Source organism: Acomys russatus, chromosome 5, assembly GCF_903995435.1.
Source record: "Acomys russatus chromosome 5, mAcoRus1.1, whole genome shotgun sequence".
Classification (NCBI taxonomy): domain Eukaryota; kingdom Metazoa; phylum Chordata; class Mammalia; order Rodentia; family Muridae; genus Acomys; species Acomys russatus.
Genome location: NC_067141.1, coordinates 6,668,335 through 6,811,642, shown reverse-complemented (window position 1 = coordinate 6,811,642; position 143,308 = coordinate 6,668,335). Strand labels below are relative to the sequence as shown.

General features: G+C 45.3%; 1 protein-coding gene across 1 annotated transcript; it reads left to right on the top strand.

The window, feature by feature from the left end:
• The first annotated feature begins 39,075 nt into the window (after positions 1-39,075).
• Positions 39,076-137,543, top strand: Xpo6 (exportin 6). Its single transcript, XM_051145203.1, has 24 exons — positions 39,076-39,423; positions 65,436-65,526; positions 68,431-68,543; positions 69,600-69,797; positions 77,699-77,858; positions 80,635-80,712; positions 83,498-83,951; positions 87,828-87,954; positions 97,244-97,353; positions 106,781-106,889; positions 108,427-108,519; positions 109,888-109,957; positions 114,246-114,405; positions 118,424-118,516; positions 122,488-122,632; positions 124,579-124,725; positions 125,635-125,824; positions 129,044-129,199; positions 130,247-130,361; positions 130,523-130,694; positions 131,968-132,129; positions 133,975-134,073; positions 134,235-134,465; positions 136,907-137,543. The coding sequence occupies exons 1-24, from the start codon at positions 39,421-39,423 to the stop codon at positions 137,006-137,008; spliced, it is 3,378 nt and encodes a 1,125-aa protein (XP_051001160.1). The 5' UTR covers positions 39,076-39,420; the 3' UTR covers positions 137,009-137,543.
• Positions 137,544-143,308: the final 5,765 nt, after the last annotated feature.

The following is a 143,308-nucleotide window of genomic DNA, read 5'->3' as shown; positions in this document are numbered from 1 at the left end:
TTTTCTCTTGCGTGTACACTTGAAGTTTCTAGCCCATGGTCCTGGTAGTTGGGGGAGGAGAGCAGTCCCAAGATCCCAGAAGAGAGAGCTCACCCTTAGGTGTAGGCAGTAGGTGGGGAAACTGAGGCTGCGGGTTGACAGGAGTGCTTATCTGGAGTCTGTTTGACCTGTGAAAAGTGAATCCAAGTTGACTCCCTGAAGCTCACAATAATTTTTTAAGTCTATAAAAAGATAGGTCTTAGAAAGGTTAGCATTACCATGTTTGTAATCTATACTGAAATCCCTTCTGTGGAAAAAGCAGTAGACCCACACCAGCAAGGTAAAATGTGCCTGTGTCTGCCTTTCACAGCAGGAGACCTAGTAGTTCTAGAAAAATGTGGCCTGGTTTTACATACGTAGTTGACCAGCAACTGAAGCTTGGGGGAGGGGCTGGTTTGCTGGCTGCTCTTAATATAAAGTTAGAGTTAGCCCTCAATATTATCAGAGGTCTGGGGAGGATAAATTAGAGGAGGTGGCATAACCCAAATAGCCTATGTAGCAATTAAAATGACGGAGACCTACCATCCGTATTTTAAAGGCCATCTTCAGCAGAAGATTTTGAGGACTGTTATCTATCAATTATTTTAAACAAACTTTATTTGTCTCCGGTTACTTGCTTTAGGCTTAACTTTGAAAACACAAAACACTTGTCATGTAATGAATTGCATTGCATTTAGCATGACTATAAGCCTACTTCTGAGCATATTAAGGAATTTCATCATTTATAAGGTGCCTACTGAGCATTAACTTACATGTCTTAATTATCTTTAATATTTTTCAACAAATTACTAGCTTTTATAAGATTAAGATTTTACAGATTGGGGCTGGAGAGATAGATGGCTCAGAGGTTAAGAGCACTGACTGCTCATCCAGAGGTCCTGAGTTCAAGTCCCAGCAACCACATGGTGGCTCACAACCATCTATAATGTGATCTGATGTCCTCTTCTGGCCTGCAGGTGTACATGTTGATAGAGTGCTGTATTTTACAGCTTTATCCTTGTTAAGCTTGAATATAAGATTTAATTGACGGTTCTTTATCATCAAAATAAAACTTTAAGCCAAGCAGTGGTGGTGCACGCCTTTAATCCCAGCACTCTGGAGGCAGAGACAGGCAGAGCTCTGTGAGTTTGGGGCCAAGTGGACTGTGGAGACCATGTGGATGTTTGTGATCTGGGCTGTTGCCAGAAACCATGTAGAAGGCCAGGATCCATGCTCCTGCTGACTGGGAGGAGCAAAGAAGGTATTCCTGCAGTGGTATCCATGACTACAGACGCACAGTTGAGAAAGAGGAACATAAAAGACTTCTATGACAACCCCTACCTCCACCCATCCCCCCCACCCCAGGCCAAGTGACAGCCTAGAGAGGAAGCCATGAAGAAGAACTAAACAAACTGTGATGCCGATGCTGAGGTGTATGTAGCTCTTCAGAGCTGATGATTTCTGGCGAAGCTGCAGGTGGAAAAAGACTTATCTCATCCTCTCTGGGGGGCTGGTCACTAGGAGCGTGACCATGCTCCAGTGAGTATATGGACAATACAAAACGGAAGTTTTTCCTTTCATCTCTTTTCTGGGTGGTGGGGAGTCACAGGGGAAGGGGTGGGCAAAGGAGGACTGGGAGGTGAATGTAATGGGGTGCATGATGTGAGATTCACAAATAATCAATAAAAATATGCTTTTTGCCAGGCGTGGTGGGGCATGCCTTTAATCCCAGCACTCAGGAGGCAGAGGCAGGTGGATTGCTGTGAGTTCAAGGCCAACCTGGTCTACAAAGTGAGTCTAGGACAGCCAAGGCTACACAAAGAAATCCTGTCTCAAACAACAACAAAGTTTAAAAAAAAAAAAGAAAAGAAAGAAAAGAAAAGAAAAGAAAAACAGACAAAAAAAACCCCACAAAAATCTGGAAAGCAGAACAATCTCAGAGATTAGAGACTTCTGGAAGTATAGAGAAGAGAGAGTTTATGTGTATATATAAGAGGGTTTGGGATCATTTGCTTGTGGCAAAGGTTGTTACCGCATGAGAGAATTTAGAAATGAAGTGTGCCGTCTTTGGCTACTGAGCTGCACTGAGACCGAGCCACTTGCAGTAAGACAGTGAGGCTTTGGGAAAATTTGAGCTAGTGGAGGAAGGAGAGGGTTGCAACACAAACTCCGCTAGGAGAGTTCCTAGAAACGTCAAGAGGGAGAGCGGAGAGACAGAGAGAAGCCTAGGAGGCCATAGAGAAGCCGCAGGACTTTCAGGAGGGAGCTAAGAGGGAACAGGGTCACAAAATATAGATAGATGTTCCACCCAAGAGAGGGTTCCTAGCAGCCCAGGAGGGCTTGAGGAAGAGCGGAGGAGAAAGGGGCTGTTGAGAGGGAGGCAAGGGCGACTGACGCAGCACAGGCTTAGGAGGGTATTGAGGAAGCTCTGGGACTCCTAGGCGGGAGCGGAGGGAGCAAAGGAACAAGGTCATGGAGGCCCAGAGGGGCTCAAGGAAGCCGCAGGCCTTAGCGGACAGATCCTAAGGGGAGGAGGCGCAAGGAGAGAGAGAAAGACAACAGGTAGCTCCAAAGGAAGGCAAAGAAAGGGTCACAGGCCCAGGAGGGCTTAAGGAAAGCTGTGGGAGTGTGTGTGTGTGTGTGTGTGTGTGTGTGTGTGTGTTCCAAATCTCTGAGGAGAGGCGTCTCTTCCCAAGTGATAAGAGGGCCCAGTAGGGCGAGAGGAGCTTTCTAGCACACTGGTATGGCTTTTGTAGTAAAACAGAAAAAGCAGCCCTGGGGTGACCCTTATCCAATAGAGAAGAGGTACACACTGGAAGAGGCTTTTGGGGAAGGGGAGGGGTTAAGTATAGAGGTGACCTTCACTCACATTGTACTAGGGTGTGTGTGTCTCTGTCTAGTCAATTGTTAATTGCTGAACTGTTAGTGAGCTAAATGCTAACAGATGCTGGTATTGTCACTGCTATTGAGGGATCGCCCGTTTCAATGTTGTATAAAAATTAATTCCCAGTTTTCTCTGATTGGTTAATAAAGAAGCTGAAGAGCCTATGACTGGGCAGAGGAGACAATAGGAGGGACTTCCGTTCCCAGTGGGCGAATAGTCCCAGGAGACAGTGAAACAAGAGAAGGTCCTCGTGCCTTTTGGAGGAGCTCACCTAGGAGGAGTCGCCATGGGGACAGGATGGAACAGAGGAGGTCAGGGCAAGATTAGAAGCCAGAGCTGGGCATGGTAGTGCACGCCTTTAATCCCAGCATTTGGGAGGCAGAGGCAGGCGGATCACGGTGAATTTGAGGCCAGCCTGGTCTACAAAGTGAGTCCAGGAAAGCCAAGGCGACACAGAGAAACCCTGTCTAAATAAATAAATAAATCGGAGGCCAGGTAACAGGGTATATGGCTGGGAAGTAGGCCAGGCTAGCACAGTCCAGTTAAAATAGATTGATATCTGCCTAGTTATGGTCTATGAAGCTTTTATTATAAGTGTAACAGGTCTCCATCTTATTATGTGGGGGCGAGAGCAGGCATAGGAATGACCATTAATGCCAACCCCTAAGTGTCTTTAGTAGAGAGATGCCCACACGGGCATAGCAGGCCAGAGAGGTGAAGAGATGTGCCTGGGTAGAGCACAGCAGGCTCAGGCTCGGAACCAGAGAGGCACAGAGGAAGAGCAGTTGAAGAAGCAGGCTCTAGAATTTGTAGTTAAAGTTGGTGGGTGGCAGAAGCCAACAGAAACAAAAGATCCGTACACACTTTAGGACCTGCTTAGGCAGGTCAGCAGCTTGGTTCACAGAGGTCAAGTTCCTTGGGAGGGAACTCACAGATGCCACTACCTGCTTTTAGCACCAGATGAATGAAAAAATAAGGGCGTGGCAGCTCCCAGGTATGCTTGAAGGTTTATTATAGATATGAGGGAGAAAACAGCCAGAGATATCTGGAAGGGTCCAGACTGAATGGGGCTAGCCGACTGAACCAGGCCATTGCAGGGGTGGGGAGGGGGCATCTGGGAACCAAGAGACCAAGAAGGCACATAGCCAAAATGGCTGGATTATATAGGGGTCTGAGAGGCTGCAGGAAATGAAGTGAGGCTCAGGGGCTGGAGAGGTTGAGGGTAGAGGACAGGGCATACCAGCAAGGATGACTGTAGCAGGTCCCTGTGAGTAGGGACAGACCGGTGGCCAGAGTCTGCCTCGACGTGTTAAATAGGCACCTCAGTTAGCTGTTTGCCCTGGGTTTCCCTGAGACCTAACAGCCTTCTTTCTTTATATCAGAGGTTCCATTATAGTGAGGCAAAGCTAATATGGAAGGTTGGTTTCCACATTTCCTACCTCTCTAAGGATATGAAAATGCCACAGGGATAACCATGGAGTTCTTTCTAGAAGTTTGCTTGCGGAGAATAGAAGAAAGCCAAGGTAGTTCCTGAAGGACTCAGGGCAGATACTCGATAAATATTGACAAATTGTCTAACTTTTGGCATTTATTTTTTTTTGCCAGTAAGTAAAAATAGCCTCTCATCGTGACATTTCTCTGCTTATGAATGACCTCGGCATCTTTTCCTAGGGAGGGGAAGTTTCTATTTAGAGACTAGCCTTTTCTCTTTGGACCATTGATCTTTTTATTTATTTATTTATTTGTTTTTATTTATTTATTTATTTATTTATTATTTATTTATTCTTGTTACATCTCAATGGTTATCCCATCCCTTGTGTCCTCCCATTCTTCCCTCCCTCCCACTTTCCCCTTATTTCCCTGCCCTATGACTGTTCCTGAGGGGGATTTCCTCCCCCTGTATATGCTCATAGGGTATCAAGTCTCTTCTTGGTAACCTGCTGTCCTTCCTCTGAGTGCCACCAGGTCTCCCCCTCCAGGGGACATGGTCAAATGTGAGGCACCAGAGTACATGAGAAAGTCATATCCCACTCTCCACTCAACTGTGGAGAATGTTCTGACCGTTGGCTAGATCTGGGTAGGGGTTTAAAGTTTACCGCCTGTATTGTCCTTGGCTGGTGATCTTTTTATTATAATTCCAAGGATTCTGTGGAGTAGGCAGAATGCCCCTTCATTGGGAATATGAGCTGCAAGAGTTTACTGTTTTTCTCTTGACTCCAGCTGTGACCAGTCCACGGGCTTTACCTGGGTGGAAGTTGTGAGTGGCTGAGGAGACACTTCCAGGACTGGTCTCAGCAGCAAGTGGTGGCAGGAAGCTCACAGAAGCAGGGACAGTCCTCCAACCACTGGTAACCCAAGAACCTCTCTTCTTACTTTACCATCTCCTTGTTTTTCTTTTGAGACAGGATCTCACGTATCCCAGGCTGGCCTCAACTCTCTATGTAGTCAAGGATAACGTCCTCCTGTCTCTACCATCCAAGTGTTGGGATTACAGCTTTGGGCCGCCAAGCCATCTTTATGTGGTATGGGGGCTTCATGCATGCTGGGCAAACAGTCTACCAAGATTAATCCCAGCACTCTGGAAGCAGAGGCAGGTGGATTGCTCTGAGTTCAAGGCTAGCCTAGTCTACAAAGCAAGTCCAAGGTAGCCAAGGCTACACAGAGAAACCTTGTCTCGAAAAACCAACAAAACAAGCCAAACCAAACCAAACCAAAACAAAACAAAAAACACTCTACCAAGTGGGCTACAAACAAAGCCCTCTCTCCTAAGGTTTGTGCAAGAGAAATTTAAGAAACTGTATTTGAGGAAAAACTGGAAATATGGGCTAAAGGTCTTGTGAGAGCTACATTGCTGCTGTGGTCGGAGTGTTTGTGTCCCTCCAAAACCCATGTGTTAAGGAAAATTTGCATAATAACATTAAAAAGGAAAGGGGACTCGATTGATTGGTGGAGTGCCTGCCCTGGATTCAGCCTCGACTACACACTAACTTCAAGGCAAGCCTGAGGAAGACAAGCATTGGTCAAGAGCAAGTAGTGGTGTCTTTCGGCAGCTGTTAAGTCATAGAGACAGAGATCTCATAAATGGCATCTGCATCTTCACTTGCTTGAATATGAAACGGCAACTATTGCTGATGGTGTTATTTTGGAGGGTTCTGGGGCCTTATTTGGAGGAAGCCAGTCATTCATGTTGGACCTCTGGAGGTTATACTTGGTCCTTGGTCTCTTCTCAACCGGCTGGTTTATGATGCTTTGTGTTTGGAATGGCCTGAGATTTGGGCTAGGCTGGAGAGGTTCTCTTGCCCTCTTCCCCAGCCCTGGGCCTCTTTTGATGACATGAATCCTTTCTCCTGGTAGAGATGGCAGACTGAGGCCTCTTCTGTCTGAGCGGGCCCTCCATTAGTAGTGCCTTTCAACACTGCCTGTCATCATCTCTCACCAGAGTTTAGAAAGGGTGAGTGACAGCACAGATCTGGCCACAGTTGGACTATGTATGCCACGCAGAACCAGAACTTCACGTCAGATTTTGGCCAGTTCCACAGTCGTGGCCCAGAATGAGGCCTAAGTCTCTCTCCCAAAGTAGTTTGGTCTTTTTTTGGGGGGGGGCGGGGCAGGCACCAGACTCCTTTCCTTTAGACTTAATCCCAAGAGGCTATCAGTCTTGAATAGCAAGGGTCTGTCACTCTGTCACTAGGGGACAAAATTTGCTCAAGAGCAAAGCAAAGGCTAAGAGATAGACCAAGTCCTAACACCATGACAGGACCCATGAGGGGTCCAGCCTTGCCTAAAAGCTATGAACAACTAGGTTTTGAGTCTATGTGAGTCACAGCACAGCTTTGTTTGGTTGAGGCCAATCTGAGTTGCTTTTTTATCACAGAAACTTTCAAACCCCCTCATGACAAGCACTGGAATGAAGGCCACTGGGGTGGGAGTTAAAGCCCTCGGTACCCACTGTCAGATCCATTGCAATGCACTGAGTGGCAAAAGGCTGATTCTGAAGTGTCCCTGGGATGATTTACATGCGCAGAGTGCATCCTGATGGGCTCTGCCTGGTCTCTGAGGATTTCCCTGACTGTTGAGCTCAGCTTAAAGTGCACCATTCTGCCCACACTGCTGGAGCTGTGCTTGGCACTGCAGCATGTGCCATCTCCTCGGTTGCTGTCCTGAGCTGATCTTTTGGCAAATGGACTGCTGTCGGACTTTTCTGATATGAACTCCTCCAGGCCAGGGCTAGCTCTTATTGATTTATTCTCCCACACAGCTCTTAGCACAGGCCTCTGCATATGGATTGAACTTTTAGGTGGCACCACGGTGCAGTGGGTAGGACTCTGGCTTGGAGTCCTGGCTCTGCTATTTTCTAGCTCGATGGCCTTTGGCTTCTTACTTAGCGTATTCTGAGCCTTAAGAGACTTATTATGGAGACAGACATGGTCTAACTGCTTCAGTGCTGCAACAAAAGGCTGTGGACTAGGCCTTTAAAAAAATCTATCTATCTATCTATCTATCTATCTATCTATCTATCTATCTATCTATCTATCTATCCGTCCTACTATGTTGGGGATTGAATCCAGGATTTTGTGCTAGGCAAAAACTCTGCCACGGTTGCTACAGTCCTTGCCCTCCCTCCTGACCTGGGCCTCTTTTAAAGGGTACTAATCCTATCCTACTCCTGAGGGCAAAGCCTTTATGGTATAATTAGCTCCAATAGGTCCCAAGTCTTTTTTTTTTTTTCCCTGAGACAGGGTTTCTCTGTGTAGCCTTGGCTGACTGGGCTCACTTTGTAGGCCAGGCTGGATGTGAACTCACACTGATCTACCTGCTTCTGCCTCCCGAGTGCTGGGACTAAAGGATGTGACACCATGCCCAGCTAGGTCCCAAATCTTAACTAATACCAACACCTAAGTGATTAGATTTCAACATATGAACTTGGGAATGGCATAATCAGACCACATTCAGCAACAGTTTATTTACTCATTCCTTGTTTATTTTTGTTTTTGTGATTTGAGACAGGGTCTTGTTGTGTCACCCAGGGTAGCCTGGAATCCACACTCCTTCTGCCTCTGCCTCCCAAGTGTTGGGACCCCAGGAGTGCACTATCACATCCACTCAACTGTTCACACTATGCATGCTTGGTGGTACCCAAGAGCACAGCCATGAGGTTCTGCTGGAAACAACTTTCCCTTGAGGGACTAGAAAGATGGTTAAGGGCACCTACTGTTCTTGTAGAGTGCTTGTTCCCAGCACCATATATATATATATATATATATATATATGTGTGTGTGTGTGTGTGTGTGTGTGTGTGTGTGTGTGTGTGTGTGTATATATATATACACACACTGTTGCTGGTCTTGAAGATGCGCCTGCCTCTGCCTCCTGAGTGCTGGGATTAAAGATGTGTGCCATCACACCCAGTCTAAAAGTAAATAATCTTGACAAACTATTAAAAAAAAAATACAGCCAAGTACAGTGGCGAATGCCTATAATCCCAGCACTTGGGAGGCAGAGGCAGGTGGATCACTGTGAGTTCGAGGCCAGCCTGATCTACAAAGTGAGTCCAGGACAGCCAAGGCTACACAGAGAAACCCTGTCTCAAAACAAAATAACAAAGACATTTTGGTTGAATGTTATTAGCCAGGCATAGAGGCACACGTCCTTAATCCCAGCACTTGTGAGGCAGAGGCAGGCAGATCTCAGAGTTCAAGGTCTACATATTGAGTTCCTGGACAGCCAGGGCTACACAAAGAAACTCTGTCTTAAAAAACAAAGCAACAACAGCTGGGTGTGGTGGAGCAAGCCTTTAATCCCAGCACTTGGGAGGCGGAGGCAGGTGGATCGCTGTGAGTTTAAGGCCAGCCTGGTCTATAAAGCGAATCTAGGACAGCCAGACAACCAGGCTATTACACAAAGAAACTCTGTATCAAAAAAAAAAAAACATAAACAAAAACCAAAAAACAAACAAAAACAAAACAAAACCTAAAAATGAAAAACAAAAAAAATAAATAAATAAAAATTAAAAGAGTAAGTAACCTCAGGAGTTGAGAGGCTGAAGCAGGAGGATAGCTATGAGTTCCATGCCAACCTGGGCTGCAGAATAAGACGTTGTCTCCAGTCTTCTTTGGTGTCTTTCAGCAGCATTTGGAAGTTTCCTTTTGCATGGATTTTGTGCATCTCTTATTAAGGCTATTCTTAGATCCTCTGTCTTCTCTGTTGCTACAGTGAGTGTGGTCACCGCTTCCACTAAGCCTTTTAAGTGGACTGTGTTGGTATAAATGGAGAGGTTATTGATTTTTAAAATTTTAATTTTAGACCAAGCCAACTCACTGCATTTTTCCATCTTTATTTTTTTTTTTTATTTCTTGTAAGTCTCACTATGTAGCCTGGGCTGTCTCTCAGCTCACAGTTCTCCCATCACACTACAACAGATGTGCTCCACCGCCCCCAGCCTGAGTATTTTATTTTGCTGCAAAAATCCAGGTGTATAAATGATACAGCTGCAAGCCATGTTGATTTTTACCTCCCTCGTTTTGGTCCTTAGGTAACACTGAAAATCAAATGTTCCATCCCTGTACGTTCAATGAGGACAAAAGAGAGGTATTTGCATATAGCTTGTGGCTTTATCAATGCTCTTTCTTCCCTTCATATCCCCTCTCTTGGTCCAGCAAGTCCTTCTTTCCTGTATATATTCACCATATATTGGGGGACCATGTGACTGGTGTGGGAGCAGGAAAGCTATGAGTTTACTTTAGAAGCCTACCCTATGTCTACCTCTCCTTTATTTCCTCTCAAAATTTTCCTCTTCTCATTAATTACAGTTAGTGGGAATTGAGATCAAAGGTCTAAGCAGGCATACTGGCTCACAGCTGTAATCCCAGCACTTGGGGAACTGAGGCAGGAGGAGTATTGGTTTGAGGCCAACCTGAGATACATGGCCAGATTCTGTTGGAGCTCAATCTCCTGCCTCGCCCCCTTTGAGACAGGGCCTCGCTACAGAACTGTAGACAGTTCTGCCTGTCCTAGAACTCACCATGTAGACCAGGTCAGGCCTCGACCTCAGAGATGTGCCTTCTTCTACCTCCCAAATTCTGGGATTAAAGGGGTGTGCCACCACACCCAACTTCTGTCCGTGCTGTTTGACCAGTATGTCATGACTGGGCAAAGTTCAGAAACATGTCATCCATCATAAGTTCAAGGCTAGCCTTAGTCACACCGTGACACTATCCTTTTAAATAAAACTCCCAATCAAACAAAAATCTAAAACAAAAGAAAACAAAAACAAAAAAAACCCCAAACATCTGTTATTTTTTAGGCAAAGAGAAGAACATCTGATCAGCTTGACCAGATGGGCCCTTCCTTCCAGGAATTTTAACAACAGGACTAAGAGATGAAGATGGTTGGTCTGTAGTTCCTGCAGTAGCACGTCTCTTTGTAACAAGCCCATCTTTTGCCCCTCCTGGTCTCTACAGCTGCCGATTTCTGAGCCTTTTGTTGACCCCGTGAGCAGCCTGCTTCCTTTCTGGAAATGCACCTTTGCTTAAGTTGGCCCTGGCTGTGGTTAAGGTGGCAGGGTGGGCTGTGCTGCTGTAACACAGAGCTTGGAGTACTAGGAGATAGTGCAGTGAAAGCGTGTTCCTTGTTCGTGTCCTAGTGGGAATGGGTTGGCAGCGGGACTGGATTCAACGCTGTCATTCAGGGTCCCAGGCTCTTTCCACCTTTGGGATCAAAATCTCTGTAAGTCTTTTGAGTTCTTCAGCAGGTCTCCTGGAGGTGGTTTAGAGGAAAGGCCTAAAATGAATAGATCTCACTTTTGCCCAAATTCCATAGGCCCAAACTTAATCACATAGCGTCATCCGATTGCAGAGAGGGCTATGAGAAGTGTTGGAGAGCTGGCTCAGTGGGCAAAGGCACTTGGTGTGCAAACATGAGGACCCAAATTTTGATCCTAGCACCCACATTAAAACAAAACCAAACCAAAAACTAAAACCATGCTTGGTAGCACACACCTTTAATCCCAGCACTCAGAGGCAGAAACAGGTGGATCTCTGTAAGTTCAAATCCATCCTGATTTACAGTAAGTCCCAGGAGAGCCATAACTACATAGAGAGACTCCATCTCATAAGCAGCAACAACAAAACAACAACAAAACTCCAAACAAACCAAAACAACAATAACGATGACAACAACAACAACAACAACAACAACAACAACACTCCATCCAAATACTGATGTTGCTGTGGATATGTTTGTAACCCCAGCAGTGGAGACAAGGGAGTGAAGACAAAGGGCTCCCTGGGGCTGGCTGGCCACCAGCTCCTGCTTTAGTGAGAGACCCTGTCTCAATGGAATAAGTCAGAGAGCCACAGAGGGGGATGCCTGATGTTCATATGCACTTGCGCACACACACACACACACACACACACACACACAGGCATACACACTGGCACACACACTCAAACTTAGTCAGGGTCAGAGAGATGGCTCAGCGATTAAGGGCACTCCTTGCTCTTGAAGGGTACAAGTTCTGTTCTCGGTATCCACACAGCAATTAACAACCTGTAACTCCCCTTACAGGAGATCTGGTGGCCTCTTCTAACATCTGCAGGTACCAGGCACATGCATGATGTACAGACACACATGCAGGGAAAATACACACACACACACACACATGCACACACACGCACACACACACACACACACACACACACACACTAAAATAAGAAATGTAGTCTAGTTGTGTGCCAGAACAAATAGAAACTGTTAAAAGAGATAGGCAAGATTTTTTTTTAAAAGCCAGTAAATGGGCTTGCCTCACAAGCCTGGGAACTTTCCAGACGGTGTATAAATGCTAGAGCCCCACTAGGCGGGGTTGGTGGTTGTTGGCCAGTCGTTCAGGAGGGGCTTGGTTGTGGTTTGTTAGTAGGTTGTGCTCAAAGAAGAAACAAGAAGAAATTTAGATTCAGATCTCTCTCTCTCTCTCTCTCTCTCTCTCTCTCTCTCTCTCTCTCTCTCTCTCATCTCCTCCTCTCTCCCCTCCCCTCTCTCTCTCCTCTCTCTCCTCCCTCTCCTCTCTCTCTCTCTCTCTCTCTCTCATCTGCTCTCCTTTCTCTTTCTCTCTCATCTAGTGACAGGGGGTGAAATTGGGAGTGCAGGGGATAAAGGGTAAGAAAAAGAAGAACGCACAAAGTATCAAAGATCAGCTCCAGGTTTGAGGTAGTGGTGACCTTGAGGTTTGGAAGGCTCCAGGATGCTCAAAGGTCAAGCCATCGGCAGAGGTGGAGCGCTACTGTAGCCCTTGCTTACTGTTCCAAGGCCCTGGGTGCAGTCTCCAGTACCTGAAAAGCAGAAACCTAAGACCCAAACCCAAGCCACAGGCTTTGTCTGCAGCCAGGAAGCAGCATTCTAGTCCCTTCTTTTGCGTCTTTGTTCTTTGGCTGACTGGCACTTTGGGTTTGCCATCTGATTCCCTTCTTGTCATCACTCCTGCTGGGACATGGTGCTGCCTCCTGCTATCCTGGTGGCTAAATTTGGCCAGCTCTGGGCACTTCTTTTGTTCCATGCATCAGGGTCTGGCAACTGGCCTGGCCTCTTGTTGGGAACTAAATCACCTTAGGCTGCCCGTGGTTTGGTTTGGCTTCTTGAATCTCAGAACAACAGTTTGGATTCATACGTCACCCCATACACCAAAATAGAAGCCAAGCAAATCAATGATCCGCCCCCCCCACCCCCTGTTTTTTTTTTTTTTAAAGCTATACAAATATTTTTAAAGCAATGGGCATGTTAGAGCACACCTTTAATCTCAGCGTTCAGGAAGCAGAGGCAGGTGGATCTCTGAATCTGAGGCAGGTCTGGCCCACATAGTGAGTTCCAGGACAGCCAGGGATGTGTAGAGTGACACTGTCTCAAAATAATAAAATAAAATAAAATAAATAATAAACAATAATAGGCAATAGACTATGAGGCCGGCTTGAGCTACATAGTAAGATCCTGTCTGAAAATCAAAACAAAACAAGACCTAAGTAGCTCTACCAGAAAGTACTTGCCAGGCAAGGGCAGGGCCTTGAATTAGACCGAACCACCAAAACTAAATCGTAGACCAATTCCTTAGTCATTTTGTCTTAAGGACAACCTTTTAAAATATTATTCAAAGAGTCCAGAAGCCTCCAAAGACTGATCAATTTAACTATTAGGAACAAATCACACATGTAATCCCAGCACTGAGGAGACTGAGGCAAGGAGTAAGTGGAAAGTTCAAGGCCAGCCTGGGCCACAAAGTGAGATCTTATTTAAAAACAAGTGAATTTAAACCCAGGCATGCTACGGCTGGAGAGTTGGCTCAGTGTTTAAGAGCACTGCCTGCCCTTCCAGAGGACCTGGGTTCGGTTCCCAGCATCTTCTTTGTGTTTCACAACTATCTGTAACTACAGTTCCAGAGGATTCACCACCATTTTCTTGCCTCTGTAGGCTTTTGGCTTAGGGCCATTTTGGTCACACATCCTGAAGGCTGTGACCAACATGGATGAGCAATTCAAGGGAGATAAACTAGGAGAGCCTGAATCTTTATTTTTCTCTTGCTTTGTAGACCAGACTGGTCTTGAACTCACATCAATCTGCCTGCCTCTGCCTCCCTGAGTGTTGGGATTAAAGGCATGAGCTACCACTGACCAGCTGAGAGCTTCAATCTTTTTTTTTTTTCAAGACAGGGTTTCTCTGTATATCCCTGGCTGTCCTGGACTCACTTGTAGATCAGGCTGGCCTCGAACTCACAGAGATCCACCTGCCTCTGCCTCCCAAGGGCTGGGATTAAAGGTGTGCGCCACCACGCCCATCTGGGAGCCTGAATCTTAGCAGGTGTGGAGAAGAGCTGGGCTGCTTGCTGGTTCTGCTGGGGCTCAACTTCTTGTCAACCACAGGATCCAAACTACTGGAGATGCTGCCTTGTGGAGCATCCTGTGCAGACATGTCCTCCTAGAGCTGCATAGCTCAACTTCTTTGGTTATAATGAACCATTCCCCAAGTCAGCATGCATGGCACACCAGCTCCTGGGCCTCAGCCTCCTCTTCCTGGAATCCCAGAACCTCATGACTGAATTCCACAGAGAATTAGAACGCTGCCTGCTACAGACATCCAGACAATATCTGCATCAAGTGTCCTGTGTCGCTGGAGCAATACCCAGTGGAGGGTAGTTACAGTCATTTTTCTGGCCAAGGGAAATGTCCCCACCAAGAGTTTTACCATCTTCATTGTCATCTTCTTGCTGTTGTTGGGGATGTGCTCTCGGAAGGATTTGGTAAGGCTTATGACAAACCTCTTCTCTCTGGGGTCATGAGTGCTCTTCTTCAAAACACAGGAAAGGAAGGCACATTGTGCCAAGAACCAAGGTTGGTGCCCAGGCCCCACAAGAACTGCAGCTTTGCCGTCCAGAGGCAGAAGCCGAAAGATGCTGCCATCCCATCTACTGAGCTGGCCAAACATCTCGAAATGCTCATCTGAGTCTAGCTAAGCAAACATGGCTTGTTCAAAAACCCCAATGCAGGCTACCTCAACAAAGGAGAACTCACATCTTAAACACGGCAAAGAAACAATAAAATCCAGTTTTATACTAGCACCCAGTTTGTAGTCGTCTGTGTAGGGGTAGAGGGTCGTTTCTCTTTTGTCAAAATTGGGATTCATCTGTTTATCATAAGCTTCAACTTTTCGTTTGTTTGTTTTTCAAGACTGTGTAGCCCTGACTGTCCTGGAAGTCACTCTACAGACCAGGCTGGCCTCAAACATAGAGCTCCGCTTGCCTCGGCCTCCAGAGTGCTGGGATTAAAGGTTTGTACCACCATTGCCCGCGCAGCTTCAGCATTTTTTTTATGCGCCATTAAAAAAAGTAATTAGGGGGCTGGAGAGATGGCTCAGAGGTTAAGAGCACTAACTGCTCCTCCAGAGGTCCTGAGTTCAATTCCCAGCAACCACATGGTGGCTCACAACCATCTGTAATGAGATCTGATGCCCTCTTCTGGCCTACAGGTGTACATGCAGGCAGAGCACTGTATACATAATAATAAACAAATAAAATTTTAAAAAATTACCTATGCATAGATTTCTTAAAAAGGTAATTAATGCCAAGCATGGTGGTATATTCCTGTAATCCCTGTACTGCAGAGGCTGAGATAAGAAAATCTTAAACTTTATCACATTTATATAATATGAATATATAATATGTATCTATACATGTTTGGGACTCAGTGAAGCTCTTTACTCTTCCTTCCTTCCTTCTCTTCTTCCCTCCCTCCCTTCCATCTCTCCCTCCTCTCTCTCTCCGTGTGTGTGTGTGTGTGTGTGTGTGTGTGTGTGTGTGTGTGTGTGATATGCGCAGGTGCTCATGAATGTAAAGTCCAGAGGAGGACATCAGGTGTTCAGTCATCTCCACCTGGTTCCTTTGAGGCAGAGTCTCTCACTGAGCCTGGAGCTAGGCTCCCATAATGCTATAGCCTCAGTGACCTCTGTCTCGTCTCTGCAACTCTCAGTGCTGCAGTCACAGGTACACCTTGATTTTATTCTTTAGCGCTAGTGCTCGAGTCTGAACTCAGGTCCTCATGTAGACCTCCCAGGCACTCTTACCCACTGAGCCATATTTCTGGCCCTTATAGCTCATTTCGTGTATGGATTCAGTCAACAGATAACTGGTGATGCTTCCACAGCAGGAGGTTTCTCATTGGTTGGTTGATTAAGGGGTATTAACCTTTCATCTTTCAAGAGAGGAGCTGCCATGGCTCCTAAGCAGCATCCCTTACTGTGGGCTTCTAGTTTGTTTGCTTGTTTTTTCGTTTTGTTTTGTTTGTTTGTTTGTTTTTTCGAGACAGAGTTTCTCTGTGCAGCCTTGGCCATCCTGAACTCACTTTGTAGAACAGGCTGGCCTCGAACTCACAGAGATCACCCACCTCTGCCTCCCGAGTGCTAGGATTAAAGGCGTGTGCCACCACCGCCCAGCTGGGCCTCTGGTTATGTATACCACGGCTGGGATTTGTTCTTTTGTTCTTTGTTTTATTTTGCTTTTTAGGCAGTGTCTTGCTGTTTACCCTAAGCTGGCCTTGAACACTCCATCCCTCTGCCTCAGCTTCTTCAATACAGGGATTATAGGCTTGCTCCACTACCTCCAATTATGGACAATCTTTTGATGCAAGAGGCATGATTCTAAACATTTTATAGCCAGTAATGGCAGTCAGCTGATCTCTTTCCTCTGTAGCCCTGAAGCCACACTCCTTCCTCTGTCTGGCCCTGTTGACCTCTGTGAACATCATCAGAGGGCTTCTGATTGGGTTGATCCAGTAGAGACCTGCCAGCTGGCACTCAGAGAGGCCCCTCAGGGGCAGACAGGGTTGCCCACCATCTCTTGGGCTGGCTCTTTTCTCATGTATCCCCTGCTTTCCACCTTCTGGCTTTGTAATGGTCCTGCTGGTCCCAGGCCTGGGGAGTCCTAATTCTCTTTTGTAGGTTTGTTTCACTATGTTCTAAAAACAAGCAAACACCCCGAGAGCCAACTCTTCTAATTGCGGTTTGAATTTCCCAGGAGACTCTGATGAGGCAGGTGCCATCCAACCAAGCAGCACTAAGGCTAGTCCATCTTCTGGACGAGAAATCTGAGATTTGGAAGAACTAGCAGGAAAAAGGGACTCCATGCAAAGCCCTGAACCTCAGACTAAGCCAAGTCCTGGCAGTCATCTCCAGAGGGAGCCAGATTCCCACCTTTGCTTTCTCCTCTGAATCTACACTGAGTGACATCACTGTTCTGTCTGCTGAGACTCCAACATGTTTCTGAAGCTGTCAGTCCGGAGAACCCTCTGGGCTTTGAGAGACCACCCCAGAACTGTGATAGCAAGATCTTGGCCATTGGATGAAATGTTCTGGAGCTTGTGGGTGGGAGCATGTGAATCAGGTCAGCCCAGAATTATACTGCCCTGGTCTCAGTGATTGGTTAGCACTGGGCATTTGACATTTGACTCAACCATAGCCAATGGTATTACCTTCTAGGCTCTATGTAGGGCCATTGTGTCTTTCTTGCCAGGCTACAGCGTGATGGAGGATACAAGCTGGTCCTGGCTGGGGCACCATATAGACAAAGTACATTGACAGTATTGGGGATTGAACCAAAGGTTTTGTATGTGCTAGGCCAGGCATCTACTACTGAGCTACAGTCCCAGCTCAGATAAAGAACCAGAAACAGAACCAACAAGTGAGAAAAACTGAGTTCTGTATTTCCATTTCAGACTGAAGGTTTGAAATACAATTTGACCCTTTTATATATAGTTACTTTGCATGAGACAAAATATTTCCTTTCCCCCTTCGGTAGGAGAGTTCAATTCTAGAGTCCCACTCTTGCCACATACAACGGAAAGAGTTCTGACATAGTGGGAGACAACCTGACACAGGGGAAGAAGACTGCATCAGCCAGGTAAGCTTCCATGCATCTGCCAAGAAACAACACAAAGGTCACTATATCTGTTCAGCCTTGCAAGGAACTGTTTCAAGGTATGCCTGCCAGAGACTGCCATATAGACTTTCTTCTTCTTCTTCTTCTTCTTCTTCTTCTTCTTCTTCTTCTTCTTCTTCTTCTTCTTCTTCTTCTTTCTTCTCTTCTTCTCTTCTCTTTCTTCTTCTTCTTCTTCTTCTTCTTCTCTTCTTCTTCTTCTTCGTCTTCTTCTCTTTTCTTTCTTCTTCTTCTTCTTCTTCTTCTTCTTCTTCAGTTTTTCATGACAGGGTTTCTCTGTGTTATCTTGGCTGTCCTGAACTTGCTTTGTAGACCAGTCTGGCCTTGAATTCACAGTGATCTGCCTGCCTCTGCCTCCCGAGTGCTGCGATTACAGGCGTGTGCCACCATGCCAGGCCACATAGACACTCTTAAAATCGAAAAGAAAGTCTTTACTGCTGGCCGCTAGCTACACAGTGAACTTACCAAATCATGTAGCTCCAAGCCTCACTGTCTTTTATGCACAAAAACTACACCCTGAGCCAGGTAGTGGTGGTGTACGCCTTTAATCCCAGCACTTGGAGGAGATAGAGGCAGGTGGATCTCTGTGAGTTCAAGGCCAGCCTGGTCTACAACGCTACACAGAGAAATCATGTCTTGACAACCCAACAAAACAAAACAACAACAACAACAACAAAACCAGCACACACACACACATCCTGGCTGTCATACTTCAGTTAGTAAGAAGAGAATTAGAGAAGCCAAAAATGAAGGTTAGTCTGTTTGGGGACTTTCTGGGACTATGGACCAGGTCTCTGATGAATTGGGTGTTTGTTACCATTTGGGCAGGTGTTGGGGCCTGTGTGCCAGGCTTTAAGGTCAGAATGGCACCTCTAACACGTGTCATTTGTGTTAAGTGCTGGGGGCCTGCCATAGAACTAGTTTCTCCTTCTACTTCCTTCCATGCTTCAAAAGCATACACCCAAAAAGATGACAGGAAACACCTCTCTCACAGCCCTCCTCGAGCTGCCGGAAGTGTCCGTCATGGATACAGTTATTCAACAAGTTTTCTGATTTTTGTTTGTTTGTTTTGGTTTTGGTTTTGGTTTTTCGAGACAGGGTTTCTCTGTGTAGCCTTGGCTGTCCTGGACTCACTTTGTAGTCCAGGCTGGCCTCGAACTCACAGTGATCTGCTTGCCTCTGCCTCCCAAGTGCTGGGATTAAAGGTGTGCACCACCACGCCCAGAGCTCAACAAGTTTTCTGAATCTGGGTCATTTGGGAAGTTTTAGTTTTTAGCAAAATGCCTGATGCCAGGGTGATACTCTTTTAACATTTGCTGACTGAACAACCAAACGAAGAAGGGCAGAGCAGACACAGTAGGAACAGGCAGGGGAGGATGGTTGGGGACTGCCCCTGCCCTGCCAACAAAAAGTAATCACAGTCTTACATCTTTCTCTGGAACAAGACGGACTTGAGATTAATATTAATAACAATGTTATTTAGTTGACCTGGGCAGAAATCCCTGGAGGGAGATTACTAATAGCTGCCTTTTTTTGCAGGCCTCACTGGCAGGTGTTTTAGAAAGCACTGAATTAAATCCTCCCCCAGCTTGGCAATGGAAGGAGGAGGAAGGACAGTGGCTCTGGCCTGCTCAGTTTCCTTAGCTTTAAGAGAACATGTTTTAAGCAAATCGTAGAAGTTCCATCTTCCTTCACAATGGCTGGATCAAGGATGGGCAGAACTAGGCCGTGAGGACCAGAAGGACGAACCTCATTTATCTGAAAAAAGACCGTAAACAAAGATGTTCTCTCCATGGATATGAAGGGAAGGATTTGTGGTCCTGGCTGTACCTAAAACCCATTTGAGCAAAGCTGGATCCATGGAGCAGAGCATCCTTGCAGACCGGACTCAGAGGCACTTGCCATGCCAGCCAAAGCTGACCTAACTCTGAAAGTCCGTTTACGGGACGTATGCCATCTCAAAGTGTACCTTTGAGTTTGGGTTAAATATCGGTTACTTCATCCTAGTAAGGAAAACAAGACTTGTTCAAAGTCCTCCAGCTAGTGGTTAGGTGTGGTGCCCATCCCTATAATCCCAGCACTGGGGAGGTAGAGACAGAAGGAGCTGGAATTCATGGGCACCCTTATTACATAGGGTTTAAGGCTAGTCTGAGCAACACAGGCCCTCAGCAGAGATGGTCGTGGGCTCCTGGTCCTCTTGCTTATGTGTTCTCAGTCCTGGGGTCCATTTGCTACAGTGCCTGGCTGTGTGTAGCACTGGGGATTGAAGACAGGGCTTTGGGAATGCTAGGCAAATGCTCCACCTATTGAGCTTAGTCTCTAGCTCTCTAATTTAAGAGCTAGGTTTCATTCCAAATGCACCAAACACATCTCTTCCTAGCCTTTTGCTCATCCCACTAACTGACCCTTGGAAAAGAGGACAGGTGACTTGGCCTTGGTCCCTAGGTCATCTATCTGTTTACCTCTTAAGGTGGCTTCTTTTAGACGTGCTATTTCTATTGCCTGGAATGTCTCATTCCTCCTTTATTCGCCTAGCAAACCCCAACTTATTATAGGCCTCAGCTTACATGTCATATCCCCACCATCTCCCAGATTAGCTTACTTCCTGGATAAGTTGATAGATAACTACCAGAAACATAGTAATTTTCCTATTTTTGTTTGTTTGTTTTTTGAGACAAGGCTTCTCTGTGTAGCCCTGGCTGTTCTGGACTCACTTTGTAGACCAGGCTGGCCTCGAACTCACAAAAGCCTGCCTGCCTCTGCCTCCCCAGTGCTGGGATTAAAAGCATGCTTCACCACACCTGGCTTATTTTTCCATTCTTACTTTTAACATGATTATAACTGATTGGTTATTGAGTAATGCTTTTAAAATAACTTCTCTCTCAACTCCTAAAAACAGAAGTGTGTCTGGGCTGTTTAGTGTGGAACAGTGGCTGTTACTTGAGAAAACATGAAAGCCATTGCTTTCCATAATAATGAATGCTGGAAAAAACTCATAGGGAAGAAACACAACACCAGAAACCGCTGTGCAGCCATGGGACTGGACTCCTGCAGCAGGGTGGTAACAAAACAAAACAGGAGTCACTCATGCTGAAATCCCACATCATTTTAGCTGTTCATCTGAGAAGTGTGGGGACGGGAGGATGAGGAGCAAAGTTTCCTAACAAGCCAGTTTTGTCTGGCATGATGAAATACACTCTGTTCTGCCTTAACCTTTATAAGAAAAATAACCCATCTGACTTTTTTTTTTTTTTGAGACAGGGTTTCTCTGTTTATCCTTGGCTGTCCTGGACTCACTTTTTAGACCAGGCTGGCCTCGAACTCATAAAGTGATCTGCTTGCTTCTGTCTCCTGAGTGCTCAGATTAAAGGAGTGTGCCACTACGCCCGGCCCTGACCTTTTTTCTTTTTCTCCTTCCTTCAGATATTTCTTGTCTATAAAAATGTAAAGATGATGCTGGGAAGACAGAAGGGCTCGCCGTGCAGCCATGAGGACCCGAGTTAGAGTCCCAAAACCCATGCCCAAAAATTTTGCTGTGTTTCAGCTTCTGCTTGTATTCCCAGTGCTATGGGGGCTGAGACAAGAGGATCCCTGGGCTTGCTGGCCAGCCAGTCTAACCTAATTGGTGAGCTCCAGGCTGGTAAAGAGACCCTGTCTCAAAGAGAGGTGAATCATGTTTCTGTCCTGTGGCCTTTGCATTCACACCTGCACAAACAAGTGTACTCACCTGTGATGGTCTGGGGAGGGACACTGGAGGTGTGGCCTTGCTGGAGGAAGTGTGTCACTTGGGGGTGTGGCTTTGAGGTCTCAGAAGCTCAAGCCAGGCCCAGTGCTCACTGTCTCTTCCCTCTGCCTGTGGATGTGGACGTCTCAGCGACCTCTCCAGCACCCTGTCTACCTGCGAGCTGCCTTGCTTCCCATCCTGATGAAAATGGACTAAACCTCTGAACTATAAGCCAGCCCCAATTAAATGTTTTTCTTTGTAAGAGTTGCTGTGGTCATGGTGTCTCTTCACAGCAATAAAATCCTAAGACACCTCCCCCCAAAAAACTCACACATACTTAAAATAAAAAGTATGGCTGGATGTGGTGGCACCTGCCTTTTAATCCCAGCACTCGGGAGGCAGAGGCAGGTGGATCGCTGTGAGTTCGAGGCCAGCCTGGTTTACAAAGCAAGTCCAGGACAGCCAGGACTACTAGAGAAACCCTGTGTCGAAAAACCAACCCTCACCCCCCAAAAAAGTATGAAACAAACCTTCTCTGTTCTGTGCCCATTCAGACAATTCTGTGTTATGGCATGAGATGTTCCTTGAGTCTAGAATTGCAAGCAAAGACTAATTAAAATTTTTTGTTTTGGCTGAGTGGTGGTGGTGCACTCCTTTAATCCCAGCACTTGGGAGGCAGAGGCAGGGAGATCATTGTGAGTTCGAGGATAGCCTGGTCAACAAAGTGAGTCCAGGTCAGCTAAGGCTAACACAAAAAGACTCTGCCTTGAAAAACCAAAAAATAAATAAATAGTGTTCTATTAGAGCTACGGCAGCAACATCCTGTTATGTTCCTTACTCCCAGAGAGCTGGAAGGCCTCCAAGAACTCTCCTACCCTAAATCTCAGCCAATCAGCTTAAGATGCTTGGTCTAGGCACCTGGATACATTGTGCTCAGAACAAAATTGGTTCTTCTTGTGTTTTGTTTTGTTTTTAAAGATTTATTTATGTATACAGTGTTTTGCTTGCATGCACACCTGCATGCCAGAAGAGGGCACCAGATCTCATTATAGATGGTTGTGACCCACCATGTGGGTGCTGGGAATTGAACTCAGGACCTTTGGAAGTGCAGCCAATGCTCTTAACCTCTGAGCCATCTCTCCAGTCCCTCTTCTTGGGTTTAACTTGTCAAAATAATATAATGCTGCCCCTCCTTCCTTCCACCTGGTTACCTGGTTGTTACTTGGTTACAGTTTTGCTTATAAAAAGTCTGCCTTAGAAGCAGACCAACATCACAGTTAGGCTCCCAAGTTCTTTCTGTGTCTCTGGTCATAACCAATCTTGGGGTGTGGTGTTCTAATAAACCATCTCACTGAGATTGGTGCCCAAGTGGTTTGTGCGGCAATTCTTGTATTATAACAAGGGATACAAGGCACATACCAAAACACAAGAAGGTCAGTATACAGCAAGCCTATAGCTCACCTCAAGTTAAATGGAGAGAAACTCAAAGCAGTTCCATTGAAATCAGGGACAAGACAAGGCTGTCCACTCTCTCCATATCTCTTCAATATAGTACTTGAAGTCCTAGCTAGAGCAATAAGACAACTAAAGGAGATCAAGGGGATACAAATTGGAAACAAAGTTAAAGTACTGCTATTCACAGATAGTATATGATGGTATACATAAGTTACCCCCAAAATTCTACTCCTACAGCTGATAAACACCTTCAGCCAAATGGCTGGGTATAAAAGTATGACAAGAACTTCAAGTTTCTGAAGAAAGAAACTGAAGAAGAGATCAGAAGATGGAAAGATCTCCCATGCTCATGGATTGGTAAGATTAACATAATAAAAATGTTGCCTGCTATATGGTCATAACCCTCTGGCCAGGCTGCCTTGCCTGGCCTCAGCGGATGAGGATCCACTCAGTCATGATGTGACTTGATGTGCTGAGGTGGGTTGAGGGCAGCCCCCCTTTTTTTTTGAGGAATAGGAGAGGGGGGATAGAAGAGGGAGGGGAGATAATATGGGGATGTAAAGTGAACAAATAAAATGTAAAAAAATAAATTGTTTTGTTTTGTCTTTGTTTTTGAAGACAGTGTTTCTCTGTGTAGCCTTGCCTGTCCTGCAACTTTCTCTGTAGACCAGGCTGGCATTGAAATCACAATGATCTGCCTGCCTCTGCCTCCTGAGTGCTGGGATTAAAGGTGTGTACCCCCCCCCCACCCAGTTAAGATTTGTAAGGGCCAGGAGATGCCTCAAAGTGTGAAGCACTTGCCATAAACCTTAGTGACCTTACTTTGATCTTCAAATCTCACACAGAGGAAGGACAGAACAAGAGTGATAACACACATACAAAATAGCTAAATAAATATAAGTTTTTAAAAATCCATAAAATGTATCATCTTTGGGGGAGGGGGTTGAACAGGGTTTCTATGTGTATCCCTGGCTGCCCTGGACTCACTTTGTAGACCAGGTTGGCCCTCAATTCACGGAGATCTACCTGCCTCTGCCTCCCGAGTGCTGGGATTAAAGGCCTGCGCCACCACTGCCCAGCAATTTATCATCATTTTGTCTTTCCTTTCTTCCTTTTGATTGCTACGCTATTGAGGGCCATACCCTGAGCTATACCTCGGGCTCTGTGGTTTTGTCTTTTGACATGAGTTGCATTAGTGGTTATCTAAATGTGGCCTCTGGACCTGACGCATCTCCATCACCTGGGAGTTTGTTTAGAAATATGAATTTTAGGACTTGCCTTAGAAGCAATAAGAAGCAAGGGGGGTAGAGCAGTTCCTGATTTAATGTTTCTTTAAAGATGATTTTTGACATACACTTGGGCTTGCAAGCCATGGGGATAGATGGGTGGGCTGTGACCTGTGTAGTGGGAACACTTGGGGGCTCAACTTAGCTGCTTAGGATAGCTTCTTGACAGAACCCCCCCCCCTTGGTTTTTCAACACAGGGTCTCTCTGTGTAGCCTTGGCTGTCCTGGACTCACTTTGTAGACCAGGCTGGCCTTGAACTCACAGTGATCAGCCTATTAAATATGAAAAATAAGATGCCAGGCAGCAGATATAGTGTGGAGACGTTTATAGAAGCATGAGAGACTAGGGAAGGGGGAGGAGTGCCCCAGAGAGAGACAGACAGAGACAAGAGAGAACAAGAGAAATGAAGAGGAAGAGAGAAAAAGGAAGAGAGGGGAAGAGAGAGAGTGGAAGAGGAAAAGAGGAACAAGAGAGGGTGATGGGGTAGGTTTGCCCATTTTAGCAGCTGGCACACATAGTGTAGGGCAGGTGATGACATCATATGTTGCTAGGCAGATTTGGGGCAGGTATGCTAACACCGTCTGCCTCTGCCTCCCTGAGTGCTGAGATTACAGGCAAGTGTTACCATGCCTGGCTGATGGAATCTCTTAAAACTAGCACTTTTGGAACTGGAGAGATGGTCCAGTGGTTAAGGACACTTGCTAGAGGACCCAAGTTCTGCTCTCAGCACCCACATGGCAGCTCATTACCACCCGGAACTTCAATTCCAGGAGATTCATCACCCTCTTCTGGCCTCCTGCAGGCAGACAGAACACATAAACTCAGCCAGGCACAGACATGTAAATGAGTAAGGTTTAAAGCAGGTTAGAGACTAGAGGAAGAATCACCACACACTTGGCCCTCCAGGGACCAACCAACCTCCCCTCCATCTTTTATCTCCATGGTTCTCAACCTTCCTAATGCCATGACCCTTACGTTGTGGTGGCCCCAAACATAAACCCATCTCATTGCTATTTCAAAACTGTGATGTTGCCACTGTGACTGGGCCACTCAACCTCTGAAGGAGCCATGGCCCACAGGTTGAGAACCACTGTTCTGTCTCAACTCCTTGCTTCTTCTGTTTATAGCATTCCTTTTCACACAGTTAATTTATTCTCTTATTCATTACTGGTTGTTTATTTGCCCTCCAGGGTAGAAACTACTATTTATTTATTTTGAGACAGGGTCTCTTTGTATTCGTGGCTATCCCCGAACTCACTACGTTTTTTTTGTTTGTTTTGTTTTGTTTTGTTTTTCTTCGAGACAAAGTTTCTCTGTGTAGCCTTGGCTGTCCTGGACTCATTTTTGTAGACCAGGCTGTCCTTGAACTCACAGCGATCCGCCTACTTCTGCCTCCTGAGTGCTGGGATTAAAGCCGTGCTTGAATTCACTATGTAGATTAGGCTGGCTTCAAACTCATACAGACCCTTCTGCCTCTTCCTCCTGAGTGGTGGAATTAAAGGCCTGGGCCCCTGCAAAGCATTTTTTTAAAAACTAGCTGTTAGACATCGCTTTTGCTAAAAACGACTTCTCAGTTGGGCTACTACAGGAGAAGTAAAAGTTAACAGCCTGGCATCTCTGCCTTCATTTTGTTCTTTTAGGTCTCTGTTGTTTTACAATGTCCTGTTCCAGAAGCAAGTCTCCCTCCTACCTGCAAACTTGCACTTACCTTGGATTCCAGGAAAACCAGAACTGACATAAACACCTTTATGACAAGGCACTGACATTATCACTAAGCAAACTTGAGCCTTAAAGCACAGATCACTCCCCAAATGAGGGCAATTGCCTGTGATGGCAGGGCTGCTCCCAGAGGGGAAACCATTATCCCCGAGGAGGCAATCCCCTTCTCTAGTGAGGGCTGTAAACCACTTTTTCCAACCTTGCCGAACCAGAACTCCTATGATCCACCACAACTACGCCCTGAGCAGAACTGCCGGATTGCACCTACCTCTTACCCCTCGCCCCAATTCTTTTTCTACTGAATCTAAAGCTCAGTCAAGTTTTTGAAAGATTGGTGGGACCCCATTCTGGGTCTCACCAGACCACTCTACCTGCCCCTTTCCCTAAATGCGGCCAAATCCGTGCCCCAGAGCAGCTCTGCATGTGGCCCAGCACAAAACTGTACGCTTATGTATCATGAGGGCTCTTCTGCATGCTTTGCTTGTAATTCCATAGTGTGTGCTCAGGCAGGCAGTGAGTGGTGTGCTCCATGTGGTGACTATTTTCACACCTTGGTGGCAAACACATCCTTAATTCCAACACCCAGGACCCAGAGGCAAGATGATGTCTGTGAGTTCCAGGCCAGCCAGGGCAACATAGTGAGACCCTGTCTCAAAATGACAAACCCAGGGCGTGGTGGTGCAAGCCTTTAATCCCAGCACTCGGGAGGCAGAGGCAGGGGGATCGCTGTGAGTTCGAGGACAGCCTGGCCTGCAAAGTAAGTCCTGACAACCAGGCCTTCACAGATAAACTCTGTCTCAGGAAACAAACAAACAAACAAGCAAACCCACATCTCCTCACTGCGCTGTCAGCAGGCTGGATATGCATGCTAGCAGCTTCCATTAAATCTCCCCTTTCTTCTTTGTCTCTTTAGTTGGCTTATGGTATGGGGGGGGGGCGGGGAAACCCCACAAAAACTAAAAAAAAAAAAGACCCTTTCTCAACATTTGTAGCAGGCCCCAAGACATTTTAAAAATCAAGAGTCCTGTAATTCTTAAATTCCATGTTATTAATCTCAAACTAAACTATAGAGGAGGGTGCATTATGACAGGGTCTCTATGGTCCAGCTTGGCCTCAAATTCCCATCAACCCTTCAGCCTTCCAAATGCTGGGGCTTACATGCCTGACTTTCCACGTCTAGTCACACTTTTCGTTGGACTATGCTGGATAAGTTTGACGTCTGACCTCTCCACACAGCCGTTTCCTGCTCGGTCACTCCACCTGATCTGTTAAGACCAGATTTTGTTTTTCTTTCTTTCTTTCTTTCTTTTTTTTTTTGTTTTTGTTTTTTGTTTTTGGTTTTTCGAGACAAGGTTTCTCTGTGTAGCTTTGGCTATCCTAGACTCACTTCGTAGACCAGGCTGGCCTCAAACTCACAGCGATCCACCTGCCTCTGCCTCCCGAGTGCTGGGATTAAAGGTGTGTGCCACCATGCCCTGCTAAGTCCAGATTTTGTAAGGGTTGTCACATAGTCCTAGGAATCATCCCACACACATAGGATAATCAAATACTTGTGATCAGCCCCTTGGTATTTACTGTAAACACCGCACTGTATGTAGCTGAAGTATCCTGGCACGCTTAGCCCTATTGAATCAGACGCACCCACCCTCAGGACACCCGGAACACTCACACACACTGCCCAGGGCTTATAAATCTCTCAGTCACAAGTAAAGTTTGGCTTGTTTTCTCACTCTTTCACGACCATCTCAGACTCGCCATTCTGGGGAAAGACTCCCTGCCCGTTCATTTCTTCCTGACAAGACGAGTGGGCGCTGACCACTGGGGAAGCACCTGCGGAGCCTGTATCTCACAGGACCTGCCTTCGGGCTGCCCCTGTCTGCCTGGCCCAGCAGACGGACCAGAGAGCTGAAACACTGTGGTAATCGCAGGCCTTTGGAAAGCCTGAGTTTCCATTGCTTTCTGATACCGACAATTTCACAGCCTTTTGGCTGGTTTCGGGCATTTGTCGGCACGAAGATCTGTGACATGTTTAGATCTTGTGGGGTTCCTCGAGTCTCCACCTGTAGTCTCATTCTGAAAAGAGCTAACTGTAACACCCCATGTGGGAACTCAATTCCCACCTCCCCCGGAGAGAGGCTGGGAACCTGGCTTTGTGCCCCGAGCCACAAGCCTCACCCCTAAAGTGCTCTAGCAGCCCCTGAGAGAGAAATATTACTGTCCAGAGGCAAGCTGTGCCTGGACCAACCTGCAGCATGTGGGGCTCAGACCTACCACCACTGTCGCTGCCTTGGACACTGAACCTCTAACAGCCTTTCTCTGTGTAGCCTTGGCTATCCTGGACTCTCTTTGTAGGCCAAGCTGGCCTTGAACTCACAGCTATACGCTTGCTTCTGCCTCCCTGAGTGCTGGGATCAGAGGTGTGAGTCACGGTGCCCAGCTAATTCAAAAGCTTTCATTATGAGTAAAAGAGAAAATATCCGGAGCCATATGGAAGAGTCCAGAGCAGAGAGAAAAAGAAGTACACCGGACAAGGGCAGGGCTATCTGGAGAGAGGAGAGTAGGGTGCAGTGGAGGGTGAGGTGGAAAAATCATGCGGGTTATAAGAAGGTTGAGTAGCTGGGGGGTGGGAAACAGCCCATGAGCTGGAGCAGGCCTGGGACTTTTAGGGTCAGGAGGTGAGGAGGAGGTGAGGAGGAGGTGAGGAGGAGGTGAGGAGGAGGTGAGGAGGAGGTGAGGAGGGCCAGGATGTGCTCATTGGTATGCTGATATGTGCCACGGGTATAAGTCAATGGAGAGCCATATGTCTCTTCGGCCAGAGGTGCGGGAAATGACTCCTTTGGGGAGATGGGAACCTGTTTCAAAAGCTCCTGAGAAATGCTGCCTTTTCTCTAACCACCAGAAATCCTTCTATAGTCTGGCTTGAGCTCGTTTCTGGATATATGGACTGCCTCAGACCTAATGTGTGTGTGTGTGTGTGTGTGTGTGTGTGTGTGTGTGTGCGCGCGCGTGCACGCATGCGCGTGCCTGGATGTGCCTGTATACAATCACATCTTGACTCTAGTTCAGTTAAAAGACAATTTGTGGGAATTTATTCTCTTCTTCCACAATTGGGTTACATTGTGGCCATTGTTCTACTGCTGTGAACAGACACCCTGACCACACAACTCTTATAAAAGAAAGCATTTAATTGGGGGCTTTCTTACAGTTTTAGATGGCCTGCCCATTATCATCACGGCAGGAAGCACGGTGGCAAGCCTGGAGCTAGAACAGCAGTTGAGAGCTAGACCCTTATTCACAAGCAGAGAGATTGGGCCCACCTCCAGTGACATGCTTCCTCCGAGGCCACATCTAATCATTCTAATATTTTTCAAATAGTGCCACTTCTGACAACTAAGCATTCAAATGCATGAGCCTATGGGATGCCGCTCTCACTCAAACCACCACAAGCTTTGAGGAGTGAACATAGGTTGGGTTGTTAGAGATAGCAGCAAGTGCCTTTAAAGGCTAAGCCATGCCACTGGCTCCTTGCATCATGCCCCTTAAAAAGGTTTTATTTACATCTTGAGCTGTGGTGGCTCACGCCTTTAATCCCAGAGCTTGGGCGTTACAATAATTTGTATCACTTTGGCCTACCAAGCCAATAACAGACACAGAGTCTGAAACATACTTTAAAGCTGTTAGCACTAAGCGCTGGACAGAATCTAAACTGATACAAATCTACTCATAAACTAAACAAACTACTCTAAACCTCAAAACATACATATATCCCAAGCACTTGCCACTGTGATCCTTGGGCGGTTTCTCTTTCCTGTCCTTCTGCCTCTCAACTGTGATTTCGGCTCCGCCCCCTCTCCAGGAAGTCCTGCCTTCCACTTCCTGTCCTTTTGCCCAGCTGATTGGCTAAGCAGCGCTTTATTGACAGTTGTTACATCCACTCAAGACATTCCTCCACAATTCCCCTTTTTAGTCTAATAATAATAATAATAATAAAAAAAAAAAAACATTTTACCTATACGTTTATATCATTACACCAATATACAACACACACACACAAGAACCACAAAACAATCATTATATTTATGTTATACTCATAATGTTTTGCTGTCTTCAACCCCATCAGAGACTTGAGAAGGAATAAAATTAAATAGCTGAGTAAATAGGAAGTGCAGGTCAGCAGCTTCCAAAATGAAAAAAAAAAAAAAAAATGACAGAGACACTTTGCTGCCTGAACAGTCACTCAAAACTCTTTAACACGTTGGAGCATCATCTTCAGCCTCTGGCCCAATATATCTGACAGGCATATTTGATTGAGGACCTGCCTACCCTATCTTGGCAGAGTTTGGTCATCAACTCCACCTGCATCCAAGTTTGCCCATTTCAGGCAGAATTCTGTCTGTGGCAGAAAACAAGGACATGTTTGCCCAGTGGCTGGTTTGGCACATCTGAAGCATCTCCATAAGGAGTTCCTCAATGCTCATTGCCTTCTTTGGGGCAGGCTGGGTGTTGCCAGGAGTCAACCTGTCTCATTTTCAAAGAATCCTCAAAACAATAAAAGTTTCTTTAAATGCCATATTCTGTAGGTCTCTGAGGTTTTTGAAGACCTTATCTAAATATTTTACCTTATCTATCTATTGAACCAAGATGTATATTCTTGTGATAAAATTGAATAGTACAATGAATTTAAAAAACTCATTTTACATAAATATCTAATATTCTATACCAATGAATTAAAAATAGCCTTGTGAGTAACAATTAAGGCCTTAAATTGAAGAGTAGATTCAATAATCTACCTTTTGTTCTATCATTCCTATATATTTCTATACTCTCAGAGAAAAATCCCTGAGTCCAACCTTGTTCTCTCTGAATGAAACCAACAATAACACAAACAATTCCCAATGAAGATAAACATCCACAGCCCAAAACTTTACCCAACCTCCCTTTAAGGGAAATGGGACAGTGTTCTCTTTTTAAGGTTTCTTCAGGCTGATTTGGGATGAATAATACTTATGTAGGGGCCCAAATAAAACTGGGAAAATGGTTAAACAAACTAGAGATAGCATTTGTGGTCCAGTCTCTGTTGAGAAATTCAGGCTTAATGAAAGTCCTGTGTGGGACAGTCTGAAATGCTGGACCAATTGGAATCAGGAACTTTCTTCGAAGCTGTCCTGGGGGCTGCTCTGTTCTGATGACAACAGCAACCGAAGCACTTGTGGCTGGAGCATGGGGAAGGCAGGATGTCAGCATCTCAGCATGCTGGAGGATGCATCCTGTCGGGTCTGATCCAGCGTCAGTGTCTGGTACTTTTGTTCTGAAAATATATAATTTCTCACAAGTGTTATATAGTTCTAAAACTATAAATGCATGAGATGTGCAGGGTGCACAGAACAATCGAAGCTAGTTCTGTAGTTTGAATTCATGTATGTATAGACTGACTTAAATCAGCAGTCTCCCTTTCATCCAGGTCTGTTTTATTTTGACCTCTTTCAAAGAGGAAGTATAATATTACCATTGCCAAAGAACACAGAATCATTATCTAATTGAAATCAAAACAAGATTGTATAGTTCTAAATGTCCTTCTCTAGGCTCTGTGGTGCCTGATGTGTGGCCAGGCTGCTACCTGTTTCCCGAGAAAACGTATCCCGTTTTAGAGACAAGCCAGTTGCTCTGAGCAAAAGAAGAGGCATTAAGCCTTAAATAAACTTATGCACACCCTAGGCATCTTGTACCTGGGCTTTCACATTTATTGAAGGTGTTTTTGTCTCACCCTTTTTCTCCATTGGGGATGGATGCTTCCACCTTTTAAACTTTATATAACTCTCATTTTAGAGTTTATGCGTACCCTAGGCGTCCTGTACTTGGGTTTTCACATTTGTTGTGGGTGTTTTTGTCTCACCCCTTCTCTCCATAGGGGTGGACATGTCCACCTTTCAAACTAAATGTCCTTCACTAGGCTCTATGGCACCTGATGGATAGGCTAGGCCGCTACCTGTCTCCCAAGAAAATGTATCCCGTTTTTGAGACAAGCTGGTTGCCTTGAGCAAAAGAAAAGGCATTAAGGTTACCCTTTTAAGTATGCAAATTTTAGCCTTTGAGTTTTTGGGACTTAACTAGGCTGACCTGTACTTTGTCACCTGTAATTCCTTGGTGTCTTTTTCCATCTGGTGTGACCACCACCTGTCCCCTGTAAAAGTAGCTCATGTTTAGAGAGATAAGCTGGCTCCCAGAGCAGTGATACCTCAAGTAAGCATACAAAGGCTTTCAACATGAGAGGCTTGCAGCTTGCATGTTTGTCTCCTCACCCAACCTTGGTCCTTACATAGACCAACAGTCTATATATCCTAGGTCAATTACCCTTTGGTACCAGTTCTCCCAATGGAAGCTCCGCTTTAAAGGAGATTGGCTGGCTTTTTTAGAGCAATGGCATTTTCCTTACATAAACCTAGGATTGATGTGTAGCCATCCTTTAGATTAGTAAGGACATATAATCTATTGTTAAGGCAAAGGAAAATGCTTAGTAAATTTAAGGAAGATTTTGTCAGTTTAAATCCTAGGTTGTCTCTGCAAGTAACTTAATTTATCAGTAAGGGGTCATCCCCTGATTTACTGTGGAGACCAGGCTGGCCTAGAATTTACAGAGATCCAGCTGTCTTTGTCTTCATGGTGTTAGGATTAAGGGTGTATGTATGATTTTCAGGGGGTCTTCCTGTGTCATATCTATTTTTTTTTATCATTTTGATGGAACCCACAATTTTTCCTTTCCTGTAGGAACATATGCAAAATCTCTACCCCATTGTAACACATTTCCTCTTCTCCATTCTGAGGCCAGGATGTCCTTGAAAAAGACAGGCTGATCTAATTCATCAGATTTTTCTAAAATCCAATGTCTCTCTACAGCTGCCATTTTTTTGTTTATTAGCATTCAAGAAATCCAAAGTCAATAAGGCATTATGTAATCTATCTCTGGGGGTCTTTGATACCCCTTTTTTGTTTGATGAGCATTTCTTTTAAAGTACGAGTGGATCTTTCAACGACTGTCCTGTAGGATTATGTGGTATACCCGCAACATGTTTTATATAATAATACATTTTAAAATGTTTCATTTTATTAGAAACATATGATGAAGCATTGTCAGTTTTAATTTGTTTAGTTATATCCATAATTGCCATGACTTCTAATAAATGTGTAATAACAGAATCAGCCTTTTCAGAACTGAAATTCTGAACACGTGTCTATAGTATGGTGCATATACTTCAGTTTTCCAAACTCTATATAAAATGAAATCCATCTATTTGCCAAGTTTCATATCTTTGATTACCCCTAGGGTTATTTCCTGCAGGTTATGGAGTTTGGTTATATATAGAACAAGTAGGACATTTTCCACAATTTCCTTGGCTTGTTGCCAAGTGATAGAAAATTCCTTTTTAAAACCTTTGCTGTTAACATGAAACTCTGTTTTTATGAAACTCAGTAGCTTCTAACTCACTTCCTGTCAATAGTTGATCAGTTTCATCATTACCTTGTGCTAGAGGTCCTGGTAGACCCATGTGAGATCTTATACGAGTTATATACAGTGGGTGGTTTCTATTTCTGATCACTTGTTGTAATTGAATGAATAGTGACGTTAATTCAGAACCATTCTGAATGAGGTCAGCTGTTTCTATATTCAACACAACTCTTTCAGCATGCTGAGAGTCAGTAACTATATTAAGAGAGTCTTCAAATTCTGATAACACCAGCAGAATTGCATATAATTCTGACTTTTGAATGGAATCATAAGGACTCTCAACTACCTTACTTTTATTTTCTAATTTATAACCTGCTCTGTTGTTAATTTCTCCCAAAAAAATCACTACAAGCCCTCTGCCAATGTTCATCGTCTGCCCATAATAAGGCAATCTCAGCATTAGTAAAAGGTACCACCATCTCAGCCGGATCTAGTCTAGATAACTGGCAAAGTCTCATTTTTCCTTTTACAATCAATTCAGAAACTTATTCTATGTAGGCTTTTTAATTTTTTACTTTGTGTGGTAAAAATATCCATTCTAAGATACAACCTTCCCTTTGCATAAGAATTCCTGTGGGAGAATGAGTAGAAGACGAGACAACTAAGATCCATGTCTTCTTTGGATCAATGTGGTCTATATATGAATCTTGTAATTTCCTTTGTACCAGAGCCAAGTCCTTTTCGGCCTCAGCTGATAACTTTCTTAAGCTATTCAAGTCCTTATCACCTTGTAGGGTTTGAAACAAATTATCTAGTTCTTGGGTAGTTAAACCAATTGTAGGCCACAGCCAGTAAATATCTCCCAGCAATTTTTGAAAATCATTAAGAGTTCTTAATTGATCTCTCCTGATTTGTACTTTCTGTGGTCTAATTTTCTGTAGGCCTATTTTGTATCCTAGATAATTAATAGAATCTTCTCTTTGTATTTTCTTGGAGCAGTCTGTAATCCCCAACAAGGTTTTATTTATTTCATCAAAAATCTGTTCTAATATACATGCATCTGAATCAGCCAATAAGATATCATCCATATAATGGTAAATTATTGAGGACATTTCTTGCATTTTATCTCCAATGGCTGTTGTATAAAATACTGACACAAGGTAGGATTGTTTAACATTCCTTGTGGTAAAACTTTCCAATAATATCTCTTTATTGGGCAGCTTCTATTAAAAGTAGGTACCGAGAAGGCAAATCTCTATCATGTTTATATAAAGAAATCATGAAAAAGCAATCTTTTAGACCAATTACTATAATAGGCCATTCCCTAGGTAACAGGGAAGGCAATGGGATTCTGGATTGTAAAGTTCCCATTGGCTGAATAATTTTATTAATTGCTCTGAGATCTGTTAACATCCTCCATTTTCCAGTTTTTTTTTTTTTTTTTTGATGACAAATACAGGAGAATTCCAAGGGCTGTTGGACTCTTCTATATGTTGAGCTTCCAGTTGTTCTTGGACTAGCTTTTCCAGCGCCTGTAATTTTTCTTTAGTCATAGACCATTGTTCAATCCAAGTAGGTTGGTCAGTCAACCATTTTAGTGGCAAGGCTGTAGGTGTTTTATCAGCAGTGGTTTCCCAATATAATGTAGAAGAGTCAGCCCCTGTTATATCTTGTTTATGGACAGCCTGTGACTGTCTTTGATAATCCCTTTTTATAGTTTTTTTTCGATACAGGGTTTTTCTGTGTAGCCTTGGCTGTCCTAGACTCACTTTGTAGACCAGGCTGGCCTCAAAGTCACAGCAATCCACCTGCCTCAGCCTCCCAAGTGCTGGGATTAAAGGTGAGCACCACCACCACCTGGCCATAATTTTTTCAATCAGGAGTATCACCTGTTTTCTGCCTTGTTACTGAAATTGGAGGGATGTTAACTGGGTTTTCCATTGTTGTAACAGATCTCTTCCTCATAAATTTACAGCTCTATCAGCCATGTATGGCCTTAATTTTCCTGTTTGACCTTCTGGCCCTGTACATTTAAGCCATCTGACACTTTGGAACATTTAAGATAATGTTCCAATCCATAGGAACTGTGTAGATACCTTTTGAAGTGGCCCAATTGGATGCCAGGAATCTTGGGAAATTATACTGACATCTGTGTCAGTATGTAGTAACTCCTCAATCTCAATGCCATTTAATTGTAATTTGAACTTTGCTCTCTTACCATTAATAGTAGTTTGCCAAAATATTTGTTTTTCAGTATCTTCAGTACCTTTTATTTTATCTCTAGGGCCATTATTATCTCCATTAAATGGGTTTTCTAAGTCTTCAGTAGCCCCATTTTGTTTTATCAGACCTTGAATTTTCTTGTTGTCTTGTAGAATAATCCCTTTATGCTGAACAGGAAATGAATGGCTTATGTTGTTTTTGTTGGTCCTGAGTGAAGGCCCCTTAGTCAGTTCTCTGAAATCAGGCAATTGCCTTGGGTATCCTTGGATGACTTAGATTCATGAGCCACATGACCATGCCTCCCACATCTTCTACATTTTACAGGAAATCTTTCCCCTGAATTATTAGTATTGCAGAATAATTTATCTTTAGCAATGATTTGTTATGATTTGAATTTTTACAGTCACAGCAGTGAGTATAATGTTTGATGTCTTCTGTAATTTTTTTGTCCAGTTATAACTGAACCATGAGTATTTACTTCTATGTCTGAAGTAATTTTAATCCATTCATGAAGAGGTACAGATCTTGCCCTAAGGAGTGTAGTAGCCTTTTTACATTCAGCATTTACATTTTCAAAAGCTAGAGATGAAAGTAGAATTTCTCTAGCATTTGGACCTGCTATGGTTCTATTCAGAGCTTTAGTTATTATTTGTAAAAAGTCAGTGAAAGTTTCATTTGAACCTTGGGTTACTTTTGTAAATTATTCCGTTTGTCCCTGTTGTTCAACCTTGTCCCAAGCATTCAGGGCTATTGTTTGGCATTGTTCTAAGACATTATCATCAAAGGCAACCTGCAGTATTAATTCAGAATATGGGCCTTCACCTAACAACTGATTCTTGACAATATCAACCCCTCTAGTCCTATTGCGCTGCTCCATAAGTGCGGCCTCATCTTTCCACCATGCCAAGCATTGTAATTGGGGACCCAGCTCTAAGATGGCAGTCCTTAAATCTCTCCAATCTTTTGGAATTATGCAATTCCATGTGGCCCAATTATTAAGTGTCTGTTTAACATATGGTAAGTGTAAACCATAACTGCTTATTGCCTCCTTAAACCCTTTTAATTCTTGTGCCTCTGTAGGTTGCCAATCAAAACCCTGATAACTTTGTGGATTTTTCACATTTCCTGGTAGTTCCCTTATGAAGGGTGGGAAAATCAATTTTGGTTTTTAAACAAATAATGACTGCCTTGCAGTCTTGTTACAAAGTTGTGTTGTATGTTCTGGCCTGTTTTTTTTTTTTTTTTCCAGTTTCTATCTCAGCATTATTATTATTAGTAATAAGTCTTTCTAACTTCATTTCTAAGGTATGTTTCCAAATTTCATATTTTTCACTTTGCTTTGTCTCCGATATCCTAGCATTTTCCTCAGTCAAATCTGTAAATTTTTGTAACTTTTTCTCTAAAGCCTTTTCTTTTGAAGAATTATAGAAAGCTATGATTAAAGTAAAAATAGTAGTCATAATCAGTAGCACCATTTCTCTCTCTCTTATTTGTATCACGGCATCATTTAAAAGAGCATTTAACAAGGCCCCAAAACTTTGTGTTATTATGTCTTTCATCTTTAAACTACCAAGTTATAACAAAGTCTCTATTTTATTATTTGGGTTTTCTCTTTGGGAGCTATTTCCCCCACCAAACTATAAGAAAATATCCTTTTTCAAGGTTGTGGATACACTAAATACTTGGGTGCCAGTTTGTTACAATAATTTGTGTTGGTTTGGCCTACAAAGCCAATAACTGACACAGAGTCTGAAACATACTTTAAAGCTGTTAGCACTACAGGCGGCAGAATCTAAATTGATACAAATCTACTCCTAAACTAAACAAACTACTCTAAACCTCATAACATACATATATCCTAGGCACTTGCCACTATGATCTTTGGGCTGTTTCTCTCCCCTGTCCTTCTGCCTCTCAACTGTCAATTTCGGCTCTGCCCCTTCTCCAGGAAGTCCTGCCTCCCACTTCCTATCTGTTTGCCCAGCTGCTTGGCAACACAGCACTTTATTGACAGTTGTTACATCCACTCAAGACATTCCTCCACACTTGGGAGGCAGGAACTTTGTGAGTTCATGGTCTACAAGACAGCTAGGGTTATATTATACAAAGAAACCCTGTCTCGAAAACAAAACAAAATAAAACAAATAAACAAACAAAACAAAAACTTTAAAAAATTTACACCGTCCTAGCTATTAAAAAATTTAGAGCCGGGCATAGTGGTGCATGAGTTTCATCCTAGCACTTGGGAGGCAGAGGCAGGCGGATGTCTGAGTTGCAAGCCAGCTTGGTTTACAAAGTGAGTCCAGGACAGCCAAGGCTACACAGAGAAACCCTGACTCAAAAAAAAATTTTTTTAAAAAAAATATATGTTTATGTACCTAGGTATGTTTATGCCATGGGTATGAGTGTAGGTGTCTCCAAAGTCCAGAAGAGGGTGTTGAATATACTGGTGTGAGTTACACGGAGTATGAGCCCTAGGAGAGCAACTAAGGATTCTTTGAAGAGTCATACAAACTCTAATCGCTAAACCATCAGGCTCTACTGTAGTTCAGGCTGACTTTGAACTATGTAGCCAAGGATGACCTTGAACTGTGGATCCTCCTGCCTCCATCAGTTTAAAATTATCAGCTAGTCGACACATTTGGCTCGTACCAGTTTTGCTTCTTTTAAATCCTTCTAGAATGACTTTTAATAGAATGGTAACGAAATTCCTTCTTCTTCTTCTTCTTCTTCTTCTTCTTCTTCTTCTTCTTCTTCTTCTTCTTCTTCTTCTTCCTCCTCCTCCTCCTCCTCCTCCTCCTCCTCCTCCTCCTCCTCCTTCTTTTTCCTCCTTCTTCTTCGAGACAGGGTTTCTCTGTGTAGGCTTGGCTGTCTTGGACTCACTTTGTAGACCAGGCTGGCCTCGAACTCACAGCAATCCGCCTGCCTCTGCCTCCCAAGTGCTGGGATTAAAGACGTGTGCCACCACGCCTGGCGAAATTCCCTCTTCTTGATCTCTCTCTCCCTCTCTCTCTCACACACACACAGACACACACACACACAGACACACACAGAGTCAACTATTGTTACCCAGTTATTTTTCTTTTGTTCCCCTCTTCCCAAATTCATAAATGCCTTCCAAACAATCCAGTGGTTTATCTCTGGGTCACTTTTCACCTATCTGTAAGACCAGTGAGCTACTCTGCTCATTGGAACATTTGTTCCGTGTTTTCTTCTATTAAATACTGTCTAACACTAGAATTGGGGAGGAAGTCAATTAAGATCTTGACACTAATTGTTTAAATTTCGTCCTGTGACACTTCCTGGCCCTAGCACCCAGAACTGTAAACTGAATGAATAAAACCCCCAGGAGAGCACAGACCAGCGCCGCAGAACTTCCAGTGCGGTGCCATGGTCCGGAAAGGTCCTCAAAAAGGATTTAAGGAATGAATGAGGGGCAGAAACGAAAGGGAAACCTCCCCTTTACCAAAATGGCCGCGTGCCCCTGTACCAACGCGGCGGTCCGCGGCCGCTTGGGCGGGGACATGGTGGGCAGAGCCAGCGAACCGTCAGGTGCGGCCCCGCCCTCCTCCGCTCTCACTTGATTCCGGATTGGTCCGGTTCCAGCGCCGCAGCAGGCCGCGGGCTGAAGGACCGCCTGGTGCTCGCCACTTCCGGCGCGCTGGGCTGTTGGCTGGGGGTATCCGCGAGGGGCGAGCGGTGGTTGCGGGTGGCGTGCAGGGATGCGGAGTGGGGCCGTCGCGAGGACAGAGGTGGCGAGGACAGCGCGGGTCGGCGGGCCTCTTTCCTGAGCCGGCTGCGCCGTCCAGGCCCGGCAGCCTCCGCCCCTTCAGCCTCAGCCGGGCCGATCGCCGCCTCGGGCCGCGGAGGCAGGGGAGTCCCTGCCTGGGCCCGCAGCCTCCTTCTCGGGGGGTCGGGCCCAGGCGGGGGGCCCCCCGCGCAGCCGCCTCTGAGCCCCATTTCCTGCTTCTGCGTTTGCCTGGGGTGGGCCGAGGTCTGGATGAATCGCTTCGTGGGGCCCCTGATGAGGCCGCTGTGCTCATTTTAAAGGTGCCAGCGGGGCCCGGGGTGGGGAACGGGTCGTCTTTGCATGGGCGGGGGACTCCCCGAGTCTGCCGGGACCATGACTTGAACTGTGCCAGCGGGACGCGTCGGATCCCAAGAGCCAGCTCACCTGAGCCACCCTCTCCCCGGCCAGTATGGTGAGTGAGGTCAGGGGTCGGGTTGGAGGGGTGCTAGTTGGGCCTCAGGGCAGCTAAGCCCTAGGGGAGAGGCTCGTGCGAGCTTGGCCGGTGACACATGCGTGCAGGGTGTGCAACCGGCTGTACGCTCCCCTCCCCCTCCCCCACTGGAAGTCTCGAGTCTGAGAGGGAGGATCTTGGAAGCTCCACGGACACAACCCCCTTCCTCACTGTTGGCTGTGCTCCTTGTACAGCGGTGGGTGATTATCAGTATCGTTTATTTAATGATGGCTTACTGTGTGCCATTTCCTTTCCTAAGTATTGGTATGTATTTAGTTATTACACCAACCCCCCTCCCACCCCCCCACCCCCCCCGATCGGAAATGGGGAGACTGAGGCACGGAGCAGATAATTACTCTGCCCAAGGTCAAGCGACACTTCTGGCAAGATTTGAACATAAGCAGTCTGTTATTATAGAACTGGCTGGAATTTTTGGACATCATTCCGTCCAGCTGTCGGTCTGCGTTTGGCGAAACCTAGAGTGGGATTTGCAGAGGTTACTGATACAGATGATGGCAGAGTCAGCAGCGGGTCTTTGGACATTTTGGCTGGTGTTCTTTCTGCCTTATGCTCTGGCCTTTACCCTAGAGAGCTATGGGTCCTTTCAGATGCAGATAAAAAAACCACTTTGGAAGGAAGATAGCTCCCCCTCTTCTAGGCCCTTTGGCTGCTACTTACTCCTTTGTGTACTCACAGCAGCTTGTTCAGCGCTTGTGTTTGCCGCTGTGGTGTTTCGGGAGCCTTATCTGCCCATCACAGGAGGCAAGGTGAAGCAGTTAGTCATCTGAGTCATTATCAACCTCAGTTGGCGACTAGCACAGGAGGAGTGGTTGATTGCCCAGCCTGGCTTTGAGCATCTCCGGGGATAGATAGCACTGTTCCCCGACCCAGTGCCTGGCAGATAAGTAGTGTATTGGAGATGTAGTCGCTGACACAGCTTTTTATCAGACCATAGTGTCAAACTCTTGAGGGGTGTGTGGGTTATGAGTAAGGTCCTGCCTGGTTAATGGGAAAGAGGGTCTAAGGCACTCATTTTGCCCTCCTGGTTTACAAGTATTGAACCCTAGCTGAGCGGCGTGGCATAATTTGTACTATTTGTGGTTTATATAAATACTATAAAAAGGTGGCAGATCTGTTGTGCTTCCTCATCTGTACAGAGCACAGACACGAGTTCTCTAAAGTTAACTCAAAGATATGGAACATCTATGAATTGTCATTCCTTCAATAATTATTTTATAAAATGTTGGAATTTTAATCCCTCCCACCCCCCAGAGTCTCTCTATGTAGCGCTGGCTGTCCAGCTTTCAGTACATAAACCAGGTTGGAACTCAGAGACCCACCTGTCTCTGTCTCTCATGTGCTGGGATTAAAGGTGTGGGACATTGTACCCAGCTAAAATGTTACAATTTTCAAGTTGTGATAAAATGCACTTAACCTAATTAAAGTTAACTGACGTTCTGTGCATTTATATTGCTGTGTGGCTGTCATGGTCTTCATGTCCAGGACCGTCTCCCTGACTGAAGTACTAATCCCTGCTCCCTCTTTTAGTAGTTCCTCTCCATTTCCCTTTCTGTTTCTATCTTTGTAATCACTTTTTTTTTTTTTTTTGTAGGAGAGTGTTCTCTTTTTATGGCTGGTTTACTTCATTTTGTGGAGTGTCTTCAAGGTTCATCTATGTTGTAGAGTGTGCAGAATTTCTTTCTGAGCTGGTCCCAGCACTCGGGGATGCAGAGGTAGTCTGGTCTCTGTGAGTTGGAGGCTAGCCTAGTCTACAAATAGAGTCCCAGGACAGCCAGGGCGAGTACACAGAGAAACCCTGTCTCAAAAAACCAAAAAAACCCAACCTCCCCAAAAGACCCCCCAAAACAAAAGAAAACAACAACAACAAAACAAAAAAAAAAACCCAACAAACCCCCCAAAACTGTTCATCTAAATGTGTTTTAAATGTCTTTTTTAAGTGAGTAGAATGGCATAACAGGTGTGACCAGGTGTGAGGCCCCAGCACCAAAAAGAGAATAAGAAAGTCTCTTTTCAAATAGTTTGAGGGTAACGTTGTGCTTGCCTTGGAGGGGAGTGAGGGTAGTGGGGAGATGAGGCCCATTCTGATAACTAGATGAGAGTGACTGTAAAAGATGGCTTAGGTGCAAAAGCATTTTGCCCAAAGAATGACTGATTCAGATAAAGGGAACTAGGAGGAGAGGGGAGGTTTCCTAGAGGGCATGTTTGTATCTTAAGGATAGGGAAGAAAAAGGTCTACTGAGTAGTTTCAAGATCTCTTACACACCTGAGAAAGAAAGCAGTGGGTGACAGGTGACTGAGGGAGAATGAACACCTGGGTACTTTGGCTTTCTTGGCTTCCAAGCAGTAACTACCTGCAGCCCAGCAATACACCATTTCTTTCATCTTTTTTTATTTTTTATTTATTTTTTTGCTTTTTGAGACAGGGTCTCTCTGTGTTAATCTTGGCTGTCCTGGACTTGCTTTGTAGACCAGGCTGGTCTTAAACGCACAGCAATCCACCTGCCTCTGCCTCCTCTCTAGTGCTGGGATTAAAGGTGTGCACCACCACGTCCGGCTCTTTCAACTTTTAAAAGCATTTCCCCCCCCTTTCACTTTTTGAGATGGTCCAAAAAGTCTAGGCTGGCCTCAAACTCCCAGTCTTGCCTTGGCCTCCCAGATGCGGGCATGCTTGTCTATCACCATGCTCAGCCAGCCTAAATATGTTACGAAAGCATCAGATAGAGAGATCAGCTTGTGGAGCTCACTGCTGTGAAGTTGCTGGAGTAGCTCGGTGGTGGAGGATTTCCAGTACTGCTGTAGACGGACTGGAGACTTTCCTTAAAAGAAAGTAGCCCACCTGCTGTGTCTAGATTTCACTGGTGAGGGAACCATAGACATCTGTTGGAATGTGTTAAAGGTCTGCTCTTGAATGTGGAGTTCAGAGTGAAGCAGAGGCAGGCGGATCTCTGTGAGTTCGAGGCCAGCCTGGTCTATAAAGTGGGTCCAGGATAGCCAGGGCTACACAGAGAAACCCTGTCTCAAAGAACAACAACCTCCCCCTCCCCCCCGAAAAACAAAAAAGAAAAAACAAAACCCAAACAAACAAACCTCAATTCTCTTAAATGATTACAGAATTAATCAGTGAGGAAAGATAAACGCCTCTAACATGGAGACTGGGAATAATTACAAGTTTGAATCAGTTGGTGATTTGGATTGGTAGGCGTGAAGGATTGAAAATAGGAGTTGACAGATTGGCTATGTGCTGACAAAAAATACAGGACTTGGCTGTGCCTGTAAACAGATGGGAGGCAGTGATGGAGGTTGAGTGGAAGACGTTTAGATAATTGACCTGTTGTGTGCACATCCTGGTTAAGGAGAACACACTGCCATAGGTCGAAGGGAAGAGGGATTTACTGAAGTAATTCTCTGCTTTTTTCTTTTGCTGCTGAGGATTGAACTCAGAGTTTCAGGTGCATTAGGCAAGCACTCTATCATGTAGTGGAGCTCTGCTCCCTGCCCTGCCTCCGTTTATTTTAGACTTCCACTCTCATTTCTCCATCATTTATTGTATAACCCATTGCAGATTGACTTTTAAAGGCATTCTTCGTATTTTATTTTGTCAAAGATCTTGAAAGACAATCACTGTACATGTTTATGGGGTACAGTATATTTTGCAAAGTTAGCACATTTGTTATCTCATAATTACCATTTCTTTGTAGTGATTTTGAAGTGTACAACAATACACTGTTAGCAGGCAGACTTTTGGTCTTAAACTACTTTTTAAGACCACCTATATGTAGTGGATGTAAGCACTTTTTTTTTTTTCACATCCCACATTTGGGAGCAAAACAAAAACATGCTTACATCCACTGCACATCCATGCTTACATCCTCAGTGTGTTGGGTCCAGTGTAAGCAGCTCAATGGCACATGCCTGTAGTCTTAGCACTGAGGAGGCTGAGGCAGGAATATGGTGAGTTTGAGGTCAGCTTGGGCTACATACTATTCTGTTTCTTAAATTTTTATTTTATTATTTTGGTTTTACGAGACAGGGTTCTTTGTGTAGCCTCTGCTGCCTGGAACTCACTCTGTAGACCAGGATGGCCTTGAACTAAGAGATCCACCTGCCTCTGTCTCTGGAGTGCTGGAACTAAAGGCATGCGCCACCACCTCCTGGCTACATACCTGTTTAAAAACAAAAAATAAAAACCACAACCTGTTTTTTTCGTCCTTATGCTTCTCAGCTACTTGTGGTCCCTGGTGTCTGCTGTCTCCTTTTCTTGAAATGGTTTTTTTTTGAGTGTGTGTGTGTGTGTGTGTGTGTCTGTGTGTCTTCCTTGTGTCTTTGCTATTGCTTTCTTCATTTTATTAGAAAACATTAGTTTTTAAGGTTCGTGTTTCTGCATGTGGGTATGTGCATGTGAGTGCGGGTGCACTTGGAGGCCAGAGGTGTTGGGTTCTCCTGGAGCTGGAAGTGTGGAGATTTTGAGCCCTCCAATATGGGTTTTGAGAATCAGGCTCTCTGGAAGTGCTGTGAGTGCTCTTAACTGCTGAGCCATCTCTTCAGCTCTGCTGATACTTTCTTGATTTAGTCTCCCTTGGCCCTTTCTGCCTATGGCTTCAGTTATGACCTGTGTCCTGGTAGAAACTAGACCTTCTTTGGACATGGACGTGCACCTTAGCAGTTAATATCTATACCATGTCTGCATCTCTGCCTCAGGGTAGTGCTCTTTCCCCGTGGCCTAGTTCTGGTAATGATGACCTCATTCATCCACTGTGCACTCTTAATGTTGAGTCACATTTAACTTCCTCTTCTGCTGTACCTGTTGATGGTATTACCAACATGTTTGTGTCCTAACCCTGGCCTTCTAGTCTCGCTTGGGTCAGGCTCTCAGTCTCTCTCTCTTTTCTCTTCTGTCTCTGTCTCTGTCTGTCTGTCTCTCTCTCTCCCTCCTTTCTCCTTTCTCTTTGTCTCATTTGCTAGGAGCCGTGGCCAGGTGATGGTGCACACCTTTAATCCCAGCACTTGGGAGGCAGAGGCAGGTGGATCTCTGAGTTCGAGGTCAGCCTGGTCTACAGAGTGAGTTCTCGGCAGCCAGGACTGTTACATAGAGAAACCCTGTCTCGAGCCCCCCCCCCCCCCAAAAAGGATAGGAATCTGATGCTGGCTGGATTCAAATTCATGATCTTTCTGCCTGAGTGCCATGATTACAGGTGCTCACCACCATGCCAGCTCTGTTGTGATGGGTAGTGGTAAATTGAAAGCTTGACACACTACAGAGTCACCTGAGAAGAGTCTAAATGAGGGCAGCTGGCCAGTGGGCCTGAGGGGTGATTGTCTTGGTTGTGGTAATTGACATGGGAAGACTAGCCTGCTGTGGGTGGTGCTTTTCCCTGGGTTTGAGTCCTACTGTGTATAAAACAAAGTGAAGTAGCGCAGGAAGCCTGTGTGCATTCATTTGCTCTGTTCTTGACTGTGGGTGTGACTACCTGCTTTGTGTTTCTGTCCTGACTTCTCCTCGGCAGTGGCCTATCACCTTGAATTGTAAGCCAAATACCCCAGATTGCTTTTTCCAGATATTTTATCATAGCGACAGAAATGAAATAGAATAGGCTGCCTCCAGCTCCCAGGTTCTGCTTCCATCAGTTTGCCTAAATGCCCTTTGCTACAACTGCCCCAGAGAGCCCATCTATAAAGCATTACTTGACATAACGCAGAGCAGTGCTGAGATTCTCTTGGTTGCTGGAGACCAGGTTTTTAATTAGGCAGAGCAATTGGAAGCACATGGGCTCTGGATTGATTCCCACAGGCAGTTTGACTTTAGACTTCTCAGTTGGGGAGAAGATGACTTACTAGGTGCTAAGAGTGATTTACCTAGAATGTCGCTTAAACTTCCCAAATCTGTCAGTCCCCAAACACTTAGTACACCTCAGTCTTTTCTTTCCATCTTTTCCTTGCTGCCTGCTGCTTCCTCTTGTCTCTTTTCATTATTTTGTAGGTGTGACCATGTTTAAAATCGTCACATTTTGAGGCTTTCTAATTTATTAGTTTAATACTGTTACCTTTTTTTTTTGCTTTTGCTATTTGTCTTTATTATGTAATAGTTAAGAGGTTACAGCCTTGTAGTAAGTGCCAAACAGTTCAGGAGGTGGAAGATCAGCCTCCTTGTCTGCTCAACTCCTTTGCTGTTGCTGTGCCTAGTAAGATTCAGCATATTTGGATACTTGAGTCAGGAGTGGAAATAAAACTCAAGAAGGTCAAGGCGGACCTATGAGATTACCGATGATAGTAGTAGTATTTAAGGTATGAGGGGAGACAGAGAGAGTGTGACTGTAGTCAGCTCCCCGTCTAGCCCATGTAGTCTGTAAGATTTTGCCCTGGACATATGCAGGAAGCGAGTAAGGGAAGTTAGGACCAGTGCTGTGTGGATCATGTGCTAAAGCTACAGGCATCAGAGTGAGGGTAGAAAGGGAAGGGGGCTGGGATGTAGAAGAAGAGAATAGCCTCTTTCTTAGTTACATCTGGTACTAATCATGGTTAGGGCCTGACTACTATAGACTGCTTCCTCATTTAATCTGTCTTTGTGCTGTGTAACAATTGTAGTTCCCATTTTACAGTTGAGGAAGATAAGGACATTGGCTCAGGGAGAGTAAGGCTAGTAGCTTGTCTAAAATTACATGGTGATTGACAGAGCCAGGTTTCAGAGCTAGTTCCAACCCCCACAGCCATGTTCTAGACAGGTGTGACTATCGTACACATTTACTTAAAATGTAGAGTGTAGAAAACCAGTGCACCTTGCAAGCTGAACTTAAAACCTGAGAACATTTTCACCATAGTGGATGGATTGAGATGATCAAATCTGCCAGCATCTTGTAATCACTAGCTATCCTGTGCTGTGACAGGGTTGAGGAGGTGTGAGCACTAAGGACACCATGGTGCACATAATGGATGTTCACAGGGAAGCAAGTTGCTTGCCTTCAGGTTTCAGTTCAGATAAGCCTATTAGGCTTAGCATGTACATTAGTAGGTTTCCTCCTGTTGCTCCCCCACCTCTTCTCTTTTTGAGACTAGGTCTGGATGTAGTAGGCTCGTTTTTCACAGTTAATAGTGAACAAGAGCCCTGGTGCAGGGCTCTAGCAAAAGGTAGCAAGGGGGTATTTTATAGTTGAATAAGGCTGGAACAAAAGACCATTGCTTTGTAAATTGGCTAATCAGCCCTGGGAAGCTTGATTCTTCCTCGGCTCAGTTATTGTTCCATTGCTGTGAAGAGACACCATGACAAGGCAACTTTGAAAAGGAAGCATTTAGTTGGGCTTGCAGTTTCAGAGGGTTAGCCCATGGCATGGTGCTGGTGCAGTAGCTGAGAGCTTACATCCCAATCCATAGGAAGTAGGCAGAGAGAAAGTGAGAGACTGGGGCCGGTGCAAGCTTCTAAAACCTGGAAGTCTTCCCTCAGTGACACACCTCCTCCAACAAGCCACACCTCGGAAGTCCTTCTCAAACAGTTCCACAGCTGCCGAGCACGCAGTCACACATGTAAACCATGGAGGCCATGCTCACATTCAGCCCACCACTTTCTCCTTTCTTTATTTGATTAGAGTATCAGCTGCATAGATTCCTTAAAAGTGACCACATGCTCATTAAGACAAAAGTCTAGGAAGCATCAAAAAGTACAAAGAAGGTAGCAAAATTGTGTGTTGTGTGTGTGTGTGTGTGTGTATACGTAGGGAGGTACCTAAAATCAGTACTTTTGTTTAAAAAGTGGTAGCACTCTGGAGGCAGAGGCAGGTGGATCACTGTGAGTTCGAGGCCAGCCTGGTCTACAAAGCGAGTCCAGGACAGCCAAGGCTACACAGAGAAACGCTGTCTCGAAAAACAAAAACAAAACGAAAGTGGCAGTGGTAATTTTCTCTCCTGTTTTCTTTGCCTGCCTTGTCTTCCTGTGTAAGGATGCATGTGTACCCATGTATATTGTATGTAGAGGACAGCCTGTGCACTGGTCCTCAGGCACCCGGCCCCCACGTACTGGTCTGGAGCTCACCTCGGCTAGGTCAGCTATCTTGCTGTCAAGCATTGACTTGTTGCTTTCCCAGCACTGCAATTACAAGTGTGTTTATGTGTGTGCACGTTTTCTGAGGGTTGAACTCAGGTCTTCTGAATAAGCTATCTTTTCAACTCTTCTTTTTGAGACGAAGCCTTATTATGTGTGTAGTTCAGGCTAGCCTTCAGCTAAGTCTCCTGCCTCTAGCCTCCCAAACGCTATTATTATAAAGGACACTGCTATCGCGCTGACTTTTTTTTGCAGGGGGGAGTAATATTAGTTAACAAAATTTACTGCTACGTCAGTTACAAAAACAACCCTTTATTTTGAAACAACTGTGTGCTCACAGGAAGTTGCAAAACAGGTGCAGAAAATCCCGTGTCTACTTTACCAGGTGTCCCAGTGGCGTCTGAACCAGGAAATCAACGTTTGATGTATGCTAGTTATTATCATGTATCTGTGTATGTGTTCATGTGTTCACTTACGTATTTGTAGGCGTGCAAGTGTATGCATTACATTGTATATGAATGTGCAGGGTCCAGCAGAGGTTGACGCTGGGTGTCTTCCTTAATTGCTCCCTAACTTTACTATTTTTTTTTTCAAGTTTTTTGAGACAGGGTTTCTCTGTGTAGGCTTGGCTGTCCTGGACTCGTTTTGTAGACCAGGCTGGCCTCGAACTTACAGTGATCCGCCTGCCTCTGCCTCCCAAGTACTAGGATTACCTAACCTTATTTTTTAGGACAGCACCTCTTGTTAAACACATGCCACTTGTAAAATTACACATGCATATTGCCATGCCTACTGTGGTGATTTGAGTGAGAGTGGCCTCCGTAGGCTCATATATTTGAATGTTTGGTTCCCAATTGGTAGACTGTTTAAGAAGGATTAGGAGGTCTGGCCTTGTTGGAAAAGGGGTGTCCCTGGGGGTGGGCTTTGAGGTTTCAAAAGCCCATACCAGGCCCATTTTTGATCTCTCTCTGCTTCTTGTTTGTGGATCAGACATAAGCTCTCAGCTGCTTCATCAGCACCATGCCTGCCTTTCTGCCGCCATGCTCTGCTGTGGTGAGCATGGACTAACCCCTTGAAGCTCTAAGCAAGCCCCCAATTAAAACTTTCTTTTCTATGTTGCCTTGATTATGGTGTTCACAGCAGAAGAACAGTAACTAAGACACCTGGCTTCCCTGCCTTTTAGTATGAGTTTTGTGAATTCAACTAAAGTCCTCAGGCTTGTATAGCAGTGTTTATTCATTGAACCAGCCCCTGTATCTTACATCTTAAAGAATTCAGTGTTCCCTACTATTTTATTATTACAATTTAAAAAAAAATTTTTTTGAGACAGGGCTTCTCTGTGTAGCCTTGACTGTCCTGGACTTACTTTGTAGACCAGGCTAGTCTCGAACTCAGAAAGATCTGCCTGCCTTGCCTCCCGAGTGCTGGGATTAAAGGTGTGCGCCACCATGCCCGGCTATTTTTTTTTTTTAATGTATATGATTGCTCTATCTGCACATACACTTGCATGCCAGAAGAGAGCATCAGATCCCATTATACATGGTTGGAAGCCACCATGTGGTGGCTGGGAATTGAACTCAAGGACTTCTGGAAAAGCACATGGTGATCTTAACTGCTGAGCCATCTCTCCAGCCCCTCTGCCTTCAGTTTCTGAGTGCTAGGATTACAGGCACACACTACCATACATACCTGTTTTCTGCAGTGCTGGGGAGCATATCAAGGCTTCATGCATGCCATAGCATAGATTTCATTTTCAGGAGTTCCTTAGAACTTGTTTGTCCTTGTTCTTTGAAGAACACTTTGGTTAGGTATAGTTTTAGTATCTAATATTTTTGTCTTTTTTGAGACAGGGTCTTACTATGTAGCTCTAGCGTGAAACTCTTTATGTAGATCATGCTGACCTGATGACGCAGAGATGCATGTCTTTGCCTCCTGAATGCTGGGACTGAAGGTGTGGCCTACCATGCCCAGCCCTCATAGCCTTTTACAAATGGTAGGATTTGTGCTGACTCAGCTTGTTTTCAAGTTTCCTGCCAAGTAGGCGACACACACCTGTGATCCTAGTCCTCAGATGAGGTCAGGAGCTCTCCAGTTTAAGGCCAGTTGAGTTCAAAGCCAGCCTGGTTAAATTGGGCTTCTAAAAGAGGTGGGGTGCAGCCTGGATTTCAGAGCAGATACAGAAAGCCTCTAGGCAGAGAGCTTGGGGCATTTGGGGCAGATGGTACAGCAGGTACATGTGGAGTGGGGAGCTAGATTGTGTGTTCAGGGATGTTCATATGGATGAGTGGAAGTGTGGAACAAGGTTTCTGCTAGGCAACACAGATGCTGTGTGAAGGTGTGACCGGGAAAAGCTGTTAATAACTCAGGGAGGAAGCCCTGGGCCTCATGATTACTCAGAAAATTACTCATTTGAGTTCTGCAGTCTGCTTAGAGGGAGGGGAAAAAAAAAAATAAGGGATTTGTCAAGGATTTGTGTATTTTTGGTCTTTTTTTTTTTTTAAAGATAATTTTAGACTTTAGGATAGTTCTAAAGTCAGCCTCTGTGCTTCTCTGCAGAGTTACTGAAAACAAGACCAAAGCCCTGTAGGGATGCTGGTTTGTGACCAGGTTTGAGCTCGGGCTTTGCACCATCTTCATCCTAGGACTGGTGGACTGTTAGTGAAGCTGGTGCTGCTAAAGACTCACAATATTCTGTCACCTCTTCATTTTGGGCAGTTGTTATACCGATTGCAAGTTATTTTGGGCTCTGAAATACTTGATGGTTACTTTATTTTTAAAAATAATTTATTTTTATTTTATGTGCATTGGTGTTTTGCTTGCATGTTTGTCTGTGTGAGGATGTTAGATCTTGAACTTACAGATAGGTGTGAGCTGCCATGTGGGTGCTGGGAATTGAACCTGTGTCCTCTGGAAGAGCAGTCAGTGCTCTTAACTGCTGAACCATCTCTCCAGCCCTTGATAGCAAATTTTAAAAACAAGAAATTACTACCAGCCGGGCGTGGTGGTGCATGCCTTTAATCCCAGCACTCGGGAGGCAGAGGCAGGCGGATCGCTGTGAGTTCGAGGCCAGCCTGGTCTACAAAGTGAGTCCAGGACAGCCAAGGCTACACAGAGAGACCCTGTCTCGAAAAACAAAAAAAAAAAAAAAAAAAAAAAGAATAAAAGAAATTACTACCACCAGATTGAACTTCTGGTAGCAGTTTGTCTGCTTCCTTGTTGTGTTTTCTATTTACTTTCTAAATGGTTGCCCTTATACTGTAAATGTACTTTCCCCACTTAACAGTATAGTAGAAGTGGTTTTTCAGATTGTTAAATGTGTCCCACGTATTTATGATGACTGTGTAGCATTGCATCACATGGATTCTTAAGCAGTTAGATTTTTGCCATAATAAGCAATGTGTGATTAATATCTTTGCAAAAAGCTTTTTCTAAATTTTAGGAGCTGCTTTAGGACAGATTCCCAGAAAGGCTCAAGAGTATGGAGACTCTCTCCCCGCTCCCCATAAACCTTTTATTTTGGGAGAATTTTAAGTTTAGTATGAACATTTTAAAGGCACTTCATCATGTTTTCCAGAAAGGTTATACCAGCTATTCTTCCTTCCAGTAATGCTAATAATGTACTCAAGGCATTGCTTATCTTTTTTTCTTTTTCTTTTTTTTCTTTTTTTTTGGTTTTTTGAGGCAGGGTTTCTCTGTGTAGGCTTGGCTGTTCTGGACTCATTTTGTAGACCATGCCGGCTTTGAACTCAAAGCGATCTGCCTGCCTCTGCCTCCTGAGTGCTGGGATTAAAGGTGTGCGCCCCCACTGCCTGTTGGTATTGATTATCTTAAGAAAGTGTTACTAATGCCAGATGTGGTGGCACATCTTTAATCCCAGTACTTGGGAGGCAGAGGCAGGTAGATCGCTGTGAGTTCTAGGTCAGCCTGGTCTGCAAAAGCTAGTCCAGGACAGCCAAGACTATATAGAGAAATCCTGTCTTGAAACACACACACACACACACACACACACACACACACACACACACACACACACACACACACACCACACACACACACACACCACACACACACACCAACAAAAAAGAAAGTGCTATTAAGCCACATGTGGTGGTGCACGCCTGTAATCCCAGCACTCCAGAGGCAGAAGCAGAGGCAGAGGCCAGAGGTCAGAGGATCTTTGTGAATTTGAGGCCAGCCTGGTCTACAAAGTGAGTCCAAGACAGCCAAGGCTACACAGAGAAACCCTGTCTGGCCCTCTCCCACTACCACCCCCCCCCCCCAAAAAAAAGAAAATGCTACTAGCAAAGGCTAATAGCTTCTTTTCTTTTTTCTTTCTTGGTTTTTGAGACAGGGGGTAGCCTTGGCTGTCCTGGACTCACTTTGTAAACCAAACTAGCCTTGAACTCCCAGAGATCCTCTGCCTCTTGAGTGCTGGGATTAAAGGCTTGTGCCACCATGCCAGGCCAGCTAGTGGCTTCTTACTGTTCCTGTTCCTGAGTATTGTGTGTATCTCTCTCTCTCTCTGGGATAGATCTGTCTGTAACTTGTGCTAGCTTTCACATTATAATCTTCCTGCCTCATTTCAAGTGCTGGGTTACAGGTATAAACACCATCAGTGACAGGACAAGGAGTGCAGCTCACTTGTAGAGCATCTGTCAGTATACCCACTAACAACAACAAGGCCTGACATTGGGTACCTTTTGAGGTACAGAGTTTCAGAGTCCTTTCATTACTCCAGAGGAGGCTCTGTACCTGCAGTTGTCTCTCTCTGTCTCCTCCAAGCCTCTGACTTTTGTGCCTGTGGATTTGTTTGCTGTGAATATTTTATGTAAGTGAAAGCATACAGATGCAACCATTCAGTTTCTTTTTCCTTTCTCAGGGTCTTGTGTTGTCTAGGCTGGTGTTGAGCTCCTGGGTCATCAGCTTCCTAAGCCCCTAGAACTACATAAGTATCTTTTCTAAACTTAATCCAAAAATTCTAAATCTAATCTAAAAGCTGATTTGATTGATAAGATTACCTTTGAAGCCAGGCGGTGACGGCACATGCTTTTGATACCAGCGCTCAGGAGGCAGAGGCAGGCCGATCTCTGATATACAGAGTGAGTTCCAGGACAACCAAAGCTATACAGAGAAACCCTATCTCACCGCCTCACCCCCAGATTGTATTTGAATCACACCTATGTAATATAGTTAGAAAATGTATAGTCTGTCTTTGGTAGCAGTCTGGAATTCTGGAGACTTAGTTGGACAGGCTGCCTCTGACTGTATTACGAGAAAGAAGTAGATTTTTATGGTCACTAGTAGAGGATCAGTGGCTATGGGGCTTGAGGTAAGAAGGACTCTGAGACAGGGACAAAGGTAGCAAACACAAGCTGCTTTTAAGTGAAATGGCAGCACGTGCCATACTGGCCATAAGTTCTTCTCTTGATTTGGAGAACTGGCAGGTGTTTCCTTCTATGCCACCAGACATAGCCAACCTAAAACCAAATGAGTAAGCTTGGGCCTGTATCTCACAAGACCTTAAAAATGGGCAAAGTTTTGCCCAAGAATAAACGTGGTACAGGGATGGCATGGGCGACCGGCAGCTGTCCCTGAGCACATACTTCTCAGTATGAATATTTTACAGGCGTCCCTGAGTGGCATGGAAAGAGAGTATTGTGTTTTAGGTGAATTATTTTATTCTTTATTTAGGTAGATTTCTCTCTTCCAAATGGGTGAGAATGAGCCATCAGAGTTTTGTAATATACTACTAAAATGGAGTGTGGCTGTAAGCCACGATGTGGTTGCTGGGAATTGAACTCAGGACCTTCAGAGTATACGGTACTCTTAACTTCTGAGCCATCTCTCCAGTCCCAAACTGTTCTTTTTCATTGCTGTACTCCTTGCGGGTTACTAAAGATTGTGATTCTTCTTGGGAAAAATACAGCTGGTAAACACTAGAATTTTTCTGAGTTTTGTGAGCCCTTTTTGGAATATTATAGGGGACCTAGATTTAGAGTTGGATAGTCAGAAGTACTGAAAAGGCAGTCTGAATCTCAGTGAGTGGCACCAGAAATGACCTTGTGAGATAGTCCTGGGTCTGTGGAATGTGACGCAGGGGTTGTGGGGGAAGACTGAAGAGATGGCTCAACAGATAGACCCTTGCCACCAAACTTGGTGACCAGAGTTTTGTCTCTGCAACCCATGTGGTAGAAGATGAGAACTCAATAGGTTGTCCTTTGACTTCCCTGCATGTGCTCTGGCTTGTGCACACCACCCAGTAGATGTAATTTAAAAATTAAAAACAAAACCAAAAAGAAAAGCCAAAGATCTTTTGCTCTTAGAGTCATGGACATAGTGCCAAACTCTTCTGTGCCATCCATAGATGGGATTCTGGAGGGCACATGCTGTCATTCATATGCTTTGCTTTTAACACTGGTAGGTAACTATAAAAATGGCAGTGAAGGGCTGGAGATGGCTCTGTGCGTGCGTAAAGGTGCTTGCCATCAAGCCTGGCTATCTTGAGTTGGTCCCTAGGACTGCGTGGTGGAAGGAGGGTGGAGAAAGGGAACATGTATAGTGGCAGTAGTACAGTATAGTTTTCTGTATTGCATTAAGTTACAGGCTTTTAAAATTAACTCCCCCTCCCTTTTTTTTTAAAATTAAAGGCGGGGTCTCACTTTAGCCTAAGCTGACTTGGAGCTCATTTTGTGTTCTCAGGCTGTCCTTAGACTTCTGTTTCAGCTCCCAATACTAGAATTACAGACCTGAGCTTTCATGTCAAGTTTTTTTTTTTAATTTATTTATTATTATGTATACAGTGCTCTGCCTGCATATACACCCACAGGCCAGAAGAGGGCATCAGATTACATTATAGATGGTTGTGAGCCACCATGTGGTCGCTGGGAATTGAACTCAGGACCGCTGGAGGAGCAGACAGTGAGTGCTTTTAACTGCTGAGCCATCTCTCCAGCCCTAATGTGAAGTTTAAAAAGTATAGTTCTCAGGGAGATAGCACAGTAGGCAAGAATGTCCTATAAGCATGAGGGCTTGAGTTCAAGACCTTAGCATCCACATAAAAGCTGTTAATACATTGCATGCCTGTAACCCCAGCACTGCAGACAGGTGGAGCCCAAGAGGTCAGGCAGTCTAACCAACCAAACCTGTGAGCTGGTTCAGTGAGAGACACCAGATTACAGCAACTCTTATAAGAGAGATCTTTTAATTGAGGGTGTGCTTCCACAGTATCAGAGGTTTAGTTGATTATCACCGTGGCAGGGAGCATGGAGGCATTCATGGCCCTGGAGCAGTAGCTGAGAGCTAACCTCCTCATCTGAAGCCTGACTGGGTGCGGCATGGGCCTTGGAAACCCACCCCCAGTGGCACACTTCCCCCAACAAGGCTGCACCTCTTAATACTTATAAGCCTTTCAAAAGGTTCCGCTCTCTAGTGACTGAGCATGCACCTGTTGGGGCCATTCTTAAACTGTCAAAGACCTTGTCTCAGGGCAGTCAAGACAAGCTAAAAAGGAAGGCATCCAGTAATAGAAAAGGACACCCAGTGTCCTGCTCTCTTTTGGTCCCTGGGCACATGAACTCACTCATGCACACTTAGCCCTCCCAACACATCATATCCCCACCCCCTACCCCCATCCTGGTTTATTATTTTTTGAAACTGGGTCTTTTACTGATCCTGGAACCCATCTGTTTGGCTAGGCCGGCTGGTCAGTGAGCTGTCTGTAGTCCCCTCCTGCAGTGCCCAAGCTGGACTTGAGTTTGTAGACATCTAACACTGAATTCTGCTTTTTACATAGGTGCTGGGAATCCAACCTCAGGTGCCCAGGTGTGTGCAGCACACACTTTGCCAACTGTTCCGTTTCCCCAGTCTCCATCCCAGCCATAGTTTTTTTTTTTTTTTAAGATTTATTAAGTATTCAGTGTTTTGCCTGAATGTATGTCTACATGCCAGAAGAGGGCACCAGCTCTCATTACAGATGGTTGTGAGCCACCATGTGGTTGCTGGGAATTGAACTCAGGACCTTTGGAAGAGCAGGCAGTGCTCTTAACCTCTCAGCCACCTACCTCTCCAGCCCATACAGCCATAGTTCTTAGTGAACAAAAACCTTTCAGCTAGAACACATGGATCCCTGGCCAGAGTTGCCATGCAAACTTGTCCCTTTGTGCTAATGATCATCTGTGTGATAGCAGGAACTTTTCAGAGCCCCTAGTCAGAAAACTCCTCCTACTGACTACAGATCTCTGCTCATGCAGTACCCTTGTACTTTCTGTGCAATGTGAAGGCATTAAGGTCCCACAGTAGCTGCTGCTATGACGCTATTATCTTGACCTGAAACCCTTCGCAAATGCGACTGAGCATCAATAAAATATAAATATTAGGGCAATGCTGGGTGTAGTCAGAGGAATAAACTGGTAACAACTTTGGGACATTGTCTTCATAAAAGCAAGTGAAGAGGCAGGGATATAGTTCAGTGATGGAGCACTTCCTTGTGTACGTAAGACCCTGGATTCAAACAGATGAAATAAAATGCAAGTGTTCACATGAAGTTCACATAAAAGAAATCTGTGGTGAGGGAGAGATTGCTCTTAACCAACACTTGCACACTGAGGTATACCCCTGATTGTCTTTTGTACCACGGTGCTCTGGAAGCATGTAGGCCTTCCTCAAAAGTTACCCAGGCTTAAATTAGTGGACTGGCTCTAGTCTGTCCTTTCTACTGGGGTGCATCTCTTTCCATGGAAGCTGCTGGCTTATGTAGGCAGCTTCCTTTCATTCTTGCTGTGGTCTACATTTAGGAGTAGTCGTCAGTCCTCCATGTGGGAGGAGCAATTGAACAGTCTTTTAGGCATGCTCTTCCTTTGCTCAGGCATGCTCCTTTCTCCTTCTGGTGTACTGAGGGAAGCATCACACTGGGTTCACTTCTGCCAGGTGTGAAGTCATGCATGCATCCATTCACCAGAACCCTGCCTAGCTTCATACTAGAACTCTCACTGCCCTGTGCTCCACTGTGCCCTGCATCCTTGTCCCTAGGCTTGAGGGTAGGGCAGTAAAACCGGCTCAGAAGGAGGAGGAGAAGGCAGGCAGCTCGGCTGATAAGGAGAACATTACACTTTGACTTGCACTTTGGATCTTGAGATACAAAGCCATTGGGTAGATCCTGGAGGGAGAAAGGACTCCCCAGTTGATGGCAGCCTGTCTGTTAGACCATCTGGAGGCTTTTGCAGTATTCTCTTACGGTGGTGATAGGCTAATGTCACAGTCTTTACCTGATTGCGTTCAGTGCAGTGCCAGCTTATTTATATTATAACAGTTGGAGCAGAGCACTTGTGTTGAGGAGCCATCACCCGGTAGCCTGGGCTACATAGTGAGACTATGAAAACAAATCCTAGCATTAGGGAGACAGAGGCAGGTGGATCTCTGAGTTTAAGGCCAGCCAGTGCTACATAGTGAAACTGTCTCAAAACAAACACCCAAAACAAATGTTAGAAGTTATTTCCAACTAACAGAGATCCCAAAGCAGTAGGTTCAAACTAGCCTGTTAACACCTTTGATGCTTGCATTATGGATTATTCTTTTTGTCTTTGTCATAGGCACATATATAAATATACTTTGATAGAGGAAGATTCCTGGCATCAACCTCCTGCCTCAAGATGTGTACCTGTGCATACCCCTATGTACACACCCACAGTCGCTATTTTAGTTTTGTCAATAGGTCCAATATACTGTTTCCCCCAGTTCAGGGTCCAATATTGGTTCATTTACTTGGTAGCATTTACTTCTCATGAGTCTTTAGTCCACCTTAGTGATTTTGTGGGTCCCCCCCCACAGAATTTCTTTGTGTAACAGAGCCTGGGCTGTCCTGGGCTTGATTTGTAGACCAGGCCGGCCTTGAACTCCCAGAGATCTGCCTGCCTCTGTCTCCTGAGTGCTAGGATTAAAGACGTGCGCCACCATACCTGGCTTGTTAATTTTATTTATTTTTTTAAACATTACACCCTTGCATCACTAGTTAGGTAACTAGCTGCTATTGTTTTTATGTATTATCCCCTAGTATACATGGGCAGTTTCCCCAGCAGTAAATGTACTGTCTTCTGTCTGTAAAGATGTTTACTCTGCTTGATCCCTATGGGGATAGAATATGGTCCCACAGTGGGACCAGTTGAGTTTTCTAGCTTGGATCCTTGGCATTCTTCTTGCTTCTAGCTGGGTTCTCAGCAGTAATCTGATCTCTTCTGCTCAGGAAGAGAGACTAGGGCACTTTGAACAAACCTAGGAAATACTAGAGGGATGTTCTGCGCTTTATTCTTTTATGGAAGTTTTAGTCTGAAGCCGAAGAGTTTAGATGGGGCCAGAGAATGTGCTTTAATCAGATATTAAGGATGTATATAAAGATTCTGTCCCAAAGGGCAAATACTGTTGAGCTTTGGACTGTAGGCAGACAAGGAGCCTTCTGAGGCAGATGGGCTACTTTATCTGTGGTTCCTCGTGGTGTCCATAGAGTGATGTGCAAGCCTTCGTCCTGGCTGCATGTTTCTCTAACTGCTTCCGTAGAGTACGTTTCCCAGTTGCTCTTGCTCTACCCTACCCTATCCTTGCAGCTACTGTTGTTGCTGTAATTGTGTACCTGACAGAACCCACTTAAGGAAGGAGAGGGTTTATTTTGGCTCACTGAGGACACAGTATGGTGGGGAAGACATGAAGTAGGAGCTTGCGGAGGCAGCTGGTTGTCCAGAGTTAGCAGTCAGAGCAGAGAGAGCTAACTGCTGGTGCGCAACTAGCTTCTCTTGTTTTTTTATACTGGGATTTGAGGTGAGTCTTCTAACCTCAGCTTAATCTAGATAACCCTTCAGAGCTCATCCAGAGGCTTATTTCTCTGGTGTAGATTGTAATTGCCAGTCAACATTCATGCTGAGCTTTTCTGCCGTAGACTGGCTAAGGCTCTACCACCACCTAGTTGCTGGCTTTGAGTGAGTCCTTGAGAGTGTGAATGGCTGCTCTGCTGACTACTCGGGCTGCATGCATCCGCTGGTTTCAGTGGCTGCCTTAGAGAGAAACACAAGATTTATACTTCAGCAGCGATGTGTTCAGTTTGGGTTTTAGAAATGAAAGTACCTGTAGGTTCTGACGTAGAGGAGCAGCAAGAGCTGAAGGAAGGAGTGTGAAGGGCGTGTCTCCTGGGACTAGAGCTTCCTTCCTGCTCTCTGCCACTTTCTAGTTTTTTGAGGCTGGTGACATTGCAGCACTGGTGTTGGGGGAGGGGCACCCTCACATTGATGGCAGTGTGTGTTATGTTAAGCTTTGGGTCTTATGCTTAGACTCAGGTATACAGCCAAAGACTTGCCTGTTTTCTGTGGTGAAAAGTGTGAGGAAGGAGTGTTCATTTGAGAGTGGAGACATCTGTGGTGATGAGTTGTGCTGTCTTCGGGGGAAAGTTTACTTGAGACTGAAATTCCTTTTTACTTCTGTGCTTTTGAACCTTGGTTGCAGTTAGTGTGGGGTCAGTCTCAGTCTCCGTGAGGCTGTGAGCCTATGGAAAGGTGCCTGTGCCCCAGGTCCCCATGGGGTACGTAAGGGGTCCCCAGGAAAGCTCCTAGGAAAGAACACAGAAAGGTCGATACAGGCTTGTTTTAAAGCCAAGGGTTGTTGCAGAGAGGATTGTTCCCGTTTCTTTTTATTTTACATTTATTTAAGTATTTTGTGAGCATATGTGTATGTCTGCGTTTCCCATGGTGCACATGTGGAGGTCACAGGACTATTTGCAATATGTGGGCTTCAGAGATCAAGCTCAGGTAGCCAGGCTTGGGGATAGCAGTTTGCCCAATGAACCACCCCTCTCCAGCCTGAGACACGGATATTTAGAGACAGGTGAAACGTTACAGATTTAGTCAGGGTCAAACTTAAGTATTGACCCTGTTGCAGGGCAGAGGCCCACGTAGATCATCTGCCATCAGGGCCTCTGTTAGGCTATGTTACAGATAGCTTAGCAACTCTTTACATATATATACTTTTTCAAGTTAAAAAAAAAAAAAAGATTTGGGGGCTGGAGAGATGGCTCAGAGGTTAAGAGCACTGGCTGCTTTTTCAGAGGTCCCGAGTTCAATTACCAGCAACCACATGGTGTGGCTCACAACCATCTGTAATAGAATCTTATTACCTCTTCTGGTGTGCATGAAAACAGAGCACTCATGTACATAAAATAAATAAATCTTAAAAAAAAAAGAAAGATTTGTTGTTTGTGAGCAAAGATCATGTTTAGAGCTCTTCAGTGGGAAATTATTATGACATGTGCGTCTTTGGGAGAATTAGAGGTAATCCTGAAAAGCCCAAAGTGATAGTAGCAATCTTTCTTTTCTTTTCTTTTCTTTGTTTTTCCTTGGTTTTTCGAGACAGGGTCACTCTGTGTTAGCCTTGGCTGTGACTCGCTTTGTAGACCAGGCTGGCCTCGAACTCACAGCGATCCACCTGCCTCTGCCTCCTGAGTGCTGGGATTAAAGGTGTGCACCATGCCGGGCTGATAGTAGCAATTTTTTTTTTTTATTCACCTGGAATTGATCTGAAAACTATTTGAATCCCAGCCCAGTTGGGCACCGCAGAAAACACCTCGGACATAATCTCTCAAACAGCTTGTGCTGTGGTTAAAGAAAGTACAACACTGAAAGCAGTAGCTTGAATTTTGAGCCCCCACTTTATGCCTAGCATTGTGCTTATTATATGTGCTTTATGTAAATTATTTTGTGTAGCCAAGCACAAGACCCCTGGCTGTGGGCTCTGAGGCTGTTCTTACATAAACCATTGCTGCAGGATGGCGACCACAGACTTGACCTTTTCACTTGTAGCTTCTACTCTCTGCACCCTCTGGATAGTTCTGGTCCTCTCACGTCAGGGACTGTCGTATTTACCTTTACATCTCAGGACTATCAAGCTCATTTGCCAAATAAATAACTTAGTTTCTCAGGTCAGTCTAGATTTAAGGGCTCTGCGAAGCGAGATCTAGAAGAACTGGGCTTGAGAAGTCGGCCTAATTTAGGGGAATTTATTTGGCTATGAAGAATAGATTGGATCAGAGTTGGAAAAGTTGGTATCAAAGCAACCGCTGAAAGAAGCAATTTTACAGGTAGAAATATAGGGAGTGGTAGACATTTTGGTGAGGGACATGAAATAGCGCCATGAGACTGTCTGCAGGCCCAGTGGAACCACAGGAAATAGGGAAACAGTCAAAGAAAATGTCAAATTCTGTGACCTTTTTCTTCCTTTCAAGTTTTCTTTGATGAGGTGACCCTGAGCTTTGCTTGGCTTTGGTTCCTTAAGTGAATCACAAACACAGGGCTCTGACCTGCTTATCCAGAAGCAGAAATAGACAGCAGCAGAGACCCAGGCAGGCAGCTTTGTACCAGTTAGCAGTTCTGCAGCAGAGACTTTAGGTTTGTCTTAGATACGTGCATGGCTCTCCTAGAGCATCTGGGGCAGCCATAATTCATCATCCCTTTTTGCCCAAAGATCTTATTGTGTATACCTTTTTCTTTCTGTTGGGGTGAGCTAGGTGACTCATGGGGAGGCACAGGCAAATGAAGCAGCAATATATGACATTGCTGTGGTGGCTGCTTTGAACGCATAGGTCACAGCATACCCTACAGTCCAGGGGCTCACACAGACTCACACTGCAGTGAGTGGTTGTACAGTTTGAAACTCATGGTCTAACCTTGAAGTTGCAGTTTGAAAGCTCGAAGCACAGTGTGCAGTACATGGTCTTACAGACGAGTAATTTATAGTTGTCATAGACATCACATCCAGAACAAGAGTAGAATGCTCTTGGAGTTCCAAGGAATCCCTCTTTACCAAAGTAATCACTGTTCTGACTGCAACAGTACAACTTACCTTTGTTTAAAAGTTTTAATATAAAATGGACTGGGCATAGTGTTACACACCGTTATTAGTCTCACACTTGGGAGGCAGGGGCCGGGCAGGGGCAGAGGGGCACAGAGGCGCAGAAGCACAGAAGCACAGAAGCACAGAGGCAGAGAGGTAGAGAGGCAGAGGCAGATGGATTACTGAGTCCAAGACCAGCTTGGTCTACTAGAGAGCATATGGGTGTTTGGCCTGCGTACTTGTCTGCACCATGTACATGTCTGGTGCCTGAAAGGGCCAGAAGGAGGTGTTGGCTCTCCGGGGACTGGAGCTACAGATGGCGGTGCCGGGGCTTCTCTCCAGTTCACTGAGCCTAACTTGGCTGTTCTGCTGGTTGTGTAGCAGCTTCTTACATTTTAAATTTGTATTTTTCTTATGAGGTGAACACTTACTTAAGTCTTTCTCTTCTTTTTTCTTTCTTTTTCTTTTCTTTTGTGTGCATGTGTGTATGACTTTTCAAGACAGTTTCTCTGTGTAACAGCCCTAACTTACTCTGTAGACCAGGCTGGCTTTGAACTCACAGAGATCCACCTGTCTTTGCCTCTTGAGTGCTGGGATTAAAGGTGTGCACCACTATGCCTGGCCAGGGCCTGCCTTTTATAAGTGACTTTGTTCAAGGCTCTTGTCTTTCTCTGTAAGTTACTTTCTACTCTGATGTGAGTTGTGTCAGTTACCGTACAGGGCCTTCTCCCATCTGCAGCTTCCTTGTGCTGTCTGATGAGCAGCCGGGTTTGTTATTCTTTCTTTGTGTTTACTGCTTTATGTGTCCTAACGAAAGAAAGGAACTATAACCATGACAATGTAGGCAACTTCCTGTGGAAGCCTTATTGTTTGACTTTTCACATTTTGTGGGTTAAATTTAAGGGTTTTTCTGATTCATCTGGGGTGTGTGTGTGTGTGTGTGTGTGTGTGTGTGTGTGTGTGTGTGGTAATGTGTCTTAGTTCTATTTATTTACTTTTAATACATTTAAAACAGTTTTATTTATTTTAATAATTAATTTGTGTGTTTATTCTGGTGCACATGTACATATACGCCCGTCAGAGGACACCTTCTGGGAGTCTGTTCTCAGAGTGGCAGGGTTGGTGGCAAGGCCCTTTACCTGCTGAGTCATCATGAGTGGCCCTCACTTAGTTTTAAATTAGTCTTCAAGACCTGACACAGAAATCTCAGCACAAGTTGTGGAGCTGGCAGATGCTTGCCTGTTGCAGCTGAGAGTCCTGTATGTTCTTTGTCTCATTACTTGAAAGTGTGGTGTGGTGTGATGTGTTGCTACTGCCTCACTGCTCTTGGTTCCTTAACCCATGAGTCTGGATCTGGCCTTGGCATTTGCTTGAAACAGCTGGCAAAGGCTCCAGTGCCTTCCTGCTGAAGGAGCTGGGGATCTCCAGGTCCTTCAACCATTTGCAGGTCTTGAATGTATCCTGTTTGTCTTCTACTTCTGTTCTGATTGTTTACTCAGCTGAAGTATTTACTCAGGCCTCCATTTTTATCCATTGTAAATGAACACAGTTTGATTTTGGAATCTTGTCTGAGAAGTGCAGTAGCTGTCTTTGGCACCCTCTGAAGGCATGCGTCTGTATAGTTTTGGAGGAGGTCTGACTACTTTTGTTTCTCAGTGTTCCTCCCTGTTTTTATTTGGTATCTAAGGCCAAGCAAAAATCAGGGTAGCCATCATTCTAGGTAGATAAGCCTTCTTAGTTTCTCTAGCACTGTACATAGAGCACCTTACTTGGTCCTTCAATGGCCTGTGAAGCACAGTACTGTTGGAATTATTGAAGTGATTAAAATGTAAAAGCCAGTATTTGGACTTGTAGGGAAGTGTCTGGCAACCTCCGCTGGTTTTATGCTGTCTTTTGGAACCCGTGTTTGTGTGTTGCTGGAGTTTCTTGGGTTGGGGTGGCGTGTGCTGGGTAGGTAGACTGGAAGGCTGGAAGAGGCTGCCAGTGATCATTTAGTTTAGACACCAGCCTTAGGAGCATGGCAGAGTATGATTCTATGCTTGGGTGCTTGGAGGTTATAATCTCAGCTCTTTCCCTTCTCGTAGTCCCTTTTTTTTGTGTGTGTGTGTGTCTACACACACACACACACACACACACACACACACACACACACGATTCTTCTCTTTCTCCTCCTCCTTCTTCTTCGGCACTCGGCTACTTTAACACTTGCTAATTTCCTTATTTCTCTAAATTTTTGTGCAGCCTTATTTTTTTGCCTTACTGAGCTTCATCTCTATCCCCTCTGCACCCCATGCTTTTGTTACCTTGGCTGTCCTGGAACACTCTAGATCAGGCTGGCCTCAAAGTCAGAGATCGGCCTGCCTCAGCCTCTCAGCCTCATAAGAACTATGATTAAAGGTGTGCACTACCATGCCTTGCCTAGGTCCTCTTTTTACTTTTTATTTATTGATGATGATGATGATGGTGGTGGTGGTTTTTGTATTGTTTGTTTTTGAGATAATCTCATACTGCCCAGGCTAGCTTCCGGGTTTATTTTTTTTCATGTTTTCAGTGTGTTTCTGTGTGTGTATGTCTGTGTCTGTTTGTTTAGTGTTGGGAATCAAATCCAGGGATTCATGCGTGCTAGGCAAGCACTCTACCAACTGAGGTGTGTCCCCCGCCTTTACTTCATTTTGAGGCATGGTCTCACTAGGTTGCCCATATTAGCTTTGAACTTCCCTGTCCTCCTGTCTTAGCCTCCTGAGTATCATAGGTGATAGACTTGTACCATACTTCCTGCCTGTAGTTTGATTTTAAGTAGACCCCCGTTCCAAATGAAATAACATACCAGATTTGAATAATGAAACAGACCAAGACAGTTGTTCATACTGTCTCCAAACTTCTGGGGCAAAGATCTTCCTGCCTCAGCCTGTCATGTAGCTGGGTGTGTGCCATTCATCTGGCAAATAGGTAATTTTTATAGAACAGGTTGTTTTGCAAGCTGTACAATTTAGACAAGAACATTTCTTTGAGTTACAAGTGCTAATACTACTGGGGAAGAATTCATCACTTGTCAGTTCATTTGTCATTGCACAGCTGGCCTACTGCCCCGGCAGTGTGGAGGGTACAGCTGTGCCTGTGCATGGCCAGTTGGTGTGCATGGTGCTGCACTTACTTGTAAAGTGGCTTATTAATGAGACCTCTCACAGTTCAACACGAAAACACTGTTCTCCTAAAAGACTCTAGGGGTAAAGGAAGAGATTTGGGGAGGGAGGCGGATAGGAAAGGAATTAAGAACTTTCCTTTAATCCCAGCACTCAGGAGGCAGAGGCAGGTGGATTGCTGTGAGATCGAGGCTAGCCTGGTCTACAAAGTGAGTCCAGCACAGCCAAGGCTACACAGAGAAACCCTGTCTCGAAAAACCACCCCCATCCCCCCAAAAAAAGAACTTGCTTTTGACTCTGGAGAGCTGAAATTAAAGGTGTGCATCACCATGCCTGGCCCAAGGGCCTCACTCTTGTCTTGGGCATCTCCACTCCGTCTGGTTGAACTCAGTGCTTGTTAAGCTTTGTTCTCAGCTACATATTCATCTCTATTGGCTGTTGATGTGAGAGTGAAAGCTGAATGTATGCTGGACTCCTGAAACACCTTCAGAAACCAAGGGTCCACATGGCTTGGGTTTCTCTGTAGTAACATCTGGCTAATTATTTAGGCCAGGGGTGCCTGGATCGTGTATGAGGATCTCCAGGCCTCCCAGAATCTGTTTGCTTGACCTATTCAGGCCAGCCCAGGCCAGGGTTGTTAATTTATTCCTTGCATATTTCTACGATTGCATTTTGATATTTTTTTTCTTAACATAAATAATTAAAATTCCATGGCATGTATTTGTAGAAGATATTAGAACTGGATTTTAAGCCTGATGGAAATGTATTTCTCTTGATTTTTCTGGCTAGCATTGTGGGTTTGAAGAATGTTGAACCAAGGTGTTTTGGGAAGTAAATTACTCTTGTTGTGTATGGGACTTAGGAGGAACTGAGGGGCAGAAGCAGTTTATTGACGTTTTCTCAAATTCCTTTGCCAGGCATCTGAAGAAGCCTCCCTCAGGGCATTGGAAAGTCTGATGACAGAGTTTTTCCATGATTGCACAACAAATGAAAGGAAACGTGAGATAGGTAAGTGGAATTTGGGGAAGAAGGGATTGATACCCTTGACTGGTCAGACCTGCATGTACCCTTGAATTCTTGGCTGCTTTGCTCTAGCTCTGCCGGTACTTGCATACCTAGCTGCAAGGGCATAATGGTTTGCTTCTTTCCTTTTGATCAAGTGGAAAGCCTCTGCTTTGTGTCTAATCTCAGCAGCTTTGTTGAGGCCCACAACCATTGACTTCAAAACAAGAGCAACTTATGAAAGCACAGAATGATCCCTTACTTGGAGACTTTTCGTCTTTTCTTCACTCTTACCTTTGCCATTCTGCAGTTTTTGTGAATAAAGGCTCTGCAACAGAGAGAACATGTAGGTGTCTTAGGGCCTCACCATGTTTGATTTTTATTATGTTGATAAACAATGCTACTCAAACATCCTGCCTCAGGGGCATGATCCACTGTGCTGCTCAAGCAGTCCTTTTCTCCTTTGAGTTCTCTTAACCCTGAATTTGAATTAAAGGTGCTTTCTTACATGTGTGCGCGTATGTATGTGACTACTCTGTATTCACCATACTTGTTACTTCCCTTTCCTTGAGGTCTTTCTTTGACCCATTACAGGCCCATTTCTGTCTCCATTGGCTTGACTCACATTAGCCAGTTAAACCTCCTGGCCCATTCTAAGTACCATCCAAAGTCCACTTGGGGTTGAGACTTTTCTGGGTAGCCAGCATGTATTTGGCTATAACTTGTTTTTGCTAGCTTCTTTGAAGCATCATGCCGTCTGATACCTGGTACTCCCAATAGCCTGCACCCTACATACCTTTCTTTTCTGAGACAGTCCACTGTGGAGAAGTAGGGTGAGCACAGGCAGGTTGCTGAGTCCGGGGGATGGCTGGTCTGCCTGAGGAGGCCTGACTTGCCTGTACGCTCTTTCTCTCATTACTCTGATTATGCTCCCTTTCCACTGTAACCTCCTCCTTACTTTTATGCTATTAGGTTACTTTATATTTATAGTAAAAATATTGGACATAATTTTTACCAGAAAAGATAGATCTTCCTCTCTGTTAGTCTACTGTCATTGTCCACTCTGATTTCTCTAAACTCTCTTGTCATTGTAATAGAAATGCTTTTGATTTTTCTTTCAATTTTTGATTTGCTCATCAAATGTTGTTCCATTTGTGCACTCATGGGTAGAAAGTGGAACCTTGTATATTCATGTCTGAATCAAACTTTTATGCAGTCTGAGGTTTAGCTCAGTAGAAGAGCACTTGCCTCGTGAGGATGCTCTGAGACCAGCTGTATTTTAACAGTGGAGCAATAGGAGCAGTTTGTAGACCAGCGGCTTGTTGGGATCAGGCTTAGGGATCAGCTGACTTGAGTCCAGCATGTCATTTGTAGCTACAACTCACAGTCTCTGGGTTACATAGAAGCTTTTGTTTAATTATTAGGACATGCCATCATTCTTTCACAAAAAAATTAAGACTTAAAAAATTAGTTTTATTTTATGTATGAGTGGTTTGCCAGAATGTATGTCTGTGTACCACGTACATGGAGGAGGTCAGTAGAGGGCGTGGGATCCCCTGGAATTGGAGTTGTAGAACGTTATGAGCTGCTGTGTGGGTGCTAGGGATCCAACCCAGGTCTTCTCCAACAGCAGCCAGTGCTGACCTGTCTCTGTAGCCCACCTTATGTACAGTGTTAAGTGAGGCTGCCTTGTTGCAGGTAGTCAGGGTTGTTGGGAGCTGGCAGAACATTAAGCTAGTGTCTTCATGGCGACTTTGCCCTGACCAGGCTTGCTGGCAGGATCCATGGCTAGTGCTTGGATCAGGATGGTTAATAGGCATTGTGCTCACAGGTGGGTAGCTTTTGGGTGATGTTGTCAGCAGCCTGAGAGGAGAAGAGCCATTTTTAATTGACTGGATATACGGTCAGGGCTGCTTCTGGTAACTCTTAGGGTTCTTACTTTTTATTTGAGACAGGGTTTCTCCGTTTAGCCTTGGCTGTCCTGGACTTGCTTTGTAGACCAGGCTGGCCGCAAACTCACAGAGATATGCCTGCTTCTGTCTCCCCAAGTTCTGGGTTTACAGGTGTGTGCTACCATGCCCAGCAGGGTTCTTACTTTTTATTTTTACTTATTTGTGTGTGTTACTTTTAATTTTTTTTTTTTTTTTTTTTTTTTTTTTTTTTTTTTAATTTTAAATTGGGGCTGGAGAGATGGCTCAGTGGTTAAGAGCACTGGCTGCTTTTCCAGAGGACCAGGGTTCAATTGTCAGCAACCACATGGCAGCTCACAACTGTTTTTAACTCCAGTTCCAGAGGATCCGACACCCTCACACAGATATACAAGCAGGCAAAACACCAATGCACATGAAATAATAAATTTAAAAATTGAAAAATATTTTTGACTTTGTGTGTGTGAGTGTTTTGCCTTCTCGTATATCCATGCCATTTTTGTGCCTGGTGCCTACGAAGGCCAGAGGAAGGTGATGGACTCCTGGAGCTTGAGTTAAGGCGCTGTGAGCTACCACGCGGCTGCTGGGAATGCTAGTGTCCTCTTCCTGCTTCTCCAGCCTTTGTCTATGAGTGTGAGAGCAGCGCAGACATCACAGACTTGTAGGGCGTGATGCTGTTTATGGCTTATGCCTGTGGGGGCTAGTTGGTATCATTTTGCATATAGCTTAAATAAGAGCCTGAACAATAGGTCTCAGTTTTCAAAAGGCATTTTTAGGAAAGTTAGTGGCCTTGAGATGTGTTGATGTTCACCCCAGAGTCAAGAGTATTAGATAATCCTTTTATCTGGGTTTTGTGGTTGTTTTTTTGACACCATTTGCATTATGTGGGGAGGTACATATGTTTTCAAAATGGTGGCAGCTGGTCTTATATTAATTTCATTCATTTTTATAGTCTTATTTTGTTGCTGTTTAACTTTTCCAGAGGAGCTTCTTAATAACTTTGCCCAGCAAGTAGGCGCTTGGAGATTCTGCTTGTATTTTCTGTCCAGCACAAGGAGTGACTATGTAATGATGTACAGCTTAACGGTTTTTGAGGTAAGTTGTTGGGCCATTTTATGTTCCCGAAAACCAGCGTGAAAGTGTACACCATTGGCACCAGGGTTTCCCTTTAATGTACAGATGACTGGGAAGCAGTAGGTTGACCCACAAACATGGCATCTCTGTCTCGTGGCCTAGTGTCTGGGGACACCTTCCCATGACTCCAGAGGATCAGGCGGTTGGCCTTCTGGTACTGATAGGTCATTTTAATGACTTAGCTTTTCTTTTTCTCTTGTCATTTGAAAGACAAAGATAACTGTTTTGGAAGGAGAAAAGCAGTACTTGGACTGCCATCATCTTCCAGTCGTAGAAATACACATGCTAACTTTCGTCCAAGCTTTGTCTTCTGTACATGCTCACACCAAACTCTTTCCCACCCTCCTTTGTGTTATGTCATCAGAAGTGACTGTGCATTACTCACTAACCCATCTATGTGTTTTTTTATGGGAGTAGGGAGTTGCATCGTGGTTACATACCTCAGGCTGGCTTCAGACTACCACCCTCCTGTCTCAGTCTCCCAGTGTGCTGTTGTCTCTGGTTCATTCACTTATATTTGAACATTACAATTGTTTCTGTCACTATTTGGTGACCAGTACGACAGGTTGGAGACAATGATGTAAGAACAATTTTTGTACATTCAACGTTTTACCTCTTAAATTACTTAGATCTCCCTAAAGATGAGATTGTTTTGTTTTAAAACTTATTTTATTTGTTTATTTTTTGAGATACTGTTTCTCTGTGTAGCCTTGGCTGTTTTGAACTTGCTTTGGTAGACCAGGCTGGCTGCAAACTCACAGAGATCTTCCTGCCCCTGCCTCCTTGAGTGCTGTTGTCCTAAGATTTTAATATTTGTGTTTATCTTTTGCCAAATGCCGTAAACTGTTGGAGATTGGGGGGTGTGTGTGTGTGTGTGTGTGTGTGTGTGTGTGTGTGTGTGTGTGTGTGTGTGTGTGTGTGTGTGTGTGTGTGTGTGTTTTATAGCTAATTACATAATGAAAACCAGTTGTTTTGTGTATAGCTCATTAATTTAAAGGATATATATTTGTTTTTCAGAATCTGATCAATAAAATGTGGCTTGGGGTCCCATCTCAGGATAAGATGGAAATCCGCGGCTGCTTGCCCAAGCTTCTCTTAGCTCGCCATAAAACCTTACCTTACTTTATCCGGAACAAACTCTGCAAAGTTATTGTTGATATTGGACGCCAAGATTGGCCCATGTTCTACCATGACTTTTTCACTAACATTTTACAGGTAAGGATCTACTTGGGGAAGCTGTCTTACAGATTGTTTGTAGAAGTGATTCTGTCCCTTGTCTTGAGGAGTTTTACAGTTAGTCTGTAGGCATACTTTTTAAGCTATTTTGTTGGGTTCTTATATCTTCCACCCTTCTCCACCCCAATTTCTTCAACACTTCCAACACTGGGCAGACAAGGAGGAAGGTTAGAGGGGAAAGGGGATGTAGACCTCTTTGGACTACTTCCTGCTGATTAAGGGAGTCAGGTCCAGTTTTTGCTGTTATAATTAATTGTAGCAGGCCGGGTGTGGTGGCGCACGCCTGTAATCCCAGCGCTTGGGAGGCAGAAGCAGGTGGATCTCTGTGAGTTGGAGGCCAGCCTGGTCTACAAAGTAAGTCTAGGTCATCCAAGGCTACACAGAGAAACCTTGTCTCAAAGTAAAAAAGAGAAAGAAAGAAAGAAAGAAAGAAGCTCCATTAATCTAGCAGACCAGCTGTAGCATACACAGTAGTGGGAACCAGCAGCAAGGGGAGCAGCTGCCACCACAGGCCCTCTCAGGACCCTCCTGTGTATATCCTCTCCAGAGTCTCCAGAATTAAACTATCTTCAGCTGACAAAAATCATGCCCCTCCTAGAGCATGAGACAATCATAGTTAACAGCTGTGGACAATCTGAAGCGGTCCATATCCCACATTTGGGATTAAAACAAAAATATTCACATATAACATAACTGTATTTTTTAAAGAAACCAAAATTCTCACTACATTAGTCCTTAGGGCTGCAGTAGTAAGTGTTGCAGGCTGGATTAGTACATTGACTTTATGTTGTGTACTTTAGCATAGTGGAGGAGGAAGAGTAAGCCTCGCTGCTTCATGAGTGCCTGTGCAGTTCTGGCTCCTGATAGATACCCTGGGTGCTGATGTGAGGGACGGCTCCAGTGGTTTCAGAATTGAGTCAGGGAGTAATCACGGACAGTAACTAGCCATTCATAGGAGGTTTACTGTGGAATGTGTACTGCTGAGGTGTATGTTACACAGCCTTGGGATTGATAAACAGGACCAGACCAGTTCTAGAATAAATTTCACCATCAAATGGTCCTATGCAAGCCATCTAAAGTTTCTTTTGGCTCAGTTCTGCCCTGATCTGTTTGTACTCAATAATATAATTGTGATGGTTGGTGGGGAATTTGTGGTTTATGCTGTGGGAACATGTCCAGAATCAGCTTCCAGCTCTCTGCAAGTCGTTCATACCTTTCTAGGCCACTGGAAAAGGAAATAGTAAGTTGAAACTGACTGTAGTTCTCCCCACCCTGTGGCCTGTGGGCCAGCGCACTCTTTTGTAAGATTGTTCCTCAGATTTCTGAAGTCGGTAGGGCTAAAGCTTTGGACACATTTTGCCTTAGGCCAGATTACTCAGGGACAAGTAGCTTTGGAAAGGGTGGCTACTTCTTTCCTGATAGCGTGTGGAATAAAAACTGTTGAACCTTTGCAGGCTCACTAGAAACCTGAACTTGATCTACAGCCCAGACATACTAGTTGTCTGCTAAGTCAGGTGCAGAAACTAGCTGTGCTCAGAATTTTAATCATATACTAAGTAGTTGCCTTTCTGGATACAAAAGCAATAAAGATGAAAAATTACACCTTTTCTCTAGTTTTGTTTTTGTTTTTTTATATGGTATATTTTTTGTTGTTGTTGTTGTTTTGTTTTTTTGTGGTTTTTTTAAGACAGGGTTTCTCTGTGTAGCCTTGCCTATCCTGGACTTGCTTTATAGACTAGGCTGGCCTTGAACTCACAGCGATCTGCCTGCAGAGTGCTGGGATTAAAGGTGTGCACCACCACTACCTGGCCACTCTTATTCCTATGATGATTTTTTTTCAGAGAGAGAGAAGGGCATGGGGATGCTCACATGTGCATACATGTGTCCTCAGAGGCCAGAAGAAGGTGTTGGATCCCCTGGATGTGGGGCTCATGGTGGTTGTATGCCACTCCAATGTGGGTGCTGTGAACTGAACTCAGGTCTTCTGAAAGAGCAACCTTTACTATTTTTAAAACTTAGTATTTTCACTGGTGTAACTTTGTATGTAGCTGTTGGGCGTTGCATCCTCTGAAACTGATGTTGCAGGTGCAGAAGACATGCAGCAGCTGCAGCATGATAAAGTAGTTGTAGCAGAAAAGGCGTGAGCGAGCCAGCGCACTGCAGTGGGCACGCCAGGGTGTGCTGCAAGACCCAGAGGGTGAGGAAAGCAGCCAGGTGATGATGAAAACACTGCGAAGATGAGAAAGATGTTATTGTAGAGGATTTTCCGTGCCATGTAGTTAAAATATTTTGGCTGATTCTGGCAGGTAGTCAGAAAACCATGATGATAAGGGTCATTGCCAAGACAAAATTGACAAACCAGGAAAAGCTAAGAAGGATGGTGGCCACTTGATAGGTGATCTGTCGTTAAAATTTAATTGCTTGACATTGGAAGCATCGCTGAAAGACCAGGAAGTTGACTCCTGTAGTATTTCCCAGGGAATTTGCGTGATGCTTTTTGTATGGGTGTTGCTCCTAAACTTTGCTCATGCCTTAGAACCAGGGTTTTAGCCACAAGGATGGCTGTGCCAGTAACAAAGAGAACCAGGCAAAATGCTTCTGAGTGTGTTTTGAGAAGATGAGGAAGATTGGGCCAGTCTTGAGTGTAGCGTTACTCCTGGAATCATCATCATGCCTGTCACCCGAGAGCCCTTTGCCAAGATGAAAGCTCCATTTCCACCTCCGCAGGCTGCTTCCACTGGTCAGGGAGAAGTGCCCCAATTCATTCAGGAGGGCGGCTGATGGTATAGCCACATAAAGCTCAACCGAGTATTATGAAATGGTGAGAGAGAGCAAGGCCGGGGTAGTGTGATGTAGAGGTCTGAGGCGTTGGCACCACTGTATCCATCTCTGCCTTCTGGATTGGTACAAGTCACTTTCACATGCAGCTATAGCCATTTCCATCAGATGTAATCATGTAAGATTTGGACCAGAATAGGCTAGCGTGGACGCACTTTGCACCTGTCTGAACTGTGTGGCCAAGTGTTCTCCTCCCTATTCTGCCCTCTTGCCAGCTCCCTCCTTCCTTCTTCCTAATCCAAGTAAGAATGATTTACTTTTTTTTTTAAATTTTAATTTCTGTTTGAGACAGCGTCTCGATGTGGCCCCCGTTGGCCTTAAGCCAGTGGTTCTCAACCCTCCCAATGCTGTGACCTTTTAATACAGTTCTTCATGTTGTGGTGACCCCAACCTTACAGTTATTTTTGCTGCTACTCATAACTGCAGTTTTGCTACTGTTATGAACCATAAGGTAACTATCTGTTTTTTGATAGTTGTAGGCAACCCCTGTAAAGGCTTGTTCGACAGCCAAAGGGGTTGTGATCTGCAGGTTGAGAACCATTGCCTTAAACTCAAGGAAGTCTGCCTCCCTCCTGAGTGCTGGGATCCAAGGCACGCACCACAACGCCCAGCAAGAACCCCCCCCCCCTCGAGACAGGGCTTCTCTGTGTAGCTAGCCTTGGCTGTTCTGGAGTTTCCTTTGTAGACCAGGCTGGCCTCAAACTCAGCAAGGTTTGTTTTCTTCTTCTTCTTCTTCTTCTTCTTCTTCTTCTTCTTCTTCTTCTTCTTCTTCTTCTTCTTCTTTCTTTCTTCTTCTTCTTTTCTTCTCTTCTTCTTCTTCTTCTCTTCTTCTTCTTCTTCTTCTTCTCCTTCTCCTCCTCCTCCTCCTCCTCCTCCTCCTCCTCCTCCTTCTCCTTCTTCTTCTTCTTCTTCTTCATTATGGTGTGTTTAGTCTCTAGCACTACCCTCACCAGCCTTCACCCTCCACCCCCAAAAACGTCAAGAGGCCTGCCTGCCTTCCTTCCTGCCTTCCTGCCTTCCTCAGGATGGAACCTAGAGCCATACAGTGATAGATACACTCTTTATGTTCAGCTACGTCATTTTCCTGTTCTTGTTTTTTTTTTTTTTTTTTTCTTTTCCTGTTTTGTGGTTTTTGTTTGTTTTGGAGACAGGGTCTTACCATATAGTCCGGCTTGCTCTCAAATTCATGATCTTTTGTTGTTGTTTTGGTTTTTGTTTATGTTTTTTTTGAGACAGGATTTCTGTGTGTATCCTTGGCTGTCCTTGACTGCCTTTGTAGACGAGGTTGGCCTTGAACTCACAGAGATCTGCCTGCCTCTGCCTCCCGAGTGTTAGGATTACCTTGCCTGGCTCAAATTTATATTCTTCCTGCTACTTCTACTTCCTAAGTGCCAACGTTACAGGCTTCTGCCATCATGTCTAGAGATTGCTTTCTTTCTTTCTTTTCTTTTTTTTTTTATTGGGTTTCTTTTCTGAGCTTTCTTCCCTCTGTATAAAGAGAGAAAGGCGATTTAAGATGGATTTTCTATATTGTAGGGTATTCCACAATATGTGAGGAACACAGAGGCATTTCATAGCTAAAGGAAGGTGACTGAATGTCTGTTCTGGAGACATGGACATGGCAGTTAAAAGCGTTTACTATTACAGAAAAACAGGCTCATTCAGTGCCCAGCGTTATCAGGTGGCTCCCAGTCTCAGGGGAGTGATGTCTTCTTCTGGCGCCTGCAAGCACTTGGACACCTGTGCACATAAATTCACCATAGGTGGGTGCACACATAGACATATTCATGAAAATAAACAAACCTTGAAAGTAAATAGTGACAAGTAGAGTATTTGGCACAGTAGGTTATTCTCGGCTGAACAATTAAGTGCTTAATTGCTAGGGAGATGGCCAGTGGATAGGAGCACTTGTGGCCTGCATCCATGTGATGGCTCACACTCTCTGTAAACTCCAGTTTTAGGGCATTTGATTTCCTGTTCCGATCTGAGAGAGCACCAGCCACTCATGCGATACACAGACATAGTTGCAGGCAAAGTACTAGTACACACAAAATCAACTTTTAAAACTCCCTTTAAAAAAATACTTAGTTGAAAATAGAGACAAAAAAGGAAAAGGAAAAAAGGAGGAAAATTCTCAGAATGGTTGAGAACCCAGAAATATCCACAGAGACTTAAGAGGGTCTCTTCTACTTTAGTGTAGCCAAAAATTACACTGAGGCAGATGTTATTTGAATGTTTTAGAAATAGTTGACTTTTGTACAAAATAGAGAAAATGTGGGGATTGTTTCTTGGAAGTTTCAGGGTTCAAGAGAGTTGGTTTTATAGAGAGCACCTCCCTCCCCTCTCCTACCTCCCTTTTCTTTACGTGAGTCTTGGGTAGCCTGGAGAACTCCTGCCTCCGTTTCTAGATTGTGGGGATTATAGGCAACTGTTGGCGTTCTTGGGCTGCTTCTGAGCATAGTGGAATTGCTCTTGGATTCCATTACTGAATTTAAAAAATTATTTGTGTGTGAGAGAGGAAAAGAGAGGGAAGGAGGGGAGATAAAATATGTATGGGCACATACCTAGTGTTCATGTCAAGTCAAGGTAGGTCGCCTTTCAGGTAACTATTGTGAGTTTTGGTTATGAGCCTAGCCTTTAACGGCTGAGCCATTGCTCCAGCCCTATTGTGAGTTTTGAACTTTGGCTAGATCATCAGTCTTGTGTGGTAATTGCTCTCCCCCCCCCCCCCCCCCCCCCCCCCCCCCCCCTGACCCCGAGCTGTCCCCTGGGCTATCCCTGACTGTTTTTCTTAATCTCTGGGGATGGATGGACAGTTCTATACTCTGATGGGAAGAGTTGTTTCCCAGGAAAAAGATGGTGTGCCTTGTGCTTGTGAAGTGAAGAGTATGTGGTTTGTCTTGATGAAATTCCTAAGTGTCCTCTTTCTAAAGCTTAGAAACTTTGTGTAGTGTAAGGAAACACGATGGGAAAAGCCATGTTGAAGAAAGGGTGAGGTTCTCTGAAATGGTTTGCTTTTTAATGGTGGCAAATACTTGTTCATCTTTGTAAACAGCTTACTTTTATAATACTGTTGAATTTTGTGAAAATAAGTAGGATGCTGTAAGTAGCATCAGGCTGTTGAAAGTGTTCCTTCTTCATCTCTTCCTGGAGACAGTATTACAGGGGATAGAAATAGATACTTAATTTATTACATGGCTATTTGCAAAACTGTAACTATAGTCAGGCAATGCCTATAGTCCCAGCATCTGAGAGGCTGAAGCAGGAGGATGACCTCAAGTTCTAGGACAGCTTGGGCTATGTAATGAGACGACTCAAAAACTCATTGCCCGTGACAGTTGTTTAGTATCAGAGTTGTGTTGCTCTGCCACATGTTTCTTTTCTTTTCTTCTTTAATCAAAAATTTTGAGATGCTGGGCGTGGTGGCTCATGCCTGTAATCCCAGCACTCTGGCAATACAAAGTGAGTCCAGGATGGCTGAGGCTACACAGAGAGACCCTGTCTCAAGCCACCACCCCTCCCCCCAAAAAAAGAGAGAAAGAGAAAAGATAGCACAAATTGATTTTATACTATCTTATCACTAGTATGTAAAATATTCATATCACTGACATGTATATCACCATGGTGTCCTTGACAGTGGGACACATGGTGAAAAGTGAACTGTTGGATGTCTGTCATACAAACTACATACTTGTACACTCCCACAGGGTACATAGAGCCTACTCTATACCTAGGCTGTATGGTAGAACCTGTTGTTCCTTGGCTACAGACTTGTACCACATATCACCATACTGAATACTACAGCCAGCTGTGACACTTTGTTAAGTGTTCTGGTTAGTTTAGAAGAATAGCCTAATAAGTGTTTATTATTAGGCTAATTATTATTATAGCAGTATTTTCTAACCTGCTAGCAATCAATGAAGACACATACACCTGTTTCACCTGGGGCAGGGCAGATATTAATCCCCTAAACTACCTCCCATATTGGGGCAGGTATTTCATACCCTGCCCCAATCCCATGCCATCTGCTTCCCTCATAATTTCTGCCGCACTACCTCCCATCTGTAATCCCAAATTCTTGGTAATGTTCTTTATCTGGGTCCAGTCCTCTATCCATGATGCTTCTCCTTCATCTAACCCATGGCTGCCTCCTTCCTTCTCTTCCTCTCCCTTTCTCCTTCCCAAGATCCTTCACTCCTCCAGCCCATGAACCTTTGCCACGCCTACCTTCATCCGGCCCTGCCCAGCTATCAGCTTTTTATTGGTCTAACAGGGAGGTAAAGTTACAAACATCATTTTGGGGTATGTGAGTGTCTGTTCATTTGGGCAGCAACCAGATCTAGGGGAACAGTAATTAGCATCAGAATACATAGCACCAGACCAACCCCCAACAGTTCAGTTTTTATGTGTCTTAACTATATCTAAACATGGAGAAACTACAACAAACTTACTGGATGATAGGAATTTTTCAGGTCTAGTGTAATCTTGAAAGACGACCAGGGTACATGTAGTCTGTCCATGACAGAATTGTCTAGCGTTCAGTATATGAGTATCTCTGTATCACTTGGTTATTAGACAAATAACCATAATTTGGTTGGGAATTTGTAGTTGTGTAAAAATTGTCCTGTTTGTGTAGGAGAGGGTTGTTTCCAGTTGCTTTTTATGTTCTTGCTGATACAGTTTAGCCCTAACATGAGAATAAAATCTGAATTGTTAGTAAAGCAAAACTTCATAAATGATCCTTTGAATTCTGTTTCAAAAACGTTGCTTGAGGTATCTGTCCACATAAGGTTCAGCACCTCACGGTTGTTTTTTTTTTTTTTTTTTTTTGAGACAGGGTTTCTCTGTGTAGCCTTGGCTGTCCTGCACTAGCTTTGTAGACCAGGCTGGCCTCGAACTCACAGAGATCCGCCTGCCTCTGCCTCCCGAGTGCTGGGATTAAAGGCGTGTGCGACTACACCCGGCTTCATGGTTGAATTTTACTAATCCTCTTTGTAGCTCATTAATTCTATGATGCTCAGAACTTGCTTTTTTCCTGTCAGTTGATTCAGTCCCCTGTGACAACCCCCCTTGGCCTGATCATGCTGAAGACAACTTCGGAAGAGCTAGCTTGTCCCCGTGAGGACCTTAGTGTGGCTCGGAAGGAGGAGTTGCGGAAGCTGCTGCTGGACCAGGTGCAGACAGTGCTTGGGCTCCTGACAGGTGAGTGAGTGCTCTGGTGGCGCCTGGAGACAGGTGTGCTGCAGATGTGCAGAGCTAAGGCCTTCTAGTGTTAATGTGGGAAGAAGAACTTAGTGCTAGCTTCCTGCATTCAGTCCACAGTCTAGCACATGGGAAGACCTCAGAGGAGATTTGTAACTTAATTTTCTTAGAGTCTTTTCTTAATTGGTCCTCACAATGTCATTAATGAGATGCATATATAGGCCAGGCCGTAGGCATGTGATTCACACGCTGCTAGTGTAATTTGAGTAGGTAGGTGGTAGGCTCTTTATTTAAAATAATTTGAATTTAAGATCAGCATAAGCAGGAGTAGGAAGATGAAGAAGTGAGACGAGGTGTCATGTTGCCCCTGTGCCCTAGCTTGTAGTTGCATGTGGCATTTCATCCTAGCTGTCTGATCAGAGTTCATGACAGTGTGCGAGGGGAAAGAAGAGAGGAAGCCTATCACACGGAAAGGCAGGAATGCAGCAAGAACACCCCAGAAGGCTGGGATGCCTTGCTGGTGGAGTTCACATGACGGGTTTCTGGACTGCTGGCCACTAGGTCCTGCGGTGCCTGGAGTCACTGCTGCTTGAGTCTGTATCAGGAAGGCATTATTCCATCTTGCACCTTTTCTTTTTGGATATTCAAGAGTTTTTGTTGTTATTTCCCCCTCTTTTCTTTGGTATGTCTGTTTTAGTGGTTGGCATTTGGTGGGTAATTTAAAATTGATTGGAAGAATGGTTGCCGGTGGTAACCGTGCTGTGTGCTTCCCCTTCCCCATCCCTTCCTGAGTCCTAGATGGAAACTCCTGCCTCAGGGCCTCTCTTCATTCAAGCACATTTACCCATGCCACCTGGGCATTAAATTTACTGTCAGAGACTGTCTTATACACCTACCCTGCTTTCTATGCCTACAAACACATAAGCCATTAAGAGAACATAGCTAAGACAGGTATGCATGCCCACTTTATACTGTGACAGTTTGAGGACTTAAGTATTTTTGAAAGTCTTGCAACTATTGCCTTTAATTCCACAATATTTTTTGTTATCTCTGAAAGCAACCCTGAGTACATAAGAGATCACCATCTTCTCCTCCAGTTCCTGAAAATCCCTAATTACTTTTTATCTATGCATAGGGATTTGTCTGTTTTGACCCTTTAATAAAGTATTGTTATATCATATTGTATGACCTTTATTTGTGGCTGCGTCACTTAACAACAGGTTCTCTAGGTTTATCCATGCAATAACAATAAATATTTGGAGGAGATAGTTCTTTCTTTGTTTGCTTTTAGACAGAGTCTCCCTATGTAGCTCTGTCCAGCATGGAATTCACTGTATAGACCAGGCTAACTTCAAACTCAAAGAGATCTACCTGCTTTTGCTTCCCAAGTGTTTGGATTTGAGGTGTGTACCACCACACCTGGCCTTAGGGAATGTTTTTCTGAGCTTCTGTGGTGACGTTGTGTGGCAGGCTCTTACAGAATGCACAAAGGATAAAAACAAGTCCTGTTGTGGGAATTTGCACCCTAGTGGAAGAGGCAAGTAAACAGTTGAAAAGCAATGTTTGGGTGTTGTAATAGATACAGCATGTGGAGGTAAACCAAGCAGTTAGGAAGACCAGCTGAGTGGAAGTGGGAGGCACGGACAGGGAGCAGTCAGTGCGGAGGCAGGCTGAGATGGAGCAGAGGGAGCAGAGTGGAGGTGGGGAAGGAGGATGGTGTGTATTGAGGGCACAAGAGATGTCACTATTGATGAAGAGTGGATCAGTGTGGCTGTGAGGTGGGGCGTATGGAGGCCAGGCGCCAAGGTTCGTGGCTGTGCTGTTTGCCCAGTGAGGAAGGCATCAGGACCATTAGTAAATCTGCAGAGTAGAGAGCTGAGCTTGGGGTCTGCAAGTGGTTTGACCCAGGAAGCATTTGGCTATATTGATCTGTGACTAGATTCCACACTCCTGTCATGTAACAACAGAGCTCAATATGAGACAAATGAGGTTTGGGCTGGGAGCCACAATGGACAGGTTCTCCAGCAGAGAGAGTGAGGTAAGAGAAGAGGGTCAGTGAGGGAAGTAGAGGAATGTAAAAAAAACTAAATGGTGGAAGACAGAGGCTCAGAACCAGAGGAAAGCTAAGAAGAACGATACAAGCTGTCAGAGAGTGTGTGGGTAGTGTCTGAGAGCACCGGCATGTCCAGAGGGTAAGCGTGAAAGTGACGCTGAGTAGATGTAGCAGTCATGTGGCCCTGACAGAGAGCACCGTTGGAGAAACAGTTGGGAAACGCCATACTGCAAGATCCAGGTGAAGCAGTAGAGGCCCTGCAGTGGGACGGGACTCTGCAAACTGGAGCTGGGGGCATGGTTTTCTAGTTAAAGTAGTTTGTAGTTAGCGCACAAACCAGGAGCACTAGCACTCAGATCCCCAGGACCCGCACATGCTGGGTGGTGTGGTGCCTCAGCTCCCAGAGCAAGCTTGTTAGTGACACTAGGAAAGCGGCCCTGCCTCAGGAGTAAGGTGGAAGAGCAAAGGAAGATTCTCATCATCGACCTTGGGCCTTCACATGCACATGCCCCTATATGCACATGTGAGCCTGCGCACTGCACACACAAATGCCTGAAGAGAGATAGCTAGAAGTGGAGGAGGGAGGCACAACCATTAGCTGGGAGTAGCTGTATGCACAGAGAAAGGGATACGTGAATATTGATTTCTATCAGTGGTATTGGGTTTTTTGGTTTGTATATGTTGGACTTAATGCCTCTCAAATCATTTCTTCTTTCTTGGTAGGTATCTTGGAAACTGTCTGGGACAAACACAGTGTTACTGCTGCCACCCCACCACCATCCCCGACCTCAGGAGAAAGTGGTATGGTCTGCTGCCCCCTATGGTATTCCTGGCTAAATGCAGTTAGGGTCTCAGCTGGGAAAAGCAATAGTCTACCTAGGATACAGATGTTCGTCTCAATCTGCTCTCAGTCTGCCCATGTTTTCTGAGGAGCTGGCTCTCTTCTGTTTTCTTCTGTACTTTCTAATACAGCACTTTGAGCAGCACGTTTTGCTTCTTGGTTGTCTGTCGTGAGGATGGCACCTTTGGTCTTGTGCCGTCCCCCTCTGGTTATTTATGTTGTGCACACTGCCTGTGCAGAGGCCGGAGGGCAGCTCTCAGAAGCTGGGGACCAAACTCAGGTTGTCAGACTTAGAGCAGGTACCTGCTGAGCCATCTCACCTGCCCCTGCTCGTTTATAACTGCTGCCCTTCTGCTTTGTGACGTCAGTGTTTTTTCTTCAGGTTCCCTGGCTGTTTTGTTTGTACTGAGTTTGTTATAAGCTGGGGCTTGAAGGGTCTGCTTTGTTGTTCTACAGAGCTGCAGAAGGTGGCAGCAACCTGAAGGAGAGGACACAGGGAGGGACAGCTGTCTTCCCTGTTGACTGGGACAAAGGTCATATAGCTGGAGACCAGTGTGTAGGAGTTAGTGTTGAGTTTACATCGTTCAGGTAAATAACTGATGATGTAAGAGTGATTCAGTGAAGTCTCTAAACAGTGGGTAAGTGCTTCTGCTCACACCAGATGGCCAGAGCTGCTTTCTAGGAGGAGCACAGCCTGGAGCTAGCCACATACCTTCCTGTCCTGTAAAAGCTGATGTGACAGTAAGAGATCTTTTTGCATTTCCCCACCCCTTGTGGAAGTGGGCGTCACAATCAAACCTCCAAGCCCCAGGCTGTTCATGCAGCTTGTTGACATGTGGCTTGGGATTCTTGTTAAGACACCTATAGAACTGAGAACACACCATGGGTTTGGGGTTAGGGCTGCGCATAGAACACTGCTCTCCCATCTGCGGATCATACTCAGATTAGAAACCGTGAGTCATTTGTTACACTACTTAGACATGGAATCCTGAAGCATATATCAAGCCTGCAGTACTGTGTGAACTTTGTGCGAGTGGCTGTCTTCAGGTACATATTCTAGTGGCTCAGCAGATACATACTTTGCAGTATTTAAATGATTAAGAAGAAATTTTGCAGGTAAAAAGAAAGCTGAAGTTTTGTAGCAATACTTAAGTTTAAAAGTTGAAGACATCAGTTCAGGTATTGAACTTATATTCTGCAGTCCATAGTAGTTAAGTCAGCCTAGTATATATGTGGTCTTGTTCACAGGTGCGTGTGCACTAGGCTGCACATGTGGAGGTACAGGACAACTTTTGAGGAGTCACTTTTCACTTTTCACCTTGCTAAGGCAAGGCCTTTGTTGTTTCTGTGGCTGTGCTGCATATTCCAGGGCAGCTGGCCCTGAGCTCTAGGCGATTCTCTTGTCTTTGACTCCGCTCTTGCCATAGGGGTGCAGGAGTTATAGGGGTGCACACTGCTGGGGAGGACACTCAGGTTGTTGGGGTCCATGGCAAATGCTTTTACTCTTTAAGCTATTTCCCTTTTGTTGTTGTTGTTACTGCCCCCCCCCCCCCACTACCCCGTGTCAATCTCATACCTCTGTCTCCTGAGCCTGAGGACACTTTGTTTGGTTCTGTCCTTCCACCATGTGGATTGTCAGGCTTGTCAGGAAGGACATTTGACTTTCTGAGCCATTGTATCCCTGCTTCATCTCTCTCTCTCTCTCTCTCTCTCTCTCTCTCTCTCTCTCTCTGTGTGTGTGTGTGTGTGTGTGTGTGTGTGTTTAATCCCCTTTCAAACCTGTTCTGTCATTTCCCTTTTCCCAAAACAGACAGAAGCTTAAGTGTATGTAATGTATGGCCTCCTTGTGAAAACAGATTGTTGTTAATGCATTTTCTGTCTGTATAATACGATAATGTTGTCCTGTGATGCTGACCTTTCATTCAACACTGGTGTTTTTGCTGTCTCTCCTGCGGCCAGACCTACGTCTTTAGACAGACTTCTGCTCGCTTGCTGCGTGAGGCGCATGTCCTCAGTGTCTTGTCTTCTGTCTTCACTGAAGAGCCTCTCTCTGTCCCCTGTAGATCTGTGTGCTAGGAAGGGAGCAGTCAGTTGACAGAAGGAATGGTGACAGGGTTGGATGAGTATTCCTGTAGCTCCCCTTGTCCCACGTGGCCTTTGCCAACAGTCTTATTGTTCTTGGTTGCTTGTTAGGTTGCGTTTTCTAACGACTGAGCTAGGCATATCTCCATAAGCCAGCTGACCGCTTACATTTCTTTAGAAAGTCATTTCTTCATACTTAGCCACCTGTTTGTGTATATGGATCCTACTAACAGTTCTTTTTCATGTTTAAATTTTGGTTCTTTTTGGTGTTGGAATTGTGGCTATCTTCTTACCCTGTCTTCCTGGTTATACCCTTTCATCAACAAGAAACATATCTGGTGATGTGTTGTTAAGCTCATCAGTATTTTTCATCAAGGTTTTTGTGTTTTGATTGTTTCCATCAATCTTTCTCTCTCACTGTAGTCAGATTCTTATATTTTGTTTTTTCTTATGAAGCTTTGTCTTTGGATTAAACCTGTAACTCACTTGGGCTGTAATCTTATATTTGGTGTTGGCATTACCTCTAGTTGTTATTGAATACAGAGCAAATTGGTTTAGGCTTTGCTTTTATGGTGACTAGTGTTTTGGGAAAAGGAAGATTCATTGCAGTGTTTTCAAGAGGTTTGGTACGGAGTGTCGTAAAAGCATGTTTTGAATTTCCAGGTGATTTACTGAGTAACCTGTTGCAGAGCCCTAGTTCAGCCAAGCTGCTGCCCCAGCCCATCCCTGTCCTGGATGTGGAGAGTGAGTATGTCTGTTGCCTGGCCTTGGAGTGCCTGGCCCACCTCTTCAGTTGGATCCCTCTGTCTGCCAGCATCACCCCACCCCTCCTCACCACCATCTTCCGCTTCGCTCGATTTGGCTGTGATACCCGGGCCAGAAAGATGGCGTCAGTGAATGGGAGCAGCCAGAACTGTGTTTTGGGTCAGGAGCGTGGCCGACTTGGGGTCCTGGCCATGTCCTGCATCAATGAACTCATGTCCAAGAACTGTGTGCCTATGGAGTTTGAGGAGTACTTATTGCGAATGTTCCAACAAACCTTCTACCTCCTGCAAAAAATCACCAAGGATAGCAACGCCCACACGGTGAAGAGCAGGCTAGAGGAGCTCGATGAGAGGTAATGAGAACAGGCGGAGTTGTGCCCAGGACAGGGCCTGGCTGCTGTCACACCATGTCATGTGCTGTCTGTAACCCCTTTTGATTTCAGAATATGGGCCTCCTGATAAAGACAGAAAGGTAGGTGTTCCAGAATGTTCAGGCTGAGCTAGAAGGGCTTGGGTGGTTAAGGGAAGTGGACTGAGTGAAAAGTGCTGGTGTATTGTGCAGGCCTGTTGTCTCTTCCCCGTCCATCCACCTGCTGTCCTCCTGTCCACGCTCTGTCCCTCTTCCTCACTGTTTGCCTACAGGTTTCATGTGTGCAGGAAGTGAGAGTGCGGCTCCTTCATAGGCAAGAACAGAAGCGCTCTGCGGAGGTACAGGGTTACGTCACCCTTCTCACTTGGTACTGCTTGTTGGTTTTCACTATTGGACTTTTCCTGAGTGGATATTTTGCAGAGTACAGGAATGCTGTTAGTATTTTGAGTTTCACATAAATGATAGCTATTGACTCAATGTTGGAGATGTGTCGGGTAGGTATGGCTTAGTGGCATATACTTCCATTGCTTGCTAACTGCCCTCCTGACCTAAAAATTCCCCAGCCCCATTTTTTTTTAAGTACGAAAGATGGCCTCAGTGAAGTGCTCTTGAGTCAAGGTTTCTTTATTACCTTTGCAGGTGATATTATCTGTTCTTAAGGTTTTCTTTTCTGCCTCTTCCCTCCACCCCCCAGTGGTGCTCGGTGGGATGCAGGCCCTTGTGCCTGACAGGCAGGTCATTCTGCCACTGGCCACAGCCTACGCCTGGCATCTCTGCTAAACACGGCGTTGCTGCTGTATAAAGTGAAGGGCATCTGGCAGCTTGTCTTCTCACAGTCATGTCGGCTGTTGAAGCTTCAAAGCAGATGCAGTGTGTTACATTAGTTAATCATTACAGACTTCCTGGTGCAACCTGATTGTTAGTAAGTGATAAGAGAGCTCAGGTCTTTGCTTTGTTTAGAGTAGGCTGTAAAGTTGGCCGCCTCAAGTCAAGGGAGTTCTACTGCTCTTTTAACGTGGGAAGTTTTTTAAGTATTTCTGGTTAAAAATTGAGTGGCAGGTTGGTTTGGTTTGATTCATTGTAAATAAGCTTTGTGTGACATTTGATTAAAAAAATATATATATATATATTGTTGTTGTTGTTTTTGTTTTTTGAGACAGGGTCTCTCTGTGTAGCCTTGGCTGTCCTGCACTCGCTTTGTAGCCTAGGCTGGTCTCCAACTCACAGCAATCCACCTGTCTCTGCCTCCCGAGTGCTGGGATTAAAGGCGTGCGCCCGGCTGGACATTTGATTTTTATAGTCATAAAAGTACTCACAATCCAGTAGGCTCTTTTCTTAATAAAATTTTTGCTTGTTACATTTATTTATTTTGTAGTTAGGTTGGGGATCATGCCATGTTGTATGTGTAGAGGTCTGAATTGGTAGCACTGGTTTTTATTTCTACCGTGTGGGTCCCTGGGATTAAATTTGGATCATTTGTCAGGTTTGGCAGTAAGTACCTTCACCCGAGCCATCTCTCTACCCCCAGTAGGATTTCCTCTCAGTATTTACTTGTACCTTCCTGTATGAATATAAATGCCTCACAATTCACACAATTTCATATCCTTTCTAGCATTGATAAAGAAAGGCCATATTGTCTTCAGATGCTAATAAAAATGTATATGAACTGCTTATACCAACTGTGTTGTTTTGACTTGTCCTGGCTCCAAAGTCAAAGCTGAGAGTGCCGGCAGCAGAAGGTGACAAATGAGTGTGCGCTTGCTTCCTGGCTCCTGGCCCTGACTGACTTGATAGCACTGCGTTTGGGTCAGTTGTTTGGGAGCTGCTTAACCAGGCCCTTGGCTTCTTTCTCCCCCACTGTCGTTTCTAACTTCCTCCTGTTCCTTAGCATCTGTACCAGGAAGGTGGGCAAGGGGAGGAGCAGCATGCAAGCACTCCCTCTGTTCTTGTTGGGGTGGAGCCCCTCCTTTCTTTTGGACAAGGTCTTATACCCCTGGTTGGCCTGGAGTTTGCTGTGTACCTCAGCCTGGCCTTGGGCTTGTGGCATCCCCTCTGCCCTGTCTTTACTGGGTTGCCAGGATTAACAGCATGAGTCCCATACCTAACTTGCATTTTTTAAATGTGAGTTTAAGATTAAAGTCAATGAGATTGCTGGGTACTTTTCTTTTTGTTTTTCGAGACAGGGTTTCTCTGTGTAGCCTTGACTGTCCTAGACTCGCTTTGTAGACCAGGCTGACCTCAAACTCACAGCAATCTGCCTGCCTCTGCCTCCCGAGTGCTGGGATTAAAGGCGTGCGCCACCACGCCTGGCTGCTGGGTACATTTCTTTGTGGATAACAAGTGTATCCTCCTTAAAAAGCTGCTTGGCTGTTGCCTCTGAAGATCCATGTAAAACCATGGAGCAGTACATACGCTGAGGAAGAAATGAGGGCTTGCTGTCCCCAAGGAGTCCCTGGAGGTGGCAGAGAAAAGCTGCTTTGTGTTTTGTTTTTTCATAACAATCTGTTTTAGAACTGGGCCTGTGGCTCATGTTTGTAACTCCCAGCACTGGGGAGGCAGAGGGAAGAGAGTCAGGCAGGAGGATCACTGAAAGTTTGAGGCCAGCCTGGTCGACGTAGTAAGTTCCAGGCCATCTAGAGCTGCAGCAAGGCAGGACCTTGTCTCAAAAAACAAAAACAAAAAAATGCCAACCAGTCAGTTTAATGTCTAACTGTATGAGCCAGCCATCTAGAGGCTAGGCAGGTGGGTTGGCTTAGAGAGCAGGTCCCAGGATCAGTAGGAGACATTGGATTTCTGGGCCGGTTTGGTTCTTCTGAAGAGTGGTTGTCTTTTTACTTTTTGTTATTTCACATATCGCTGCCTTTTGCAGTTAATGGTTTCAGAACTGCTTTTAGACATTACTTAATATTCTAGCTATTTTTTGCTATTTTTGTTGGTCTCTGAAATGGGATTTATGAAGGCATGTCTAGCTCACTTTCTAACCACTTTTTGGTATTGAAGGTCTTAAAATGCCCATTCTGAAATGTGAAAGTAATAATGTACTGTGTGTTTAATAACAGAAACCTTTTACCCTTGTACCTGTGACCGACTCACTTGCCTGTGAAGTGGCTCGGGGAATATGGCTGAGCCCAGGAGCTCCTCCACAGTGCACAGGAAGGAGACTGCACGGGGAGGGAGTGATAGTGCCCTCTGCCAGGAGGTGGCTGCGGGACCCTGTGGGTCACTTTAGCTCTTGGAGCCTCACCTATAAAATGGGAGCATCAGACTGAACTGCTTGCTGAGGCGTGTCTAGCCCTAACAGTCTTCCTCCCTTGTATTTGGAAGTCACTTTTAGAGTGGAGTGGGTGGACAGTTCTTCATTATTCTGGCTGTCAGAGGGGAGGACACACATTGATTAGATTAGGAACTACATTTATATTTACCTAGATGCTTTCCCCTCTGCCACAGATTTGCTCTTTTGTCTCTGCCTAGTGCATTTCAACTTAATATCAGCCTCCAGGCAGACCTGGCCTTTCTAGATTTGCCAGATTTGAAGATACTGTCATCTCTCCCCAGCATCTTTCAGCATCAACTCCCTTCTGTTAATTTTAGGTCTTAACACTACTGAGTTAGAACATAGACAAGCTTGAGTTTATAACAGACGGGGCAGACAGTGTCTGAGGATTAAAGCTGCTTTTCTGCTGTGTTTCAGGTGATAATGGAATGAAGGGTTGCCTGTCTCGTAGGTAATTGTTGCAGGCCTTTGTGTTTTTAACTGGAAATGTATGTTTGTATAGTTTCTACTGAGAGTTTGATTGAATTTAAGTTTTCTTCTAAAAAGGTGGCTATATTTCTTATGTCAGCTTTTGTCTTCTTGTAGCTACATTGAGAAGTTTACTGACTTTCTGCGGCTCTTTGTGAGTGTTCACCTAAGAAGGATCGAGTCCTACTCCCAGTTCCCTGTGGTGGAGTTCCTGACCCTTCTGTTCAAGTACACATTTCATCAGGTAAAGCACCCAAACTGGCCTCCTTTTCCTAAACAGGGCTTCCTTCTTATTGCTAGGAGAAAGACGCCGCCCCAGCCTTTACAGCAGTCTTTACTGTAGGAAGGTTGCTATCTTCAGTCTTTGTAAGAACCCTACACTGTGGCTCTCGCTATATTTGCATATAGTCTGTTTTGTGGACAGACAGGAACAAGGTGCTCAGGGACATGCAGGTCTGTGGGAAGCCAGGATTGGATTACACAGTCTCATCCTATTGCTGTGCTAGACAAGCAGTATACAGGAACAGTCTGAGGGTAGGGCCCTTAAAATGGTGTTGGTTTTTTGAGATAATAATTTAATCACATCATTTTCCCCTTCCTTTTCCTTCCTCTAAACCCTCCCATATACCCTTTCTTGTTCTCTTTCAAATTCTGGGTGCTCCTTTCTCCTATTAGTTATTGTTGTTGTTGTGGTGGTGGTGGTGGTGTGTGTGTGTGTGTGTGTGTGTTCCTAAATACATAAAGGGCTTTCTTTCTGTTACAAAGCTGATAGTAAAGTTCTCCAGAAGACTGTACAGTAGAGCACTCATGAGTTAAGTTTGGATGTTACACAATTTTGTCCCCATTTAACAAAGGTTCTTTGAGTTCCTTTTGGATTTTATAAGCTAGATACGTAACCTTCTGCATAGCCAAGAGTGGGCCTTGCATTTGTGGTAACCCTCCTGCCTCAGCCTCCTGAGGTCTGTGATTATAGTTTTGTACTAGCCCATCTGGACAATGCTTGTCTTTACTGAATTTGCATCCCAATTACCCATTACAGTATAAACTGACACATAGGGTACTAAAAAGCTTTGTTAAGGTATAGTTTTGTTGTTGTGGTGGTGTTTTTTGTTTTTATTTGTTTTGTTTTGTTTCCTGAGAGAGGGTTTCTCTGTGTAGCCTTGGCTATTCCTGGACTTGCTTTGTAGACCAGGCTGGCCTTGAGCTCACAGAGATCTTCCTGCCTCTGCCTCCCAAGTGCTACGACTATAGGCATGAGCCTCTGTGCTTGGCTAAGGTATAGTTGTATATGCCATGGAATCCCCTCACTGTGCTTGAAGAGTTCAGTGAATTGAGTGTTGTGTGGCCATCACTGCAGTCTGCTTTGAACACTGATAAACTCTCTTTTTGTTTGTTTGTTTGTTTTTCGAGACAGGGTTTCTCTGTGTAGCCTTGCCATCCTGGACTCACTTTGTAGATCAGACTGGCCTTGAACTCACAGCGATCTGCCTGCCTCTGCCTCCCGAGTGCTGGGATTAAAGGCGTGCGCCACCATGCCCTGCTCTGATAAACTCTCTTTTTGTCTCTTTATGTGTGGTTTTAAAATAAACTTTTTATTAAAGTATATGTCTTAGTTCTATTGCTGTCAGGAGACACCATGACCAAGACAACTTTTAAAAGAAGGCATTTAATTGGGGTTACAGTTTCAGAGGGTGAGTCCATGATTATTATAAACAGAGAGCATGGTGGCAGTTGGGCAGGCATGGCCCTGCAGAAATAGCTGAGAGCTCACATCTGATTCACAAGTTGTAGGCAAAGAGAGAGCAAGAGTGGACCTTGTGGGCATTTGAAGCCTTAAAGGCCACCCTCAGTGACAGACCTTCTACAACAAGGCCACACCGCCCCATCCTTCCTAAACAGTCTACCAACCAGTAAACAGCATTCAAATATATGAGCATATGGGGGCATTCTCATTCAAAGCAGAACGGCATGCATACAGAAGAAGCACATCAGCCACACACTCGCAGTTTGATGAATATTCCCTGAATGAACACAGCTGTCAGAGCCACCACCCAAGTTAAGAAGTAGAATGTGCTAGCCACCAAAAGTCCCTGTGCCTGTGCTTCCTTCCCTACTCCTCTCCTCCCTTCTCCCTAGAAATAGCCTCAGCCTTGGAATTAATACCACAGGCTAATTTTGCCTGTCCCAGAGTTTCTCTGGAATGTGTATTTATTTGGTCAGGCTTTTTAAATTGACATTGTGCTTGAGGTGTGTCTGTTGTGTGCAGTGGTTTGTTCATATTCATTGTATTCTCATAACTGGAAATCTATTTTACTGATTTAGTTGACCTTGCTCTATAGCCACGGATGACTGTGAGCTCTTGATCCTCTGCCCCCACCTTCCGAGTCCTGATATTACAGTTGTGTACCACCATCCCCATCCTTTGTTTGTTCATTTATTTTGAGATAATGTCTTTCTACATAGCTCAGGATAGCCTTGAATTTGTGGTAATCCTCCTGCCTCAGCCTCTCTGGGACTTTGATTGCAGTTATGTACCAGCCTATATGGCGTAAACTTGAACATACTTTTTGATATAATGAGGTAGCTCTTTCTACTTTCTATTGTCCCAGTATCTCCCTGAGATAACACTGCTGGGTGAGTTATGACATGTTATATAAAAAGTTGATTTCTTTTTTTTTTTTTTGGGAAAAAATAGTTTTCCAGTGTAATGGGGCTGGGAGTGCTATACGTGCATGGAAAAAGAAAGTTTGGTCTGAAAGCCAGCCTTTCTCAAAGAGGGTCAGGGCGTCTAAAACTGGTATACCTAGAGGTGGGCAGCTGAAGTGAACCATTCCTAGGAGCAGACAGTGGACCAGGAAGTCATAGAGGAGGAGCCAAGTTGAGAAAGTGTCAGGGCAGAGGGGCCCGTGTGTGCAGAGCAAGAAGAAAAACATGTAGAATGCACCAGGGCAGTGAGCAGAGGATAGAAGAGCTAGTGATGAGATTGTAGGAGGTGAGGATGGAGGAAAAAAACGCAGCTGCTGCGATGGGAAAGTTTGAGGCAGATTCAGAGACATCCTAAAGGAGACACTAAAAGAGCACTTGAAAGCTGAATGGAGTGTCAGGTAGAGACTGTAGGTTAACTGGGGCAGAAAGAAGGGATAAAGAGCCAGTGCTGAGGTAAAACAAAACAACAACAAAACAAAAAACAAAACAGGGCTTACTATGGGAGGAAGGATCAGAATGTCTTACAACTCACTTGGACCCAGTTCTGTGTGTAAGCTCTGTTCAGCCCATACCTTAGCAGAACTCATTTTTATTTCTGTAGTTTTAAATTTCCTCACCTCAGAAAATGGACTACAATGGGGATAATTCAGGGCCATCCCCAGTGCGTATCTCTTGGTAGACTTGTATGTATTTTCCACTGAACTGAAATGATAGTTGCATATATTTATATGTCATTTACAAATGAGTCAAGAAGCAAGAAGACACGGTCCCTCCCTAATTTACCTGGAGATTGTAGTCAGTCAGCTCGCTACTGTTCTTCAGGCCTCCCATAAAAGAACCTTCCTTCTAGATGCAAGCTGACCAGCTGTAGGAGAGGTTTGGACTATGTTGAGTACCAGGCTGAAGGATGAGAATCGGCAGATGCTCTGTGCTGGCTCACTGTAGGAGAGGCAGAGCAGAGCAGTAACTTTTCGTGGGGAGATGTGAGCAAATGTCTGTTCACCCCAGAAAAAGCCCAACAGTGGAGCAAATTATGATTTCACCTAAGTCCGTTTGGTGACATTAGGGATTTATTGGGCTTGATTACAGATTTATGGACAAGAGGTTATTTACAGGAACATGGGTGACCCCCAACAGCTTCTTCATCACTGTAAACTCCAACCCCATCATAGATAGTGACCTCATGGAAACTGCACCATAGGACGCGTCAGCTAGCATTTTACTTTATACTCTAGCATGTCCCAAGATCTTTAGCAGTTGTTGGGGTGAGAGGGGAGTAATGGCTAGACTCCGGAGAGAGTATTCTGTGACCTTTCCCTTTAACTTCTTAGGAATGTCCACAGCTCCATTGCTGTGGACCTGTCACTATAGTGTTCTGCTCATTTGTAGCCATGGCTACTGTTCTAGTTAGCTTTCTGTTCTTATGATAAACACCATGTGTTGCTCTGTTTCTTAATAATTAAACTTTATGTATAATAAACCCAACTAGCTTACACAAGAAGGAAAAAAGGTTAAAGGGACAAAAGAGTGAATCTTCTGGTATCCGTTCCACGGGATGGGTCCTTAGGTGTCTCTCTGGCCCGCGAGCTGGTCCAGCCTGTCTGCTGCTCCATGCATGCTCAAGCCCAGGCTGAACCTGTTGTTCTCTCCTCCCCGCCTGCCTGAGTCACGTGGGAAGGGCGGTCTCCTTCTCCCGTTGAGGGTCAATTAGAAAAACAATAGCCCAGTTGGGGTTCCCAGGTCTGCTTCCTGAATTCCAGGCCCAGGATAGTTCCACTCAGTCTGTACAAGGTATTTATGGGGTGCCCCAAGGGTAAAGCCTGCCAAGACTGCTTCCTGTGACAAAGCTTAATCTTTCCCACAACCATGACTACAACATGGAGAGGAAAGAGTTTATTTGGATTATATATTTTTTTTTTAATTAAAATTTTTTTTTGTTTGTTTTTCAAGACAGGATTTCTGTGTAGCCTTGTCTATCCTGGACTCACTTTGTAGAGCAGGCTGGCCTCAAACTCATAATGCTCTGCCTGCCTCTGCCTCATGAGTGCTAGGATTAAAGCTGTGCGCCACTATGCCCAGCTACATTATAGTCTTATTGAAGGAAGCCAAGGCAGGAACTCAATACAGGAGTCTGAAGGCAAAACCACAGAGGGATTCTGCATATTGGCTTGCTCAGCTACCTTATACAGCCCACTCTTACCTGCCTATGGATGGCATTGCTCACAGTGAATTGAGCTTTCTACATCAATTAGCAATTAAGAAAATGCCTCACAGACATGGCTCCAGGCCAGTCTGATCTAGGCAGTTCTTCATTTGAGATTCCTTCCTTCCCAGGTGACTAGGTGTGTATCAACTAACTAACACCTACTAGGCTGTGCTGTCCAGTTTTTTATGTTTTGGTCAACTTGACACTAGTTGGGGTCATCTGAGAGGAAGGAAGCTCACTTGAGACAATGCCTTCATAAGATGGGACTGAGGTAGGCAAGCCTGTGAGGCATTTTCTTGTTTGGTGATAGATGTGGTAGGGCCCAGCCTGTCGTGGATGGTGCCACCTGGTTAGGTTGTCCTGGGGTAGATAAGGAATAACTGAGCAAGTGAGGAGGAGCAAGCCAGTTAGCAGCCTTCCTCCATGGTCTCTGCTTCAATCAGTTTCTGCCTCCAGGTTCCTGCCCTGACTCCCCTCAGTGATGGAGGGGAGTGACCTGGGAATTGTATGCTGGAATAAACCTTTCCCTTTCCGAGTTGTTGTGTCATGTTGTTTTATTACAGTGACAGAAACCCTAACTATGGCCTAGGGCAAATTAATCTCTACTTCAAGATGGCATCATGTTGCATATAACAGGAGGAAAAGAGCGCCATATAATACATGGCGTACTCAGGATCAGGGTGGAGTGCAGTTTTGGGGTTATTTAAGAAAACAAGCCGGTAGTGGTGGCACACGCCGGTAGGATTTGCTGAAGGAGGCAGAGGCAGGAGGATCACGAGTTCGAGGCCAGCCTGGGCTACACAAAGAGACTTGATACCCTATGAGAATATATAGGGGGACGTAATCCCCCTCAGGAACAGTCATAGGGGAGGGTAATAATGGGAAAATGGGGGGGGGGAGGAATGGGAGGATACAAGGGATGGGATAAACATTGAGATGTAACAAGAATAAATTAATAAAAAAAAAATAAAAAATAAAAAAATAAAAAAAAAAAAAAAAAAAAAAAAAAAAAAAAAGAAAACAAAGAAGGAATCTTCAGGGTTTCTATTTGTATGCTCATGAACAGAATGCTCTTACTTTGCCGTAGCCTCCTATTTATGGAGTGGGAAAGGCTTCTTGCTTAGACTATATCTTGGAGTATACTTAGTAGTTTTGTCTTTTCTCAGATGTACAGACATTTTGGCACTATGAAACATTTTGAAAAGACAAGGGCTGGTGTTAGAATCTGTGCAGCTGCGTCTCCTTTCCGCTCCCTTCCTGCATTCTTCTTCCGTCTGGGCTTTGCTGTAGTCCAGACACTCGTCCCCACTGTGACTTTCCTTGGCTGTTGTGCCTCTTGGGGTAACTCTGTAAGCCTGAGATTCCTGTCTTCCAGCCCCTTATCTCACTGTGTTCTCACCAGATCCCTCATGGCCTTGCTTGTTTCCTTTGTCCCTCCTCCAAAGCAGTGCCTGGGGTGGCACAGCAATGGACTGGAAGCGGAAGTTCTCATTGGCCCCTGTCCTGCCATCTTGGGCGGACAACTTCACTTTTGAGACTTGGGTTTCTAAATTGTAAAATATGAAGAAACAAATGTTCACTTTCCAAGGCTGCTATAATGATCAGTGCAAATGAAGAATCACCACTCTAAAGCATTTGAGAAGCATGACTGGTGTGTGGTCAGCCATAGAATCAAAAAAGGAAATCTGGATACAGTTCCTTTTAATAAATGGATCAGGGCGTGTTATGAAAATCTGAGTGATTCCGAAAGTCAGGTCATCTATCCCTTTGTTTACATGGCAGCCTGCAAGCCGTGCGCAGGCCTCTCACAGTGGCCAGTCAGATGCAAAAGTGATGGGTAGAAGGGGCCCTATTTCTAGCCTTAGTCATGGTCTTGCACATTCATGAGTGTAATATGTATGTAGGTGCAAAGCCACAAGGTTGGTTTGTTTGTTTATAGTGGCTTTTAAAAAGCATTTCCATGTGCTTCTGATCACTCATGTTCTTTTGAAGGGACCAGTGGGTATTCCCAAACTGAGAAAAGACAGTAAGGTGACTTACTTGAGGGAAGCTTGGTAAGCCAGTGCTCTGACAAGACTGCAGGTATCGTATGGCAGCTGCAGGGGCCGATCAACCAACTCTGCGTTAGTTCCCCATGGCTTGATACTCAGTTTACTTGCTTCTTCTCTGGGTTTGTTTCATGGCTTGGACAATCTTGGGTGGTATTAGCTTTCTTTAGGTTGTAAGGTTGCAATCTGCATGGTTTTTAGTGTCTTGTTTCTTTGTGATCCTGGGGCTGGAACTCAAGAGTCATAAATAGGCTGGATACATGCTCTGCTGTGCTACAGCCCTAGTGGCTTATTTTAATTTTTTAATGTTACTTTTTATTCTTTTAAGACAAGATCTTACTTTGAGCCCCTGCTGACCTTGAAATCCTGGTAACCCTCTTGACTCAGACTCAAATGTTGGGGCTCTAGGAACGAGAAAACTTACCTAGCATCCTAATGTTTTTTTCTTTTCCTTTTCTTTCTTTCTTTTTTCTTTTTGTTTTTTGAGACAGGGTTTCTCTATGTAGCCTTGCTGTCCTGGACTCATTTTGTAGATCAGGCTGTGAAGCAATCCACCTGCCTCTGCCTCCCGAGTGCTGGGATTAAAGGCATGCGCCATCACGCCCAGCCATAGTGGGTTTTTTAATTTTTAATTTTCCTGTTTGAGACTTCAGCTCCTTGTATTGTATTCATTAGTTATTCCTTGAGAAAATTCTTTATTTGTCATTGAAAACTTTGGATTTCAGAAATAGAAGGCCACTTGTCCTAGATTGCTTTCTGTTGCGGTGATAAACACCATGGCCAAAGGCAGCCCGGGGAGGGAGGGTTTATTTGACTTTCATGTCCCAATCACAGACCATCACTGAGGGAAGTCAGGGCAGGAACTATGGAGGAAAGCTGCTTGTTCCCCATGGAGGTGGGACTGCCCACAGTGGCCTGGGCTCTTCTAGATCAGTCACTAAGAAAATGCCACAAAGATGTGCTCACAGATTCAGCATGACGGAGCAGTTCCTCAGCTGAGCTGCTCTCTTCCCAGTGGGTGTCAAGTTGACAAAAGCTAACTCTGATGGAAAAGGCTATTGTATTTTCTTTTAAAAAGTTAAAAATTTACTTAATTTTGTATTTCTTGTATATGTGTATATGGGATGTGAGCATGCAATGGCACAGCACACATGTGAAGATCAGGGAACAACTTTTGAAAATCTCTACTCCTTTCACTATGGGATTGAAGGATCGAACTTAGGTGGTCAGATTTGCATAGCCATCACTTTTACTCTGAGCCATCTCTCATCCCAAGGATAGAACCTAGGGCCTCACACATGCTAGGAACAGGTACCCCCTTTCACTGAATTACACTCCTAACCCTTTCTTTCTGTTTTGTTTTGTGATGTGTTTTTATTTATTTTATTTTTAAAAGGATCATGTACCTCAGGCTGTCCTTTAACTTGCTATGTATTGGAGGATGACCTTAAGGTCCTTCCTGGTTCTGTTGCTCTGCCTCTGGAGAGCTAGGATTGTAGGAATATATGTACCATCACGCCTGACTTAGGGTCTGCTAGGGGTCAAACCCAGGGCCTTGAATTTGGAGGGAAAATATTTTGCTAACCAACCTCTACCCCAATCCAAAGTCCTGCTTCAGTTTCCATTTTGTGACAGGGTCTGGTTAAACTGCCTAGGCTGACTTCAGGCTTAATCTTTGGCTCAGTAAGGCTTTGATCTTGAGAGCCTTCTTCCTTAGCTCTCTGATTAGCTAGAGTATAGGCCTGTTCTGTCAAACCTTCCCCCAAATGTGTGTGTGCTGGGGCCATGGTGAAATGGTCAGCTAGCAGCATCAAAGGACTCGTGTAGGTGACCAGAGCTTGAGTTTATCTGTTAGAGATTTGGGGGAGGAGTTAATCGGAAAGAAAATGTGCTTCCTAGATATCATATGACTAGTCTCTCGAGGCTTTTAAGAAATTTGCTAAGGATGATTGGCCAGGTACTAGGGCCCCACAAAAACTTGCTTTTTCTCCTTGTCTGTTTGTCTTTGTCAGCTCCTGGCTTGAGGTTGCTATTGGCCTGTTTGACACTGGGGTTTTGCTAATAGCATAATCCCCCGAGGTGATACTCAACAGCTCTTTTCACTTTTCTGTGTAGAAAGAACTGCCATTGTTACTTTTCTTATGGTCAGATGTGTAGACTGCTGCCTCTGGAGGCACTCTGACTTACATTTGATTTTATCATAGTTTGTAGTAAAAAGGACAAGGCTGTGGTCAGAGGCGCCTACTTCTGATGATGACCTAGAACACTTTTTCTAGAGCTCAGGTTTCTTCCTCAGAGGTCATACAAAATGGGTGGGTTGTGGAGAGCCGCTGCACACAGGCGCAGGCAGTTTCCTTGGCACATTCTGTAGGCCTTCCACAGCAGCTTCCTCAGGAAGTGTCCCGTGGTGCCCTCTCTCCTTACGTTACATAGGCTTCACTGGTAAAGGCTGACTGAGAGTCTGTAGTGGAGAAGGGACTGTGGCCTTTGGCTTTGCCATTCTAGTGTATGTGTTTGTAAGCACAACAGTTGCATTAAGTAATTGTATTATCTGGATTTCTTTTGTATCATAGCCCACTCATGAAGGTTACTTCTCTTGTTTGGATATCTGGACACTGTTTTTGGACTATCTGACAAGTAAAATTAAAAGTCGTCTGGGAGACAAGGAAGCAGTTCTCAACAGGTAACTTTACAACACTGATAAACAGAGAGAGTTTCTATTGCCAGTTATTCTTGTGCCCCAAGGGGCAGCCATGCTCCTGGGCCTGCTCAAGGAGAGCTGAGTCAAGCCCAGGCAGTAATGCTGTCTGACCATTTTCTCTTTTAAAAAGTAACACACAGTTAAAATTCTAGGTATGATAATGCTTTTGTGGTTGTTTTTTAAGGCCCTAGTTTTAGAGATACATCAAGTATTTATTGGTTGAAGTGATATGACACGTAGGATTTGTTTAAAACGACCCATAGCAAGTGTAGAATGCTTGGAGCATAGGAGACACAGGGCTGATCTCACAGTTATAAGGGACATAGAAGAAACTCAAGGTTCTTTATGTTTTTAAACTCTGAGACGTGTCACGTTTTTGTGTCCGTCCGTCGTCCCCCCCCCCCCTTTGATTGATTGTTTTTCAAGACAGGTTTTTTAAATTTTGTTTTTTGATTTTTTTGTATAATCCTGGCTGTTCTGGAACTTGCTCTATAGACCAGAAATCCGCCTGCCTCTTTCTCCCAAGTGCTGGGATTAAAGGTTTGCACCACCACTGCCTGGTGTATTAAAGTTTTCTAATTTAATGAATACTTGGCATGAAACAAATGACTAGGAAAAGAGCTGGCCATGATAGAGCACACTGGAGGTCCTAGCACTATGGAGGCTGAGGCAAAAGGAGCACAAACTAAAAATCTTCTGCTTCAGAGATAAGTACCAAATAGACTTTCTCCTTGCCAGGGCAAAATACCCAACAATCTTTCGTTCCCGGTTGGTGGACTGTAGGAAGGATTAGGTGGGGAGGTCTTGTTGGAGAAGGTGTGTCACTGGTGATGGCTTTGAGGTTTCAGAAGCCCATGCCAGGCCCAGTGATTGAGTTCTCAGCCTCTGCTCTAGCACCACGCCTGCCTGTCAGATGCTCCCTACCATGATGGCCATGGACTAACCTCTGACACTAAGCAAGTCCCAACTGAGTGCTTTGTTTTGAAAGTTGCATTAATAACTATCTCCTCATAGCCGTAGAACAGTAACAAAGACACAAGGCTTATTATTGTCTCAATATGTGAGGAAACAGATCATCCCTCTCTGTGTGTGTGTGTGTGTGTGTGTGTGTGTGTGTGTGAGAGAGAGAGAGAGAGAGAGAGAGAGAGAGAGAGAGAGAGAGAGAGAGAGAGAGGGGAGAGGAGAAGGGAGGGAGAAAGAGACAGAGAATGATAGTCCTCCACTCTCTTTCTCCTTTTTATTCTATCAGGAACTCTGCCCCTAGCAATTAGGGTGGGTCTTCCCACTTCTGTTAACAACAACAACTACCACCTCCTCCTCCTCCTCCTCCTCCCACCACCACTACTACTTATTACTACTACCTGCCACTACCACCACCACTGCCACTTCCTCTCCGCCCCCCCCCCCCCCCTTTCTTCCTCCCGCTGCTGCTCTGCTGCTGCTGTTTTGGTTTTTTGAGACAGGGTTTCACTCTGTAGCCCTGGCTGTCCAGGATCTTACTCTGTATATCAGGCTTGCCTAGAACTCAGAGATTTACCTGCTTTTGCTTCCTGAGTGCAGGGACTAAAGGTGTATGCCACTATGCTCAGCTCTTAATTATATTTTTTAAATATAGAAAACGGAGAGTGTTTTTCTTGCTTTACAGACAGAAAGCTTATTTCTTGTCCAGTATAATGCTCATGCCATGGGCCAGGGAGAATTTAGCATGCTAGCAGGTAATGGCAGGATCTACACACAGAAAAAGTTAAATATCAGCTTTTCTTAGCAGTGTAAACCCTAGCATTTTATATGTTCTCTTGTGTAGCCCGTAGGCCCAAAGATTGCATCCTGTTTGTTTTCCATTGTGCCAACCCTGAGTCTTACATTTCAGTGTATTCAGTAGTCTTGACGGGCACTTGCAAATGGGCTTCAGCTCTAGGTGCCATTCTGCCTAACTTAGGGGAGAGGCTGCAGGACCCCCCCCCCCCACGCTTCGCGACAGCTTCTGTGTCTGCAGAGTGTTGACAAGAGGGGTCTCGGTGGTCACCAGGACATGGCCTTAGTAGTAGCCCGGGCTTTGGGGCTTTGAAAGCTCACTCTGTAGTTTGTACTTGGTTGTACTTAGGTAAATTTCTTCGGGAAGGTTTTGTTTCTTTGTTTGTTAGTGACAGTTGTTGAGACTAAGAGCTAACATTTAGAATGCTTGGCTTGTTGTAAGTGGATAGTAAATGGTGCCAGTGTAGTTGTGCCAGCCAGTTGTCACTGCAGTGAATGCCTGGAGGAAAGGTATATTTTGAGTTCAGAGGTTTCATTCCATAGTCATTTGCTTCTCTTGTTTCTGGGCCTCGGTGAGGCAGAACATAGTGGTGGGACGCATGGGCGGAGCAAGGCTGACCACCCCTGAGTGGCCAGGGAAGAGGTGAGGGAAGAAGAAACCAGGGCCAAGCTGTGCCCTTCCAGGTCATGCCTCCAGTAACCTACCCAACTGTTACCCCTCAGGACCCAGCTCTTGGCAGCACATCTCCTTCCGTGTGTGAGTCACTGCAGGCACTTCCAACCGCGAGAGTAGCGCCAAATGGAGGAAGTGGACATTTCCTCCTGGGAAGAGAGGTTGTAGCAGGTCTCTTAGAAGAACGCTTTCATTGCTAAGGTTTTGTGGATTTTTAAAGTAAATACACTCCAAGTTTAAACTTTTGTTCTTTTGTTTGCAGGCACCCTCTGATTGCAGAATAGCTTCTGAGTTGCTTTAGTGTTGGGTCAAGGGCGGTATGGCTGGAGAGTGTGTTCATGTAGCGGAAAACTTTTTACACAGTAGAAGCTCTGGTGACATGCTTGGACAGTTTTGTTTTTGAATGCAATTCTTCAAAGAAAAGCCATTTCATTAAATGCGTCTCTTGTACACCAAACAGGCATACCTTTCGGTTTGGGGAGTGCGCCTCACTCTTTTATGTTTAGTGATAGATTCTCTTTTATATCTTATGGTTTAGAATGAACTGGAAAAGTGATTACTATAAAAATGCTCTTTAAATCACAGTGCAGACAGAAGGTGTGGAAGACATGACACCACTGAGGAGATCGCTAGTGTTAAAAAGTACAGGTTACTGGAGATTGTTTGCACCGGTAGGTGGGACAGTGATGTAGGGAGTTTAACTGCTTCTTCTGCTTCAAGGATTCTTTGTGGTCAGGTGCGGGGCTGACACATTTCTGCCTGCACAATGGGTATCTTGTAGGAGGGTTAGGATTGAAAGTCATGCATATAAAACATAGACACTGTGTTGATCTGTATTAAACACTCTGATGGGATAGTGATGATGAGGAAAGAAATAATGTAAAATGCTGCTGCCACTTGACTGTGGTGGTGACCATGGACAACTAAAGTCCCTTTGCCCTTTCTACACAGCAGCCCGCCGTCTGATAGCACAGTGCTCAGGAATTCTGGTTGGCTCCTTTAAATGCTAGGACATTTTCTCATCGATAATTTTACCTTTTCTAAATTAAACCTTATTTTTCATGACTTTAAAAAAATATCTATTTTTACTTATGTGTCTGATTAGTATGTACATGTGTGTGTGCCTGTGGAAGCCAGAGATGTCAGCTCCCCTGAAGCTGAGCTGCCTCATGTAGGTGCTGGGAACTGAACTCACTCTCTGAAACAGCAATGCTCTGAACAGCTGAGCCATCTCTTCACCACCTTCTTGACATTTATTGTGTGTGTGAGAGTATGTGTGCCACGTGTGTGCAGGTGCTCATAGAAGCTAGAAGAGGTGTCACAGACTTGACCCCTCTGGTCTGTGGGAGCCGCTAAGGGGGTGTCAGACCCCCCCACAACTGGAGTTACAGGGAATTGTAAACCACTGCTTGTCGGTGCTAGGAAACAAACTCAGGTCCATTTTTTTTAACTTCTGAGCGATCTCTCCAGCCTTGTGATTTATTTTTTAAATATGTATATGTAACAAAGCAGAAAAATGAAGTCCATAAAGCTGGACTGATTTATGTTAAACAGTAGCCACTTCCTAGAACCTATTTTTCTTGCTTAACACTCTAGTGGTTGAAGGAGTGGAGAGGAAAGAACAGCACCAAGATAGTCTACAGGAAGAGCACTGGCCTTGGCCTTACGTCATCCCTTACGTTATGTGTCTCTATAAGTATGTTAAGCATAGAAGCTTTTAAGTTAAGGATTTGAAGGTTTGGAAGTCACTGTTGTGTCTAGTGTATCAGAGATGGGTTGTTTATATGAGCAGCTGAACAAAAGCATTAGTGCTGCCAATCACCATACTTATTTTCACTATGCGATGCAAATGTGATGGGATGCTTGTCATCTCAGAGCACAGGCATGCTTTTAGAATCACATCTGTGGCTTAAGCCGGAACTTCAAAGCTGATGGGTCTATAGGAAGTAGTCAGAAATGGTTTTCTTGCTGTCTCAAATGGGAAGCATAGGTGTGGTTAAGTCACAAAGGCAGCGCTCAGTTCCTGTCCCTTGTGTTTTAGTTTTGCACTATTTGTTGTAACGAAGTGGCATTGTAGGCTACAGACTTTGAAGCACAAAGGTACTCAGATTTATTTGTGGTCCTTGGAGTTTGGAAACTGCATGTTCCTTGCTTTGTGAGAATGTTCAAGTTTCTGCCTGAGAACTGGTGGGACTTCAGGACTTGGGCCAGTGTTAAGGTAAGTGTCTGTATCAGAATTGTGGATGGAGGTGACTGTCCTGTGCATGAGTTCCATAGTAGCATAGAGAGCCCACTGTTGAGGTTCCGCATGCTCCTTTGTTCTGGAAGTAGTTGTATCTTCCTCACACTGTGGAGGATATGGGGCCTTGGCTTGCAGTTAGTGCTCACCAAAAAAGTGTTCACTACCTGTCCCCCCCCCCCCTTTTTCTTTTTCTTTTTCCTTTTTTTTGGGGGGTGGGGGAAGGTGCTCATCAATGGGGTTGGGCACTGTGTAAAATTTGGGTTTTACAGGAAGAGGAAGAAACCAGTGTGGGAAGCAAAGCAACCTAAAGTTATTGTGTCATGTCCTGTAAACTGTTTTGTCACAAAGTGCTGGCTACTGACTCAAGGAATTTGAATGTCATTAAATTAGACTGTTTTTTTTTTTAAAGTGGCTATTCTTCTTAAGAAGGAAGTGCTGCAGTTTTACATGACTCTGGGCAGTGCTAATAAAAGCGTTAACAAGATATAGGGCAGAGTTGCAGTAGCTAGGTAGCCCCTACCAGAAGATATTTATGTACCAGAGTATCCAGGATTTTGTATCAATTCCTTGCAGTCACTGACTTGAACTCCATTCGCTTCTGTATCTTGACTCGTTTTGCTTGTTTTGTATTTATTGGGCATCTACTTTTTAGTTGCTTTAACTTGGCTAGTTTTGTGCAGCTGAGTTTGTGTCTACTAGAGTTTTTTTTCCATTTATACATATGTGTTGTTTTAAAGGTTTTTGTTTTCTGTGTATTAGTGTTGGCCTGTCTGTCTGTGCACCACAGATGTGTGATGCCCAAGGAGGCCTGAAGAGCACTGTGTTCTCAGGAACTGAAGTTATAGACAGTTGCTAGTTGCCATGTGGCTGCTTGTAACTGAACCTGGGTCCTATACAAGAGCAGCAAGGCCTTCTTAATTATTGAACCATCTCCCCAGCCCAGTATATGTACATTTAATACTATATATTTCTGCCTAAGCACTACTTCAGCTTTATCAAGAGTTTAATATATACCATGTCACTTAATTAAATTATTATTAAATTTTATTTAAATTATTATTAAATTTCACTTTAAAATCTGTTTAATTTCTAAATATTTGGAGACTTCCCATATATCCTTGTTAGTGTTTTCCAGTTCAGTTTTGTTATCTGGATATGCTTGATTGATTTTTAGTTCTTTTAAATTCCTTAAGGGGCTGGAAAGATGGCTTGACAGTTAAGAATATTGGCTACTCTTTCAGGGAACCTGAATTTGATTGCCTGCACTCATGGTGGCTCACACCCATCTGTAACTTCAGTTCCAGCGGAACCTGAGCTCTCTTTTTTGCCCCCTTAGGTAATCAGGCATGCACGTGGTAGGCAGTCTTAAATGCAGGTAAAACACCTACCCATACACATAAAATAAAATAAAATATAATATTTACGCTCAGAGGAGCCTCTCTATTATGAGGACACCAGTGCTGCCGGTTAAGATCTAAACTCAACCCTTTTTACCTCTTTATCGACCCTGCCCCAAATACAGTTAGACTGAGGGGCTGTTCTTTCACATAGACACAGTTAGTTTCTAGCAATTTACTTGACATTGCCACCTGCTGGCAGTCTTTCTCATGGGAAAGGCAGTTGGAGGGAGTCTACAGTCCCAGCATCCGGGACTCAGACCGAGAATGAGAAGTGGAGAGGATAGGCAAATGAACTTTCCTAGGAGCCCTGCTGCCTTAGTCAGGGTTCTCTGGCTAAGACAGCATGATCAAGAGCAGCTTGGAGGAAAAGGTCTTTTCATTTATAGTTCCATATCACAGTCCATCACGCTGGGCAGGAGCTGATGCAGACCTCATGGAGAAATGCTGCTTACTGGCTTGCTCTCATGACTTGCTTAGCATGCTTCCCACAGCCACCTGCCATGGGTGGTACCACCCACAGTGACCTGGGCCACCCAGCATCAATCACTGATAAAATACTCATAGGCTTTCCCTACAGACCGATCTGGTGGGGAGATTTTCTCACTTAAGGTTCTCTCAAATGACTCTAGTCTATCAAATTGACATAAAAATTAGCTAGTACACCCATGTCAGTCATTTTTTTTTTAAACTATCTTTTTGTCTATTGGGAAATGTGGTGTTTTAGCTGTTCTCAATGCCATTGTTCACTTACTTAGGGCGGGAGTAGTGTCAGGGAATAGGTACAGAGAAGCGGCTGGGGTCTCTGTCGTATCCACATGCCTCTGTGACACCCACCACGCACTTTGGGAGATTTACTTGTGTGCCTTTAGCACAGTTCCTGATGGAGTTTAATTTCTAAGTACTACAGGACTTTTGCATGTGGAATTGCCAACTGCCAGTGACGCTTTGGTCTCGTTTAGAGTTCTCTTTTATGTACAGTCTTGGAATTCCATTTTATCTGGGCAGTGGTAAAATCTGTGTTCTAGTCTGAAAGGGATTTTCTTTCTGCCTGTGAGAATGTTTTGATCAGACATAATAATGTATAGCAAAACACCCACTATATTATAGATTATGTCACAGGAAAATAGCAGGGAATGAGCTTAGGCCTGAGTGTTGTTACCTTCCTGGACATCCACTCAAGTGGGATTCCACCCCCCCCCCCCCACCTTGTTGTAAATTTTATCAGTAATTTCCCCATCTAGTATACTTTTCTGGGCTATACTCAGTGGCTATTCTATTCCAGGTCGGGTGCTCGCTGTAATATTAAATCACTTAAAAACAATGGTGCAGTCTTGTGGGGAGGGAGTAGTGCCTGCCCATAGGTAGGAAATGAGCTGTGTACCCATCTAATTAAATGTCATAGCCCAGGAGGATTGTTAGGGCTGCAGAGTATCTCTGTGGCTGGTAATGCTTTGGACTAGATGGACTATAGTTGTTGACCTTGGTTTACTTCTTTCAAGTTTGGCTCTCTTGGCATATGGTGGTAAATTGGTTTAGGCTACTACCAGGAAACCATGCTTACTTTAATGTAGACAGTTGATTAAATAGTGTTAGAAGGCTAAGAAAGCAATGAGAGAGGCAACACAGTTGATAATACAGGAAGCAGCTCTACCACTAAGCCAGGGGCAGAGGAAGGGGACCAGTGAGTTAAGTAAGTTCCATGTAGTTGGTAGCTTTCTAAAGAGTAGACCACATCCTTTGTCCCAGGTGCTCTGACGAGGCCTAGGAAGCTGGCATTCATGGTTCCTTCAGGAGCTCCTGACCCACTGAGTAGTGAGTGAGATAGGTGCCAGGCATGTAGAGTGAAGTTGGAAGCGGGGTGGGGGCATAGCTGATGCTGGGCAGCATCGCCAGAGAGCAAGCCCATGGAAAGACGAAACCCTTCACCTTCTTGCAGGCTTCCTCTAGCATCCCTGCGGCAGAGTCTCATAGGCCCAGAAGTATGCTCTATAGAGGCTCAGCCCCAGTTCACATTGCTTACAAACAGGAACAGTATCTTAACTGTTCTTAGAAGCTTTTGCCTCAGGAAAGGCAAGCATTTAGGCAGCGTAATCTGTTCTTAAAAATAAGCGGTTGAGCCAGGTGGTGGTGGTGCACGCCTTTAATCCTAGCACTTGGGAGGCAGAGGCAGGTGGATTGCTGTGAGTTGGAGGCCAGCCAGGGCTAAAACAGAGAAACCCTGTCTTGGAAAAACAAACAAAACAATGCCCCCTCCAACCGCCCCCCCCCCCTAAAAAAAAGGTGAGAAAAAAAGTGGTTTGGGGCCCATGTGATACCAGGTATTCTGTAATAACGCAGTATCTTCTGTGCTAGGCTTTTATTGTGGAAAGTAGCCAGATGTAGGGCTTGAGACATTTCTTTGAAAATTACTTTTAGATACAAACTATAGGTTTATGATTTCTTCAAGTCCTTTTAAGTGATCTTAAAATTAATTGAAGATTGAGTTTTGGGTTTGGCTGAAAGCCACTGCTAATTTATATATGTAGAGAGAACATGAGATATGAGTTAGGGAGCCCTGGTTTCAAGATAGCTAGATTTGTTAATCTTGAGCAATTTAATTATAGTTTTCTCATCAGGAAAATATGGGTGATGGTGTTAATCTGGGTGTGGTGACACACGCCTATAGTCCCTGCACTTGAGGTAGAGGCAGGTGGATCTCTAAGTTCAAGACTAGCCTGCTTCTACAAGGCTACACAGGGAAACCGTGTTTTGAGTCCCCCCTCCAAAGCATTACTCATTGATATTCATATACAATACTGTAGTCCCTATGGAAATGATTTACAACCAACACACACACACACACACACACACACACTTAAAATTTTGGAGTAAAATAAAAGACATCATTTAAAATGCTATACTAGAAATTTTTTTTTTTTGACACAAAAGAAGGTAGTAATTGAGGGACATATGACATAAAGATAAGCCTTGCTGTATTGATAACGATATATAATGGATTAAATTCTGTTGTTAAAAAACAAGATGGGCAGAATGGACTTGAAAATCCACGATCCAGTTACCAAGAAACTCACTTTAGATTCAAATAAAGATATATTGAAAGTCAAAGGATTGAAAATTATATTTCATTCAAACAACAACCACACGAGCTGGTAACTGCCTTAACTGTAAAAGTGAGTCCACCAAAAAGATGTGTGATGCAAATAGCAAGGTACCTGCTTCTCTCATATACACTTATTTATGCCAGCTCAGAAACAAAGCACCAGGACTTCAGGCATCCAAGGTGCATGCTACTGAGGCCTGGCCATATCCTTCCACCTGATGGTGAATCTTCCCTCCTAGGTACGAAGATGCGCTGGTTCTCCTGCTCACAGAGGTGTTGAATCGAATCCAGTTTAGATACAACCAGGCCCAGCTGGAGGAGCTGGATGACGAGACTCTGGATGATGACGTAAGAGCGCTGCTCTCCGCTGGCCTGTCTCGTCTCATTGCTTCTTTTTACCTCACAGACCAGATGTGCGTGAGAAACGCTTTAATGAGAATGCCGTGCTCCCGGCCTCTACTCTCTTATCTACCTAGTTAGATACTGGCAGGAATAGTTCAAGAGGTGCTCAAATGAGAAAGCTGGAATGACAGTCTGTGTTAGGCATATAAGATGGAGTTTTTGTTTTTTTGAGTTTTGTTTTGTTTGTTTTTTTGAGACAGGGTTTCCCTGTTTAGCCATGGCTGTCCTGTAACTTACTATGTGACCCAGGCTGGCCTTGAACTCAGAGATCTGCCTACTTCTGTCTCCTAAGTGCCGGGATTAAAGGTATGCACCACCACTGCCTGGCATAAGCTTGAATATATTGCTGTTGGTCTGTCCAACATAAAAAAGAAAAATATTTTTAGGGGTACAACTCTAGTGCTTGTTTCCTCCTAACTGCCAGCCACTTAAAAAATAGGTCTAGTATGCCCAAAATCAGAGCGCCTGGTGCCTATGATCATTCCCTTGAGAGTAGATTCTTAGAATAATAAAAAGGCACTCTATTTAGAACCAGATGGCTTACATTTGAATCTCCGTAGCTTTGGGCACAAAGGACATGTAGTTTTTAGTTTTTGTTTTGTTTTTTGTTTTTGGTTTGGTTGGGGTTTTTGTTTTGTTTTGTTTTGTTTTTTGTTTTTGAGACAGGGTTTCTCTGTGAGGCCTTGGCTGTCCTGGACTCACTTTGTAGACCAAGCTGGCCTCAAACTCACAGCAATCTGCCTGCCTCTGCCTCCCTAAGTGAAAGGTGTGTACCTCCATGCCTGGCTAGTTTTCAGTTTTTATAAGCCTTGGTTCTCTCATCTCCACAATAGAAATATGCTGACTTGTGTTGACAGTTACATGAGACAACACACTGTGGAAGGGAGAGTTGTGCTGTTGACTGACTGAGGCCGGGGTTTTCTCACCTTTAACTCTGCTAAGAATCTCTACAACAGCTTGTTGAAACATCCTGATTCTGGGGGTTTGATTTGATTTTGTTTTTTGTTCTGTTTTTCAAGACAGGCTTTCTCTATGTAGCTCTGGCTGTCCTGGAACTCTCTTTGTAGACCAGGCTGGCCTCGAACTCACAGCGATCCGCCTGGATTCTGGGAGTTTGAGATGGGACCAAAACTTGTGTTAGTGGCTGGTCCTTGGAACACTGATGCAGCCTATGAACTTAGACTTGAATGGTGCTCCTTGAGTCAGCTGTATGTAAAGAAGTAACTAATCCCTATCAGTGGGATAAAGGAAAGCCCTCAAACTTTTCACATATGGCTCTCTGAGATCCTGTGAATTACTTGCTTTCTGAAGAAGTAGCTTATTAGGAAATTAGCTAAAATAGTTCCAAATTCCTGGTTCCATTATTTCCTTTTTTCTCAAAATTTAACATCTGAGAATAGTATTAAGGCTAAAGAGAGGGTGGCGATGAAGAGGACAGGGTTGCTTGTCTGGGAGAGCTAATATATCTTGGTTTCCCCTACAGCAGCAGACGGAGTGGCAGCGGTACTTACGCCAGAGCTTGGAGGTAGTGGCCAAAGTGATGGAGCTCCTTCCCACACATGCCTTCTCAACTCTGGTAACTCACCATTTGAAGGGAAAGTCAATATAATTGGTTCCTGGCTCATAAGCATGACTTCTGTACTTTTCTGTCTTTCTTCTCTCCCAGTATCTATACATTATTTTCTCTCTCTCTCTCTCTCTCTCTCTCTCTCTCTCTCTCTCTCTCTCTCTCTCTGTGTGTGTGTGTGTGTGTGTGTGTGTGTGTGTGTGTGTTTGTTTTCTGTCTGTTACCTATATGTGTGTGTAGGTCAGCCTCATGTGATGTTCCTTAGGTGCCATCTATCTACCCTGTTTTTTAAAAGACAATACTTATTGACCTGTAACTCACCAAATAAGCTATGCTGACTGCAAGTCACAGAGGCCCTCTTTTCTCTGCCTTCCCAGTGCTGGGAGTACAAGAACTGTGCCAGCACACACACCTTTATTTAACGTGGTTTCTAGAGATTAAACTCATGTCTTCTTGTTTGTGGGGCAAGCAGTTCACCAGCTGAATCCCTAGCGCTTATTTGTTTATTTCAGAGACTAATTTACAATAAACCAACTTTCAAATTTATTGTTAACATTTTCAGGAACCATTTTTTCCCAACTTTTGGAAGTACTGTTTAGTCTTAGATACAGTATGAATTGTAGAAATGTCTTCATGTTTTTATTAGTAGCTGGGAGGCAGCCAGCCAATAGACGTGTTACTTGAAGAAGTTGCACTGATAAAAGATTAGCCTGTGTCATTCTCACTATGGACAGATTGCTAAGTCTCTCTGCCTGTGTTTATGTGCTGGATTCCAGTAGTCAGCTTCTGTGTGTAACAACTGCAAGCCACTACTTGGCATTCTCTCATAGGAAGCAACAGTTCACTTTGCTACCGCCTTTTCTTAGGCATGTTTAAGTCTTGACTTATCTAAACAGTGAGTAGCAGCCCAGGAAAGAAAGGGGCCACTATGAAGTCCTTGTCGGTACAGTGAGCAAGGGAAACTTATACCCAAATAATTGGGCCTGCCTTTTTTCTTTGCCATGCACATAAGTAAGACATACCTGACATTCCTTACAAAGTCAGGGACCGTCTCAGACTTGAGGATGACCCAACTCTTGAAGTTGCGGGTGTTGTAGGGCTGACAGCCCTTTCTAGGACTATTCATAGTCATGCCCAGAGTATTTCGCTATGGCTTTTAAAGCAGTGAGACTGACATTGATTTCTTTGTTGTTCTGGTTCTAGTAGGTTTTATCTGTAGGATTGGGGAGGGCACTGAAAGGAGCTGCGCTTAGCACCTGTAAAGGGAAGTTGCCAACCTGTCCTTCTCCCCATAGGCACTTAATACTTTAGTGTTAAAAATAGTATCAAAACTTGCATTTATGAGTTTTGTCTTAAACTTTGTCTCTTTGTTTTCAGTTCCCAGTTCTTCAGGACAATTTAGAAGTTTACTTGGGATTACAGCAATTTGTAGTTACTTCGGGGTCAGGTAAATTGGTCTTTACGTTCAAATTTAGCATTAAAGAATTGGACTGACAGCTCCTGGTCGCTGCTTCTGCTATAGCGACACCATCTGCTTGTGCAGCCTCTCCCCACAGCTCTTCAGCATCCAAGTGCAAGTTTTAAAAGTTCCTCCTGCTGCAAAGAAGCTACAGGGGGGATCAAATCAGGGCAAAGACCAAAGCCCTGGAGTGTTTTCTCACATCCTTTAAAACTGCAAGTGTGCTGAAAGCAAATGGCTGTGGCCTTTCACTAGGGCAGCGTCTACCTCTGGCTTGTGGAATGAGGCAACCAGAGTAGCAGCTCCGTTGATTCGGGAGCTCTCCTGCTGTGAGTAGTCTGCAGGAGGCTCTGCCCACAGACTGATGCAAAGGATTTGGTGTCTCAGGTTGGAGTGGAGGGTTGGTACTTGTTACTTTGCTGATGATAATCACAGCCTCTTTGTAGAACACTCATTGTACACCAGGTACTATGAGGTCTGCTGTGTGGTCCATTTTCTCCTCTGTGCCGGAGGATAGAAGTGATGTTACCAGTTACCAGTACTTTACAGAAGAGGACAGTGCTCATCAGAGAGGTTGATTTACCTCTCTGTGGTAAATCACAGCCCACATAGCTGGCTTGTGCTAAGAGCAAGATTAGGCATAATAAGGAATGATGGAAAGATGCCATAACCTGACATTAATTTTTGCCAGATGAAAATACCAGTAACCTCAGTCTGTGCATCACTCCACCCTGCCCCTTTTATCCCACTGTGTACTGCTCTTGAGCAGTTCCCTGCAGGCTGACCTAACCTGCAGCCTCTTGTCAGGCCTGGCACTGAGCTGCCCTTCTTGGTGGTCTGTAACAGCTTATTTCCATGACTATTTGTTATTCGTTGTACCCCAGGAGGCTGATAGAACTTGGCATGCCTTAAGCACAAGCTCTGGCTCTGTAGCCTGGGTAAAAACAGCTTATAGAAACTTAGAGAAGACACTTTGCAAAACAAACCTGAGTGTTTGCACTCATGAAGATTATTTGTTACAGAAATGCTAGATGCTCAGAATGGTGGTCTCTCCTTGAGGGCCATTACAAGTAAAATTGTATTCTAGGCCCTAAGAATGTTACCTTTGATCTATTTTTTTAAAGTGTATCCTGCACTGTGCATGGTGGCACACGCCTTTTATCCCAGCACTTGTGCAGGCAGAAGCAGGTGATCTCTGTGAGTTCGAGGCCAGCATGGTCTACAAAGAGAGTCCAGGACAGCCAAGGCTACACAGAGAAACCAAACAAAAGAAAAAAAGTGTATCCTGCCCTCCCCCATTGACTCTTAAGGTCAATTCAGTGTTGTAGCTGGCTTTTTGGTGATGGTGGTTTATCACTTTGTAGCCCTGGCAGGCCACAAACTTGCTGCGTAGACCAAGCTTTCTTAGAACTCACAGAGACCGGCCTGGCTTTGCCTCCTGAAGGCTGGGTTTAAGGCGTGCCTCCACCACGCCTGTATGTCGTTGACTTTTGTCTCTGGGTAAATGTGAGCATGGGTTTGAATCCTTTTCTGAGACTGCTGACATTCAGCTGCCCACTGCAGAAGGCAACCTTATGTTTCCCTGCCCTCGCTGACGCCCACCTCCTTCCAGTTTCCCAGAGCGCTTGGCTCTTGTAGGTAATTATCTCCTTCATTCTGCATACACACTCTAGTGGCAAAGCATCGCAGGCATTAAAGTGATGGCTTAATTCTTGTCCACGATGAAGCATTCTTCCATGCCTTAGTGTCTTTGAAGCCCAGTGCAAAAGCTACTGAAAACTTGAAAATGTTGAACAGTTTGTTCTCTGGTTTCCATGGTTATTTGCTTCCTCAAGAAGCATTCCTGCTTCTTCCTCAGTGGGTTGTGGCTCTTTCCTCTCATTCGTATCACCCCTTTGGAGAGCCTAAGTTCTTCAGTGTCAGGAGTAGTAGGGAGTCAGGGACAATTTCCCCTTTATTTGACTCTGATTTGTAACAGGATCAGTGGAGTTGCTGTACAGCTCAAGGGCGTCCCCTTTCCCACCAGTGTACACTCACACTGGGCACAGTGCTTGGCTTAAAAACAAAACAAAAGAAAACAAAAGAAAAAACCAAACAAAACAAGACCCATGCCTGTATCAACTGCTATGTGCCTTGTGCCCCTGACAGGTCAGCTTTTATTCTCACTGACCTGTCTGTGGACTGAGACGCTCTCCTTGGCTGTTGCCATACTTGTTTTATATTTGGCTCTTGCTATTCCTCATTGAGATTTTCCCTTAGCTCAACTTTTGTTAGCCGCCCAATCTCTCCTCCCTGAGAGTTTGTTTCACTTACAGGGTAGAAAAGCTTTAATTTTATGTCTTTGTTGAGTGAGGCTGTCTTCTCATTGGCGTGTTCTCTCAGAGTGGAATGCCTTAGATGCTCATGTTTATGCCTCTTGGCCAAGGAAGCTGCTTTTCAGACTGTGTCATGGTATCTTGGTTTCCTGGGGAGAGGGTATTTGAAAAGCTTCTTTAATGCTGATTGTAGCAGGATTTCCGTCTAAAGATTCTGCTTGACAGGCAGTCGTGTTCTGCTACTGGTTGCAGTTGCTATGAGGGATCTAGGGTCAATAAGGAGATGGGCTTGCAGATGGTTGTGGAGTGACAGGGAGGAAGATGGCCAATGACCAAGGCTTGGCCAAATAAGAACACGAGTCACTGAGCACAGTTGTCCCTTACCCTTAGAGCTGTGTAGGTGTCTGTGGTGGGGAGTCAGGTTTCCTAGAGGAAGGGAGCAGGGCTGGAGAATTTAATGTGGGATATTTCCTGTTTCTGAGTTTGTCTGCCTTGTAGATGGCTCAGGAAAATTTCATCTACAGTTTTGACTGCTGTGAACCTTTGATGCAACTAAGCAGAATTAGTTTTGATTCAACTAAACAGAATTAGTTTTAGTCAGTCTAAAATGGTTAAGTGTCAGCAATTTTATTCAAGCACAAAGTATGAAATACATACACAGCCTGTCTGGGCAGTTTTTTATTCATGGTGCTGTGCATGTGACTAGACAGATGCAGGCATGCTTCAAGGGCATCCCATGATAGTATTGGTGAGGATCCCCAGGAGAGGGACAGCGCAGGAAGGTCTTCTTGGCAACCTGAGTTTAGGAGAAGGTCCAAACACACAGCAGGAGGTCGTTCTGCTGCTTACTCTGATGAGCGGCCATGCTGGCTGTTGGGCATAGCCCCACACAAAGGAAACAACAGCCGGTAGTAGAGCCAGCACCTAGGGAGGAAGTTTGATGATAGATGATGACAGCCTGGCGTGCCTGTGGGAGGCACATGGGAGAAGTGCTAAGGGAGGTGGGGTCTGCAGGTGCCCAAGGCTGGGTCTTAGCTATTGGCTTCCTGCCTGACGTGTCTCCTGTGTGCGGTAAGCACTTGATCAGACTCTGGTCTTTCTCCAGATTGAAAACCCTGACTGTCTTCTGGTTTTGTGAATTATCTGTGAAGGCCCACAAGACACGGAGTGACTAAATTGAGAGTACCTTGTCCTTCGGCCCAGCATTATATTAGTAGGTTTGGATGGATGCTGAAAAGTAAGAAAGTTTCAGGACTTAAGAAATTTTTGGTTCTTTGTGATCCATAATAATTATAAAATTTAACAATGCCCTATAAGTTGTAGGGCTTAATGCATTCTGTCCTATAGTGAATCAGGTGATAGCATTTTTCCCGTTTTAAGGTTGAAGAGACAAGTTTGGGAGGGTTGATGGTACTCACAGTGGGAAAGCAGAGGGACTGTCTACTGTACCTGAGTATTGTGCCCTTTCACCCTGTTGTGCTGACCTAAAGCCTGCAGGAATGCAGGAGCACACCCTAGTTCATTTTTAACAGAGTAAGTCTGTGAGCTTGAAAGACGTTCATTCTGAGATAGCCATGTGCATGGACAGCAAGGCTGGAATAACAGAGCTCACAGCGCACAAGCTCTGCCCTGGACATAGGATCGCAGTGGGCGTGTTACTTACTGGACTCCTTGCCCATTTCCACATCTTTTTGTGTTGATCAGTAATGTCCTCACTGTACCAGTATCAAAAGGAGCCAGAGCAGGGATGCACCAGCTTGTCTGTCCTTGCCCTGGGTCCCTGGAGCAATATAGGTGAAGTTGTACTTGGAGGCTGTGCCCAGATGTCCAGTTCTGTACTGGGAAGCAACTGAAGATTTCTGTGGTTGGAACATTAGTTTGTCTTATTCGGCTTTTTTGCAATAGTTGTTTATTAGAACTAAAGCTTGTTCTCTGGGAAACTAAGAGATGTTATGTTCTAGGACACAGGCTGAACATCACAGCGGAGAATGACTGCCGGCGCTTGCACTGCTCTCTGCGAGACTTGAGCTCCCTGCTGCAGGCTGTGGGCCGTTTAGCTGAATACTTCACCGGGGATGTGTTTGCCGCAAGGTTCAATGATGCTCTCTCAGTTGTGGAGAGGTAGGCTGGCTGTGCCATGCAGCCCTCCTTCAGGGTTCAGCTTTCCTTTTTATGGGAGGGCAGCATGCAGCCCATCATGTGTCCTCTGTCTGTTCCGCCATGTCCAGGTTAATACGGAACAGATGGCATTTGCTGTACTGAGCTTTGAGGCCCTCATCTGTAAAACAGTGGGAAAGGTTTCTTGTAGTTTTAATGTGAGAATTAAATAAGGCTCTTAGTGTGGTATATAACACAGAGCAAACAGTAAACATAAGCCACGCTGTTACTTCAGTGACAACTTTGTGTATTGCTGTAAAAATGGTATTGGACTTAGAAAAATTGAGCCATGGTAAAGGCCCAGGTCTTTTCTGACAGGATAAAGCAATGTCAAGAAAGCCCTACTGGGGGCCAGGAAAACACCTTGCAAGAGGGACCTAAGCTTGATCCTCAGCTCCAAGATAAAACAACAACAACAAAAAGAAAGGGGAAAAAAAATTCGAGGCACAGTGACATGTACTTGTAATCCCAGCTTTGGGGGAAGCAGAGACAGTCTGATCCCCGAAGCCTGCTGGCCAAAGTCAGTGGGCTTCCCACAAAGAAAGAAAGAAAGACAGGGAAGGAAGGAAGGACGGAAGAAAAGAGGAAAAAGGTTAAGTACCTGAGAAATAACACCCAAGTTGTCCTTTCGTCGTCCACATGGACAGATAACTCATACATGTGACTTTATACATGTGCATGTACACATTCCTACATGAGAGAGGGAGAGGAAGGGGAGACTTCACTAGACAACAGCATCTCTTTCCATGTGGGCAGGAGATGTTGGAGGTATTGGCTTTTCATGGCTTGTCCACTCTAATCAGGTTCCTCAGAAAGTTGGGCAATCTACAGTTCTGGCTAGAGTTTGGGTCCTTGGAGAGAAATGCAGCTGTTTGTTGGGAAACATGCTGTTCAACTACCCAATCCTTCCCCCTAAACATTTGGACATTGAAGGTCAGGTGGAAGAGTTGAATTCACAGCTGAGTAGGTGCGTGTACATCCCGAAGCCCAGAGCCTGATGCTTTAATTCATGTGGTGGTCTCATCATTCGTAACATGCAGGGAAACAACTCCAAGAACTGAGTTAACTTGCCAACCAAATTTCTTATTTCCTTTGTTTATTTGAGGCAGGGTCCCACTGTGTAGCCAGGCTGGCCTCCAGCTCATACAGATCCACTTACCTCTGCCTCTGCCTCCTGAGAGCTGGAAGTTAAAAGGCTTCTGCCATGATGCCCCCTTATATCAAACTTTAAGAAAAATTTACATCTTAAGTTAAACCCAAAGATAACTGAGAGTTTTAAATCCCTTAAGAACAAAGTTAAAATTAATAATAGTAGTAGTAATAAGAAAATTTTATAAGTTTTCTACTGTCTCGTTTCATCTTATACTTTGAGAGGTGAGTATTGTGTTTTGCTTCTGAGTAGATGTGGTAGTGGTTACTTTGGTTCATGTGTTCATGATAGGGAACTTAGGATTTTAAGAGTCCAGATTCCAGGCCTTTTCTCAATTATGAAATTTCGACTTACAGAGTCTTATTTTTCTCTTTCCTGTGGAAGGCCCATTTCCTCTGATGACTCAGTAAGGATAGAATAATACATCTCCCCCTTTAAAGATAGATAACCAGTATTTGAATGTGGTTCAGTGAGTGATTTAGATATGGATGTTGGTCTGCTTAACGAGCGCTGTGGTGCGATGGCGTATCAGAGAGCCTGAGTCATCATAAAGCCTTATGCTTACATTTCTGTCTGCACAGCTTAGCACTTCTAAGTGCTTCTAAGCAACGGCTGATGTCTGCGTTAAGAAGTGATGGTGCACGCCTTTAATTCCAGCACTGGGAAGGCAGAGGCAGGCAGATATCTGAGTTTGAGGCCAGCCTGGTTTACAGAGTGAGTTCCAGGACAGCCAGGGCTGCACAGAGAAACCCTGTCTGGAGGACTGGGCACGGGGTGGGGAGAGACTATCATAATCTAACTAGCCAGTGTGATTATCAGTGTTCTCTCATAGATCACATAAAACCTGATATTACAGTTGCTGAACACAGATACATTAAATTATATGTTTAGTGTAGATACTATTTTAAGGAGCTAAGAGGAGAAGGCTGGGGAGATGGCCTAGCAGGTAGTCCTGAGTGCTTCCTATTCTGTGGGGGACAAAGACAGGAGGATGGTTGAGACTTGTTGGCACCAGCCTAGATAGGTATATCAAGAGATCCTATTTCAAGGGAATAAGATGAAGAAAACTAGAGTGGAGTACCTAGAACCCATCTATGGCTTTGGTTCTTGCACGGCATATGCACATAGCCATGATTTTAACACTGGCTGTTCACGTTGCTGTGTTGCTCACTGATAGTTGCTGTTTTCAGTCCTGTTAAAGCAGAACTTCCTAAGACCCGTGGTTAAGGACTTGGCTCCTTATGCTTGCTTTCTTGACTCTGTGAAAGTGCCCTTCCCACTGTCTTCCAACCCTTGATCCATTTATGGATTCCTTTTGGGATAAAGTTGTGCAGTCCACACATCTGAGAGGAACATTTTCCAGAACACAGGCTTCCTTTCTTCAGTGCTAAGCTCTTTTGGAGTTTGTGATTCCCAGGACTCCTCTACCCCCACCCCCGGTCTTATACCTTGGCTGGGACCAAGCAGTTACCGCTGTAGAGTCTGTCTCAGTTGAGGTGTATGCTTGCAGAGTTCTGTATGGGCGTGGCTAGAACTCAGGCAGTGCTGCTCTGCTCACTCAGCTCAGAAAGGGACTGGACAGAGGACCTTCCTGCTTCCTAAGGGAGCTCTCCTGCGCCTGATGCTCACCATACACAGTGGTTCTTGAGTAACCAGCACACCTGGCCGCTTCTCCTTAACTGTGAACATCTCAGTTTATTCTTTCGTGTTGTTTTGTTTTGTTTTTTCAAGACAGGGCTTCTCTGTGTAGCCTTGGCTGTCCTAGACTCTGTAGACCAGGCTGGCCTCGAACTCACAGCAATCCACCTGCCTCTGCCTCCCTAGTGCTGGGATTAAAGGCTATGCACTACCATGCCCAGCTTCTCAGTTTACTCTTGAAAGATTTTTCTCTTCTCACCTCTTTTTTCCAGCATTTTATCATCAACAATTTCTAATCTCCAATGAAGTTGAGAGAATTATACAAGGAGGGAAAGGAGGGAGAGAGAGGATGGGTGGGTATGAGCTGATCCGAGATGCTACAGCAGACACTCACTCTTTTCTTTATTATGTATTGCTCCATTGCAAACACTGAAATGATTGTAAATTTGTCATGCCAATCTTTAGATAAATTGTCAAAAGAGCAGGTTTTCTTCCTTAAAACATTTTTTCTTTCACTTCTAAAAATACTATATATAGCTGGACATAGCTCATGTGAGTAATCTCAGCACTTGTGAGGCTGAGGCAAGAGGATCAGAAGTTGAAGGCCAGTCTAGGCTACACAGCAATACACCGCAAAAAGGAAAAGTATACACACATCCACACGACATTGAACATTCATAGTATAGAATCTAGGAATATAGAGAAGTAGAGAGGAGAGAAAGCAATGCTCCGTAATCTACCTACTCCATCCCATCTCTAGAGTAAAGTGGGCCAGCAGGTTCTTCTGGTGAGATTTTTTTTTCCCAGCCTTTTCTTTGTTTTGTGTGCACATGTAAATGTGCCCCAGTGTGCCTGTATGTATAGGTCAAAGGACAACTTGTGGGAGTCAGTTCTCCCCTACTGGGTGGATTCCACGTATCAAACTCAGATGAACAGGCTTGGTGGCAGGTGCTTTTACCCACTGAGCCAACCCGGCAGTCATTTTAGATTTTTTTGACAATATAAATGATGTGATCCTTTAGAAAGAGTTCTAATATACAGCCCTTAGTGCACAGCTCTGGAAAGAATCGAAGAGCTTCTTTGTTGTTGGTTTTGGTCTGAAAGTCTGCTCTTGGGTTTTGCTTTAGCAACTTGTCCCTTTTGTTTTGGGTGCTCATGCCTAATGTCCTTTCTTACCCACTCCTCTGTCAACAGGTTGGTCAAAGTTACTCTGTACGGATCTCAGATAAAACTGTACAATATCGAAACAGCAGTGCCATCAGTGTTGAAACCCGACCTCATCGATGTGTAAGTACAGTGGTGACTGCCTTCTCAAGAGAGATGTTGGCCCTGCCTCCAGATGACCTCAATATAACGAACAGCAGGGACTGCCACAAATAGAGGAAAACTCATGCCCTCTGACCCTAGAAAGACAGATTGATGTATGTCTTGGTGACCTAGAGAGAGCAGGTATGAGGCTCTGTGGGGCAGGAGCCAACAGTGTAGGCTGTGAAGTCAGGAACTGGTGAGTACCATGGTGGAAGAGGAGGCTGACAGCTACGTGGAGATGGCAGAGAAGCACCGGAGCCACATGTCTCTTGCCCTGCGTGTAGATCATTCGCTGACAGAGTTAGTGAATAGGGGGAAAACACACCATCTCACACTCACAAGATTCTTCCAACATGGGGGGGGTGCTTTTCTCCAGAAACTGAGTATCCTTTAATTAACTTCAGTTCCGTCATGTTGAGGACTCAGTCCGCAGGAGTGTCCCTTCTGCATCTTCTTTCCAGTGCCAATTGCTGCCCCCGCTGTGCTTCCTGTGCTGCCCGACTGATGCCTGCAACTTCCTCAGCAAGTTTGGTTAGTTTGCTCTAGTGGGTCTCAGAACTTGACAAGACACATCTAGGTTTATTAAGAAATGAGTGGAGCAAGATCTGTGAGGGCTTCAGAGCTTCTGTGTGTTGTCTGGGCAGTCCCCCTCCAGGAGCCTGCATGTGTTCTGTGACTCAGAGGCTACCCAGCCCACCTGCTACCCTGGGGCCTATGATGGTTAAACCATCAGGAAAGTTTGCAGTCCGTTTACCCTCTCCATAGGCGAGAGTGTGGCTCAAAGTCCTGGCATACCAAGCACATGGCTGGTTCTCCTGGCAGTTGGGCCCTACCCCTGTCCCCAACCCCCAGCCCCCACCTCTGGCAATCTAGAGACTTTACAGAAATTATCTTGTTAAAGGTAACAAAAGACTTTGGCTGTTCTGGAGCTGCTGCTGGAGGAACTGAGGGCAAAAGACCAAATGTCTTCAGGCAAAGGATGTCCTTATTTGAAGGCTGTTGTAAGGAACTTGGGAGCAGCATGCCAACACCTGGTCTAAAGCAAACAGACGTTGTAAAGCAACTTGAGCATAGAGGGCTCTCAGACAGCTGTCTTCAGGGTTTAAATTTGGTACAGTGCCAGATTTCTATGTATTAAATAAGAATCTCATGTTATTTTGACACTTGACTCTAAGACACTTGGATAAAGTGTGTAGATGGGGAAGTACATGGGGGAGTGACCTGGAAGAGACAGCATCTGGGACTGAAAGTAAAAAAGAAACCTTATCCCTGGGCTGGAGAAATGGTGCAAAGGTTAAGAGCACTGACTGTTCTTCCAGAGGTCCTGAGTTCAATTCTCTGCAACCACATGGTGGCTCACAACCATCTATAATGTGATCTGATACCCTCTTCTGGCCTGCAGGTGTACATGTAGGCAGAGCACCATATACATAATAAATAAATAAATCTTAAAAACAAACAAACAAAACCACCTTATCTCTGTTGGACTGCCCAAAGGCTTGCTATGGACTGGAGCAGCGGCTGATAAAGCAGAGCCCGTGGGGTGCGCGCGCACACACACCTCCCTTGTCTTAAAAGTAGTAACAGAAGACCAAGCTGTAACAGTTGAAAGACTTTTTCCCTGTCCTGGATCAGGCAACGTTTACTGCAGTAGAACATGTGTCCCAGTGAGTGAGGAAAAGAAACTGACTTACACTAGAGACTGAAAGAACAAAGTGTAGAGTGGGCAGAGCAGTAGAGACACGGTGCTCAGCACCCAGCCGCTTCAGGGTACCTTTCGTGTAAAGGCTAAGGCGGAGGACACTCCTACCTTTTGAAACCTCCCTCTGGGAAACTTGACTGTTGACTCTGGTCTTGTGATTTACAGACAGGCTAGCAGCTGTTTCGGCTTGGAAGAATAGAGCCTTTTAGCTGAGTCAGTCTGTTGGGGCTTGGGGCAGGAGTTGAGCAGAAAACAGTGGCCACCTACAATTTCAGCATGTTCATCACAACACAGTCATGCCTGTTCACTTACACAGCGTCTGTGGTTGCTTTCTGCACCACAGCCATAGCTAACTAGCACTAAGAGTCTGCAAGGCCTAAAATACTTTATTTTTATAGAAAAAGTGTGGCTGGGCGGTGGTGGTGCACACCTTTAATCCCAGTACTGTGCAGTCAAGAGTTTGAGAGCACCAGAGCTACACAGAGAAACCCTGTCTCAAAAAAGAAAGAATGCTATAGTCTCTTCAACTATAGACTAAATAAATGGAAGGAAGAGATTGCCCTATTACGGTTTTATATTTAAAATGCATTGCCTTTCTCTTTGAGAACTAAGGAAGCTGTGCAGCAGCTCCCAAGCAAGGTGCCCATTGGCTCGTGATCAGGACAGCTTGCAGGAGCAGACGGCTTGAGAGCCCTCCGTCCTCCCTGTGGAGCTCTTACGTGTGTGCTAAGCTGGCTGAGATGCTTCGGTCCCAGCCGCTGGCCTTCTGAGTTTTAATACTTAGACATTAAGTAAATGGTAGAATGATCAGTGGATTGCAAATATGAAAAATAAACTAGCTGCCTATTAAGAATTTCTAGATTTTCCTACTTCGTGCTTAGTTCCCTTCTTTCTTAACAACTTATTTGAAAAAGTTACAAATTTTGAAAATCTGTAGAATATGGTTTAAAAAGGGAAAGAAAGGGGGAAAAAAGCTTGTAGACTAAAATTCCCTCAGTAACCTAGAGTCATGAATTAGTTTGGCTGTTTTTGCCTTTAGTTCTTAGGATTTCTTTCGGTGTGTTTGTAAACTTAGGAACTTTTTGTTGTTTTTGTTGATGAAGTTGAAAATAAGTTGTAGATGGCATGGTACTTCACCTGGTTAGACTTGGTCAACAATTAAAAAATGACAGTGATTATCCTATTTTGAATAAAAATAATCCACGCGGCCAGGCGTGGTGACACACACCCATATTCCCAGCACTCAGGAGGCAGAGACAGGTGGATCTCTGTGAGTTCAAGGCCAGCCTGGTCTACAAAGTGAGCCCAGGACAGCCAAGGCTACACAGAGAAACCCTGTCTGGGGAGGAAAAAAAAAAATATCGGTGTGGTTATACTTTTTTTTTTTCTTTTTAAAAGAACCATTGGTTTGTGTTGATAGTGCAAGGGTGACAGAGAAGGGGTCTTTCTTCATGCTGTCCACACCATGGGGAACTACATATTTAGACCTAACAGAATATCAGCTCAGAGTGCTTAGTGGTGGCTGCAGAAGAGGAGGGTTGCACACCGTTGTGGGCTGCTGTTTTGAGCTAGACTGGTGCCTTGCTTCTGTAAGACCTGTTGTTTATCATCTTTGATGAGTTGTGCGCTTTTAGGATTTATATGTTCTGGGTTTTTCTGTTTGTTTTGGTTTGGTTTTGAGTTCCTAATTGACCTGGAACTGGCTATGTGGACCATGCTGGCCTCAACTCAAGAGATCTGCCTGCTTTTGCCTCCAAGAGCTAGGAATAAAGAAAGCTGTACAGAGCGAAGCCTAGCATGTTTTGGGTTTTTTGTTTGGTTGCTTTTAGTGTTGTTTTTAAACATGGTTTTACTTTGTAGTTCAGGCTAACTTGGAACCTGGAGTGTTTTCACCTCAGTCTCTGGAGTGCAGGGGTCTTGAGTGTATGGCACCATGTATGGTTTTGCTGTGGAGGGAAACTTTAGCTGTGGGGTCTTCTATCAAAGCTATATAATATACCGTTATTTATCTAAACTGTAGTACATTTTTTTTTCTATTTTTAAAGTTGGCACATTCCCGTTATATTTGTCATCTTCTTAAACCATGTGTCACAGAAAGACTAAGGTCTGGTAGATATTTAGAGACCCCTGTGTGAGCTGGTGATTGACTTCTACGCTATCACCGTGTCCTGCAGTACCCTGCCCAGTGGGTGGAGACAAGCTCATGCCACCTGGCCCTCGCAGATCACTGCTTCTCTCCTTCCTCCAGGCACGCGCAGTCACTTGCTGCTCTCCAGGCCTACTCCCACTGGTTGGCGCAGTATTGCAGCGAAGCCCATCGACAGAACACACAGCAGTTTGTGACGCTCATCTCTACCACCATGGATGCGATCACACCTCTCATCAGCACCAAGGTCTTGAGACAGAAAATGCTGCACCTTCTACCCAACTCTGTTCTATTCATAGCCCTGTTTGCCGTAAAGCCAGACGAGGTCCCGACTGCAGATGATGCGACTGTATCGCTTCATGTTTCCTTAAAATGTCTTGTGTTACAGTTGTTTATTAGTCTTGTCACATGGGTGCACGGCTGCCATACCATAAGCCTGTGGGGTCAGAGAGCCACTGGTAGGAGCTGGTTCTCTTTTTCCTCCATGCTGGTCCCTGGGTCAAGGTCAGGTTGTCAGGTTTGTAGCGTTTTGCCAGCCCTCAAGTCCCTTTTCAGTTGTAGTCTGTATATGTTCAAACTCGGCTTTTGGGCTTTGCTCATAGTAAAAGTCCCTGCTCAAGTTTATTTACTAAACAGTTTTGTTATTGTTGTGATTTCATTCCTTGAAACAACATTGCTCACAGTCAGGACTGGTGGCAGTCCTTCTAGACATGTTTCTGTGTTTTTACAGAAAGCTGGCAGATAACTGGAGGCATGCTGTTAGTGCCCACATGCCTGCTCTCTTTAAACATGCGCAGAGCAGCTTGAGTGTTCATGCTGCCTTGGTGCTGTTTTCATATGCGGGTGGGTTTTGGCTTTCTCACTGATAGAGGGCGTCTCCCTCTGTGTCTGTTCTCTTACGCGTTCTAGAGTGTCTGTAGTGGGCCCCAGAAGTGAAATTGCCAAGTAAAGGTCACATGTATATACAATGGACAGAACCTAGTAAGTCCTCACCCAGAAGACCGCTAACCTGCATGGCATGTGCATCCAGATGCTCCTGCTCCTTTGCGCATACCAGGCAGTCTGTTCTAATGGGAGCTGCATTGACTTCCATAGACCTGCTGTGTTTATGATGGTAATTTATAAAACTTTGGATGCCTCTAAGGAATAGGTTTCATACTTCACCTAGCTCTCGCTCCACTTTTAGGTTGATTCCATTGGGGGAAATTGGACTGGGAATTTAGCTCAATTAGTAGAGTGTTTGCCTCATATGTCTGAAGCACTGGGTTCAATCCCCAGCTCTACACAAAAACTGGCTGTGGTGGTACATGCCTGAAGTCCCAGCACTCAGGGGTAGAAGCAGGGTCAGAGAAGTTCAAGGTCATCTTGGCTACATACCAAGTTCAAGGCCAGTCTGGACTACATGAGACCCTGTCTTTAAATTAATAAAATTTCCAAAATATATAAGTTCAAGAATATAGCTTTATCTTGTTATGTAATATCCTTAGAATAGAGATTACGGTGTTAAAGTTTAGAAATATTTTGTGATTCTAGGAAATTACCATGGTACCTCCTTTGTAAATAATTCTGCAAGCCATGGCCCTTCTGTGTGGTGTTTCATTGGTCTTACCCATATTTGGTCCTTATTATTAGGAAGCTTTCTTGGGTGCAGGCATGGCTCATCAGTAGAGCGTGTGTTTATCACAGGCAAGGCTGAGGCCAGTTTCTAACCACTCCTTTCCAACACTTTTTCTTTTATGGATTTGAAATTGCTAGTGATTTGAACCAAGTTTGTTTGTTTGTTTTAAGTCATGTTGGGATGAAAGAAAAAAAAAAAAAAAAAGGAAAGACTAGGAGATTGACAGGATGAGCTGTAGGAAGGAAAGGCAGAATGAGACCTTGGTTTTGGGGATCCAGAGCAGGAAGTTGAAGAATAACCACAATGTCTGAAGGAAGACATGGACAGCATGCCACGGAGGGCACTGTGTGACATAACAGATGTGTGCAAGCTGAGGAGTGTCTGGGAAGAAGGGACAAGAAGTGACACTGACTGGAGGGCAGGAGCTATTGATGTGGAGTAGAAGACAGTAGCGTTGTCTTCAGTGAATGGTATGGCTTGGCAGTCATTAGCTGCAGCTGCCTCAGAACGTTTCTTCAATAGTACTCATACAGAAGATGTCGTACGCCAACATGTCACGTGTCTTCTCTTCCTAGGTCCAAGACAAGTTGCTGCTGTCCGCGTGCCACCTACTGGTCTCACTAGCTACCACCGTGCGGCCTGTCTTTCTGATCAGCATCCCTGCAGTGCAGAAGGTGTTCAACAGCATCATTGATGCCTCTGCCCAGCGCCTAGCAGATAAGGTAGGGCTCGCCCCCTTTGGCATGCCCGGAGCTCTGTGCCTGAGACCTAGGGAAGCAGAGGCAGAAGAGGCTGGTTCTGCTTCTATGGTCCCCAGTTGAAAGTCACCTCAGCTGTACGGACTGTGCCTGTGGGTAGCACTGATACAACCCACTGGCTTCTTTTGTCTCAGCCAAAATCCTGATTTAGATGGGAAAACTCCCCGTCCATGCACTGAAACATCATTTGCCCCCTAGTGAGAGTCCCTGTGCTCTCCTTGTTCTGGGTTTGAGTTGTCTGAGAAGCTCAGACAAGTTAGGAGCAGGAAGTGGGTAAGGTGGGTGGATTTATAGGAGGTGGGTTTTTGTTTGTTTGTTTTTCAAAACTTGGTTTTTCTGTATAGTTTTGGCAGTCCTGGACTCACTCTGTAGAGTAGGCTGGCCTGGAACTCACATCGATCCGCCTTCCTCTGCCTCCTGAGTGCTGGGATTAAAGGCATAAGCCACCACGCCTGGTTTACAAGTTCTTTAGAAACCTGAATATAATAAGCACATGATGGCAAGTGAGTGTTCTCATGAGTCTGTTCTCAGTGGTTTCTTAGTGGGGTCAGAGGGCAACGTTAAAGGTGACACTCGACTCTGTGTCCAGTGAGATTTCTCCCTTTGTGAGGCATCAGGTGCCAGATTGAGCAGGGTGAGCACCAGCGAGGCTTCTTGAGTCCAACATTGCACATTGAGATCTAGAATTGGGGCTACCTTTGTGTTTCTTTTCTTGCCTGGGTACCTTGAACGTAGAGGGTGGCCAGGCTATAAGAAAGATATCTATCTAGTACCTGAGGCACAGTGCACAGGGTGCCAAATGTCATGTCCATTTTGGCTAGTAGCTTTCATTTGCCCTGTGACCTCTGATGCATGCCTTTGGGTTCTTTCTAGGCACAGGTGTTGGTTTGCCGGGCACTCTCTAACACCTTGCTCCTTCCGTGGCCAAATCTTCCTGAGAGTGAGCAGCAGTGGCCCCTGCGCTCCATCAACCACGCCAGCCTCATCTCTGCACTCTCCCGGGACTACCACAGCCTGAAGCCCAATGCTGCCGCGCCCCAGAGAAAAGTGCCACTGGATGACAGTAAGTAGCTCCTGTGTGGACATTTGCACTTGAAGCTTCTGAGGTGACTTCATTTGCTTATAGTGACACCACTGCTCTGCAGAAAAGGCAGGCTCAGATAGCAGGATCCTTACGAAAGAAAATAATTCACTAGTGCATCTGCTGGAGATATTTCCTGAATATGGTCCTCCTGTGTGTTAGCTAGACTTTGGAGGCCTGAAGAAAACATCTGTGGACGGCACTGCCAGTGGTGCATCCATCCATACGCCCTAGGGTGACTTCAAGCCCATTTCAGATTCATGTGAACAGAGCAGTTCCCTCTTCACAGGAAAGTGTACTTCAGAACTTCTGAGTGGCCCCTTAGTCTTTTCTAAGTGGAAACATTTCAGAGGTTTTGGAAGAACACATGCCTTCTGCAAATAATACTGAGGTGTGATTGTTTACATTAATGATGAGGAAAAAAAAAGAAACAATTGTAATTCATGGGAAAAGGGTCAGTTTTTTAATATCAAAATATTTTAAAAATAAGATACATCTTTTTCACAGTAAGAATTAGATGGCATTGCTTGCAGCGTAATGCCAGCAGGGATGCTTTGTGGAGTATCACACCTGTGATAGGGTGTTCTCTTGTTAGTGTGAGATGGGTCTCACTATCTGTCTCAGGCTGACCTGGAACTGGACCAGGCGCATGCTGGACCAGATCTGCCATCACTTTGGTTCACATGTGCTTCACAGTAGCCTGCTTTAACCTCCATTCTTCTTTCTTTCTTTTCTTCTTTTCTTTTTTTGGGACAATCTTTTTTTTTTTTTTTTTATTAGAAATCACCATGTAGACTAGGTTAGCTGACCAGGTAGTCATTTCTCTTTACAATATAGAAAAACACCTCATTTTTAATCTCTCATGACCTTGGCATTTCTTAACAAGAGTACAGGTTTGGGTTTTGGTAGACTTTTCCTTAATTTTGTTGTACCTGATCATATCTGCCAAATTAGGTATCACATCACCTCTCTCTGTCATGTGCCTTACACGCAGTGTCTGGGGAAAGGCCAGACAGAGAAGGTGGTGTGCACGTAGACATCTAGATGGCTGGATTTGGGGCCCTGTACCACTTTTCATTGGCTCTTGCCTTTTAAGAATAAAGTCTTTAATGGTTTGGGGTTGTTGTATTTATTATCATTATTATTATCATCATCATTACTACTACTACTGGTACATTATTTGAGATAGAGGCTGTTCTGGAATTTTGTTTTGGTTTTCTTTTTTTCTAAATTCATTTTCTTTCTTTCTTTCTTTCTTTTTAACATACTGTCTTTGTTTTTCGAGACAGGGTTTCTCTGTGTAACCTTGATTCTCCTAGACTTGCTTTGTAGACCTGGCTGGCCTTAAACTCACAGAGATCTGCTTGCCTCTGCCTCCCGAGCTCTGGGATTACAGGTGTGCGCCACCATGCCTGGCTGGAATTTTTGATATTCCTGCCTCTGCCTCCTGAGTTCTGATTGTACAGGCATGTCCCACCTGCCTGTTTTCACGGTTTGTAAAGGCCTACTTGCGGCCAGGCCATACTTACATACTTACAGTGCTTTCAGTTTCCTTTATGTTGGTAGGTAAACATTAGTCCTTTTAAAATTTCCCTCGAGTATCAGGTTAGATTTTTGTCTCTTGACAATGGATTTTTTTAACCTCATGCCCTGTCCTTCATCTCTGGTTTCTGGCCACATCACAGTCTCTGAGTGCACAGCAATTGGTGCTTACTGCTCATCAGTAATATGAGTGCCCTTTGGTTTGCTTTCTTATCTCATTGTGTCCAAAGGTCAATTGTGAGTCATTGTCTTCCATTCTTAGTCCTGTGAGTAGATACTAACTACCTGGCCACCGTTCAGGTGAAGAAAACAGAGCCCCACAGTTAGTAAAACTATAAGGACAGAACTGACTTTGCACACTGCCTCAACTTGTCTTTTTCCTGCCACACCCTTCTCTGACTGAAGCTTTAGCCTGCATAGAAGCCAGATAGGCTTTGTGACACTCAGACCAGCCCAGAGCATACTGCAAGTTTGGTAGTGTATCTCCAAGCTGTGATCTGGATCAGCCTGTGGAGTTCATCAAGGTTGAGCCTCCCAGGCTTGGACTGAGCCAGGCAGTCTCCACTCATACAGGAGAACGATAGATTTCTCCTCCTAGGTCTTGTATGTCAGGTGCCCTGCTAAAACCCAGCCCCCTGACCATCACAACAACCTAACAAAGATGTGTCTCTTGGGGTTGACTAGGATCCTGCCCAGAGTGTAAGCTGGCTTCTGACCCTCTGCTACAGTTCACAGACAGGGTTCTCACTCCTCTATTGGCTGACCACTGCTACCATTTTCTCTGTGTTGTGTAGAATCATAATGTGAACTCATATGTCAGTATATTGATAGAGTTATATTTTTAAAATATATAGAGTTAAGTGCATATGTGTGTATACACACATATATATATGTATACCCACACACATTACACAAACACACACAATTCTCAGACTAAAAGGCCCAACAGGTCAAAAATTGATCAGGCAATTTTTCCTAAAGCTAGCACTGTTACATTGCATGGTAGGCTATGCCTATGTGGTTAGCAGGGCGGAGGCTGTCTATAGCTGAAAGCAGATGAGTCTGTTCTCCTGTGCTAATTGCCTGGCCATTTGTCTCACCAGTCCTCATCAGCTTATAGGGCTTTTGTCTGGCCAGTTGGTGTTAAGTGGAGAAGGTGTGTGTGTGTGTGTGTGTGTGTGGTGGTGGTTGTGGTGCTGTTGCTGCTGCTGCTGCTGCTCTGCTGTAGCTGAGGATGACTGTGAACTTCTGCTTCTGCCTCCTGAGTGCTGGAATTACAAGCAGGTGCCACCACCCAGTTTTTATGTACTGCTGGCTATTGAACACAGGGCCTTGTGCATGCTGGGCAAGGACACCACCAGCCTATCGTCTGTGTGACTTTGTTGCTGGTGGCTAGAGGGAGAAAAGGGTATAAGTCCACGTATGCAGACAAGAGGGCAACGGGAGTCTTGAAGGTAAAAAAAGGAAGAGGAGAGAGAGGGAAACATGGTGCTTATGGGCTCATATAGTGAAATAGAGACACGCTCTATTGGCCACCAAGGCTTCCTTCTGTCTTCCTTGTCTCTCCTCTGCAAGGTTCTTCTCCCCCATTGTGTATCTTCCCTCTAGCTGTTCTGTATCTCAGACAACACATAACTTGAGCTTCATCTTCACTTGCAGCCAAAGTGATTATTCACCAGACACTTAGTGTCTTGGAAGATATTGTGGAGAATATCTCTGGAGAATCCACCAAGTCCCGACAGATCTGCTACCAGTCGCTGCAGGAATCTGTTCAAGTCTCCCTGGCCCTCTTTCCAGCTTTTATCCATCAGTCAGGTAAGAATTGGCTCAGAGGCCTTACCTTATGGATGGATGGAGTTCATAAGGGCCAGAGTGCTTGCTTAGGTCTGTAGAACAGAGCAAGCTGGCCTGGACTTGGTTCAGTGAAGGGAAGCATACAGACAAAGGCAAGGGTAGTGTGCAATCTTTGTGGTCTGGAACGGTGAGCCCTTGGTGCAGGTCTGGTATCTGCTTTGTGCTGTACAGTTGCTTATGCCCTCCTACCTAGTTTTCCTTTGTAAGTTAACTGGATGAAAGAGTAGGCATTACAGTAGACAGGAAAGAGGCCTTTTCAGATGGATGCTATTTACCTAGCCTCTGGTTTTCTTAGCCCACTCTCAGTGCTGCTGTCACTCACTGGTACTGCTCTGTCACCCTGAATGTACTCGTCTGGCTCTCCTGAAAGCATTTATGGTACAGTAGACTTGCCAGTGTTAGGCAGCAGGGGCGTGTAGCTTAGATGTACTGATTGCATCCTGTAAGCACATCGTGTGTGGCAAAACCCAAAATGTCCGGTGCATGATGACATTGAGATCTGAATGTGGAACCATGCTAACCAGAATCAATAAGTCCATTTAGTGGCCCGGGGCAGTGTGACCTGCGTGCTCTGTCATTATCTACTTTTAGCCACTTAACCTTGACCTACCACAGGGATGATTGGTCTTAGAGAGAAAGGCCAAGGCACTCAGGTGTTGACCCAGTTGGATAATTTCTTGGATGTGAACATAAAGTGGTTCCTTTTCAGTGAGAGTGCTGACCATGCTAGATGCAGGACAGTAGGTTGGCCTTCAAGATGAGACGGCTCCATTTCCTACTGTGAGTAATCAGGAAGCCGTTCCTAGGGCCAGCGCAGTGCTCTCAGCAGGCCTTTAATCATTTTCCACTTTCTACCATTGGCTCTGATGGTGCTGGGGACATTTCTTTCAGTGGATGCATTAGAAAGAGATGACAGTGCAGATTACAAAGGAAATTTGATCAAGCCACAGGTGTCTTTAGTCTGTGTCTGTGCACATGGTGTTGACATTCATTTTGTCCTTCATTTAGATGTGACTGATGAGATGCTGAGCTTCTTCCTCACCTTGTTTAGAGGCCTTAGAGTACAGATGGGTGTGCCTTTCACTGAGCAGATCATACAGACTTTCCTCAACATGTTTACCAGGTAACAACCCACCCACTGCCCAGGCCTTCAGAGTCAAGGGACAAGGCTGGCTACTAAATGCAGGCCTTCTGTCCCTTTCCCTCGCTTACTTATAAGCATTGCTTGTCATGTGGGTTCCCGAAGACTTTTAAAGTTATTCTGTGGCTTTCTCTTACCTGCAGAGAACAGTTGGCTGAGAGCATCCTTCATGAAGGCAGCACTGGCTGCCGGGTGGTGGAGAAGTTCTTGAAGATCCTGCAAGTGGTGGTGCAGGAGCCTGGCCAGGTGTTCAAGCCCTTCCTCCCCAGCATCATTGCGCTGTGCATGGAGCAAGTGTACCCCATCATTGCTGAGGTAGGTGGGACCAGGGAGATCCCTGTGGTGCCCCCTTACTGGGAGGGAGGGAAAGTGCCTTGTGTTTTAAATCTCATTTTTGAGTTCTTTCAGTACTCTTGTAAATATGTTTTTGGGGTCTCTCCCCTCCCCAGAAATGGACACACAAATACTTAATAAAAAGAGTAAATGTTTCTGGGTACTTAAGGCTTTTAAATGCTCATAGCTCATAGCTGGAGAGATGGCTCAGCAGGTAGTACATACTGTTCTTCTAGAGGATCTCTCTTCTTCTCCCCTCTTCTATAAATAGTCCCTGCTTCCCCCCCCCCCCCCCCACACACACACACCCCATCCCAAGAAAAAAATGCTTTCAACTTGGTAGTCTTGTTAAAGGCAAATTCTTGGTGACAGTTCAAATAGAGTTTTTAGTGGTCTGGGAAAGTGAAAGGACAGGCACTAACCATAGCAAGACCCAGAGTAAGCACGGACACAGCCTGAATGTTACAGCAGTGGTTGGGGAAGTGGGAGCTGATCTTGTAGCTGTCCCCATGACCAAAGTTCCAGGGCCCTGGTTCCTGAGACACACATGGCTGTGCAGCTGACAGTCACAGAATTCTACAGCAGTGTTGGAAAGAATGTGGCTTTTGTGCTTGCTGGTAACTTAGACATTTAGGCTTATGTTAGGAAATTGTGCTTCAGTTATTTACACACACACACACACACACACACACACACACACACACACACACACACACACACACACACACACACACACACACAGTTCTCGCTGCACCTGGGCAGCAGTTAGAGCAGTGTGTTGCCTTCACTGAGAGGCCTTTAGTGCTCTTCAGACTTGCTTCTCTTGGGTAGCGGTGCTGCTTTTAGGGCATCTTTCTGTCGTTAGTCTCTCAGGCTGCATAAAGCTAGTAGGTTAGCTTGGACACCGTTCCCATCCTGGGAGAGAAATCAACACAACCTGAAAGATTATTTTCTGAATAGAAAATCCACATTTTCATTTTCTTTGCCCCTTGTAGCCCTTCTTCCTGAGTAGTGATTCTGTAGAAAGAGCCTCCTAAAGTTGTCTCAAGTCTAGGCTGGTCTCTTTAAGCACCCCTGGTGAACTGCCCCCTCCAAGGGCTCCGGGTCTTCTGCATAGGAAGCGGCTGAAATGTAGGTGGAGTGTGAAAACTGGCTACTCTCCGGCACCTCTGGGGCTTCTGTGGTGGCCTACACTGGCCAAAGGGCCTCAAGCTGCATGAAGGGAAGGTGCAGTGTTGTGTGGCTGTCTCTGCAGCGCCCGTCCCCTGACGTGAAGGCTGAGCTGTTTGAGCTCCTCTTCCGGACGCTCCATCACAACTGGCGGTACTTCTTCAAGTCTACTGTCCTAGCTAGCGTGCAGAGGGGCGTCGCTGAGGAGCAGATGGAGAACGAGCCCCAGTTCAGTGCCATCATGCAGGTAAGGTGGAGAAGCTGCAGTGTGCCCTGAGGGCCTTGTTCTGGGTGCCACCTACATTCTTGTCCCATGTCTCTTGGGGTCTTTTCAGGCCTCTGTCCCCCTTCCAAGCTGGCTCTGCAGCAAGCATGGGGCTGAGACTGAGGTCTGCCCTCCTTAGTATCTAAAAGTTAGTTTCTTGGAGCTTCAATCTCCTCATTTGTAAAGTGGGGTCAGTACTGCTAGTTTTACAGATTTATTATGAGATAAATGAGATGATCTACACCAAGTACATGATGGTGGTGATGTGTGCTACGTGTCCGTTCCCTGCACCTAACAACAGTGTAAGAAGTAACCTTTCTTTGTTGGGCATGGTGTCCCCAGGGCGAGAGATGGGGAAAGGGGGAGGCTCCACCTGCCTGAGCATCACCTGGTTCTTCTTACAAGACACTGATCAGCTGGGGACGTCTGGAGAGCCCTGCAGTCTATATTTGGAAAGGGCGCTCTGGCTCCTACCCGCTGCCCTGTATACCAAGGCCTTGGTATAGTCTTGTGTTTGCTCCCCCATTGCCTCCTCCTCAACTTTGTTCATGTTTGTAAGCTGCTTTGACAGATCTGGTCCCTCACTTGGCCTATCGAAGTCACTTTGAAAGAGTTTCATAGTTTGGCAGTTACATATATGGCTGAGTATATGATCTAGCAGTCTAAGGTAAATGCCAGCCTATATTCACACGTCCTGTGCTGGTGGCTGTTGTCATGATTGCCCCAGGCTGGAAACAGTCTGAATAGACACTAGCTATGAAGGAGTGAGCCCGCTGGTACAGAACATACTGCTACAGTGAAGATGAGTGTGTGCTGTGTGAGGGAAGCCAGAAGAGCCAGAAGGCTTTGCCCTGCTCCATGACTACCAGATGGCGTGGCCAAGACAGAAGTGGAGGATGGAGTGGGGCAGTGCTTGCCAGCACAGGGAGAGGGTGATGTGAGGAGACACTTCAGGGGAAGGAAAATGTCTCACACCTTAGTGGTGATGACCAAGTCGTACAGTGCCAAAGCTCAGAGTTTCGATCCAGCTTCAGTAACCCTGACGCTAAGGGATAGATGGGTCCCACAGGTGCAGCAGCGATGACAAGATTCCTTGCATAGCCAAGCAGCCCTGGGACAGGAGGGTTCCTGGAGGCCTCAGCCTCCTTCCCCGTGATCACTTTGTCTTGGGGGTGTGTTTCAGTTAGCTCCTGAGCTAGTGCCTTTCACTCCCGGACATTGTACTTCAAGGCAGTTTACAAATGTACTGTTGCCCAACCCCAAAGCAGATGAAGCGATTAAGAAGGGACCTCTGAGGACTTGTGGCCTGTGAGGGATGGCCACTAAGGAGCAGGAGAGTCCCTGCAGGGGATTGCCTAGGCAGGCAGGCAGGCTGTGCTGTTGGCTCAGATTGCTCAAGGATTTGACTAGTGTGGGTGTCTTGCTTCAAAGGTGGGTTATTGAAGAGATCCTAGAGCAGTGGTTCTCAACCTTCCTAGTGCTGCGGCCCTTTAATACAGTTCCTCATGCTGTGATGGCCCCAGTCATCAAATTATTTTTATTGCTACTTCATAACTACAATTTTGCTCCTGTTAGGAACTGTAATATAAATATCTGATATACAACCCCTCTGGAGGTCTTGACCCACAGCTTGGGAATCACTATTTTAGAGTTTTCTTTAAAAAGGTGTAAATGAGACCAGAGTAAGAAGTGAGGTCCCTGGGAAGACACAGGTGCTAAGACATCAGAGATACAGTGTAGAAGTCTGCCCCTCTGGCATAAGGCCCTGGAGGGGTTGGTCTGAGGGAGCTTGAATGCTGCTCATTAAATAGTAGTCTTACTCCCCAGGCGTTTGGACAGTCCTTTCTTCAGCCTGACATCCACCTGTTCAAACAAAATCTCTTCTACCTGGAGACTCTGAACACCAAGCAGAAACTGTACCACAAAGTAAGTGCTCTTCTCTCCTGGAAGGGCTCCTCCTCGTCCAGGAGCTCAGGGCCAAGTTAACTCCCTTGTGGCTGCCGGGGGAGTCCTTTGGAGAGCACACTGAACCTGGGGTGGCCACAGGGTGACCCTCCTGGCCCACGCTCCTGCTCCTCTGCTTGCAGAAGATCTTCCGGACCACCATGCTGTTCCAGTTTGTGAATGTGCTGCTCCAGGTCCTGGTCCATAAGTCTCATGACCTTCTACAAGAGGAGATTGGCATTGCCATTTACAACATGGCTTCTGTCGACTTTGACGGCTTCTTTGCAGCCTTTCTTCCAGAGTTCCTGACTAGCTGTGATGGTGTGGATGCCAATCAGAAAAATGTTCTGGGGCGGAATTTCAAGATGGACCGGGTGAGCAGAAAAGGCCAGGCCTCAAGGGATGCATGTGTGGGCTCTTGAGCCTGCTGTCTGTTTATTGAGGGCCCACCTGGGTCTGGGCGTGTTATCGCCACTGGTAGGTTGGCGTCAGTACCCGGTTAACTCGATGCTGTGGTTGGGTAAGGAGGATACACTCTGTGGTACTCGGCCTCTGCAGCTCACATGTTCTCTATCTCAGCCATTGAGGCTTTAGGTCCTGGCCTCAGCAAGCCACACATAGTCTTCACCTGTTTGTCCATACCCCACCCCTCAGCACACACCTCTGCCTCCTCTGGGGCTAGTACTCTTAATGACACCATGCTGCTCTCTGCACTGACTTTCTGGCCAGCTAAAAGATTGGCACAGCTTTGGGTCCCCAAGGTGGCCCTGTTGCTTGCCTGTCCTGGACCCTTCCTGTTGCTCTTCACGCCTCAGCACTGGCACAGCTAAACTCTTCAAAGGAGCCTCATAATGTTCACCTTCTGTGCCACTGATACCCCAAGGGGAAGTCAGTTGGAGCCATGGCTGTCCCATGCTGTCAAACTCTGTATTTGCCTTTCTGTGTCGTGTGGCTCCAGCCCTTCCTGGTCTTTGTGCATTAGGTCTTTGGAACTCTGCAAAAGAAAGTCCTTTTGGAAACTTTTTTCTTCTTTGGATCAAGCCCTGCTCCGGCTCGTCCCTTTCATGGGTAATGGACACAGTGTTTTCTGCTGTGTTCTCTTGGGGCTCTTTACTTCCATGCTGGAGCAGCCTTTGAAACTAAGGTTTCTGGTCATTCTGCCCCCTCATTTGTCATTTGTGTGGGGTTTTGTTTTGTTTTGTTTTTTGTTTTGTTTTGTTTGTTTGTGGGTTTTTTGTTTGTTTGTTTGTTTTGGTGTCTGTCGTAGAATCGTCTTGTTCTCTCTTTCAGTCACTTGAGTTGTTTTTCCTTGGTTTCCTAGAGACCAACTCCTAATATCTCATGGTTATTTTGCAGTGGCATCAATATTGCTCAACTTCTTGGTTAATGCAATGGGTTCCAAATCTGGTCACTCCTAGGATGCATATTGAAAATGGAGAGGCAAGTTTGGCTCTACCGAGGGAGTTCTGGTTTGGTGTTTGGGAGCTGCTGACTGGAAAGGTGCTGCGTGGTCAGTTTTGGCTTAGTTTGGTTTGATTATTCCAAGATGAGGTCACTTTGTAGCCTTTGCTGAACTTGATTTGTGATTCCCTCTCCCTCTCCCTCTTATGTAAGTGCTGCCCACCCCTTTCCGCCTCCTCCCCTTCTCTACACTGGGTCTTAGGTTGGCCTGAAACTTACTGTATAGACCAGACTGGCCTCAAACTCCTAGAAATCCTTCTGCCTCTGTCTCTCCGGTGCTGGGATTAAAGGTAAACACTTCCAGGCCCTGTACAACTCTTGAGGATGAAATGACTCACACTTCCCATGTGGCCATCTGGTCATTCACCTTGCTGCCAGGCACCAGTCCCTGCTTCCGCAGAGGCTTTTGTGGGAGACAGGCTGCATGGTGTATTTTGAGCCACGCTGTTCTTGATACTTGCTGCTTTTCCAGCCACCTTCCAAAGAACAACTATTCACTCCATTTTGTAGATGGCCTAGGCTTGCTTAGAAGGGTCTCTGGCAGGGGAACAGGACCTGAGTGTTCTGCTGAGAGCATGCAGCATGCCTGAGCTGAGGGCGCTCTGAGAGCTCAACATGGATGCTGAGCAAGCCAGCTAAGGCAAGGCAGACTGTGTCTTTGGCGATGGGGACAGGTTTGAGCTGAGTTCCAGAGAGGAGGAAGGTGAGAGGCAGAAGTACTGTCAGCTGTTTGGTGTGGCTGATATGGCAGGGTGTCTGTCAGTTGATGTCTGTGACAGAGTTGTGTCTCAGTTGTCGCACACTAAGCAATGTGGGAAACAGTGGAACATGATGGAGCTCAGGGTTCAAGTTGTGAGGGACTCTCAACTTCAACATCTGGGTGCTTTCCCAATTGCTGCTGCTTCCAGCAGGGCAGCTCTGTGGTCAGGCAGTGTGTGCTCTTCAGCTCAGATGTCATTTAACTTGTAAGAACTTTTGGAGCTCCTGTGGGAAGGACTCTGAGATGTGAGTCATCAATGAATGGCTTTAGGAAGGAGAGGGCAGAGGGGCAGTGGGCTAATGCTGTAACTTCCTTTCCTGTCTGACCTGCAAGACCCAGCCCTGCAGGTTGTTGGTACAGTTCTGAATCGCTTACAGCAGGGCCTGGCCTGTGGAGCTCTGAAGATGAATTTCTGTGGGTGCCCTCCCCCCCAACCATGTGCCTTGTCTGGGACTTGGAATCTTATTAAATGTTTGCATAGAGCCAAAAACACAAGGATGGGGGTAGCTGATAAGTTTAATGAGTGGGTACCCTATGCTGTTAGGGTCTGGTGGACGTGCGAGAGCCAGGCTTCAACTTTGCCCTGCCTTTCAGGACCTACCCTCGTTCACCCAGAACGTGCACAGGCTGGTAAATGACCTACGTTACTACCGACTCTGCAACGACAGCCTGCCCCCTGGCACAGTGAAGCTCTAGGACACCTGCTTGCCTTCCTGGCTGCTCACTGCCCAGGGATGTGCCTGCTGCCACCACCACCTACATCACCTGCACCTGTGCCACGGAAGTCTGTGACAAGCCTTGGCCACGCTCTGGATGGCCTGCCTCTGCCCTCTCCTGCTGCCACCAGTACAGCAGGCTTTGGGGTCCATTTGGTAATGGTAGAGTTTGCACATGTTTGGAGCAAGCAGAGGGCCATGTGGCGGGATGCCAGAGAGGCACCCAGAGACCCCACGGCATGGTCCATGCAGATCATGTGTATATCAGTCCTGCCTCGGGATCGCCAAGGACCGCTTACGACAGTGCCACCTTCTCACCATTCCACCTCCCCACCCCTCCTGGCCCAGGCAGCCCAGGAGAAATTCGACATGGGAACTGTTTTGTCGAGCCTCCTACCCCTTCAATTGCCTTGAAGTCTCCGCTTTGTCAGAGGCTCACAAAGACTCTCGGGTTTTGTTCCTATTTTCTCATCATTCCATTGTGATACTAAGAAGCTTAATGAATAAAATGCTTAAGTTGTTGTTATATAAACACTAGTTTACAAGGTTTCCTTCCACCTGAGCCTCCTTAAGGGCGGTATGTAATTGGTCACTTGGAGCCCACAGTGGAGCTGTGTGGTGCTGAGAGCAGTGAAAGGAGGCCCAACTGCTATGGGCATGGATAACATATTCCCCACACTGCCTAAAGAAACATGCTCAAGGCTTGGGGAACTGCTCTCTCTGACCCTGTGCTAGAGGCAGCCGTGCATCCCCAGCCTGTCCTGTACCAGAGCCCTAGCCCTTCCTCCTACTCCTGCTCCTCCATGAGGTGAGAGCATGGGCTCTGGCTCCTTCTTTGGTGGGAGTAGATCCCCTCTGCAGATGTCCAGTCAGAGCTGTCCCTCAGGGAACACGCTTTTCCTGTGGTGCTGGAAGGGTGAGGTCTCTATGGGTCAGAGTTAGAAAGTGACAGCCGTGTGAGCAGTGGGCAGGGAGAGACTGATTTCTGCTGTGGCTGGCTGGAAGCCTGGTCTTGCCCAGCCATCCACCCACATGTGGAAACCCCTGATCCTAAGAGTGAAAACCGCTATTCCTCTGTTGGGGTCGACTCAGTGGCTGTATCAGATAGTGAAATACACCCCTGGTCAGGGTGATTTACTTGAAAGTGAGGGAAGAGTTTTTTAAGAATTGGGGGCAGTGGTGTTTTTTTTTTTTTTTAACTGCTATTTTATGAGTTGCTTTTTGTACATTAGAGTAGTCTAATCATTCCTCATCAAAATTGTACAAAGCATTACTTGTCACAGCAGGTGGCATTTCATCATAGGGCTTGCCACCACTCTACACTTTATTCTTATGGAAGTACTCTGTGCATGATGCCTGAGTGTATGTACGTGTGTGGAGAGGTCAAAGGACAGCTCTGTGGAGTCATTCTTTCCTGCCACTTCTAAGAGGGTTCTGGGGGTGGCACTCAGGTCATAAGGCTTGCAGCCTGGCAAAGCCTTGGTCTGCTGAGTCTTCTTCACAGGCCCACCTTTACAGTTTTTTATTTCTGTTTATAGTATTTATTCCTGCTATCCCTGTAACATGGTACTTGGTTGTCAACTTAATTATGAACAGAATCGCCTTGCAGATTTTCTCAGCGGGACCCCCACCCTCAGTGTAGTGGCACCAGGCCCTAGGCTGGGAGCCCTCATGCTGTGGGAGGAAGGAGGAAGCAAAGTTAGTTCAGTCATTCTCTCTCTGCTTCCTGCTAGCTATGAGCTGAGCAGCTCTTCCTGCTGTACACACCCACCGCCATAGTGTTGAGCCTCACGCTGGCCCAGAGCCCTGAAGGAAGCCTGCCAAGAGCAGGAAACTTTGAAACCTCCCGAGCTCAGGTCTTTCCTCTGAACTGTTTCTCTTGGGTGTTTCTCACAGCTGTGCAAAGTGTCCTGTAGTCTGTTCCTGTAAGTTAAATTCTGACACAGAATTGCTGGGACAAGTCTTATTGGTTGATACTGAAGGACCTGCTTCCTACTGAGGGGAAGGACAGTGGCTCCTGGGGCCACTTCAGCAAACCAGACTTGTAGGTCTCAGAGCTCCGAACTCATACCAGGGTCTCTGTTAGCATCTGAATACCTTGTTCTGGTGTCACCTACATCATGTGTTGCTGGGGCAACTGAGATGTGAGTCATCAATGAATGGCTTTAGGAAGGAGAGGGCAGAGGGGCAGTGGGCTAATGCTGTAACTTCCTTTCCTGTCTGACCTGCAAGACCCAGCCCTGCAGGTTGTTGGTACAGTTCTGAATCGCTTACAGCGGGGCCTGGCCTGTGGAGCTCTGAAGAAGAATTTCTGTGGGTGCCCCCCCCCCCAACCATGTGTCTTGCCTGGGACTTGGGATCTTATTAAATGTTTGCTTAGAGCCAAAAACACAAGGATGGGGGTAGCTGATAAGTTTAATGAGTGGGTACCCTATGCTGTTAGGGTCTGGTGGACCTGCCAGAGCCAGGCTTCAACTTTGCCCTGCCCTTCAGGACTTGTGTGAGGGGACAGAAGCAGAGCCATCTAGTTGGCTCTTGGGACATCCCTAGAACTCTGATAACTGACTTTTGGTTTATTCCACACTGCTTTTCGGTGGCTTCTGTAAGGAGCTAGGCTGCAGGAGAAGGCTCTAGTGGTCAGTGAGATAGAATCACATTCCCCAAGAACTCACAGGGCAGTTAGGAGATGGCTAACATTGCTGCAGGACTGTGATGGAGAGGATGAAGAGGGAGCAGGTGGGTACCCAGGACCAGGGGCAGGGCATGAGCCACCACAGGTAACATCTGTGTGGGCCACTTAGTGGAGTAGACCTCAGAGGCTGGCAAAGCAGAAGGGTGACACCATCTCTAGGCTGCAAAGCAGGATGAAGCTGAGTAAAGAAAAGGGACCAGGAAGCTTTGGTGGGGTCCTGAGTGAGCCTCGTCACATCCTACCCCAGCTAGGGAGTGGTAGCTAGGCATTCTCAGTAGTAATTCTAGGACAGCGCTGTGTGTTCAGGTGTATCTCCATGTCGCATGGGACAAGACCCGTAGCTGGCTCCGTGTCATCTAGGATAGTGAGTCCTGTGTCATTGCTTTCCACGGCAGGCAGACGGTGAAGAGTACTGTAGTGTAATGTACCGCGCATTCAGCATGCAGTTTAGCCACTAAGTCTGGTCTGACAGTGTCAGCTGCTCTGCTATGTTCACCTCTCATGCAAACCTTCTGCCCTTTCTGACTTGTTTGTGCTCCTCTCTCCCCTCTGTCCCAGCACTGTGTCCTCTTGTGTCATTGGTGCTGGGGTGTTCTCACTAAGAGAACTTGAAGACAGGAATGGCATGTCTTCTCAGCCCTCAGCATGATGCTTGGTCTGGAGCAAGGGACTCAAAACTGTTGACTGCATGAAGATTTTTCAGGCTTACCCAAATGGAGCTTTCCCTGCAGGAAGCAGCTGAGGAGCCCTCTGACTAAGCCTCGGTTTAATGAGCCATCCTTGGCATAATGGCCTCACCTTTCTGAGCTCCTCAGGTAGGGCACTCAAGTGCAGCTCTTCACCGACTGGAGGAGCTCCCGCTCAAGGGCTCTTCCTCTCTAGTCTCTCAGCACCCGGAGCTGCCTTTAAAAGCCTTGCTAATTAATTAACTGGGGCCTTGGACTTGGGGAGGGGGTTGCTGATGGACCTAGGAAAGCTAGCTCCCATGGGAGGGTCATTCAGGTAGAGTGGGGGCTATAAAGTCAGTGATGTGCCAGGCGTGGTGGTGCACGCCTTTAATCCCAGCACTCGAGAGGCAGAGGCAGGTGTATCTCTGTGAGTTCAAGGCCAGCCGGGTCTACAAAGTGAGTCCAGGACAGCCAAGGCTACACAGAGAAACCCTGTCTCGAAAAACAAGCAACCAAAACCAAAACAACAACAAAATAAAGTCAGTGATATAAATGACTCATCCAGGAGTGCAGGCCCTATCTGGTCAGGCATTTTGGAAATAGGCAGATTTTGCTTTTAAAAATAAGTCTCATTTTTATTTCTCCTGTCTTTGGTATGAAAATAATATGTTCAGCTAAAGGGGGACAGAAATGAGCCTCAAGTCTATGGCTTTGACCTGGAACTCAGATCCTCCTGCCTCAGCCTTCCAAGTACTGGGCTTCTACCTCTGTACACCACACCTGCTCTCCAGTGGCCCTTGACCGAGCATTTTCTTCTGGTCCCAAAGGAGAAGGAAAGAAACGGATCTTTCAATTTATCCTCACCACGGGTGCTCTTCCAACTGGGATAGAACCACTGCTGTCTATGGCCCTCTAGCTGTCCTCGGGCAGAGGTCAAAGCTGGGTACTGTCTGCATCCTTGGAGCTTGGGGTTGCGTAGTCCCATGTTGCAAGGCTGCAGCCTGCCCACACTGCTTCCCCTACTTGAATTTCTGACCTCAGAATCATGGTGACCTTCCATCCTATGAAGGACAGAAGTGATGCAACTTGTGAGGCAAGCTGTGCCCAGCATGTCTCCACTGGCGCTGTGTTGCAGATTCCCCAAAGGATTCACACCCCTTACCCAGGTGACCAGGCCGGGCTCCGCCTCTTGCAGATGCTAGCTTCCAAGAGTCCCTGCGTGGGGAACAGGGTGCTTCCAGAGGAGGAAGCAGGAGCACGGAAACGGGATGTGGCCAAGGATACTCAACCTGTGTGCTGTGCTAACGTTCACACGGCCCCACTGGGCAAGCCGGGAGCCGCCCCTGTCTAAAGGCCTGAGACGTCTGCTCTGGCCAGCTATTCACAGATGTCCCCTTTGGTAGTTGAGGAGGCTGAGATGGGACAACATATAGCCCTTGTCGCAGCTGGAGTGTCACCGGCTGGTAGCTGGGCAGGTCTACGGTGGCAACACTGCAGGAGTTGCCGGGCTAGGCCTGCTTGAAGGAAGAACAGGAAACAGAGCCCCTTTGGGCTCCAGTTTGGCCACACTAGCTTTCATCCTCTCAAATGACAGAACCAGTGTGCACAAGGAGCCTGCTGCTTCCTGGCACGTTGCAGGACTTCAGGTTAGCTACTGTCGCTGCTTTCTTCTGTGGCTTGGAGGGTAGTTTGCAAGTGGCCCAGGCAGACTGTCCTTAGGAGAGGACTTCGCACAATGTGCAGTCCCTTAGGCCTCTTGTGCAATTGAGTTGGGTTTCCCTTTTGAAATCAGCTGTGGGAGTCTGACCTTTTCACTTCCTTATTCAAGTCATAAAGGTGGCACTTACTTGCCATCCTCCATTTCCTGAGACTGGCTAGAACTAGTTTAAGAACTAGGCATGGCCTCAGGAAAGAGTGGTCACAGTAAGTACCCTGTCACTGAGCCACACCCCAACACAGACCTATTAAGATATGGTGGGCTGCCATATGTGTGACATGTACTCATAATGGCCACACGGAGCTGTCTGGATCCCCAGAATTCCACAGCTGAACAAGCAAGGTGGAGCCTCGCACGAGAAGCAGGCAGAGCTTCCTGGGATGTATCTCTGCCTTCTCTCTCCCAGTTCCAGGTCCCTCCCTCTGGAGATGCTGTGACTCCTGGGAGCTTGAGGGGGCACACAGGAGGCCTGTGGGTCAAATGTAGATACAGTTATATTCCAGGCCCTCAGCTCTGGTAAACGTGGTGCCAGCGCTCCACTCCATCTCAAAGCCATTCCAAGTAGGAGTGATAGCCAGGATATTCCAGTGATGCTCCACCCAGCCATGGCCACCATTTAAGCACAGCCTTGGTGGCCTCAGGCAAGTGACTTGGTCCTGGTTGTCAAATGTAAAGTAGAATCGGGACAGTTCTCTGAATGAGATGGCAGCTGTATTTATTGGCTGCCATTATTGCTCAGAACCAGTCCCGTAAACTGTCTCCGCCTTTGCTATGAGCTCAGTGGCCTAGCTTTGGTGGCCCTGTATCAGTCAAGGTGACCACAGGATCCAGGAGACTCTTGTTCCTTTTTGTTGTTGCCTTAATGTGGTGGTGGTGGTGGTGGTGGTGGTGGTGGTTTGCTTTTTATGAGTTGCAGTCTGGTATACCTCCCAACTGAGTTGGCCTGAGTGAGATGTCTGAACATGAGGCAGTTGTCAAGAGAGAAGTCTGCCCCAGGCTGGACCCCAAGGCTTACCTCTTGCCTCCCCTGAGTCCCTCATATATTCACCAGACTTGGCACTTCGGAGAAGATCATTTCCTGGTCAGAGGAAATAGCTTGGAGACCACTGCCCAGAAGTTTGCTCAGCCCTGCAGCCAAATGCAGCTGACGCAGCAGGAGGGGCACTGGTCACCATGGCCCGGGTCCAGGAGGAGTGCCAAGGG

What these genes read in the sequence shown, in the direction of transcription:
- Xpo6 (XM_051145203.1), top strand. An exon ending in TGAAAGGAAACGTGAGATAG is followed by an intron (nt 65,527 to 68,430) that starts GTAAGTGGAATT and finishes TAACTTTTCCAG; the next exon opens with AGGAGCTTCTTAATAACTTT. An exon ending in AAAAGTGCCACTGGATGACA is followed by an intron (nt 125,825 to 129,043) that starts GTAAGTAGCTCC and finishes CTTCACTTGCAG; the next exon opens with CCAAAGTGATTATTCACCAG.